The following is a 144,179-nucleotide window of genomic DNA, read 5'->3' as shown; positions in this document are numbered from 1 at the left end:
TACAAAATATCTCCATTAAATCTGCACTGCAAAAATAAATAAATTAATTAAATAAATAACAAAATGTAAAAATCTGAAAGGTTTTTAAAGATATGAAAGTTTTCCCATGATTGGAGATAATGTGCCACAAACCTTGGCACCAGGGATTCCATATAATCCGGGGCATGCACTCCTTCATCTATGAAGAACAAAACACAGAATGTGACCATATAGGGAGCCATGATCTGTTCTGCCAGAAAAGTATCAGAAGTCTAGATAAGTCTATTGAGTTCATTGTCCTTAGTTTTTGCCTGGCATGTATTTCCATATTTTCATCATAGGCTGTGGAATTATATCTCTGAGTACTTTGAACAAGCTTTTACATACAACTAGTTTTAAACATCCACAATAGTTTGGGAGTTGTGTATTAGACCTATACCTGAGCATTTTGCTTATAAATATATACTCTCTATCTGAAAACATTCAAACCCCTGTCAAAAATTAAGCTTAATTTTCAGACAGAATGGTATAGTAATGCTAGTCTAAAATACATCTAATGTATTAATGTATGGAGATAAGTTTAAGTGGAGAGAGAGAGAGAGATAGGGTCATGTGTTTCCTGGGGGTTTGCTGACAATGTCTTTATGTTAATGAGACTGTTGTGAAACGTGCTTCTCCCAGTATTAATCACACACAATGTATACCTTTTTGTGGTATAAGAGAATGTTGGTTTCTGAAATTACTTTTTGTGGTATTGTTTTATTCTGAAGCTTAAGTATGGTTTAGGTGAAATACATCTGATGTAAGAAAAAGAGTATCAAATGGTTAATATTGGGTATACATGTGTGTTATTATGTGAGGGATTGTGTAACTACATTTTTAGAAAAAGCATGATGGTTGAATGTGAACATATATGAGCAGAATGTTTGCTTGTGAAATAAATGAAAACAATTGTTGATTACGTTTTTGGGAGAACGGCTTGACTATGAATAAAAATTTACTGAAATAAAACCCATATAACAGATAAACCATCGATATGGCCAAAGAAATTTAAAAAATGTTTTTACATACCTTCTAAACATAAACCTTTTAGGAGGTAAAATGTTTAAAAGTGCTGTTTAAAAGAATCATGCGTTTTGTTTCAACTACAAACAAGTTTTCTGAAAATGGTTCACCAACGAGGATACTTACATAGAACTGTTGCTAAATACTTAAGCTTTTGTCTATGCTTTCACATCACATGTTCCCGCTATCTGACAGTTAAGTTGTGTACATTTATGACCTCTGTAGCACTGTTTGACATGAATGTGTGATCTTTCCTGGCAGTTGTCTGTCTGTGTGAGAGAGAGACAGGTGTTTTCTGGGGTTTTGCTGAGCAGAATGCTTACAAATGTTTTTATGTTAACGAATTAAGGAGAGAGTCGTGCGTCTAAGTGCTTAAATAATGGTTAAGACATTGTAGTTAAAACGCAGAAGAAACTCTGCAACTATCTGTTGCAATGGCTGGAAGAAGGAGCTGCCGAATACGAGGATAGAACCCCGGTCGAGAGCGAAAGCCCATGGCTGGACCTCCCACAGGTAGGCAACAAGGAGAGGGACAGGGAACTACAGGAGTATATGAAAAACTGGACCCGCACTCCGGGGTGGCCGGAGCACGGGGAGATTCCCCCCAGCACTAGCACCCCGAGGCCAGGGTCACTGCCGAGGGTGCACAAGCAAAAAGACAAGAGACTGGGGGAAATACAGGAGCAGGAGGGGCATGGGACCAGGGGCAATCAAGAAGGTCGTAGGAGCGAGAGAGGGAGAGAGCGCGGGCGAGAGATTTGTTTTCTTCCCCTTTTAGTTATCTCACGCCCTACACTAAAGTCAAGGTGATTCTACATATATATATATATATATATATATATATATATATATATATATATATATATATATACGTAAATATATTCCTGTAAAAAAAAAAAAAAAAAAAAAATTAATCAGTATTTCTTGAAGTTATCAGTCCGTAGAGAACTTTACTAACAGTTTATGTGTTGTGCGGTGTGCCACATAGTTTCTTCTGCACAGGCATATCGACATCTTTGCCTGATTAATGATAAAATTGACATGTGAACCTGTTCGTTTTGAGTGATATTAATAAAAAACCCTGAAAAGTAAAACAGACCCGAGGTTACAGTCTCTGGCTGATCCCCGTATCAGGCTAGGTCACATCCTCCCTGTTGAGATAATGTTGAGCCTAAACATTTGGTTTTAGAGAGCACTCTACCTTCATGAACTGACTCGCTAACAAGAGCTGGAATAACCATAACTAATTTGTGTATCGGTGATTCCTATACGGGTATGTGTCTATACAATAACTTAAGCAGTGTAAGTGCGAATTCTTCTGGCGTGTGGTATTTATGTTGCATAATGCTGAATAATTTCTGCCTGTTTTCTCTTTAAATGCTGGTTATGTCCAATGATAAATAATTAGTGAGATCAGAAGGCAGTAGTAGTCTGCACATTTTAAACTCTCTGTAAGGTGTTGTACGCATGTTGCAGATGTGATATCTGAATCCGTAACATTAGAATAAGGTGACGATTTGAATACTTAATGTGGAATTCGGGTTTTGCAGGGGGTACGAGTATCTGGATTAGGCAGCCTTGCATAATGGTTCCTTTTGCCGACATGTTGTGCTGATGTGAGTTTGGGAGTTAGTTTAAGTACAGTCACTTTACAACAGTGTAGTTTGAAGTGATTTGTTTCTCTTCTGAACCTTAGAGTGGTGAATAGAGTAAAGTAGTTGTGTAAATGTGCACATATATGGGTGTGGGTATGTATGTGTATGTGTATGTGTGTATATATATATATTCGGTGTGCTAGGGATATGTCATACAAAGTATACGAGTTAGGTTAGTATACGAGTTGCAGTATTTAAATGATACAAAGCAGTGGTCACAAACTCGCGGAAGGGAGGATATACTGCACAATCTGTGAAGTGAATTGATAATACGTTATACAGCAGCTGAGAACTGATAAAAACTGAGAGCTGAGAACTGGATGCAGGTGTGTGTGAGCTGGGAATTGCAGTCCATGGCAGCCAGCCATGTTTGTGGACCGCAGGGCAGGATGGGAAATGTGGTTTGTGGTATGAGTAGATTTAACACTTTAAATGAAATGGATACATTTATAGGACAAATTTTATGCCTTTCACAATTGGGCGCTCAGCCAAGGTAACAACTTGGTGGTAAGTTGAAACAAAGCTCATGGATGATAAATCTTATTTTGGACTAAGTTAAATACATATTCACATTCCTCCAAAGTGAGCGTTTAAATTACATTTAAATATCATGTATGAAGGATCTGAGTGATATTTTGAGTGTGGTACAGTCATAAGTTAATAAGAGTTAAAAGGGGTACATGCATGTCCAGTTAGACTAAACACTATTGTTGTATACATAAAACCAAACTCACTAGGTTGTTTTGAATAGTAATTAGGGGGATAAAAGTGACTAGGGGACTGTAAATACATATCTAGAGATCTCAACCTCATTTACTCTATTATTGGGATTATCACACATTGGCACAGGTGGGATATTAATATGTTAGGTTAGTGTACACCACAAATTAGTAGACTAAAGGAATTTTGTTATCAGGAAGGGATAAGAATGTATCTTAGCCAAGTGGGTTTGTATTTTTAAAAGTAAACGGACTAGGACTATTTTACAGGATAACTATACATGAGAGTGGAAAACCCCTTTATGAGAGGTGTTATTCATGTGATTAGAGCAGTAGAGGTTACTTTAGTAATTTTTACCTGATTCACGGTGTTGAGAGCCTCTTCTAAATCAACAGACAGGGAAGTGCAGAGGGTACCGTGACATTGTTTTAGGACTTTCAAAACAACGCTGATATGTTTATATGACCTTAGACTTCTTGAAGACTGATAACATGTGAACGTTTCACTGAAAAAGCTTTCTACAAGGGACATAGGCCAGGAGGCTTTGTTATTGGATTGTAATGATCTAATATAATTGGATGTCCCTGATTTAATGTAATAAATGAAATAAATAAATAAATAAGAAAGCTGATTTCCAAATTTCTGGTATAACCCCATTGTCTAATGAAAGATTAAAATGATAAGTTAAAAGAGATGAAATAATATCAACTGCTAAGTTTAGAAATACAGACTCCACACAATCAGGGCCTTGTGATGTGTTTATATCAAACTTGAGTGATCTGTAAACATCAGAAGTCTTGACACGTTAAAAACTGAACTCCTCATTTTGAATTGTTTTTAATAGCTTCCTGCTTTATTAAAATCAGGGTATAGTAAATCACGATAAATATTCACCATTTTAAGGCCTAGATCTGATGCATAAATTGAACATTTAATGATGGGTTTTGCAGTTGTGTGTTCCCAGTTGTCTGTCTCCAGTTTCCAGTACTATTGTCCTGGAAACAATATCTTCGATCCTCAGAAAAGGATGAAGGGACATGCCCACTTAGTCTAAAATTATTACAACAAGCTGTGATAACAAATGCGATAAGTTCTGCAACCCAACCAACCCACCCAGTAGCCATTATCTATAGTATGATGTATATAGAATATATATATATATATGTATATGGATATATATGTATATATATATAAGATGTCCCAACTGTAACCTGTAACTGTAATTCCATTCCACATGATATTATTATTGATAAGCGCTTTTTCCAAGTGACTGCATGTGAGAGCTCAAGGCCGTTACTCCGCTTAACATGCCTAGATCAGTAGTACACCTGGAAGCGTCTCCTTCGGAGGCTGTGGGCTCCCCTGCGGTGTACTCCTCTGTGGTCATGGACTCCCTTGCACGCTCCCAAGGCCGTCAAGACATGATTGGGGTCATCCTCCGCCCCATAAAAGCACAACAAATGTTCCTGGACGTTATCAAGTATGGTCTGCAGTGGATCACTGATTGCTCACTAAAGGACAACATCCTGAGATCCGGGTGTTCTTTGGACAAGCCTGACATTGAATGGACTTATGCTTTGCACCTGAACTATGGCTGGCAAACTACAACAAAGACTGTGTCTTACATGTGACTGAAAGGGGGGGTGCTGCTGGGGGGGGGGTCCCGGCTCAGGAGAGTGGGGCGCTGACAGGGCTGTAGTTTATGTATTGAAAACATTGGATTTGGTGGCACAAGGATTGCCAGGCTGGAGATGCTCTCTAGGTGCGGATCATTGGGAAAATTGCTCTCTCACACATCGATCTTACATTCATCACACCAGGTCATTTCTATTTTGAAAGAACAGGATATGGGAATATGGGGAAATCTATGTACCACCCAAACTGAAAGCTACAGTCAAGGGCGGGCAAGTAGACATAACACACACACACACACACACACTCTCTCCCTCTCACACACTTACTACAATAACTTTATAAGAATAATAAAAAGGAATATTAAGATATTTTAAGGGTAATATCTTATAATAATAATAATATATATACTCTTTATAAAAACAGAATAATAGGATATGTGGGACAGTAGAAGGGTAATATAATGATATTATGAAGTAGGAAGTACAGTAAACCGTGTTTTCAAGCAGTATAACTATATATAAAATAGAGATATAGAGCTAATATGAAAATAAATTATAAACTAGAAATGCAGGCTCGAAAGGAAGGCCTTAAATTTAAGAAAGAACCATGAGGAGCCATTTATAAGGGTGGCTGAGTCAAGCTGCCCCCCCCCCCCCCCCCCCCCCCCCGCGAGATAACAGTAAGACCAAGGTCACTCTAGATTGTTTAGTCTTGTCCACTTTCTATTTTACGGGTTATTCAAATTCTCTGGTTTCGATTCTCTGGGTAATTCAAAACTCTGGTTTCTGATTCTCTGTGTAATTCAAAACTCTGGTTTCTGATTCTCTGTGTAATTCAAAACTCTGGGTTTTTATTTTCTGGGTTATTAGAAATGCCTGAGTTCTGATTTTATGTGTAAATTAAAACCCCTGGTTTCAATTCTATGTGTAAGTGAAATAGCCCTTTTCTGGAACATAAGAGTAAGGTAAATGAGCTCTTTTTTAACCCTATTGGTAGTGAGATCATAGTCTTCTTGAAACATATGGGTTATTTAGTGTGTAAGTACAGTATAAATACTGGAGCTTAAGCTCAGGGTATTGGGATCACCTCTGAGAATTCTCATTGGTGTGGATCTCGTGTGGTGGAACGGAACAATAAAGCTGGACCCTTGCTTCTTCTCACTCACGGCTGGTGTATTTTTTCTATCTCCAACTGGGCTCAGAGGTAGATGTGAGTATTGGCTTCTAAGTTGAATTTTAAATGTTTTTGGGTAATAGGCTAAATTTGAGCCAACACAATTTCTTCATGAAGATATTGTAAAGACGTTGTTGTTTAACCCTGAGCAGGGCATCAAGAACTCCAAAGATTGTGTCTTAAGTCTGAGGGTTCTTAAGGAGGTAGAAAAAACATTTAAAGATGATGTTTTAAAAGAAATGGTTGTTTCATCCATAATGGTAAAAAAGAAAAATAGTTGTACTCCAATGTGAAATAAATCGGTGGAGACACAATGGGAACATTTCTGTTCCACAGTCTATAAGGATCCCCACTCTTCATGTAGTGTGAAAAATGTACACACCCTGTGACTACATTACGTGAGGTTTAAATATTTTTAATATGTGTTGGTAACAAGACAAATCTGTTGTACATTTGGTATCTGGTGATTTTAGAATTAGGCCCCAACTGTCAAATATGTTTTGTGAATGTCTTTGTCAGGCAAAGAGCACGATGGCATGGAAAGAGTATACAAGAGTAATCGGGGTGATCTAATGCTTAGGAGTTCTACAGTACTTCGACTTGGGAACATTCAACAATACCCTCAGAGAGAGAGGCATTATCTAAGGTACGTATATTTAATATAGATCAGATCACCAGTATGTCTTCACCCACTCCTGATCTGGAGTCAAAATTTTTACTTTTTATTTCCTTGTATGGGTTTATGACAGTGAGCAGACATATACACTATAAGCCAAAGGTATAGAAGCAGGTGAGTTATTTTTAAAGGTTCCAAAATAATTGAACGGCTAAGGCATATTTCCAACAGAACAGAATATATTAGACATTTAGTGTAAACTAGTGTAAAAAAAAATTATCTGACATATTTCAGTGAAAATATTTTTCTATATTAAATGCATTATATTATAAATGATAGTACAGTCTTTGTTGATCAGTTACCAACTCATACTTTATAACAATTTGTTTAGGAGCATCTGAATCTGGCAAATAACTGTTGTTGTATTTAGGCATACAATAAAAGTTAATACACAAATTAGGAAGAAATGACTTGTACACTACTTGTGCGTATATTAAGTCAAACCATTTTGTTCAAACTTCAGCATGATCCATAGAGTAGCAGAAACTTATGGCACCTTATGAATACCATGTGAAGGATTACGTTGACTAGTCACTTACAGTTGCAAAGACATGTCCTTGTGCAGGCTTACCTTCGCACCAGCATTGCCCATTGGCCCCTCTTCTCCCACGTCAAAGTATAAGAAATGGCAAAAAGTAAAATAATATATATAAGAATATATTTTATTAAATATAAGACATTATAAGGAAAAAGCATAATGATATTATTTAACAAGGTCTGCCAAGGCTCTTGCCTTAAGTGTAAGAGCATTATCAGTATTGTACAGTAGTTGGGACAGTAGTTAGCTTTCAGATGTCAGATGAAAAACATCTTTTTGAGTCACAGTGCCAAACTACTGCAGAATATTTTGATCCTTATTTTTCAGCCTGAAGGACTGGCATTTATTTAATGGACAGATGGCACAGCCATTTACTTAGTCAGAGGATTTAGAAATTTCTTTAAGAAAGGTTCATTGTTTTTGTTCTTTTATCATAGCTTCAGTTTGTGTACTTACTTTGGTTTGTGACTTAAACTGTTTTATTAGGTACTGACAGATTTTGTTAACAGGGAACGATGATAGGTGAAGATCAAGTTACCAAATAAAACTGTCCATATGTATATTTGTCTGCTATGTATCTGTTTAAGCACTACTTTAATAGAGATATAAAGAGAGAGAGACCCATTAACTAATTCATAGAACCCCTTTCTACCTTTTCAAGTTTGATACACATGTTTCTTTTCAAGCATTGTGTGCAGACGTTGCAAGTCATTAGTCTGAAGGTTACGGGTTCCTTAGATTTTTGCTTCTTCAGCATCAGAAAAAAGGCTAAACAAAGACTAAACTCAGAAACAATATAACTGTCTGGTTGTGATCAGAATAAAAGGCAACGTGAAAGGTGACTTAATTCCCAGTGAGATTTCTCTATGTTCTATATGACCTTTCTACAGTATGTGCCATTAAGACCTAGTTTCCAGCCATCATTACAGCACGGGAGAGGAAATGTTGTTCATCAGATGTGTGATGTACATCTAAACAATCTGATAACAAACTACACACAACATTTATGTTTTGAAAAATAGCATTGGACCAAATCCATAGTTTACATCATCTGTATATTTAATCTATATCACAAGTACTGAACAAGTTAGAGGAAGAGAATATGTAGATTTACTTTTCATTGGAACTTTATTGTTTATTTTGATCTGTCTTGATTCATTTTCATATTCAGTTTTTTTTTAAATTCATTTTATTATTATTTTTATGAACTACCTTCAACCTAGGATCATCTGGCATCTAACATAACGTGTGAATGTAGGAACATGGATTTTCACTATGCACTCCACTGGCACCCTAGCTGAAAAGAAAGTTAAACATGTTAAATCTTCAAAGGTCAGGCAGTGGCGGAGTAAGGAAAATAAAAGCACATCACCTATTTAGATTATATCTATGATTAAGTTCACATTCAATTAGGAAATGAAGCTCATGTTAAGGCTAATTCTTCCACACATGTCTTCAGAAGAAATTGATGATCAGTTCCCTAGGCATTGTGTCTCAATTTAAAATAAACACTCACATGCAGATACAGAAGGTATGATATTGTGCACAGAGGCAAGATAGACAGGGATATTTGAAATGAAATTTATCATATATATTAACTATCATATCTATTTAACATATCTATTTAAATACTTATTAAGGTTACTGTGCTAGCGAGTGTATCATATGTTCTCTGACGTTTTTTACTTGCTCTAACAATACCAGATGGGAATGATCATTTTTCTATGACAAACCTTGTTCTCACTAGAATATAGTTCTGTTTGAAAAGCAGTTTTGTCCTCACAGTTTCATCACAAGATTCAGACGTGGATAAATTTCAACATGGAAGGAAAAGTGAGGCGCTAACATATTTTGACCCAGGTACAGCTTATTTGAAGCAAAGAAAAACCCCAACAAGGGAACTACTGAAACAACACCATGAACACTCCTAGATTTCACCTGTTTTTAATAAGGATAATGAATTGTTGCAATTCCTGGTTGAGCTTTGAAAGATCAAGAGCAGCGTTATTAACATGGCCTTGAGAACACAAGGTAAGCTTGTGCTACTGCTTAGAAATGTGCTGTAGATAGCCATGTATCAACTATGCTTGAGAAATAAGCTGACATCAGAAGTCCACATGACTTGTCTCCATGTTTCAAAGCTGTGCTGTTTGTACGTGATAAGTTATTAAAGGGATCATGACATGATTTTTTTAAATCTTCCCTGAGGTGTAATTATAATATTAGTAAAGTTTTTTTGGACAAAAAACATACAAAATGTAGTAATTTATAACTTGTTTCTATGCTTTCTCTGACCCTCTGACTGAAACGACCGTTTTTTGTCCTTTAATGTCCTTCAATGTAACCACCCACGGCCACGGATCACATGCACTCTACTGTCTTCACTCCTATTGGTAGTCGCTACACCAAGTCTTGCTGTAGGGTCAGTCATATACAAATGTATTTGCCCGTGTGATGTCACAAATCCTGCCACATCCAAATGAGCCGTTTTTGGATAAATGCTCTTTATGTACTGAAAAGGATGTATTAAGCTATGAAACCTGCAGGACGTTTTAATGGTACAATGACCTCCTATATGTTAAAAGATTAAGGACAATTTTATTTTAGATTTAGATTTCTTATGTCATGACCCCTTTTAGGTTTGACTTAAATATGAACAAATAAATTTAAATGTCTACGTTCATGCCATTGATAAAATGACTTTTCAGTTAAAAGCAAATTCGGGCTTGCAACAACTGCAGCTCTTCAAGGCTTCGATGATACAGACACCAAGGCAGAGGAGGACATCTTCCACGAATTGATTGAAGGCAGTCCACATTTAAGCTTAACTGTAAGATGTCCAGAGAAAAATCTTTTTGCTGGATTGCCTGAAGGTAAATAAATTATAGAATTTCAGACATTCTTTCAAGGGCTCCAGTGTAACAATATCCTGAGGACAAAAGAAAATGCGTTTGGGATAGAGAAACAAACCCAATGTTACACTGGTGGGGCATCCTTAGTTTTACTATTATTGTTGTTGTTGTTGTTGTTGTAGTAATGGAAAATCCTTGCCTTATAGCAGCAAAGAACACTCATAGGTGTTTAATGGTTCATTTACACATTCACGATTTCTTAGTACATCAATCTTATCACATGCACACTATACATTTTGGATGTAAACTATTAATAAAGTCCTAAGTAGCCTTTCAAATATCTTGAAATATGCTTACTCATTAGGTAAATCAGGACTTTTCTCTGCTGTTCAATGCTGAAACATCCAACAAGTTGCTTGAGAGGTGGGAGACCGCATTCAAGCACAAGATCATAAACGAAGCCAAGTCTCTTACTTCAACAGCAGAAATTCAGTGTCTTCTCAGTGCAGCTGGGGGACAAGGATCTGAAAACGGTAGGCATGATTTGTGATGTCATAGTTTCAGATTTGCTCTGGCTTCTTGTATTGTATTTTTGCTCTGGCTTCTATGTATTTTTGGATTTTATTGTGTGTGTATATATATATATATATATATATATATATATATATATATATATATATATACGACCACTCCTTCAGATTGGGACAGTGACATTTCATCTGTGATGCTACTATTGCATCTCCTGCCACCTTCTTCAGGGAGGAAGAAGTCTAAGATCAGTCCAACTGACTGTCATGATGTCTTTGTGAATTGTTTTATTATTATTATTATTATTATTATTATGGTTATTTACTTGAAGGAATCAATCACCCAAAAATTTTAATTTGCTGATTATGTACTCATTCTCAAGTCAACCATGATGTATGTGACTTTCTTTCTAAATTCGAAAATTTGAAAACAAATCGCTAATCAAAATGTTTTTAACTTTAAATCTGTGCCACTTGTCAGCTCTTTGAATAACTGTTCTATTATTACTGTGAAGCTGTCTAAATGTACATTTTGAATGCTCAAAAAGATGGCACCCATTCACGTGCATTCTATTGACTTACAGAACTCGAATTTCCTCTGAAAATTCTTTGTGTTCGGATGAAGAAAGAAAGTCATATAAATCTTGGGCGGCCTGAGGGTGTATCAGCAAATTTTCTTTTTTGGTTGAAATATTCCTTTTATGAAGTTGTCCTGAAGTTGCCAGTAATACATAAAGAATGATACAAACCGGCTTTATTTTGCACATATTGAATTAAGAAGGTTTGATGTGTTTCTTAATTATGATTATAGCACATTTTTCATCACAAAGTTGAAGAATATGTTAAGGACCACATTTCATGGATTTCATTTGACAGATTTCATCATTGCACATCATAATTGGTGTATATTTTTTTATTTTTAATCTAATTTTTATTGTTGCTGTTTTTTTTTCCAGTCATCCACCAGTATTGAAGGCCATCTCAGTGCCGGGGAGGGCAGCCAGCCGTATCTACTGGCATTAGGAAGGATCAAGGGCAGGATTGACAAATTCTACATGGTTGTGGATAAGCACCTCATCCTTTGCACAGGAACCAGCTCCTTGAGTGCTACAGATGAACTCTTCAAAGTCCACTATGTGTTCAACCTGTCGTATGAGTAAGCCCTTGTCAACATCTTTATCTTCCTGCAGACTACAATCTACAACATTGATGTTGGTCTTACCAGTGAGTCTCCCAGAGTAAAGGAATTGCGTGCAAAGCTTTTGAGCTAGGTTAAATGTTAGTGTTTCTGTTGTCAAAGTCTGCATGCAAAGCCACGAGGGTCACACACAGTTTCTATCCTTCATTAGAGGTTAAGTTGTTATGTGCGCAGGGTGGCTGTAGGCGACAGTTTTGTGGACAAACTTTGTACAGAACATTTCTCAGAGCATCAGCATGCATTTAAAGTACACAGATGTGACTTGGGTGAACTTGTAAAAGCCCAGAGTTTGAAGTTCTACAGGCGTTTTGATCTACAGAGTCCATATGGGTCAGATGATGGTGAATATATTGTACCGCAGTTCATGCTGGTTTGTTACATCTAAGATACCGTGTTGAAAATAAAAATTCAACTTGATACAGCAACTGATGTGTTAGCTGTTCCTTTATTGACGACTACACACATTTTAAAGATATGCATTTTTAGGCATACAGAGTGTAGATTACATTGAATTACCTCAATCTGTGTATGAACATTATTTAGTGTTGAAAATAACTCCCTTAGTGTTGAGCTGTTGACACATTTAGTGTAGATTCAACACTTGCTTAGTGTAAATGGAGCCTAAGAGGAGTAAAAAACTACACCAATGGTGTTAACAGTAAACACTTACAGTGCTTTTTCAACACTATGAGAGTGTAGAAAAAAATAACACTATTTAAAGTGTAAATGTAACTCTATTTATTGTGGACCTATATAAACTCTGGATAAGTGTTAATTTTAACACTGTGAGTGTGACTATAACACTTTAAAATTTGCTGTGTATCATGGACAGTGCACTGTATGTTACATGACCTGTCATGTTGCTGAGTTGCTGTTATAGAAAATAAAACAATTCTTTCTGATTTGAGAAGCTGTGCTGTGGTGTACTGTAATGCCTTATAAATTGCTATTTTATTCACTGTTAGTGGTTTTGTGCTTGACTAAGTGTGCATACTTTTTTTTTTAGTCCTGACCAACAATAACAAGTGGGTATCTTTCTTTTCTGCATTATGGAAATTTTTTTTGCAAGCAGCTTCCTTTCCCACGGTAGGTATATCTCTAGGCTCCTCCTACATTTGCATTCACTTTGCACAGCAATACTGTGTTACTTTGGCATGGTATAATATGCAGCTCACATCGTGCTTGGAAGATTTCCACAACAGCATCTGTGAACATGGCAAAACTCAGTCCATCGGCCAAGATGTTCTTCATCTTCCTTAACATTATGATTGCGGTAAGTTTATACTTATAATGATTCAACTTAGAGTCACTTTAATATATACGTGTCAGTTGTAAGATCCAGTCTCTTATTGGTGCCTTAATGTACTTGATAGTTTATTTTGTTGCATTCTTGTTTACTTTTAGGTCTCTGGGATTGTTGTTTTCACCTCAGGTCTGTTCGTGCAAGAAAAGCATGAGGTGTGAAGACCGTCACACTAATATACTGTACAGATGATTAATCATATAAAATACACCCCCCCCCCCCCCCCGCCCCACACACACTGTTTCGTACGACTAGTATCGAATCACCAAATTGCAAAATTTAGTGTTGTGCAAGAAAATGGCAAGCCTTTTGAACTTTTTATGGTAGAAGTGTAAGAAGTCATGACTAAATTTTTACTAGTAATAATTCAAATTCAAGAAATTTCATTTAATTTGTCATAGTCAGAATTATATTTTTTTCCTTAGTCAAATGTAAATGTACATACTGTGAATTTCTACTGGTAAAAATTGTACTTCAGAGATCTGAAATAAAAAAAAAGGTATTTGTGAAAACTATGGCAATCTGTTTTATCTTTTAATCATGGCTTTCTTGATCAGGAATTCGATTTCAACTAGTAAAAACTAAAATCAGGTTTTCACCATTAAGAATTCCAGTTTCACTAGTGGAAATTAAAATTTTACTAGTAAAAATGTACATTTTGATATCAAGAATTTAATATTTTAAAAGTGGAGATACAGTTTTCAGATTGAAAACTGAATTGTAGATCTGAGAGACAGGAATACAATGGTGATTTATTACTAGTCAAAATTGAATTACAGATATCTTTAATGTAATTATTTACTAGTAAAAATGTGAAAAATATAATTCTGACTTGTGAAAATTTAATTTAAAATATCTTGAATTTGATATTCTTACCATTAAAAATATTAGTAGTTAAATTGCTAGTATAATTTATATATAATATAATAATGTAATAATATAATTATGACTCCAGTTTCCTCCCCCAGTCCAAAGACCTGCTTTGTAGGTTGACTGGCATTTCCAATTTGTCCGTAGTGTCTGAATGTGTATGCAATTGTGCCTTGCGATGGGTTGGCATCCCGTCCAGAGTGTCCCCCGTCTTGTGCCCCGAGTTCTCTGGGATAAGCTCCAGGCTTACCCGTGATCCTGTGTAGGAAAAGCGGTACAGAAAATGGATGAATGGAATTCTTATACTTCTACCATTTAATGCTTGCCATAGAAATCTGCGCTAAATAAGCTGGTTGATCATCTGTGTGGTGAGCATGATTTACATTTTCTTTTTGATGCCATTATATGTCTTATGCTTACTTCAGAAAACCTTCATGTGTTCTAAAAAAAAATTACACTGAACTGATAACAGACCAAAGGTCATAACTTTCCCAGATTGTCTCCCAACATGTTTGGTTTGTCCATATTTAACAGCACATGCTTTTTCCCTTTTTTTGTCAGCTTGTCGAGCATACAGTAAAAATTTGCTTTGCAACTGGTTCTGCAATGTGCCTTGCTGCTGTCTTTGGAGTTTATGGTGCTTACAAAGAGAACATATCTGCACTGTCTGGGGTGAGTGTGTAGGTGGAAAGGAAAGTGAAATTTGTAAGGTAGCCCAGGATAATGTAGGAATGGATGAATACTTGTTTTGGTGAATAACTTTACTGAATATGAAATGATTGAGAGCCACAAAAGGCCACATATAGAGTAAAAATAGAGCTTTTCAACTCCATAGTATTTCTCACTTCCAATTTGTCCATTGTTACAATCCTTGTCATGTTCATGTATCCTAGAGCAGCTTTCTCTCAGTGTGGAATCCAGGAAGTGAAAACACGGGCTCTGTGGAAATCACAACTCACCATTACCAAAAGTATTATATGATTGATGTGTTTGACTGGTTAACCATAACTACGTGTTTTAGAGAACATTTTGATTGGAAATCGCAAAGTATACTACGAGTCATCAAATATATTTCAGGAGTTTACCCAGAAATTAAACTAAGAATATCTAGAAAGCACAAAACAGCTTATCTTATGTTATCTACAGTGCCAAGAGAAGCCCTCACACCAACACCACTTTTTATTTCATGATTTGTGAGCGATTTCTTGTACTGGCAAAAATTTCCATTATCATTTCTCTCTTGCAGTTTGTCTTCCTGAAGACTATGGCAATTGGTGGCCTGATTCGTATTGCCGTTATAATATCAGTCCCTCACTTGCAGGTATTACACTTGTTAAACTACTTGAGCCTTAATTTCCGTTTCTGTTTCTGTTAATTTAACAGTTATCTACTTTTACACCTCTCAGATTTTCCAAGAACACATCAACAATAGATATCCTTTACGTACTTCAGAAGATGTGTACAATATCATCATGAAAGTGCTTTACTGCATCATATTTCTCACTGTAAGTACTATACTTTTGGTTATGATAATGACCCTGAAGGTATTTATCAAGAAGCTAACAGGACAGAAAAAAATGCTGGTACAGAAAACATCACAGGTATAGTGGTGCTTGACAGTTTGTGAACCCTTTAGAATTTTCTATATTTATGCATAAATATGTCTTAAAACATCATTTGATTTTCATACACGTCCTGAAAGTAGATAAAGAGAACCTAGTTGAACAAATAGAAAAGACAAAAGTAGTATACTTGGTCATTTATTTATGAGGAAAATGATCCAATATTACATATCTGTGAGTGACAAAAATATTTGAGCCTTTGCTTTCAGTATCTGGTGCAGCGATAATTGCAACTAAACATTTCCAGTAACTTTTGATCAGTCTTGCACAATGGCTTGCAGGAATTTTAGCCCATTCTTCAGTGCAGAACAGCTTCAACTCTGGGATGTTTGGGTTTTCTCACATGGACTGCTTGCTTCAGGTCCTGTGGAAGGATATTTCTATTGGATTAAGGTCAAGACTTTGACTTGGCCATACCAAAACACTAACTTTAGTCTTCTTTAACCATTCTTTGGTAGAATGACTTGTGTGCTTAGAGTCGTTGTCTTACTGCATGCTCCACATTCTCTTTAGACTCAGTTCATGAACAAATGTCATGACATTTTCCTTTAGAATTCGCTGGTATCATTCAGAATTCATTGTTCCATCAATTATGGCAAGTCATCGTGGACCAGATGCAAGAAAACAGGCCCAAACCATGATACTACCACCACCATGTTTCGCAGTTGAGATAAGGTTCTTATGCTCGAATGTAGTGTTTTCCTTTCTCCAAACAGAACATTTCTCATTTAAACCAAAAATTCTATTTTGGGCTCATCCATCCACAAAACAATTTCCAATATTCTTGGCCACTGGCTATTTCCAATAGACTTGGCCATGTGAGCTTTAGCAAACTGCAGAGGGGCAGCAATGTTCTTTTTGGAGAGCAGTGGCTTTCTCCTTGCAACCCTACCATGCACACCATTGTTGTTCAGTGTTCTCCTGATGGTGGACTCATGAACATTAACATTAGCCAATGTCAGAGAGGGCTTTAGTTGCTTAGAAGTTACCCTGGCTCCTTTATGACCTTGCAAACTATTACATGTCTTGTCCTTGGAGTGACCTTTATTTGTTGACCTCTCATGGGGAGGTTAATAAAGGTCTGAAATTTCCTCAATTTGTACATATTCTGTCTGACTGTGGATTGGTTGAGTCCAAACTCTTTAGAGATGGTTTAGCAACCTTTTCCAGTCTGATGAGCAACAACATCGTGCCAAGATACACTTCCACATACATGTGTTTTGAATATCAGACTCTGATAGATCCCTGTTCATTAAATAAAACAGGGTGATCACTCACACCTGATCATTATGCCATTTATTGAAAACACTTGACTAATTTCACCTTCAAATTAACTGCTAATCCTAGAGTTTCACATACTTCACATGCGACTAACAGATATGCAATATTGGATCATTTTCCTCAATATATAAATGACTAAGTATAATATTTTTGTCTCATTTGTTTCATTGGGTTGTCTTTGTCTACTTTAATCTGATGATGTTTTGATGTTTTCTGATGATATGTATTCAGATATATAGAACATTTTAAACATTCACAACAACACAGTAATGTCATGCTTTCTACACTTGGTCATTTGAATGACTGAATGATGGTTGAATGAGCAGCCTGTTACAGTCGGGCCTCAGTGTTAAAGCTGACATGTGCAGAAGCCGACATTGTGTTGCAGCAGATGTCATAAGAATCCTAACTTGAAATGACACCCACAATTACTGAATCAGAGCAAAAAATGCAGATATCACATGCAATAAAGGGAAAGTACGATTTGCCCAATTGGTTTGTTTAACATGTAAATCATTAATGTAACTTACCCAGAAACAGTTTGATAGAAATGAAAGTGAGTTCCAGGGACTTTTCAGATTTCTTCAGTCTAGCATGAGTATAAATGGGCTGTGTGCCTATTGTATCTTTGCTCTGGCTCTTCATAACAACTTCTACAATTTAACCCCTGCCACCAACATTTCCCAACAACTGTAGCCATCATGATGTTTGTTTATTGGGCTAAACTCATAGTAGAACATTTATTAAAACAGCCTTCATCATTCCCAGCATCCATTAGTTCAGGAAAAGGATGTAGAAATAAAGTTTCCACAGTGTGGTTGTACTGTGATCATTTGTATATGACATTACAGTATATTGCATATACAGTTATTTTTCTTTATGTTTTTAGTAGGGCTGCAATTAACGATTATTTTAATAATCGATTAATCGGACGATTATTTTTTCGGTTAATAATATAAAAAGCAAAATTTTTTTATCAATTAGATTTTGTTTATTATAACAGAATAAACCCCCAAATCAGGGTATTTGTGCATGTACTTATAAAGAATGCAAAAGGCACATACAGTTTTACTAATATAATCTTTAATTTTTACATTTAAACATTAAATAAACCATTGGGGTTCACGGTGGCTTAGTGGTTAGCACGTTTGCCTCACACCTCCAGGGTCAGGGGTTCGATTCCCACCGTGGCCCTGTGTGTGTGGAGTTTGAATGTTCTCCACGTGCTGCAGGGGTTTCCTCCAGGTACTCCGGTTTCCTCCCCCAGTCCAAAGACATGCATGGTAGGCTGATTGGCGTGTCCAAAGTGTCCGTAGTGTATGAATGGGTGTGTGAATGTGTATGTGATTGTGCCCTGCGATGGATTGGCACCCTGTCCAGGGTGTACCCCGCCTCATGCCCGATGCTCCCTGGGATAAGCTCCAGGTTTCCCTGTGTCACTGAAGAGGATAAGTGGTATAGAAGATGGACGGATGGAACAGCCGGGTTATCTGTTTTCTCTGCCATTTTGCATGTGTTTGCGTGTTTGTGTTTTCATGAAAGCGACGTCATACATAACCCCCCCCCCCCCGCCCCACCCCCCCGTGACGTCAGCAGACCAACTAATCGATTATGACATTCGATTTTCATAATTGATTAGTTGTTGGAGCCCTAGATTTTAGTAATATATATATATATATATATATATATATATATATATATATATATATATATATTCTTATTTGATCATGACTGCCTTAAGCAAGTCAGCACTTTTCCGCAAAATTTCCTTCAGTATCAATAAACTATTTTAAAATTAAATAATGCATGGCAACTTAGGATTTGTTAGTTAGTTTGTAAGATGATGTAGGTCTGGGACAAAGTGTGATAAATGCATGTATATATATATATATATATATATATATATATATATATATATATATATATATATATATATATATATATATACACATACACTACCAGTCAAAAGTTTGGAGACACTCGACTGAAATGTTTCTCAGGATCTTAAAAATCTTTAAAAAAGGTGTATGATTAAATGTTTGAAATCGGTGTCATAGACAAAAATATAATCATGCCAACATATTACTTTCTTACATTAGAAAACTAACATTTTATTTACAAAAAATATTTCTTTTAAATGTACGACTCGAAGCAAAATATTCCAAAAAGCAGCCGATAAGAGTCAAGCGTAGGTGTGAACTCCTTTAATACCATTTAAAAAGCATCTAAGGGGAATTCCTCAAGAAATCACTTGAGAGAATGCCAAAAATACATTTCTGGAAATTCTAGGCAAAGGGTGTCTACTTTGAAGATGCTCAAATACTAAATTATTTTGATTTATTATTAATTTTCTATCACAACATAATTCCCATAGCTCCATTTGTGCTATTCCAGAGCTTTGATGACTTTATTGTTATTCTAAAATGTGGGAAAAACAAAATGAAAAATAAAGAATGAGTGTGTCTAAGCTTTTGACTGGTAGTGTATATATTTTATACATACATATACATACACACACAGCGCCCTCCACTAATATTGGCACCCCTGGTAAATATGAGCAAAGAAGCCTGTGAAAATTTGTCTTTTGTCTTTAATTTATTTATTCATTTACATGTGATTCATTTACATGTGATTCATTTACATGTGATTCATTTTCATGGAATTCATATTCATGAGATTCATATTCAAGTGATACATTTTCATGTGATTCATTTACGTATGATTCATTTACATGTGATTCATTTTCATGAGATTCATTTTCATGTGATTCATATTCAAGTGATACATTTTCATGTGATTCATTTACATATGATTCATTTACATGTGATTCATTTACTAATTTGCTTCTCTTTAAATCCAGTTTTATACTGTGATATTACAAAGGTCTTTCCAGATTATTACTTGCCACACTGTATGAGATAACCCCAATAAAATTGCCTGAATTCTATAATATAATTTGTTCACCATGTTAGGTTTAAATCCTCTAAAAACAGATTCGCAATTAAATAACATGACATCCTTCAAAGCATTGGCATGTTCTGCTTACTCTCACAATCCTCCAAACACCCACACACCTAAAGTCTCCATAAACAAATGAGACAGCAGTGTATCCTACAGAAACTGAACGTTGTCCACAATGTGAAAACAACTCGGAGAGTAAAGCTGGACTAACCAACAAAATTACCAAGACTGATAAACAGTCTGCACACAATAATAAATATAATGTCCTTACCTTTTAAAGACTTGTAACAAATAATATAACAGTGTAGCACGTAAAGACAAGGAGTTAACACTAATAAAATTAAATAAACAGAAACTCTAACCCGGTCAGACCATCAAAACCGAGAAGCACATTAATACAGAAGTAAATTTTAAGAGGAGTAAGTCCACAAAATCTAGGTGGAGTAATGCAACGACAATATCTTCAATAAAAATCCGAATACTGTAGAGCTGGAAGGCCGAGTGCAAAAAATTAAAAAAAAGAAGAGCGAAAAAGACTCCGCTGTGTAGATGATGCAGTTCACCCCGATATCAAGAGTTTAACATAGTCTCCTGCTTCCTCTGCTGAAATAAAGTCCTTCTGGACACCGTTATATGTAATGCGAAGCCGAGCTGGGTGAAGTATTCCATAGCGAGCGCCCTCAATATAACAAAGTTGACGCCGAACCTCGTTAAACGCGGCCCGGCCCGGGCTATCTTGGCTGTGTAGTCAGGGAAAACGGAGATGGTAAAATCCCTCACTTTAATGCGCTGGAGCTCTCTCGCACAGCGTAAAATGTCAACACAGTTACTGTGATAGTGGAATCTGCACACAATAGCTCGTGGTCGTTCACCAGGCTTGGGCTTCGGCTGAAGGGTCCGGTGGGACCGGTCCAAAACCGGCTCCTTCTCCAGACCAAACGCCTCTTTTAACAAGGCCGCTACAGCAGCAGTTGTAGATGTGTCAGCGCCCTCTGGAACTCCCACTATCCTAACATTATTGCGCCGTGACCTCGACTCCAAATCCTCACATTTATTCTCTAATTGAGTCACGGTCACAGTGAGAAACTCGATAGTAGTCTTCATATAAACTATGTCATCAGTGCAACTGGAGAGAGCGTGCGCCATTTCCCCAACAGTACCCTTCAGCGTTGATATGGTAGCCTCGGTAGAAACTTTATCACTAGCCAGCTGTGTCTTCACGGCCTGCAGGTCAAGCTGGATAGTAGACAGCGCATCCCCGAGAGTCTCCTGGAGCTTCTGGAGCTCCTTTTTAAAAATATCGGCGATGTCATTCCTCAGTAAAGCCAGCAACTCAAGCCTGAGTGCGGCGAAGTCAGGGTCACTGCTCAGCGATGTGGATTCAGGGGGAGAAGGAGACTCACTCACGGCGCGCACACTTGGCCTCAGTGGTGTCTGAATGCTACCACGGGTTTTCGAGTTCTTTCCAGACATTTTAACGTACCACAAAGTTAAAATTGCAAACAAGGAAACAGAGTAGAATAAGTCAAAATATATTGTATGACCGAAAAGCGCTAATTAATTACAATTTTAACCGAAACCAGCAGGAGCCTCCAACTTCGCATCCTACTCCATCGAACTCCGAATTCCGAATCTTTTCGAGAATTTGTCTTTATTGTTTAAACTTTTGACCTTTTTTAAAAAAAATCACCAAAATACTCTGCTGTCATGGATATCAAACAATTGCAAACAAAACACAGGTTTATCACTAAATTTATATCTTTGTTAAATATAGGTGTGCAACAATTATTGGCAGCCTTATGAATTCATATCAGAAAATATATTTGAAGTATATTCCAACTGATATTTTACATTTTCTTAGTACACCTGTGTGACCAGGAACAGGAATTTGTTCAACAATGATCAGGCAGGGGAGTAGAATCACTTTTAATAAAATGTCAATTCGCCCCCTGCACGTTTTCACTAGTCATGGCCAGTTTGTGTATATTTGATTTCTATACATGTACGATACAATCCATTGTGTTAACGTCAGCATCCGAATTCGCTCACTCATTTTCATTTACTTCTTCCCCATATAGTGGACTCAAATGTCATTCGCTATATAGGGAATAGTGAAAGAGTGAACGACTCAGACACGATTTCAGACACAGCTTAAGTATTTACGTGACATGACTTTGCCATGTCTTTTGGTCACTCATGTCACGTGTCACACCCATGCTGAGCGCACAGAGCGGCAAAGTGGCAAAAGAACAAGTCGAGCAGTGTTAGTTCTTTTGGCATGTGTGTTGTACAGTGATGAATAATTTGCTACATGTTTCTTTTTAAAGGCTGCCTATTTCCACTGATGAATAATTAGCAAGATTTGATGGTAATATTAGCCTACCCGCAGTCCTGCACAAGCATGCATTACTCTTTTGTAAAGTGTAACCCTGACATTTTTACATTAATGTATATAGTTCAATATAAAAGAGAGAGAACCATAACAAAATCATCCATAGTATCATGGATATGTAGTATTTAAAAATATTAATAGTTATTAAGTGGTATGCATTAACGTTCTGATATAGGTCTAATTTATAGTCTTCAGGTTGCCAGGCACTACTGGAACTTCAAATGGAATCGGGTTCTATGGTCAGATGAAACCAAAATAAAGCTTTTTGGCAATAAACAACAGAGGTGGTTTTGGCGTACACAGAGAGGTAGCCATATGGAAAAGTACCTCATGCCCACGGTTAAATATGGTGGTGGCTCTTTAATGTTTTGGGCTGTTGTTCTGCCAGAGGACCTGGACATTTAGGATACATGGCAATATTAGGACAATAATCCAAAACATACATCAATATCAACACAAAAAATGGTTTACTGGTTTACTGACCACAAAATCAAGGTCCTGCCATGACCATCCCAGTCCCCTGACTCGAAACCCATAAACCCATAGAAAACCTGTGGGGTGAACTGAAGAGAAGAGTCCACCAGCATGGACCTCAAAATTTTAAGGATCTGGAGAGATTCTATAGAGGAATGGTCTCAGATCCCTTGCCATGTATTCTCCCAATATATATATATATATATATATATATATATATATATATATATATATATATATATATATATATATATATATATATAAAACACACAACCCAAATTCAGAAGTTTCAGTTTAAACATTTGATATGTTTTCTATGTTCTATTGTGAATAACCTGCATTTATGAGATTTGAATTCTGTTTTAATTTACATTCTACACAGTGTGCCAACTTTTTTGGAATTGGGGTTGTGTGTATGTGCGTGTGTGTGTGTGTGTGTGTGTGTGTGTGTGTGTGTGTGTGTGTGTGTATATATATATATATATTTATGACAATCATGTTTATGACCTGTTTATGACCTGTTTATGACAATCATGATCAAATAAGAATAAATAAATAAATATTTACATATATATATATATATATATATATATATATATATATATATATATATATATATATATATATATATATATTTATTTATTTATTCTTATTTGATCATGATTGTCATAAACAGGTCAGCACTTTTTCCCAAAATAATGTGAATTAATAAACTGTATCTTTATCTCTAACTTACCATCATTTTTTACATGCCTTCTTTCTGTCTATAGTGTCTGGCGGATACGATGTCTGTTGCGATGATCAAACAACTCAGAGGTGGTGTATGTGGATGAAACTTTTGTTAGATTTTTTTTATGTTAGTATTTCTTACTTTGTAGGGCAGTGTGTCTGTAGGACTGGAGTGGATTTATGATATATTGCTGTATGATATATCTGACGATGCTTTTTTTTTATGTAAACACACACAATATACATACTGTGTGTATATATATATATATATATATATATATATATATATATATATATATATATATATATATATATATATATATAATCTTCTGTATATAATACCTAAGTTGTTCTAAGGCATTGGAATTTAAAATGTATACTTCCTGACCTTCAGATGTGCTCATGATTCACAATTTGTTATGTTTAGTATTCTGTTGTATTTCTTAGTTTGTGCTACAATAAATCCTGGTCACATAACTGAGTGAAGATGGGGCAATTTTTATTATATAACCATAAGATTAATCTCTCATCACTGATTCTAGCTAATGGTAAAATTAACAAGAAATTATGGATTAATTGTGTGTACTTTACCAGAAACAAGAGAGTGTAAGAATGCACTATTTTTATATAGTGTATCATATGTTGACTACAGTGATTTATTTTTTCTATTTTTTAAGACACATTAAAGTTATGCACATGTCCTCAGTGTATCCAGATCTTTAAACCTATGCACGTGTTTAACCCTTTCTTGGAATACACTGGGTGACAGACATCAATAGTCAAAATGTTCTTGTGTTTTAATGTAGAGGAAATAAACATATTGCTCTTCAGCAAGGCAAGCTGTCATATGACTTCTGTCAGTGCTTTAAAAACAATGCCCATTTATTCTAAAGTTTGCATATTTAGAGAATTGTTGATGTATTTTTGTATGTTTACTTAAGCTTTCTTGAATAAACTATATTAATCACGCTTTTGTGTTGTTAGTGAATTACTCATTGGAAAATAATTTCAGCTGTTATGGTTTTTCTGACTGCTTGATGGTGCCAGAACATTACTTTCAGAAAGCATTTATTTACTTGTCAACCAAAATGTGGAATTATTTTGCTTAATGTTTTTACTGCCAGTTTAATGTTTTATCTTTCAGTCTTCATTCATTTAGACCTGTAAATTGAATAATTATTAATTCTGTTAATTGAACAATTATTAATTAACCTTCATTGTCAATTGAATAATTATATATTTTTTGTTACAGTTTAAAAGGGATGTTTTTATATTTCTATGTAAATTTTAATTTTATCTTTTGCTATTTTAATGTGATATAAATAAGCAAAAAAAGATTGATTTTTTAAGATTAATGCATTGAAACATTACTGAATCGTTACTTTACACTGTTTTAGCCAGTTGTATATGGACCATTATTTTTTATATTTGCCCTAAGATTCTATTCTCAAATCCCTCACTGACCAGCAATATAAAATAGTCTGCTGGGCAGCACTTTTCTTCATCTTCAAAGCTACCTGCTGCTCTCCCAGTCAAATGCATTGTGTTGTGATGCAATAGTTGGGCGATACCAACTTGTGCAACTGAGGCTATTTTTGTATATTTATCTGATTTATTATTACAAACTAACAAACGAACCAGAATACCAATAATATTACAAAATAAATTACCTCTTCATATACAAATAGCTGCCATGCCAAGGAGTTCTAATACATGTCACTCTGCCTTCTAGTGGTCATTTATTATTTGGCAACATTGATGGATCTACTCCGTTCAAACTCTGTTCTTAAAGGTACATTATATACGTTTTGGCCCTATTTTATTAAATAATAAAACTGCATGCATTTTGTGGAAGAACACTATGCTTGGTTGTGCTTCAGCTCTGCATACCTGTGCGGATGAATATGGTTCGTGGAACTGGTCAGTGTGAGCAGGGGCGGATTTGGTGATTTGGGGGACTAAATATTGGGGTCAAAATAAAGGAATGGGGCCCTCATTTCAGTGTTTTAACATCAATATTTAAATTTTCAGCATACATTATTCAGCATTAATAGCAATAATCAGGGGTGGACTGGACTTTCTGGCCCTGAGCAGACCACCACACCCAGCCCACAACACGCTCCATCATAACACGCCAGCTCATTGATGGTTAGACCAATTTTTAACACCACTTACTAGCATAAAAATATAACACAATACAGAAACATAAATGCTATTTAAGCATATTTCTTTGACGTAGCACTGAACAGATATCAAGTCATATTTGTAAAATAGGCAAACAGAAATAGAAGAACAGTGTGACAAAGAATATAAAACAATCAAGACAGCATGTTATCTAGTCAGGGGGAATCATCTGGGTGCAGTGTAGGAGATCTGCACCACTCAGCTGTACATCTCCTGAATCAGGACTGAAACTTTATATTTTAACACTAACATCAATCCACATCTTATCATTTTACCCCCATAAATAGACCACTTTTACTATGACTACTACTACTGCTAGAACTACTACTACTAATATTATAATATAATATAATAATAATAAATTGTATTTTCTAATATTATTATTATGAAATTAATCTTGATATAAAACATAAAATGACAGGAGGCCATCAGTTTGGCCTAAAAAACACAGAGGCCCTCTCAACAACCCCAACAAGTTATTTGGGTCAGCACCTGGCTTCTTGAGTACAGGATTTATTATAGCAGTTTTAAGTGTATGTGGATCAATACCACTGATTATTGAAGGATGAATAATATCAGTGATTAACGAAGAAAGAACTGGTAGAGAGATGTTGACTAAGTTGGTTGGAAGACGGTCTAATTGACAAGTAGTGGATTTAGATTTTCGAATAATTTTAGTTACCTCATCTATTGTAGGAAGTTTAAAAGGGGAGAGAGTAAAAGATAGAGGTAGAGGAGAACTGAGACGATAATAATAACAGGCTTGGTTCAAAGCAGACAGTGACTGGTGAATATTTTCTATTTTTGTGTTAAAAAGGATTTTTAAATTAATTACATTACAAAAGTTGTTAACATAACAATTGCTAGTCTGATTAGGTCAAACGTAGTACAGGCGGCGGCAGATGTGTTTTACTTGGAGTAGAAGTGAATTGTTCTTTCTCATAACTAAAAAAAATGTGATTTTCCTACTGCTCATAAAACAATTGGTACTAGGCTCAAGAGATAAAACCAGTTTAAATGGAAAGGGTCGCAAACTAACTAATTAGACAGCTGAAAACGTTGTTAATTTAGCTACCCACTAGATTTATAATTTGCATGGTCCTTCCTTGAAAATAAAATCCAGCACTGTGCAATAACAACCCCTACAGAACTCACCCTTTACAATAGATAATGCTTTACAATTAACTCTGTTAGAGCGCTACATGGCTATCTATCGTTTCAATAAAATATCTTACCTGTTGAGTAAAACCGGGTTCACACTGTATGATTTTGGCCACGATTTGTCTGAGACAAATTTTGAGAATCCTAAAAGATTCCTATAATCCTAGGCCAAAATCTGTAGTCTTTGATTGCTAGTTTGACGTGTTCCCCGACAGACAAATAATGGCCATTGCGATAAATTTTCCTCCAATTTAATTCTGGCAGTGTCAAAAGATTTGAGGCACAGTCCTGTAGTGTGGCTTCTCCTACTCCGCACAAGTTTTCTTACATACGTTTGTTTTTATTTCAGTTTTCATGGGTAGTTTTATTTTTCGTGATAGTTTTCGTTAACGATAATAACCTTGATTCTCAGGTTCCTGACACCTTCCAAAAAACTGTTGTGGTGTGAATGAGTGTGTAAATGTGTGGATGGGAACTGGCCTCCCACACAGTGTATTCCTGGCTCATGTCCAGTTGACCAGTGACTACAGATCCACCATGGCCCTGAACAAGGATTAATAGAGGTTACTGAAGATTTTTAACTTTTGGTATTTGGCTGGTGTTGTTATATTATTCCTTTCTGTTAAAGGCTAATAAAATTATGAATATATTTTGATATAACAAATCACACCACTATATGGCACTGTGTCTACTATTATGCATAAATATTCACATCTTTATTTGTATGAATATTTCTTTTTTTGTTGTTTTAAAATACAGTATATTAGATCATATCTAAGCTAACACAATTAGTCTTTGAGACAAAAATTTCAGTAATCAAAAAACACATTGTTGTCTTCTAGACACTGAAATGTACACAATTAGCTATTTAGCTCCGTTATAATTTTCTGTGTATTTAGGATAATTATGACAGTAAATTATTACAGAATCTGCCAGGTAGAAACAGCTAAGCTTACTAACAACATTGGATGTTAGCTAGGTAGATTTGGCAATGTGATTTCCTGTATTATGTACATCTTAAAATAACCTGGTTGCATAAGTGTGCGCACCCTTTTATAATGGGGTATGTGACTGTGCTCAGAATGAACCAATCCAATAAAACTCATGTTAAAAGTAATTAGCATACACCTGTCGTCAATTAAGTTATTCAGATTAACCCCAAATAAAGATTAGCTGTTTCATCCGACTGCTGAAGCCAAAAAACTTACAAAGGATGTAAAGGATATCATTGTTGAAAGGTAGTGATCAGGAAAGGAGTACAAAAGAATTTGCAAAACATCTGATGTACCACGGAACATTTTTCAACAAGTGGAGAAAATGGGGCACCATGGTGACATCACCAAAAACAAAACTTACCAGGGAGGCTTCCAAGAGACCCACTACAACATTAAATGAGCTGCAGGAATATCTGACAAGTATTGATTACTCTCTGCATATGATAACAACTTCTCATATTCTTCACAATTCTGGACTATGGGGTAGGGTTGCTAGACGGAAGCTCTTTTCATGAAACAAACAAACAACACATATTTTTTGTTAAGACCATTAAACACATATTTTACCTTTTTGGGCTTGGCCCTTTTTTTGCCAAAGAGTATATATATATATATATATATATATATATATATATATATATATATATATATATATAGTATTAGATTAAATATTCAGTATATTATTAAATAAATGTGTCATATATTTAACTAAAAAGGGGTATTAACGTATCAAATTGATTATCTCATAAGAATGATTACTGTAATTAAATACATTTACAACACAGCTCTACACTGCTGGTATTTAACTTACATTTCTGGTGCTTCCTGTATAAATAGCCATATTTCCCCTATATTTATAGTAAGGGAGAATAGGGTAAGTGAGGTAAGTTTTCACCCTGTTCATACCTCTAACACCAGCAAAGCTAACTCAGAAATGGTATCACTGTCTTACGTGACTTCATGTTCAGTCAGGTAAGTTTTCTGTTCACTTTAATTTGATGAGTACAATTTTTTTTTACTTCTGTCCTTCAAAAATAAAGTAAAGTCATAAAGTAAATAAAGTCATGTTTTATCTAATAAAACTTTGTTAGGTATAAACTTTTTTATAATAATGTGTACCTGCAGTTCTATATTAAGTTACCCTTGGGAGATAGCCATGCTTAGCATGCATGTTAGTTTGAGGCACTTTGCCACGTGAGTCACGTAACAACTTGCCTTGGTATATAAAACGGACACAAAAATCATTATGACGTGAGCTTTACATATCACCACCAGGTGGCACCAACACAATACTTCCAATACCATATGTACAGAGATAGAGCATTTGTCTGGAAAAACAGCTGAACTTTGGTGATTCAGCTAATCCAGAAATTCTGTGCCCTCCACTAATATTGGCACCCTTGAAAAATATGAGCAAAGAAGGCTTTGAAAAATTGTTTAACCTTTTGATCTTTTGTTAAAAAATTCACAAAAATTCTCTGCTCTTATGGATATCAAACAATTGCAAACAAAACACACGTTCATCAAAAAATGTATATCTTTGTTAAAAATTGGTGTGCAACAATTATTGGCACCCTTTTAGTCAATACTTTGTGCTACCTTCCTTTGCCACGATAACAGCTCTGAATCTTCTCCTATAATGCCTGATGAGGTTGGAGAGTATAGAATCCAAATCTCCTCTTCAGTCAACCTCACAGGTTTTCTATGGGATTCAAGTCAGGGGACTGGGATGTCCATGGGAGGATCTTGATTTTGTGGTCAGTAAACCGTTTGATTTTGATGTACGTTTTGGATCATTGTGCTGATTGTATGATCCAACCATGGACCATTTTAAGCTTTCTAGCAGAGGCAGTCAGGTTTTCATTTAATATCTGTTTATTTGATAGAGTCTATGATGCGATGTATGCCATGTACCTGGAGGAAACTCCTGCAGCACAGGGAGAACATGCAAACTCCACGCACACAGGGCTGCGGTGGGAATCGTACCCCCAACTCTCGAGGTGTGAGGCGAACGCTTAACCATTAAGCCATCATGCGACTTGTTCAAATATATTTTTCTCATATGAATTCATAGGGTTGCCAATAATTGTTGCACACCTATATTTAACAAGTTTTTAACAAAATATCAAAAGGTTAATAAAGACAATTTTCCACAGCCTTCTTTGCTCATATTTATCAAGGGTGCCAATATTAGTGGAGGGCACTGTATATATAGGAGAGATACAGGTTTATTGGTCAGAAGAACTCTGCAGAATACAACTACATGCTTTACTCAACCATTATTCATTCATTAATCTTCATTTACTGCTTTACCCTGGGGCCTGTACCATGAAGCTAGTTGAACAAATTCAGGGTTAGGGGAATAGTTTTGAGTTTACAAAACCAAACCAATCCAATCAGGCTTCATTGGTACCATGACGCTAGTTATCAACATACTCTGTCAACTCAGATAACATCATGCTTTGTGTAAAATCATGCCTATTTATAGGCCTGCCGTGATCAGGTGATGTGGCAATTAAGCACCTTGCATGATATAAAAACTGCACCTGTGTACTGTGTCATCAGCCTCTATTATCTGAAGCGAAGACGCAATTCACAGGCATGTCCCAGTATGACAAAGCTACGCAATGTCTCTTTCCCTTCTCTGCATAACCCAGACGTTCCCTTTCAAAGGGAACTCAATGTTGTTTGAGCTCCATGCTGTGGGAACAAGAATACCCACTCTGTCATACCTAGGTCATGGCCTGTTCAAAATGTCCGAGCCTGAGGGTCACTGCAAGACACTCCAGCCCGTGATGGAACATATATCCAGGTTGTAATATCGAAGGAATGTGTGCAGTGTAGACCACCCCGCTGCAGCAAACACATCCTGTAAGGGTACCACTTTGGACAAAGCCTTCAAGGAGGTGACCCCCCTAGTGGAATGAGCCCTAATGCCCAGGGTCATAGTGAGACTGCATGCCTCATAAGCTTCCACTATCCAATTATAGATGTGCTGCTTCGACACAGCATCAACTCTACTGTCGCCGCCAAAGCAGACCAGCAACTGCTCTGACACGCCACTGGCCAGAGTGGTGGACGTAAGTACAGAGGGCCCTTACTGGGCACAGTCGGTGCAGTTTCTCTTGTTCCAGTATGATGAACAGAGGAGGGCAGAAAGTCTGCAACACTACTGGCTGGGCAGCAGATGTAGGCACTTTAGGAATATAATCTGGCCTGGAATATAGGAAGGCCTTGGCTATTCCGGGGCAAAGTCAAGGCAGGAAGGGACAACAGAGAGAACTTGTAGATATCCTACTCACTTGAGAGATGTCAGGGCCAGCAGAAGAGCTACCTTTAGAGTCAGAAGCTTCTCTGAGGTTGACTCAAAGGGCTCAAATGGGGCACCTGACAGACCTTCCAGGACCCAGGAAGGTATGCAGATGGGCCTCAGCCACCTGACACCACGCATAAACCTCAAAGTTAGAGGATGTTGCCCCACAGAGGCTCCATCAATAGGGGCATGGCTGGCTGAAATGGTGGCCACATAGACCCTGATCATAGAAGGAGCCAACCCCGCTGAGAAACGTCCTTCTAAGAACTCCAGGACTGTAGCTACTGCGCAGTTCACTGGGTCTAGCTGACATTCCTCACACCATGAGACAAAAAGTTGCCACTTGAGCAGATACAATTTCCTCATAGATGGTGCTCTAGTGTTCAACATGGTCTCTACAACCTCAGTTGTGAGACCAGAATCTATGAGTTGATGCCCCTCAGGGGCCAGACCCACAGTTTCCATAGTTCCAGCCTAGGGTGATAAATCAGCCCTCCAGCCTGAGACAGTAGATCCCTGCAGACGAGAATCTCCGAAGGAGTGCCATCTAGCAGGGATATTATCTATGAGAACTGTATAGATTCCTTGATACCAGTAAAGACTACCAGAACATACCCAAATTCAAAACCATGGATCAACTCATCGATAAAATCTCTTTTCCACAAGAGAAAACTTGCCTTTAAGCAGCAGGACTTTGCTGGTCTCAAAATCATACACCAGGACATCAAAACTGAAATATTTAAGACTAAAAAGAAGTATAAAAACAAATTGGAGCAGGACTTTGCAAATATGAACACCAAACAGGCTTTTCAGTGAGTCAGGTCTCTTACTGGACAAGCCGTTAAACAGACTAATCTTAATCTTAGCCCGTTTTAATTCCTCTGATTTTTCAGCAGAGTGTGATAGCCTTTTGGATTCTTTGCCTACTCAAGAGCTGGATTATGAGTCCCTTCTAACTAAGCAGAATGTCTATTTCCAGCTTATTAAGTGCAAACTGAATAAGGCTCCCAGGCCAGATGGAATTCCATGGTCGGGTCTTGAAAAACTGCACTCTGGAATTAACCCCCATTCTTCATTCTCTTTTTCTTCGATCAATTTGTACTTCAACAATACCAGTCACATTTAAAACATCAGCTGTTATTCCTGTTCCCAAAAAACCTCATCCAACAGAGTTAAATCACTATAGGCCGGGATCATTAACTTCAATCATAATGAAATGCTTTGAGAAAATGGTTCAAAACATTATGCTTCCATGTGTTTCACCCTTTTTGGATTGCCTCCAATTTGCATATAAGTGGAAGAGAAGTATAGCCCAGAGTCCAGTCACCACCACTCATTATTTTAAATATGCAGATGATACTGCCATTCTTGCATTTCTTAAAAAGGACAATGATTCTTTTCTGGACTATCAATGCTCCATAGCACATTTTAGTACATGGTGTGATGATAACTTTCTCCATCTTAATATCGCAAAGACTAAGGAACTGGTTTTTAGCTCTTCCAAAACACTGACCCATCCTTCCAGTATTACCATTAACGGAGAGATGGTTGAAAGGGTGGAGCATGTCAGATATCTGGGTATTACATTGGATAAACATCTTAACTTCAATCAGCACACTCTATGTATTTACAAGTGCTGTCAACAGAGACTTACAGTTATTCGTAAACTTAAATATCTGTCAGCCTAGTCTGCTTCTTTTTCTGTATCGAAGTATTATTGAGCCGGTTCTTATGTATGGTGCCATTATTTTTTTTTTCCATATGCTAAGAGTTACCAATAAGAACAAACTCTTGAAGATAACTAATTTAGCAAGAAAAATTATTGGTATTCCCACCCCTAATTTATGACTGTGTCATTTCATATACGCTCCGGAAGGCACATAACATTTTAAATGATCCAGACCACCCACTTTATCAGTATTTCAACCCCCTCCCTTCTGGCCGCAGGTATAGACTACCCATGTGCAGAAACGTAGCATAATCCCATTTAACCCCTTGAAAGGTTGTCCTCTGCACGAGAAAAAACATACTTTTCTTGAGGTTCAACCTGAGCCCCTAGCTCTTCATGTGGGTGAGAATAACATCTCAACGTAGATTCTACAGTTCCCTGGATCATGCTAGAATTAACCAGTCGTCAAGGTAGTTTAGTACACGGTTGCCCTGGAGTCGCAAGGGAGCCAGAACAGCATCCATGCACTTTTTGAAGGTGCGAGGGGAATAAAGCTAGCTTGATGGGAAGAACCCACTATTGGTACAAATTGCCTCCAAACATGAACCTCAGGAACTTCCTGTGACAGGGCAATATTTCTGTGTGGAGATATGCGTTTTAGATCTATCATCACAAACCAGTCCTTGAACTGAATCCGTGGATTGATAAGTTTGAGCGTCAACATCTTGAATCTGTATGTCCGAAGAGTATGGTTCAGATGACACAGATCTAAAATTGGCCACATACTCCCATCTTTTTTGTGGACCAGGAAATAACAGCTATAGAAACTTCCCTCCCTCAGGGAATGGGTCACATGTTCTATGGCCCCTTTGTCCAAGAGGGATCCTACATCCTGCGCTAAAGTCAGGCTCTGCTCTGTGCTGACTTCTGTGGAGAGCAAACCTCAGAATGGGGGGTCGAGCTCTGAACTGGAAATGGTAACTCTTTTCTGTGGTAGACAGAACCCTTGGAGACACATTTGGCAGTAGATTCCATGCTGCCAGATGGTCCTTTAGTGGCATTAACTTTTCCACATTCTATGGGAGGAAAAGCATCAGAATTTCATTGCCTTGTGACAGCTCACTGACCAGAGAAAACTGAAAACTTGGGACAGCCTTGGCTGGGGGAGGCCCTACAGTAGTACTGGTGGCCAACTGCCCTACCAACCTCATGTCCACCTGATATGTCCCCCTGCAGCCCCTTAGGACCACTCCTTTGTCTGCTTGGCCTTTATGAAGATTCTTAGATCAGGCATATTAGCAGGCTGTGACTGTGGCTGCCCGGTTCCCCTGGCTCTCCACGGGGGAAGGCAGGCCACCACACTCGCCTTCTGTGCCTCCCTCACACTAGCACTGGCCCGGGCTCCACTCATGGATGCCCAAGGGAACTCAACACAATGGGGAAGGAACTGGTTGAATGCTGCCGTATGCCGAGCTCACTCAGCAGGTCTGCTTGGTAAGCCTGCAATACTGCCATTGTATGCAGTGACCCACAAGCAAGACCCACTGCCACATAAGCCTTGCTCACCAGCGCTGAGGTGACCTTATATGGCTTGGATGGCAAAACCGGCCCCCTAAATTACCTGCTGTCGATGGAGAGAGTAGCTCCATGGTACTGAACGTACCACGTCAATGGAGAGAGTAGCTCCTCCACCTTCAGCATAGCTAAATAACCATGCTGTTCATTCCCCACGATGGCCGAATAATCCGACATCGCGGGGTTATATAATATAAATATGGCTTATGTATGGTTTTCCACAGAAGCGTGATATTTTGTCATGCACTTCTGGAAAAAAGGGGAGTTTTCTGCAGTGTGGGGGAGATTTATTTTCACTGTGGAGAAAAAAGCTTGTCCAGCCTTAGTAATCACTTCAAGCAGCTCTCCATTTTTGGCACACCCTTCTGGCTCCTCGGAGTCAGACAGGAAAATTTTTATTTTATTTTATTTTTTATATTTTATTTCAGTTTTTTGACTTTCCATAGCGGAAGGAAGAGTCGCGACGTGAGCTCCAAAATCCGGTGGAGAGCCGGAACCAGAAGACAGAGCAAGAGATAGAGCAGCGTTGTCTCCGGCTACTCTTCCAGAGTCATATGAGATACCCAGGACCTGAGCCGAGATGCTCTGAAACCCAACTCTCTTCAGCCGAGAAGAAAGAGAGCTGCAAGCGGAGCTGCCTAATTGTTAAAACATTCACAATGCGCACAGTCAGACCTTTCAAGGGCCGCCCTGGTGTGCTCCACCAATAGACATTTAACACAGAAAGTGTGTCCATCCTTCCCCCGTGATGAAACGGGAGCAAGGCATAACACACTTCCTGAATTCTCTCTCACTCATACTTTTCTCTCTTTTTTTTTTTTAAAGGGACAGAAAAGTAAAGAGATTTTTCTTTCTTTTTTTAAAAAAGATAGAGAGGAAATGAAGAGTCTTATTTGCGAGTGTTACACAAACGACCGACATGCAACCTCACTGAAGATAATAAGGTTGACGGTGCGGTTCACAGGTGCTGTTTTTATATCACACGACGAGCTTAATTGCCACGTCACATGATCTCGGCAGACCAATAAATAGGCATGATGCTACACAAGTTTCAGATAACGGTCATGCGCGAGGGTGCTTCCCACAGCGTGGAGCTCACGCGATGTTGAGTTCCCTTTGAAAGGGAACATATAACATGTTACATAGCTTGCCAATATTTCTAGGGTGGAAGAAGGCTGTTTTTGTTACATGGGAAATATGATTTTCAAAAGACAGGTTGCTATCTAGTATAACACCCAGGTCTTTGACTGTAGCGGATAAAGTAACCATACATCCTTCTAAATGCAGATTGTATTGTAAAAGCTTTTGTGTACAGATTTTTGGTCCACTTAGAAATCTCACAAAAGGTGCTGTTGTGTGTTTGTGATGATGGAGGTGATGACGGGAGAACATGAAATGTCACAGTCCTCACCACTCATCCAGTTTTGTGCTGTGTCCGAGTTAGGGGTGACTTGTAAACAGCTTCTCTCATCTTATCAGTGGATCTCATGTGGTCTTCATGATGCTGTTTGTTTAGGTAAGTGCTCTAACTAACTCTGGAGCCTTCCATGAATTTATGTATTTTGTGTACTGTATGTTGATGTAGCATGAACCACAGGTGGACTCCATTCAACTCCATTCACTATGACTTCTGAAGGCAAATGGTTGTACAGGGACTAATTGATTATTAGTTATTATTATTATCAAAGTAGGCAGTACGACTGTGCACCAGATACAAACAGCTCAGCATATCAAGATGCTGTAGCACACAAACAAATAATTAACTAAATTATTTTTAACAGTTAATTAAAGCCTTGAATAACAACAGCATTCTGGTGCCTCGGCAAAGCCACAGTCTGTGTAGGTGAGAGAATCTGTTGTGAATCCTACTCTTATACAAGCAACACACTGTATAATTAATTAGTGTTAGTTGTAATGATGAGTCACTGAAGCCCTGACTAGGGGGTCTGTACCATGAAGCTGGTTTAGGTGGCTAGCCAGGTAAGTTTCAGTTTAGTTTGTGCCAAACCTGGGTTTTAGGTACCATGAAAGTGGCTTGGCTTTTACCGGTGTTCATCACCATAGTAACTTGCGCTCCATATGTAAGAGAACATAAACCCAACTTGGACCAATTTGGCATATATGTGGCACAACTAATTCAACTCCCCAGCGCAAACTGTAAGAGGAGCACTTCGCAGAGAAACATTTAATTAAAAGAATTGATATTATCTACAATTCTTCTAACAATTTATATAATATTATATTAAAATATTTATATTAAATGAAATTACATGTCAATTAAATGAAAGATGTTGGGGTTATAAGTTTTCAATCCATTTATTCTCATTGTCAGCTTATAAAAGTAAACGTACACATTTGCACAATCAGCAATGTTCTCGAGCTTTGGCAGCCGCAACGGTGTAGCTTTTTGCATTTAGTGTAGATTTAAATTCCTCATATTTCCGTAAAATAATTTCTTGCTTTTCAACCAGAAGTATGCACACCTGCTTTTTTCTAACGTTGAAGGCTATTGGCTGTTCGGTGCTGACATCACGCGTTTATGTGCATGCGCTTGTGGACTAATCATAGCTTAACCAATCTTCTATCATGCTACAGTCCTTCATGCTTTTTAAGGTTGCAAAACTCTGGACCTTTGATAATACCGAGGATATCAACATCTACTAAAGGAGCTTTTTCACACTTAGCTCCTAAACTCTGGAATAGCCTTCCTGATAATGTTCTGGGTTCAGACACGCTCTCTCAGTTTAAATCCATATTAAAGACACATTTCTTCAGTCTAGCATTCACATAATGCGTCTCATAACCTTGTACTCCAGTCATCTCTAATAAAATCATAACAAATGCACATGGTCATCTCTGCCTGAAATGCAATGAACAGCAGCTACGCTAATCCTCCATTTGTTTCCTGTTCCTACTTTGGGATGCCCTTCCCGAGATAATCTGTGAATGTGCCAGCTCCAGCTCAGAACCAGCCGCTACAAAGATTCCAGAAGAAGCCAATGCCTGCAAAGACTTTGGATGATACCAACATCTAATCATCACAATCAGAAGCTCTACATGTGTTGCTCATGGGGTAGCAGTGGGCCTGACCCGTTCTGCTCTTTGGGCCGGCCTGGGCTATCCTGGTGCCCTGCTTCTGGAGTTCTCGTCACTTGGAAGCCATGAAGATGGCATTGGACTGCAATTGATGTGGGCAGTCTTGGTGCGGTGTCTTGGGACTGCGGTGATGGTTTTGGGACTGCAAATGCCGCAAACAATTGCACAAACAGACTTTGCGCTCAGGTCTCCATCATGTTGAGACTGTGGTGAATTTCCTGATTACACAGTTGCACTTTTTGTTTTATCATATAGAACACAGTTATACAAGGGAATTATTTATAATTACACTATCGGGTGTCACCCAGATGAGGATGGGTTCCCTTTTGAGTCTGGTTCCTCTCAAGGTTTTTTACTCATATCATCTCAGGGAGTTTTTCCTTGCCAGCATAGCCTCTGGCTTGCTCATTAGGGATAAATTTATCAATTTAAAATTTAGATCCAAAATGTATATATTTCTGTAAAGCTGCTTTGTGACAATGTCCGTTGTTAAAAGCACTGTACAAATAAAACTGAATTGAATGGAATTGAACCTCTTCTTATGAAGGATGCTGAGAAAAGTTAAAGTTCCAAGCACCATTATCCTCAAGTTTTACAGATGACTGATTGGGAGCACAAGACAGGAAAAGCCTAAATAGGATAACAAAAACTGCCCAGAAAATTACTACCTCAAACCTACCCTTAATGGAGGCTGTGTACTGCACACTCGGTCTATTTCTGCACATATAAATGGGCAAAAATATTGGGTTCCAGATGTGCAAAGCTGATAAAGACATATCCCAGAAGACTTGCAGAAGTAATTGTATCCAAAGTGGTTCTACCAAGTATTGACCCAAGGAGGCAAATAGTTTTACAACTATCAAATCAAATGACTGATTATTTTTTTGTTTAAGTAACCTTTGTATCATGATAAAAAAATATTTTGCACTTTCAAATGTTAGATATATTGTGTAGTGTAATTCAAACACCATGTTGTATGACCATGCTCAGACAACCGTGAGGGAGAAACTAACCCAGCAGGAAAACAAGAGGTAAGTGCTGCTTACAGAGCAGAAAGTATACAGTGCAGGTTTGTAGAGAGCAAACAGCAATGTTAAATAATATTTAATAGCACTAGCAATTCTAATGAGGAAAGACTGGCTTAAAGCTAATTAGAATTCCATAGTATTCTATGAAATAAGATGCATTTAAAGTGTAAAAACTACACTCACACAGGTAGAGGAGAAGAGAGGAAGTTACCTCTCTTTGGAAAACCAAATACCTGTAAGACTGAAACATAAAGAACATACATGCATTTAACCCTTTCACAAGGTTTCTTTGCGAACAGTGGCTACATTTTGCTCTTAAATGAGTAACAGGATTGAAAATCATAATATAAAGCGAATACATAAAATGTGGTATAACTAGCATTCAATGTAATATCATGGGGACATTAAGGATATTCTGATGAATATTTTGTTTAATCATTATATTTTATTTTTAATCTATTATTTGGCTAACTTGACACTATTATAACACTATTATATTATAACACTATTTGAAAATAAAGAGGAAAAAAGTAGGAATGTACTTTTCTTCTTCCCGTGATCTTCAGGAAATTTGGGTGATGCAACTTCCTGGTGATCACGTGACTTGTGAAATATTAAAAATATATATTGAAGGGATAAATGTGTTCAGGTAACAATTTTTCATAACCTATAATTGATGACTCATGGACAAGGCTGTTTCAAGCATGAGATTCACACTTTAATGTCAAAATAATACTTAATTCTAATCAGGGTCACAGTGGATCCAGAGTCTTTGCCTGGAACACTAGGTGGAAGGTGTGAGAATTCACACTGGTCAGGATACCAGTTCATTGCAGAGCACCATTCAAAAATGTAACATATGTCCAATGAGCTTATTCTAGGAATAGGCTCTAATGCACTTTACTATCCCGGCACAGTGATGAACGGTCGTACAGGGTGATTGCCTGTGTAAGTAAGACTTCCTGTACTGTTCCTTTCTACAGTGGAGTTTGCTGTGTCTTTGCACTGTTTGACCAATAGTTCATGGAGGTCATGGAGGGGATGTGGTACATCCTTCAGGATGGATAACAGAGTGTTTAATATCCTCCTTTCCACAACCACTTCAGAACTGACCAGGTGGAATCATACACATACACTAGGTTGTTGTGAAGAACTCGATACCTATGTCGAACATGTCTTTTACCATGTTTTTTTTTTTGTTTTGTTTTTTTTATTAAAAAATGTAACATCAGTGGTACACAAAAGGCCGCCAGACCCACCCTAATGATGTTACCTTCATTATTAAATAGTAGTGCGGTACGTGCATCACACTGAACGCTTTGTCAGTTAAAACCCTTCTGGGAAAATAAATAAATAAATAAATAAATAAATAAATAAACCAATAGAAACCACCACATAAATTGCAATGGTTTCCACTACAAATACCATTTCAAACCGTTAGACCATTAAAACTATTACCATTACCATTACTGGTCCTTAATGGCATCCACTATAACATGCCACCAATACTGTCGAAGACAACACATTACCAATACAGACCCACAGTGACCATTAAAGCCAATATAATACCCACTGTAACCATTAAAACCATTACAAATTATATAAGGATTTCTTTTTTTTTTTTTCTTTTTTTTCCCCAGCAGGGAATACTGTTAACTTCATTCATCATCTGGTAAACCGTCATTTATTTCTTCTTAGGCAAGTCTATACTGACATGCGCCGGTGTTATAGACTAGACCCCCCCCTTCCTGTATCCATTCCTCCTTCGCTGTTTCCATCTCTCTTTCTCTCCTCTCACGGTGGACGGAAGTGGATGGGCGTCTGCTGCCATTGAAATAGGTTGTTGTTGTATTCCTAAATTAATTCTGCACGCACTGATACGTCTGGCATCCCCGGCGGAAGGTTACACAAGGCGTGTCTCAGTGTACTGACACTGCAGGCTGTCAGATGGTAGGAGTGACTGGAGTGCACAGCCATGCGTGGACCAAGAGCTGTTCCTCTCCTCGTTGTTTTGCTGCTTGCAGCAGAAATCGCAGGTGAGGAGCTACACGTCTTCTACACTACCTTTCTAAGTCATTGTCGGTACTCGATCTGGGATGACAGGAAGCCATTCTTTTCTACCTGGGGTGTAGCTGACAGCCTGAAGAATAACATCTCGATCATGATATGATAACGTTATGTTGCATCTGTGTGCATGGATGCATGCTGACCTGCAGGTCTGGTGTGCAAAGAATTCAGCAGATGCACAGCACAGGCGTGTTTTGAAGTATTCTGCATGTATGCAAATGAGAAGATGTGTCTATAGTGTATAGTGTGGGGGAAGAAGACGGGAGGCATGTTGTCCTCAGGCTCCGCCCCCAGTCACATGATTGGCTGTTCCCGGGCTTTAACCGTCGCCGGGGAGAAAACGTGTCATCTGTCATCTTGACATAGTATGCTTTCAAAGATTTCATTTTTTTTTATTATTTATTTATTTATGTATTTACCTGTTGAACAACATACAATAAAAAACAAACAACACTAGAGTTAAAGGTGCAATAGCTGTTTAAAAAAAAAAAAAAAAAACATGATTAAAAAATAAATTTGGTTTAAGTCATGACTTCAGCACAAGTGCATGAATTCTAAGTGGTTGAGAAACTGACTTCCTGTCTGGAAAACTCGTTTGTGTTTGGATGCGCCCCCTGTCAGTCATTTTATAGACGCTCTACTCCATGGGCCACTGTAGACCCTGAGATTTGTGAACATGGGCAAGGAAAAAATAATAATAATTCAAACATCAAACCAACAGATGTAATCTTAATTAATAATAATAATAATAATAATAATAATAATAATAATAATAATAACTGGCACCCTGTCCAGGGTGTACCCTGCCTTGTGCCCGATGCTCCCTGGGATAGGCTCCAGGTTTCCCCGTGACCCTGAAAAGGATAAGCGGTATAGAAGATGGATGGATAATAATAATAATAATAATAATAATAATAATAATAATAAAAAGACTAAGCTTACCTAATGCACCTTTAGGATTATGTGGTGTTAACCCTACACCTTTGGGTTAATGGAAAGCTGCAATAAATGTGGTACAATTCTGTTTAATTTATTCTTTGATATCCAGCGTTATCATTTTATGGTATTATGGCTCATACAGTATACTGTATAAGGGTTCTAGTACTAACAGGTTTTGTTCTTTCAAATGATTCAGTGGTGAGTATTGCATCTAGAATTATATAACTGGCCTATAAAGCTAAATGGGTCACCTGGATGGCCTGGGTGTACAGATCCGATAGTGATCAAATGCTGGATTGTGTTACATCAGATGTGACACATTGTCCAGTCCAATGTATGTTCTCTATACGACCAAAATAATGTGGACACCTGACCATCACACTCATATGTGGTTCTTCCTCAAACTGTTGCCACAAAGTTGGAAGAACACAGTTATATATGATCTCTTTGGTTGCTGTAGAATTATAATTTCCCTTCACTGGAACTAAGAGACTCAAACCTGTTCCAGCATGAGAGTGACCCTGTGCACAAAGCGAGCTCCATGAAGACATGGTGTGTCAAGTTTGGTGAGGAAGAATTTGAGTTTCCTGCACAGAGCGCTGACATTAACCCCACTGAACACCTTTGGGATGAACTGGAACACCGACTGTACAGAAGATCTCCTCAGTACCTGATCTCACTAATACTCTTGTAGCTGAATGATCACAAATCCCCACGGCCACACTCCAAAATCTAGTGGAAAGCCTTCCCAGAAGAGTGGAGCTTATTATAACAGCAAAGAGGGGAATAAGTCTGGAATGGGATATTCAACAAGCACATATGAGTTTTGGCCATATAGTGTAAATCTTGCACATGAACACCAGACACAAATTGCACAACAGAAGCTTGCAGAGAGGCAGCTCATTATTAACAGCAGAGGTTCTCAGAATGGGTTCTAAGAACTCCTAGGGGTTTTGTAACAGTGGTGGAAATCACAACCCATCATCATCAGTGTTGTGTTTATTATTATGTTATTATAGGTATTAGCTGGATTGACTGAATTAAATGGGTCTAATCCAAACCTCAATAACAAGTAGAGCCCTATAAACAATGTCAAATTGTATCTTTAGGAATGAAACATTCCAGGTGATAAGCAAAATATTACTGTATACATTTAAATAATGAGCCTAATATTTATTTATATATATATATATATTTATTTATTTTCATTTTTTTTTTTTTGGTCCCTGGTTGCAAAGAGTGTAGGAACCTCTGACTAAGAGAATGTCAGTACTGGGCATCATCTCAAAGCTTCGATATCAGTATTGTATTGAAAATAGAAAAAAAAAATGGATTGTTGCAGGGGGCGCAGCAGCTTAGTGGTTAACATGTTTGCCTCACACCTTCAGGGATGGGGGTTTGAATCCCGTCTTCTGTCTGAGTTCCCCGTGATAGGCTCCAGGCTCCCCACAACCCTGTGTAGGATGAGCAGCAAAGAAAATGAAATAAGATGGATGGGATTGGTGCATGCTTATGATCTACCTTAAAACTGTTAGCCTTTTTGTTAGATTTTAAATTGCAGCAATGCCTCTTTGTGGCCTCCAAAAACAAATAAGCATTTAGCAGCTCTATATTCTCAGTCTTATGCTTTGTACATTTTTCTTTCAGGAGGCTTCTCAGGGGATGATGAGAGCTACCAGTCACAGCGGTATGTTCGTTTGGCACCTGCCACTCCGCTGTATCAACACATGGCCTCCCTGAACCAGGAGCAACCACTGAAATATTACAGCCGTGCACGGTCCCTCACTCTCATAGCCAAGCGAATGCCCTCCGCGTTACTAGAGTCCCGTTTCCGGCAGGTGCCACAGGATCGCTCAGAACTTAGCCTTCTTGCCAAGACAGACGATGAGGTGCACATGGAAAACACACTCATATCAGCCCGTCATATTGTCACCATGGTGAGTGCCTTCTGGGGCCACAGTAGGGGGAGTAGAGGTTTAGTTTGTTGATGCAGAATGAAGAACAGCAATTAAACTAAGGCTTATGAGTTGATAATATTTGAAAGACTATGCTAGGATTCGATTTTGGCTATTTTGAGAGTGAGATAGAGCATAGGAGTGGTTTGAGGTGTTAAATAAAAATATAGCAAAGGCTGCAGTAATAGTATTTTTTGCTTATCTGTCCTGCATGTTTAAGAATGTTATCCTTTTATTATTGCTAGGCAAAGCAAATATAAATAAATATGTTGTCCTATTTGCTGCCTGAAATCAGGATGTGCAGCCAACACCTCTGTTTAATAATGTCAGTTAAAATGCAGTTGATTTATGACATATACACTGCTACTACATCATGTGTCTGGTTAGACACCAGGTTGTGTATCATAAAGCACTGAGCGCTTAGAAAGACACCAGACTCAGATCTGAGTCATGGAGTGTATTTAGAGACTGCGTGGGTGGGTTTGGGTTTTAGGGTTTTAAGGTCTTTCACCGGAACTCTCATTAAACATACAAAACCTAGATTTTGTTAAACTAACTAGCTGCATTGGAAGATTTTGCCCGAACCAAATGGGTCATATATTTACAAGGATCAATTAAGCAAATAATCTCATGAATATTTCAGTTCATTTGCAAATATTTCCAGAGTAGCAGACATCTGTTTAAAGCAAGCTATTTTTTGCACATCACTTTCACCGTGTCCCTGTATCTGTCTTGTTGAGAGAATCTTTATGATAGTGGATATATGTTAAAAATAGGACATGCATAATATTTTAGATATGTAAAAATATCTGTATTTTTAACAGCTAATATTGTTAGATTTTACATTTTGTATGTGTGTGTGTGTGTGTGTGTGTGTGTGTGTGTGCGCGCGCGTTTTCACTGCTTTTTCCTGTGCACATATGCTGCTTGGTGTGTAGGCGTATGTATATGCGTGCATGTGTGTGTGTCTGGGTGTGTGTTTGTTTGTGTGTTTACGTAGGGTTTACGTAGGGGTACTCTCTATCTCACAATCTCTTTACCAAAGCAGGAAATGAAGGGAGGATTATTGCACATCGCTGGGCAGCAACGTGCTGAGTGTCATTCAATGTGTTGTTCTTGTTCTGGTATGTAATGGTTTGTGAAGTGAAGAGCAAGAGGGGTTAATAAAAGTCCAAGGCAAAATAAACAAGGATGCCAACAGAGGACGGGAGATTTTACTGGAGAGGAAACAGATATTGTAGAGATTTTTTTTTTTTAACAAAGAGGTATCTGTCTGCATCACCTGCAATATCCTCTGTTTTTTGAGCAGTTGTATATCAACAAGGATATGATGTATGATTTCTGTTTAGTTTTGCTTTATAAACCACATGCACGCAATCATGCGTGTTTCTGGATATAGATGCCAAGACACATCTTGCCCTCTGTTCTTACCCAGACTAACCCCTCTATTGAATAATTCAGAGCTGTAATATGGGTTACCGCTCTGGGTCGATTTGTATTGACTAAAACGCAGCTCACAGATAGGTAGAAATGGACTGTTTGGAAGCCGGGATGTTCATTCAAACCAAAGTGATCCCTGCTATGAAAGGCACTAGGGGTGGAATCTGTTAAAAAATTCATGATATGAAAGCGCTACTAACTGATATCATGTTTGTTTTTTTCTTTTGGGGAACATTATATGTTATCCGGTTTTACTTTGGATTTTCAAAGAGGCCCGCATTACGTGACAAACTGAATGCAGTGCAAATGTTAGAATATTTGGTTATTTGACATCCTACAATACTATTATTCAAGTAATAAATAATATTTTCTCTCCTTTAACTCGACATGTGTTTAAAATCTCATGCACCTTTATGTAATGTAATGTTTACTGCACCAGTGTTTCATATTGCCTCATCGCAGTATAAAGTCATGCTAGTATTCCCTCTTAGCACTTAAAATTTTTTTAATGTCTGCATGCAATATTAAACAGTAAATGTTTGATCTGGCAGTCATTTCATTCATGCCTGGGGGAATGCACTGCTGTGCTGTTAGTAATTAGTACCCATAAAATTGAAACGAGCTTAATGTCTTTTTCAATTGTCTGAAACTAAACACATCCAACACGATCTCTGACCCCTTCATACAAATTGTATTGGAAAAGTCAAAATACAGATGTGAAAGATGGCGGTGGTCTGAATTAATCAACCCTCATGGCAAGTTTGTACATAATCTAAGGATGCACCAATCCAATACTGAGTATTACAATCCCCTCGGAAACTATTTGAACCATGTTTCACAGATGAGCTTGTATGTTTTAGATCATGAGCAGATCCTTTCTTTCTCTACACTTTGGCCTTTCCATCACTTTGATAGAGGTTCATCTTGGTTCCAGCACTTTTGTGGCTCATCTCTGTATTTCTTTGGGAATTCCAATCTGACTTTCTGATTTGCTGATTACTGGGTTGCATTTTGTGTTATGGCCTCTATATTTCTGCTCTCAAAGTCTTCTTCGAATGGTGGATTGTGATACCTTCACCCCTGCCCTGTGAAGGTTGTTAGTGATGTCACAGACTGTTGTTTTTGGGTTTTTCTTCACAGCTCGTGTCATCAGCTCTTGTTTTCCTTGGCCGACCCATTCGGTGTCTGTTGCTCAGACCTCCAGTGGTTTCTTTCTTTTTCAGGACATTGCAAATTGTTATATTGACTATGCCCAATGTTTGTGCAATGCGTCTGATAGATTTTCCGTCTTTTCTCAGTTTTAAAATGGCTTGCTTTCCTCCCATAGACAGCTCTCTGGACTTCATGTTGGTTTATCCTTTTTAACAACAAATGCAGTCTTCACAGGTGAAACTGAAGGCTAAAACCAAGAGTAGATGTTCAAAGCTATTTATTCTTTAAACAATCAATCTAACAGGACATACCTGTGTAACATGAAACACCTGGTAGTCACATGTTCCAATATTTTTGCTCGACTACAAAAACTACTGGGTGGTCTGATCCAAAATGTGCTATGTGCCTTAAAAGTCTAAGGTCTGGGAATGTTTTGCCTCTAATAAGATTTCAGGTTACTTCCTGTTCTTATGTCATGGCAGATTATTAGAAAATGTAGCTAGGGTTAAAGGAAGTACAGTAGCATATTCCTGGATGGTAATATGTAAATAGCATATTACAGGGTAATGGCAAGAAAATGTATTATTTGTTTCTATACTCTCTGGTAAAAATATGGGGAAACAGTTTTTAAATCATTAGTGGGAGCATTAGGTGCAGCTAGAAATCTTATAGGTGTTCTAGATAGAAATTTTTAACAATTATGCAATAAAGAAATGCTTCATTTCCATGAACAATGTGACCAAGGCATTTTGCTGAAGCATGCTTCAAAACAGAAAAATTATTAATTTATTTTGGGATAGATTTTTGACCTAATGAAACCTCTCCAAAGAGCAGCTTAATTACAGGCGTGGGTTGCTGCTGTAGGTTTTTCTGCTGCACACCTTTTCCATTTATCTGTGCAGGTCTGTACCTGCTTCTTTCTCCAGATTCTGTGTTAACATCATGTTGATTTTGCTTTCCGCTGTCGATGTTCAGATTTTTGAGATATTTTTACCTCCAACTTCTATACTTCTATAATATGTAAAAGAAATTTAGATAAGTACTTCATCACAACTCCTTGATTGGCGTAAAGACAACGTTGCCTTGAGGAACAATTTTAACTTTTAATAATCGTTATCACTTACATCTGAAGTTGGCTTTCTATTAGCTAGTTTCTTATTGGGATTTTCCGTTTCACCTTAAAAGCTCTGTATTTCAATAGATGTTGCTTTGAAGAGCATTAATATCATTTAAACAAAGCTGTAAATGCTCTGAATAAAAGGGAAAAATCTGCTTATTTCTTTTGCTGTTATCTAAAAAAATAAATTTTACGTTAGGATTTTTTTTTTTTTAAACATGTGTGTAATTCATCAAATAAAGTTGAACTGCACAGCATACAGTGTATATTTTACAGATAAAATATAAACATAAACATAATGAAAAAAAAAAACCCTCAGTGGTTTCATATTGTATGATCTAGGATGTATGATTTCACCGTCAAAATTCAAGACACATATTGTTTAATTAAAGTCATGCTCATTAAAGTACATTTTTTATTTGAATACAAAGTGTGAGTTAAATTTGATCCCTCTCTAATAAAAGTAGGGGCACAGGTTCTCCATTTGCTCCATTTCTCATGCACCTATGGCAAAAATAAACAAACAAAAAAACATTATACCAACCCATGTACCCATGATAAACACAAACATCCATGTTTTACTGTCCCACTGTTTCGTGTCATGTTCTTTAGTGAACTGTGTACTAATACCAGCTGGACCAACTTTACGTGCACCAGTTTGCCAGAGGGCTTTTGTTCACTTGCATAACTAACATATGTCTTCACGTGAGCTCAATGTTCTAACCTGTTCAAAATGCAGTAATATCTGCAGGAATCAACAGAAAGGCACACATTAGTATATGTGGCTTAAAGTAGACTTATAGCTCAGTTAAATTATTTACAGTTTTTACACTCTTAAGGAAAAGATCAAATCTACAGACCTTCAGGGTTGTTGGTTGTCCCTCTGGAGCAGGGGTGTCCAACCTTATCCGCAAAGGGCCGGTGTGGGTGCAGGTTTTCATTCCAATCAAGCAGGAGGCACACCTGATTCCACCTGTTTAATCTATTAATCATGGCTTTCAAAAGACTGAGGTGTGGTTTTTACTTGGTTAGAATGAAAACCTGTACCCACACCAGCCCTTTCTGGATAAGATTGGACAGCCCTCCTCTGGAGGAACCCTTAAAGATTCTATGTAGAACATATCACACTGGGTTACAAGTATAGAAAGTGATGAACCCTTATAGAAATATCTGTAGGAAACTATGAATGTTTGACCGCCCAATACCTTGGAAACCTTGGAAGAACCCTTAAAGAGCTCTAATTACCTAAGAATATATACAGATTGTCTTCCAGTGTGTAAATGTGAACATGACATGCTTTGTGCTGCTGGTTATGTCTTACATCGTCATACATATTTGGCCTCACCATCTCTACAATGGAGTTAAGCACAATCAACATCACTGGAAAAAAGACTGCTTGTTTTGTCGGATGGGGATGAGCATTCAACATTCAGTGCCCTTAGGCTAGCTACGACTAGGCAATCTCTCTCTCTCTCTTTCCCTCTCTCACGCGCTCTCTCGCTCTCTCACTCTGGCTGTTTGCACTAAATTGGATTTTCTCTAATGTCTAATGTCACTGGAGCTCAGAGCAGTGCACAGGCCACCCTGTTGTTGTCATCCAATTATATTCGATTTCCCCAACCTGAAAGGCTCTTAAAAGCGAATTGAGGTCTTTGTGGTAGAGCCTGGTCCATAACATGGCTCTCAGTCATGGCCCGGTAGTCATATAGCCCTATAGTGTTGCCCCCTTTTTATCAATCTCAACCCCCCAAATAGACAATAGTTCGTCGAGTTCGGATAAACTGACCTGCCCTTATCAGGAAGCTACTCGGCTTTCCATACTGACCACTGCTCTGTTTTAAATCTCCAGTTTAACATCAGGTAACTGACCAATGGGCAGCTGTATGCAGTGCTGTCTATTCTGTCCATAAAGTCATAAATAATGAAATACTATGTCTCCAAACTCTCCAAAATGTTAGTATTTGTAAAATGTAATCTGAGTCTGTGCTCATGGTAGCCTCAGATTCCTGTGCTTGGCTGAGGGGAGTGGACCCCAGTGTGTTCTTCTCCTGTTGTAGCCCATCCACCTCAAGGGTTGACATGTTTTGCATTCTGAGTTGCATTTCTGCTCACCCTGGTTATAAAGAGCACTTATTTGAGTTACTATATCCTTCCTGTCAGCTTGAACCATATATGCTCCTCAGTCCTCTCTCATCAACAAGGCATTATTCCTTTACAGAATTGCTACTCAATAGACGTTTATCATTTTTCATGCCATTTTGTGTGAAACACTCATGAAACTCTTAGGAGATCATCAGTTTCTGAAATACTCAGAATCTGGCAACAAGTTAGTGGTCTCCCCAGTCTGTGGCAATGACTTGTGCTTCTCAGTGGCAATGAGTGCTGCTTGTGTTTTTACATTGCTTATTTTAACTCATGAACATTGCATGGTGTATTTTGTGCATGGTGCTCATGGAAAGCTGCATTATCAGATATGATTATGGTTTCTTTGCACACAATTGTTTCTTCCCCCTTCTAGCTCGTCTAAAACTGATCAACTGAGCATGCAACTGCAACATGCAGAAGCAGGTTTAATAATCAGGTCACATCCGGTATAATAAAATAGATTAAAATTAGCTTTACCGTCCTGGCATTTAACTGCTTACTATCATATAGTGGCATCTTATTAACTGTTTAGGGTCATGGGTTTTGCCACTGAAGCTCGGCAAGATCAGATTAACTTTGCTGCATTTATCCGTTTATAATGTTGTTGTCTTTTCTGTGTCCACATGTAAGAAATGAGCATTATAAAAATGTGTTAATTAGATGAAGTACTCAATGGAGATAATGATGATGATCTCAAATGTGCAGTTAAATGTTAAAAAAAATTCTAAGTAGGTGTAGTTTTGCTCAAGAGGAGGGCTAAGCAGGAATTAAGTTACATCACTTTCTGTAATTGGGCTAAAATGGGAGTTGATGTAAACAGATGGCTAAATCTAGTTGGTCCATTGATAGACCTGATGTTAAGATTCAGAGGTTACTTAAGTTCTCCCTTTTATAGTTAGTGGTAAATTCACCACAGAGGCTATAGTATAGCTCATCGTCAGTTATGAAAATGAGTAAAAATGTAAATGTAATCATTAAAACTGTGTTGCACAAAAACAACAACATTCATGGATCTTCTACTTTTTTCTATATATATATTTTTGTGTATATTTTTGTAAGTTTCTTGTAATTGGTGAGATCTACCCTACATGTCAATGTAACAAAAGCTAAACAAACATAAACAAAAACAAACAAACAAAAAACCCCTCAGCCAAAATATAAGATTTAACTACAGCTTTATACCTACTTGTGTATACATGCCACCAGTGATACTGTAGCTGTAGAGTTTTATTGTTGTCTCTCTGTGCATTATAAACCGCTAGTCGTGATTTTATCAACACACATTCCAGTTGATAAAAAAAAAAAAATCAGCTAAACTATTTATTTTAAACAAATATCAATCTAGCATTTACGTAAGTGTGACATAACTGTATACATCAAATATACAGTCAGGTCCATAAGTATTTGGACAGTGGCACAATTTTCGTCATTTTGCCTCTGTACACCACCACAATGGATTTGAAATGAAGCAATCAAGATGTGATTGTATTGTAGACTTTCAACTTTAATTCAAGGGGTTTAACAAAAATATTGCATTAACCGTTTAGGAATTACAGTCATTTTTTCCAGAGTCCCTCCATTTCCACAGGCTCAAAAGTAACTGAACAATCGACTGATAAGCAGTTTCATGGCCAGATGTGGCCTGTTTCCTTGTTGTTTCATGACAAATTACGGAGATAAAAGGTCATGCGATGATATTACAGCACTTCACAGTACAGATGGATAATGACCCAAAACGTACTGCAAAAGCAACCCAATAGATTCTTAAGGCAAATAAATTAAATGTTCTTAAATGTACATTGACTTCAACCCAGTTGAACATGCTTTTCATTTACTGAAGACAAAACTGAAGGCAGAAAGACCCACAAACAAGCAGCAACTGAAGGCGGCTGCAGTAAAGGCCTGGCAAAGCAACTGAAGGGAGGAAACTCAGCATATGGTGATCTCCATGGGTTCCAGACTTCAAACAGTCATTGGCTGCAAAGAATTTGCATCCAAGTATAAAAAATAATCCTAATATTTATGATTATATTAATTTGCCCAATTACTTTTGAGCCTGTGAAAATGGAGGGACTGTAAACCTAAAATTCCTACTGAAATCGCTGTAATTCCTAAACAGTAATGCAATATTTTTGTTAAACCCCTTGAATTAAAGCTGAAAGTCTACACTACAATCACATCTTTATTTACTGCTCATTTCAAATCCACTGCAGTGGTGTAAAGAGGCAAAATTATGAAAATTGTGCCACTGTCCAAATACTTATGGACCTGGCCTGCTGTTTAAAATTTCAGCACCTTGAAACGGTTTTTTTGTTGTTGTCCTTACTGCACAAAACTACCACCAGGGAGAAGCTGAATATTTTATTGCTACCACAGACTATAACTTTCTTGACATCAGTAATTGATGGAAACCATGACAGAAATATATCCAGTGAGGGATTTGTTCATTTTCAGTTTCACAAATATCGCTGAACATGTTTGAGCCAGGGTACACAAAAGAGCTGTGGCACTGATAATAACAATAAGACCTCAAAATTACAATTCTCTGTATTTAACACCTAATAGGAAAGCATGTAACAATAATTTTTTTTTAAAAAATGAGCCTAATATCTCAAATGCAATGCTCAAGTTGATATCTCTGGATGCATTAAAAATTATATTAAAACACAAAAGTGAAAGCTAGCTACAGTACCTCATTTCACTTCTGACTTCTCTTTTCAAGAGACGTGTGAAGGAAAGGTGAAGTAACAAAACTATACAGTCTTAGGAAACAGTAACGACATTAAAGACATTAGCTACATTGCACTCCACAGGCATTCTTCAACTTTCAATTTTCACATTGTATTTTAGACTCAGACTTTATACCACTAATAAATGCTTGTTTGTGGTGAAAATTCCCTGATAATTGTATACTGGGAATTGTAACAGAGCACTGATGAATGTAAACACTACACCCTGCAAAACTGAAATTTAACACCCTTGAAATCCAAAAAAGAAAAAGATGTGCCTGTTAGATTTTTCTTTACCCACGCGGTATCAACACTTATCGGTCAATGTTCTCTTGTGTTTTGTGTCCAGGAAAATAATTTAGGATGAATGTTGTCTGATGGGAAAATAGGACCACTGAGACTTGGGAAAGTCAAATCTTGAAAATCTGATCTTTTTATAGAGCGGTAGAATCATACACAATCAATTAATGACCTTTTTTTTTTAAAAAACTTGTAAGTTTGACGAAGATTGCCAAAGTGAGTAGTCTTGACAAGGCTAATAGGGATTGTCAAAAAAAAAAACAAAAAAAAAACTCTGACATAATATATAGTACTTACTTATTTTCTGTGAAGCCAGAGCTTTAGAGGAGGAAACAACAGTAGTAGAGCATATTAATTGTCCAAAGAGCCTAATATGATTAGGTTTATAGATGTGAGATAACATTGGGACTGATTTGATCTTCAGGCTTTAACTACCAGCTCTCTTTTGTAGCTCTTTATGCGTTTCATGGTTTTCCACTTTTATTTTCTTTTCACCTTACAACAAAAAAAGTAATTAGGACTTGTGTGGATTAATCATGATTTACCACTGAACATCATTTTGAAAAGCACTTCTTCCTCCATTTAAATAAACATGTATTTTTAGCGATGTTTTGTTATGTGATCTGTGATTGACACTGAGCACAATGGCACGGTCGATCGTGATCCGTGTTTAAAGTCTGTAAGTTGGGTTTCGTAACAAAAACACAGTAGCGATTAATGTCTGAGTCATTGTGTCCTCCTACGCACATTAGACAAACAAACACATTAAAAAAATCACTTTCATTCACAATGAAGCTTACTGTCTGTGCTTAGTATGAACCCTCTCACTTGTAGCAGGTAGCAGTTGCCTGGATACGGGTTTTGTTATCTAGACTGTGCTTTTGCCGCCAGTCTCTCTCTCTCTCTCTCTCTCTCTCTCTCTTTCTCTCTCCTCTTCCATCCACGAACATACCAAACCCCTACAAACTCTTGATATTGCTTTGTTGGTAGACTAGCAGTGATTACATTGCAGTAGTAACTTGTTTCCTTTAGTTATCATAAAGAAACTGTATAAAAACTAAACTCTTTGGTCACATGAATGACTGGTTTTGAAAGGGTCATGTATGGGATGCTGTGAACCACTGGCATTGTGATTCATTGTGACGAAAAGCATAGCCTGTTCATTTGGTTATCCAAACATCCTTCCTTCCATCCATCCATCCATCCATTTTCTGTACTGCTTCTCTTCCACAGGGTCACAGGGAGCCTGGAGCCTATCCCAGGGCACAAGGCAGGGGACACCCTGGATGGAGTGCCAACCCATAGCAGGGCACAATTGCACACTCATTCACACACCACGGCCAATTTAGAGATGCCAATCAGCCTACAATGCGTGTCTTTGGACTGGGGTAGGAAACCAGACTACCAGGAGGAAACCCCCAAAGTACAGGGAGAACATGCACACTCTGTGCATACATGGCAGAGACGGGAATCAGAGCACACCTTAAAACAATATCTCTGTTTATATTCTCTATTGCATTCTGCTGCTGTTTTATATTATATAATGATCAGGTTATGTTGGACTGTCAGTGAATTAAAAAATCACGGACAGAAATCATAGGAGACATCTTAAGCCAGTGTGTTTTGGTGTAGTATAGTTTTGAGTGCCAATATTTGCAAGAGTGGCCCAGACATACGGATAGGCATCTTTGTCTTTGAAATTTGTCCATGTTTTGTCTGATGTAATCTGTATTAGGAGGTTAAAAAAAAAAGCATTTTGTTGTTTTGTAAAGTGTTATTGCCTTGTGCATCTGTGTGTACGTGCACATTCGTGCGTTCGTGTTGTCATTACCGGCGCCACTTTCATTTCAGTAATGTTTCCCTGATGCTCCCTTTGTGTAGGTGAGTCATTGTGCTAAATCAGTCTCAGAGGGACTCAGGTTCAGGCAGAAGAGCTCGGTTAGCCCACCCGCCTCCTCCTCTACCTCCACTCCATGCTATTACCGTAATTACTCTACATTTCCAGCCGCTGTTGTACACAAAGCTGTACACAGCAGGAGAGAGTGCCAGAGAATGCTCGCACAGCTGCAAACATTTGCGGAAAATGTGTTTCGGGGTTGTAGCGGGTTGGTCCTGAATTGGTTTCTAGCTGAAGTGGCAAAATGATAGAGGATGGAGGTTCAGCTTGTCTCTCCATCTCTTGGCAGATCTCTCAGGTGAGCGTTCTCACAGTGAGTGCTGTGAGTTTTGCATTTGTGGCTTGCAGTTTTGGTGTTTTGGTTCCTTACTGTCTCCAGATGTTTTTATAGACGTTGACAGGTAATCTCAGTTCTTTTTGCCTTTAATAATCATCTTTTTGGCTTAATTATTTCTTTCTGATTTTTTTGCTAATGTTACCTGGATGATATGTTTCAGATGATTTCAAGAATTACTTCTGAACTGAACACACACTTCTTGTATGTGTGTGTGTGTGTGTGTGTGTGTGTATTTGGGGGTGGGGAGCACATATTTTTATATCTTGGTTCGGACCAAGTGTCCCGACTAGGATAGGAATATCTGATGCTTTTGACAGTTTTGACAAGGCAAACTACATCTTTACAAAAACCTCACCTTTTATTTTAGCAAATTAAAGGAGCTGAATAATCTAATCTAGAGTACTGAATAATACAAATGTCAGCCAAATGTAATTTCCTGTTATTCTCTTCACTCTGGTCTCACACACACATACACACACTCTACTATATGCTACTGCTTGATTTGTCTGTCCTGCGGAAACACACTATTTCCAGGGGACACTTTGCTACTTTATTTTTTAATCGATTAATCATGCTGGGTTTCCTTAAGGTAGTGTTCATAGGGCTTCATGACCACTGATATTAATGTACATAAACATTTAAATGCTTATTCTAACAGGTGTCAGTTGACCGACAGACACGTCAATTCTGATATCAAGTTAACCTGAGCATTATGTGTTATGTTGTGTCATGAACGCGATCGCTCAGTGTTCTGTTATATCAGTGTCATAAACATTAATACCAGACTCGCTCTAATTTAGGGTCAGAGAAAATCAGCATAACTCTGTCATTATGGTGTTATGGCTTTACCAGAGGTATTTATTTAAAAAAAAAAATTCATATAAATAGTCAATTGAAACACACTTTAAATTAGTGAGTGTTATACTGTTGACCTTCATTTACAATCACAGCATTTAGCAGATGCCTGGCATTCTTTGTCGTCTATATGGAAAGCATAACCTAATGCTAGTTCACATAGATTATGGTTTTGGAATACTATAAAGTTGAAGTGTGAGAAAGAGGTTAGTATGAGATGTTGTTTTTTCGGCTGCTCCTATTTGGGGTCACCACAGCACATCATTGGTCCACATATTTGATTTGGAACAGATTTTTATGCCGGATGCCCTTCCTGATTCAACCCATCCATTTTATTCGGGCTCGTACAACCCCTCAGTGGCTGGGTTGGTTAACTGGGAATTGAACCCGGGCAGCGGGATCTTTAGCTGCTGGACCAGCATGGAAGATTTAGTATTGAATAATACAGTTTTTTTTTCCTTTCTTTTAATTTATTTATTCATTTTCATATGATTCATTTACATGTGATTCATTTTCATATAATTCATTTACATGTGATTCATTTTCATGTGATTCATTTTCATGTAATTCATTTTCATGTGATTCATATTCATGTAATTCATTTACCGATTTGCTTCTCTTTAAATCCAGTTTTAGACTGTAATATTACAAAGGTCTTTCCAGATTATTACTTCGCCACACTGTATGAGATAACCCCAGTAAAATTGCCTGAATTCTATAATATAATTTGTTCACCATGTTGGGTTTAAATCCTCTAAAAACAGATTCGCAATTGACTAACATTACTCTGTTCAAGTTCACATCCTTCAAAGCATTGGCATGTTTTGTTACTCTCACAATCCCCCAAACACACACACACCCAAAGTCTCCATTAAACAAATGAGACAGCAGTGTTTCCCACAATAACCAAAAGTTGTCCACAATGTGAAAACAACTCAGAGAGTAAGCTGAACTAACCAAAAAAATTACCAAGACAAAAAGTTCCAGTAAGAGAAAAGCCCCTACTGACTTCAAGTCTGATAAACAGTCTGCGCACAACAACAAATATAATGTCCTTAACTTTTAAAGACTTATAACAAATAATATAACAGTGTAGGACGTAAAGCCGAGGAAAAAACACTAATAAAATTAATTAAACAGAAAATCTAACCCAGTCAGAGCCTCAAAACAGAGAAGCACATTAAAACAGAAGTAGATTTAAGAGGAGTAAGTCCACAAAATCTAGGTGGAGTAATGCAACGACGATATTTTCAATAAAAATCAGAATACTGTAGAGCTGGAAGGCCGAGTGCAAAAAATAAAAATAAAAGAAGAGCAAAAAAGACTCCGCTGTGTAGGTGATGCAGTTCACCCCGATATCAAGAGTTTAACATAGTCTCCTGCTCCCTCCGCTGAAATAAAGTCCTTCTGGACACTGTTATATGTAATGCGAAGCCGAGCTGGGTGAAGTATTCCATAGTGAGCGTCCTCAATACCACGAAGTTGACGCCAAACCTCGTTAAACGTGGCCCGGGCTATCTTGGCTGTGTAGTCAGGGAAAACAGAGATGGTCAAATCCCTCACTTTAATCCGCTGGATCTCTCTTGCACGGCGTAAAATGTCAACACAGTCACTGTGATAGTGGAATCTGCACACAATAGCTTGTGGTCATTCCCCAGGCTTGGGCTTTGGCATAAGGGTCCGGTGGGACCGGTCCAAAACCGGCTCCTTCTCCAGACCAAACGTCTCTTTTAACAAGGCCGCTACAGCAGCAGTTGTACATGTGTCAGGGCCCTCTGGAACTCCGACTATCCTAACGTTATTGCGCCGTGATCTCGACTCCAGATCCTCACATTTATTCTCTGAGTCACGGTCGCAGTGAGAGACTCAATAGTAGTCTTCATTTGAGCTATGTCAACGGTGCAACCAGACAGAGCATGCTCCATTTCCACAGCAGTACCTTTCAGTGTTGACATGGTAGCCTTGGTAGAATAATACAGTTTTAAATCATTTGTAGGCAATCATCAGTGTTTTAAGTGAACACTGGGAGCACAACTTTGGAGTGACGTGGGATTACTTGAGGAGATTCTACCAGTACCAAGTACTACCAGTCTAGTGGAAAGTGTTGGAAATGTAGGAAAATAATCCATAGTGATTATAGGAAAATAATCCACGCGATATGGAATTGTTCACACAATCACCTGTGCATGTTATGTACAGCTGAAGGATTAACTGTGACATCCACTAGACGGCACATCGGAGCCAAAACATCCCTATTCATTAGATTTCCACGTTAAATGTTCACTGATTTCATGCACAGCAATGTTAAACACACTGACGAGCTAGCTATCTCTCTTAAATATTATTTACTATATATATATATACTTATTTTATTATTTAGAGACAGTGTTTAGGTAGATGGGCTGGAAAATTTCTCCATTTTTTGCTGAATTACCCAATCGTAGAGTGCCAGGATAGTGAAAAAAAATTAAATAGCACATACACTCTTCATTTAAATGTGGCTTGTTCAAGTGTATCTTCCAGGAACACTTCAAAAAAGGTGATACTTAGTGGATTAACCCTTTAAAAATGGATGTAGGTTTATGTCAAGTATTCTTGTGACTTATCTAGCCTTATTTTTAAGGTTTTAAATGTATTATGAAAATGTATTTATTTTTTGTAATTCAAATTCTATTAATAATTCTATTATTTCAACTATATATGTATACTGAGTAAAGGAAAAATGCATCTATATGAAATTTATTATTAGCTCCAACATGCCATAGTTTCACAACTCTCTGAAAACTCTGTCTGCTCTTACATTGATTCATATAGTTTATTCATTTTTGAATGCAAATTTTGGGTATGTGTCAAGTGATGCACTTGAGCTTGACCTTCAACATGTAACGAAACAAACCAGAGTGAAGTCTTTATGTTATATTGTGTGGCACAAAATACACATTTTTACAACTTAATATCTGTTTGTATTTTATTGAATTAAACTATACCGGTTTATAATGAATTATATGTCCATAAAGAAGAAGCATCCTGGTTCCAAAAAAGACCCTTGTAGCCCAGAAACCTGATGCTACTTAGTCATAGTCTGACAGAAAATACTACCAAGAACTTTATTTAGCAATCAGATTGATATTAGCTCAAATGTTATCTACTTATTATGGATTAGCATTAAAAAAAACAAGGTGTTCAACACGGTTCAACAAAACTAACACTTTCAAATGGTGTAACTCCAAAAGATTCTTATGGTTTATTTTCCTGTCAGTGGATAAATGATGCTAAGCGCTGGTCTAGCCTGCAGTGACCAGACATATATACACATCGCATAGAAACTCAGAGCGTTTATACTAGAGAGAAAATGATGGTATGCAAGTCTCTTGATGCATACAACTTTGATGTTCAACACGTAATGTTTTACGATTACATCATAACACCATGGCACTGAAAGCCGAGTTGCTGCCCGACGAGATACCGCAAGCTCCTTTGTTAGCTGAAGAAAGTTTCAGCTAAAACAAGCTAAAAGTCCATTATAGGCAACTCCTCAGTAAGAACATGTCCTAGCTATCTAGTGTTATTAGCTAGCTTCTTGATGTAGATTTTAGCGACATAGGTTTGTTAAAGCAATATAAATAAGACATTTTAGCTAACTTTCAACCTGTAAAATAATTAGTTAGCAACTTATTATTTAATTATTTATTATTTATTAGTTAGCTAAATTCACTGATTTGATAGTTACTTACTTAGCAGAGATGAAATGGCACTTCAGAGATGTCTGATTCGATAGGTATGTGGTAAAAATTTATGTGTTTATGAACACTTTTTCGATTCTGACAACACACATCACAAGGCAGCATTTAAAAAAAAACAACAAAAAAAAACAAATTTTGGCTTGTTCTTAAAATCCACTATAGACTCCCTGTATGTTTTTGTGACCAGGAGGTGTGGCTGATGTCAGAGTGACGTCTCAATCAGGGGTCTATTACAACAGGCAAGTGCACACACACACACACACACACACACACACACACACATACCTCTTTTGGGCTTTTGGGACTGCTTAGGTCATTCATTCTCCTGGAAATCAAGGCGGTTTATAGGATGTGCAAATGAGGACATTTAATAACTATTAAATGGCATTGAAAAGCCAGATCATTGAGTTAGTACATCAGGAAGCAGTATCAGCAGAATTGCAGTATATACTTCATACTGAAATAGTTGAAAACATTTTTAAACAGGCCAAGATGAAGCATATAATTTGAAAGGCATACTATAATAACATTTTCATTACGGTTGTAAGGGCATTTTCAGACTTAAACCCCATTAAGATGGTTTGACAGGTCCTGAAATTTGTCCTAACATTCACAAAGTTAAAAGATCATGATGACATGAATGGAAATTTCTATACTTCTATTAAACACAGCACAACCAGTTAACATAAGTTTATTCTTATGTATGAACTTAAGTAAGTTCATACCTCATTTGTCAGTCGCTATGGATAAAAAGCGTCTGCTAAATGAAGAAATGTAAATGTACATTTTCATTTATTCATTCATCTTCAGGAAGCAGTTTATCTTGGTCAGAATTGCAGTATCCCGCTGGAAATGCTGGGCGTGAAGCGGAAATACACCGTAGATGAGGTGCCAGTCTGTCACAAGGCACCATGCACACACACACACACACACACACACACACACACACACACACATGTTCTCACCTAGGGGAAATTTAGCATAGTTAATTTACCTCCTGGTATGATTTTGGGAGGTCAGAGGAAACTGGAGAGCCTGGATGACAAAAAAAAAACAATCAGACGTGTGAAAAACATATGAACATGCACACAATCTCCACACGTACAGAAACCCGGGCTCAGGATCAAACCGGCGACCCTGGAGCTGTGTGTGTGTGTGTATGTGTGCATGTGTGTGTGTGTGTGTGTGTGTGTGTGTGTGTGTGTGTGTGTGTGTGTGTGTGTGTGTGTGTGTGTGATTGGTCTGAATTTTAAAACAGGTACCTAGAAGGGTGAGGGAAGTTAAGTGATAGGTCTTACAGCAGTGTGGGTGGATTGTGTGTGCTAGTAAGATCTGTTGTGTGACCTCTGGTGTGCTCACTTCTCCGGCCTGTGCTTTCCAGCCTCTGAGGCTGCTCTTTTTCTTACATGAATTTGAATTTCAGAGCAGTCAATCCTTCTTTTTTTTAAATAGGGAATTAATGTAACATTTGTTTTTTGAAAAATATATGCTCTTTTTGAATTCGATGTCAGCAACACGTGTTGCATCACTACTCCTTTTAACAACATTCTGTAAATGTTTGGGAACTGAAGAGATCAATTGCTGTAGTTTTTCAGCTGCTCAACACTTCATGGCCCCCTTTGTCAAAATGTTTGTTTTATAATGCGCCAAATGTTTTCAATGGGTGACAGGTCTGGACTGCAAGCAGGCCAGTTTAGCACCTGAACTCTTCTACTACAGAGCCATGCTGTTGTAATACATGAAGAATGTTGTCTGGCATTGACTTGCTGAAATAAGTAAGGCCTTCCCTGAAAAAGACATCATCTAAATGGCAGCGTGTGATGCTCCAAAACCTGTATACTGTATATACTGTAGTTCCTCATTAATGGTGCCTTCACAGATGTGCAAGTAACCCATGCCATGTGCACCATTGCACATCCATACCATCACGGATGCTGGCTTTTAAACTGTGCGCTGATAACGAGCCGGATGGTCCCTCTCCTCTTTAGCCCGGAGGATGCAGCGTCCATGATTTCCAAAAAGAATTTCAATTTTGATTTGACCACAGGACAGTTTTCCACTTTGCCTCAGTATATTTTAAATGAGCTCGGGCCTAGAGAAGGTGGCAGTGTTTCTGGATCTTGTTTGTGGGCCAAGCACCAACGGTGTGTAGGCACCCTATTGTTATTCTACCTTTTCTTCTCTTCGTCTTTTTCCGCTTCTTCCTCTTCTTCTGGCTTGGTTGTCTATGGCACCCCATAGAACAGTCTGGTAAAAAGTTGCTAAATTTGGCACACTGATTGGGGAGGGTCTAAGGAACATTCTGAACAAATTTGGGCCAAGTGATACCAACGCTCTCACGCCACCATTGGGTCAAATTTGGGGCTAATTTGGAAGTATGCTTATGGTCATTTTCAACCCTGTGTTCAAAATTTAAAAGCCGAGCATCACTGGATTCCCTGCGTCAAGATGAGTTCAACACACTTTCGCCAATTGCCACCTAATTAGATTTTACGTCATGGATTGTTTCAAAAACTGTTTTTAAACTGCTACTCCTACTACAAACTGAGCCCATGCAGTGATTTCCACTACAGAATCGTGTCTGTTTTTAATGAAGTACCGTCTGTGGGCCTGAAGATCATAGCCGCTTAGTATTGGTTTTCGGCCTTGTACCTTGCGTACTGTCTGAATCTTTTAATGATATTTTATACCGTAGATGATAAAATCCCCAAATTATTTGCAGTTTTCACACTGAGAAATGTTACTCTTAAATTGATTAACTATTTGACCATACAGTCTTTCACAGAGTGGTGAATCCCTCCCCATCTTTACTTCTGAAAAACTCATCATGTGACCTGACACTGACCTGTTGCCAATTAACCTAATTAGTTGTATTTTTGTTTGGTTTTGTTTTGACAACTTTTCCAGTCTTTTTGTTGCCCTGTCCCAACTTTTTTGAAACGTGTTGCTAGCAGCAACATATATTTCTCAAAAAATAGTACAATTTCTCAGTTTCAACATTTTATATTTTTTCTTTATAATTAAAAAAAATATATAAATATAGGGTTTAAATGATTTGCAAATCATTGCATTCTGTTTTTATTTACATTTTACACAGCATCCCAGCGATTTTGGAAATGGAGTTGCATAAACAGTGTATCACGTTTGGATTAGAATATACCAAAAATAATATTTTCAGTTGTCAACTGTACAGTTTTGGTGAGATTTCTGTTCTTGACTGACAGGACTGAAACCCAATGTGTTCTTCTGCTTTTGTAGCCTATTCGCAATGTTTGGCATATTGTGCACTGGCATCTTGTGTGTTAACATAGTCTTCCTGTCAGCCTCAACCATTCTGGCCATTCTCCTGAGACAGCTCTCATCAACAAGGCGTTATTCCTTTACAGACCTGGATAATTTTCGTTCTTCTCACTCTAGAGAGTAAGAAAAGGAAACTCTAGAGACTGTTGTGGGTTAAAATCCCAGGAGATCATCAGTTCTTGAAATACTCAAACCAGCCCACCTGCTACCAGCAAAGTCACAAAGTTCACATTTTTTCTTTCTGATGTTTGATGTGAATATTAACTGAAGCTCTTGACCGTGATTTTATGCACTGGGCTGCTGACACATGAATAACCGTATGAATGCAGGACAGGTGTTCCTATTAAAGTTCTATGTATATATCGATACTCTGTACAAGCAAGTTGTGTGTCTGAGGTTCACAGTAGTACAGTAAGGCCTACTGGCACAATCTCTTTTCCATAATGCTAACCGGCTACACTAGTAGTAAGACTACGTGTTTAAATGCAAGACACATTCACACACACACACACACACACACACATACACACACACACTGGAAAAACGCTGGTGGGTGGTGTGTTTTTTTTCTCAACAGCTTTTCAGGCCTCACACACTGACACAGCTCTCTCCGTTTGTGACATTTGGTGCGAGTAAGCCTGGTTTCCATGGTGATGCATCTCTCTCTACTTCCCTCCCTCCCGCTCTCTCTCTCTCTCTCTCTCTCTCTCTCTCTCTCTCTCTCGCTCGCTCTCTCTCGCTCTCAGGCTTTACAGGTGGATGTTCGGCAGTTGAACGTAAGCCTCCTGCGGACATTCCGTGAAGGCGTGGCTGCTGCCCTGGACATTTCACCACGACAAGTACACATCAACCGTCTGAATGTAAGAACACAATGCCGAGTTAGCCCACTTTTTCTCTGTCATTTTCTATTGCACTCTGTCTCTTGTTACTGTTTACCTGTTGCATGCTCACGTCCTCGCACTTTGTTGTGGTTTGTTTACGTCTTCTTGCACTGTTGATAGTAGGGTCCCATTCTACTCTACTCGTCTATATGTATAATGAAACTTAACATAACCTCATGTCTGAAAGTACGGACGTGTGAAACACAGACCTGAGGAATGAATGAGCAGTTTTATGACTGAGGGCTTGCTCTTCGTCCGTTTAGCTTGTTGAACTCACAGCCTTGCAGACGAGAGTATGAACAATCACGAGTTTATTACTGTATATAAAATCATTCTTTCAAGTGTTTTAGAATTCACTTTCTATTCAAGTTAACATTTGAGTCTTAATATGAACCAAATGAGTAAGCAATTTTTCCTCATGTTTACATTAAACGTTATATTTCAGTATTTGGAAGCATAACTTATTCAAGTTCATATGGAAAAAAAAAACGGATACTCAAGGAAATATATAGACTTATCAGATATGTAGCGATCAAACTGCTTTTATTTCTATAATATGCATTTCTATAGTATAAAATAGTTTTTTTTATTTTACTTTCTCTTCCTTTGATATATTTCTTCTTATTATTTTTTATTAACATTTGTATTATTTTTGATAACATTTTATCTTCTTTTTTAGATTGAAAAAAAAAGTTGCTGTTTTGTAGTCATTGCTGTTCCTTCCCTTTCTGTAACTGTTCTATCTTTTGTGTTCAAGTCCAGTGGGTTTGTATTGTCATCCCTCTATATATCTTGTATACACTGGAATCAAATGTTATTTCTCCAGGACCATGGGTCAGCATCAGTCATTCATCAGTTTGCCTACAAAACCATAGATATGATACGATGGTTAAAAAATTACATATTTAATAACCACATGTTTTAAATGTCAACCACTCTTCTTCCTGTGGTAGTGTTCTTTTTTTTTTTTTTTTTTTAATAATACGATGTCCTATTTTCTGACATTTTTTTTCTTACAGTTTTAGCAGTGCTGTATTTGTTTCATGGTGTAATGTGAATGTGAGTGCAATATATCCTTTTTAATAGTTCAATTTTACACGTCCATGCACACTTACATGCGTATTTATTCACTTGATAGCAAGTTTTATACAAATGCAAAAAAAAAAAAAAATGTTCAAATACAACTGACATTTAGTATGACATTTAGCTCCTAAAGGTGCTGACGTTAATACAGACAAAAAATTTGACCAAAAAAAAGAAAAAAATTCAGAAACAAATTTAAGACGGTTGTTGGAGGAACAGAGAGGACTGGCTGTGACGATGCTAGTGCTCTGGTTTGCTCCAAGCTTTAGTCATGAAGCTGTTTGTCAAACTATAAATGATAAAGTCATGAAAGTCTAATAAGTGTACCATACAATAGTAACACAATAGTGCACAAAATAATAACCTCAGCAGGCAAAAATGCAAGAACGTACATGCACACACACACACTTCTTTTTTATTTCTACCCTCGGCTGTATTTATTTATTTTTTTTATATTTTAGCTTGTATTAATATTTTAGTTGATATTAATATTATCTTGATTTTCTCCTCATGTTTTCTCAGGAGCAGAAAAATGGCATTGAGTTGTATGTGTCGTCGGACAGAACGGGAGCGTCGGAGCCAGTGTCCTCAGAGGAAGTGATCCGCTCGCTCAACATTAACACTCTGCATAGCAGCCTTGGTCCTTTCGGCATCACCGAGGTCTCCGCTGAGGTTTGTCGTTTACACTCAGCGTGAATGAAAGAGCCTGAAGGAAGTTGCTTTTGGCTGTGATGTTCTGACTTCTTGTTATCCTTAAAATGGGCGTTGAGATTAAGGGATGGGGAAAAAAATCTCACTTTCATGTTAATCAAGTCATTCATCAAAACCAGCTCATCTCAAATCTTTCTTTGCGCTTATTCTGAAGGCTCACATTAATAATAATGCATTTTTTATGTGCCTTCATGGGCTACGGTGAAGCGCTGACATGAAAAATGTCTTCCAGAGTGGGAACTTGAATGGTTTAAATGAAGCAATTAGTAATCCTTCAGATAAAAGGAGAGTCTGTTCAAGCACCCTTCTGCAAAAGGCTGTGTTGCTTTGATGGCATCATTTAGCGATTAACATTACAAAACCAGAAGTGAATGCTTGCTCAGTCTGGTAAACAGATTATAATTAGTTTATTTATTTTATTTTTTGCTAGAGACAATCATTTGATTTACCACAGGAGTGTCATACTCCTTTTTAGTTTAGACACACTCAAATATCACTTTGTTTTAATTTACAATGAGATACATTGTGTAAATCAGCAGAGGTTATATAAACCAACTCAAAGTGAAATGCTGGACATTTCTAGTAAAAAGAACAAATCATGAATGAAACATATTACACTGGTTATCACTGTTTTCCAATTTACAGTGTCCCCCAAATACACCTGACATTTTCCTTTAGAATTCGCTGGTGTAATTCAGAATTCATTGTAACATCAATGATGGCAAGTTGCCCTGGACCAGATGCAGCAAAACAGATCCAAACCCTGAGACTACCACCACCACCATGTTTCACAAATGGGATAATGTTCTTATGATATCCTTTCTCCAAAAATAACGCTTCTCATTTAAACCAAAAAGTTGGATTTTTTCTCTCATCCGTACACAAAACATTTTTCCAACAGCCTTCTGGCTTGTTCACGTCAGTGTTAGCAAACTGCAGAATGGCAGCAATGTTCTTTTTGGAGAGCAGTGGCTTTCGCCTTGCAACCCTGCCATGCACACCTTTGTTGTTCAGTGTTCTCCTGATGGTGGACTCATGAACATTAACATTAGCCAATGTGAGAGAGGCCTTTAGTTGCTTAGAAGTTACCCTGGCTCCTTTGTGACCTTGTGGACTATTACACATCTTGCTCTTGGAGTGATCTTTGTTGGTCTCCACTCCTGGGTAGGGCAACAATGGTCTTAAATTTCCTCCATTTGTACACAATCTATCTAACTGTATAATGGTGGAGTCCAAACTCTTTAGAGATGGTTTCGTAGCCTTTTCCAGCATGATGAGCGTCAACGACTCTTTTTCTGAGGTTCTCAGAAATCTCCTTTCTTCATACCATGATACACTTCCTCAAACAAGTGTTGTGAAGATCAGACTTTAATAGATCCCTGTTTAAATAAAACAGGGTGATCACTCACATCTGATTCTCATGCCATTGATTGAAAACACCTGACTCTAATTTCACCTTCAAATTAACTGCTAATCCTAGAGGTTCACATACTTTTGCCGACGTGCAGGACTGATCAACACTTACAGGAAAAATTTAGTTGCAGTTATTGCTGCAAAGGGGGTCACACCAGATACTGAAAGCAAAGGTGCATTTACTTTTACCTCTCACAGATATGTAATATTGGATCATTTTCCTCAATAAATAAATGACCAAGTATAATATTTTTGTATCCTTTGTTGAATTGGGTTCTCTTTATCTACTTGTAGTACTTGTGTGAAAATCTGATGATGTTTTAGTTCATATTTAGGCAGATGTATAGAAAATTCTAAACTTTCTAAACTTTCAAGCACCACTGTAACAGGATATAATGGATCCATTTGACTGAATTCAAGATATTTTCACTTGATAAGATTTTCCACTTAATAAGTCATTTCTTGCAGTGCGTACTTCAGAAAACCTCAGTAAACATTCAGCTAAGACTAGCATCATTAGTCCAACACATTCTAGTATAAAATGAACAAGCGTGACGCTTTAAGAATCATCAAAAGTTTCTGTTTTCTAGTTGCTGGTGTGTGTTTCGAGTAGACTGACAACAGCCGTCATTTGTCGGGATTGTTAGCTGCACAGCAGTGACGGCGTGGCCTGATGAGGGGGCGAGAACATGATAGGACGCATGCTCCTCTCCTGCTCTGTTCCGGGGTTCAGAGGAAACTTCAGAGGGCTGTGTGTAGAGTGTGTGTGTGTGTGTGTGTGTGTGTGTTTGCAGGTTAGTGTGTGTTTGTTTTAGGGGCAGGTTAAATTATGTGTGTGAGAGAGAGAGTGAGTGTGTGTGTGTGTGTGTGTGTGTGGGTGGTGTGTGGGCAGGCCTAGGGGCGGAGTGAGCTTCCGCTCTCACTCCATATGTCAGAAGAAATTTGTCTCTTGAGTGCTGCACATGTTACTCCTTGAATCACCTGCAAAGGCAGACAACAAAAACACGCGAGTGTGTGAGTACAAGTCTGGGCTGAGGCGAGCCACCTGTGTCTGGACTGGTTGGTGAAGTTTCAGACTTGCTCGCGCTCGCCGTTGGAGGTGAGCTGAGCAAAGATGATTGCTTGAAGGATTTGTTATTTAGCCAGCATGTGTGTGTGTGTGTGTGTGTGTGTGTGTGTGTGTGTGTTTATGTGTGTTTAAAGGTGTTATCATTAATATTTTCCTCTTTTCTTTAGAAGAATGTGCTTCAAGGCCAGCATGAGAGGGACAATGTTTGGAGCAATGAAGGCTTCTATGTGGTGGTCATCTTCCTCACAATCTTCATCATCATTGTCACCTGTTTAATGGTAGGTTTGTCTCATTTTCTTTTACACACACACACACACACACACACATTCTCACTTTCTCACAGTCTTAACTACGGATTCACCGTAATGAGGATTGAGGATTGTGTAAAATTAGGCCACCTTCTAGAAGCTAGTGTGTGTGTGTGTGTGTGTGTGTGTGTGTGTGTGTGTGTGTGTGTAGCATGGCCTTAAGTAAGACGTTGCCTAAGACGCTGAATATCCACCCACGCTTTGCACCTCTACCACTTCCTGCTTCACATGAATAATACATGCCTGTCTCAGAAGGCGCTCGATGTTTTGGAGGGGTTTTGAGCTCAAATCTAAAAACGCATCTCAGATTAATGTCCCGAGGGGAACGCGCTGATATTTACGCACGTTTGCGCGTACATGCTTTTTCTCAAAATGCACACATCAGTGATACACCTGAGTACCAAAAGGAGTAGAGAGCAAACAGGAAAAGCTTCAGAAGGAGAAAGAGGAGGCGCAGAGAGAGTGTGAGACTGAAAGAATTGCGCGAGATAACAGAAAGTGAAAAAAGGAAATGTGTGGTTGTACTTGAGAGAGAGAGAGAGAGAAGGAGAGGAAGTTAGTGGTTGTGTCCCTTCAGCCTCTGTGGTGACGTGACTGAAGCTCTTCTTTCGGCTTCATTTGCGATCGACGTGACATCTCCCGTTCTCACGCTGTGACTTTCCCACTCTCCCGCGCCTTCATGCCGTCTTAATGAACTTGTAGGACGGCTTAAGAGTCAAGCAGCTCACCTGCTCAACTGATTGGCTGAGATCAGTAAGCCAATCAAAAGTAAGCTGGAAGCTTAACACAGACCAGGTGGGTTTTTTTTTTCCTTCTGCATTTTGACGGTAGAGAATACTTCTGGTCACTGCTGTTCACTCAGGTAAGGACTAATTAATGGTTGAGTTTCCCACACACACACACACACACACACACACACACACACACACATACACACACTGAACAGCTTGTTTACTTGAAGACAAATCGATGTCTGAACAGAAATCCATTCCGGCTAGGCTATAACCCTGATAAGATTTTCATGTCTCACGTCTCTGATAGGCCTACATATTGTTTAGGAATGTTATGGTCTTCAACAAGTGCAGACGATTTCATCTCACTTACTGTGCGGAGCCTTTCTAGCCAATAAAGAAGTGGACTGTGATGAGAAATCGTTATCTGTTATCATGATTAAACACATACATTGCAAATAAATAAATAAATAAATAAATAAATCTCTTAGCGAGCGAAGATGCCTCGAATTAAGGAAGCGTTATGAAATATTTCTCATTATGAGATTATTATATAATAAATATAACACCAGTAATCACTTTTCTAGCATTAGATTCTCTTTGAAATTCATTTTTAAAAAATCTAGAAACAGGTTTAATAAGCTTATATCTGTTAAAGTGAAATATTAGTTGAATCTGCCTACATTCAAGATATCTGACTGGTTAAGATATCATTTTGTAAAACACACTTCTCTTACATTCTTGCAACAGGTGTTGCCTCATCGTTGCGTCTCAATGGAAAGCTAGAAGTGTTAAAGGACATTTACTTGAACACATGTAGAAGAACTCGACTGAAAGCGGATTAAACTCGTCAACTGGTGTTTAAAAGTGATAGTGCAAAAGTGACGAGTACAACAGTCGTTCAGCCCATAATGTAGTGGTTAATGTTTATGATGACTTCTGGGAGGCGCGGTGGCTTAGTGGTTAGCATGTTTGCTCCGCACTTTCCGGTTTGGGGGTTAAAATCCCGCCTCCTGTGTGAGCATGCTCTCCCTGTTCTTCAGGGTTTTCCTCCCCTAGTCAAAAGACACACGTTGTAAGCTGATTGGCATCTCTAAATTTCCATAGTGTATTATGAGTGTGTGTGCGATTGTGTCCTGCGATGGGTTGGAACCCCATCCAAGGTGTCCCCTGCCTTGTGCCGCGAGTTTCCTGGGATAGGCTCCAGGATAATTGGTATGGTAAATGGATGAATGGATGGATGGATTTGTAACTTATAGCTGAAATGACGTAACACACAGGCGGTCTACACAAATTCATCTCAGTCTTATCAAATAGAAGAAAACAGTGAATATGACAATTTATATTCTACTAAAAAGAACAGGATTAGCAGGATTAAAGTTAGAGTATGGCACTGGTTGCATTCAGGTTTCAGACAGACACGACAGGTTTCATAAGACACAGAAATACATGACACAATTCAACAACAGCACAATCCAACACCAAGACTGCTGCTCATGATATCAGAATCTCAGTATTAAAGATATCCTAATCATATACATGAACAATAAAACCCCAAAACAAAATAAATACTAAAATCTACTCTGACCTGCTTGTTATTTCCTTCTGCAAAAAGCCAGATCGGTTGCTGACTGATAACACAACAACAACAACCACTAAACCTAATAAAGGAAATCATCACAGTCAAATCCACAGTGCTGAATTAACACCTACAGTATTTCTTCATGTCCGGTTGGACACAAATGAACTCTGACAGAATTAATCAGTACGCTGGGGATTTTGCTGTGACCGCACGTCGACACCAGTACTCCAACTGATAATGATGCTTCAGAAAGTCTACCTTTACAGTATCTATGTCAGTGTCATGTTGTATGAGCATTTCTACTCCGTGGTTATGATTCACGTTCATTTGAAAATCTTTTTTTTTTAATGTTTATATTGTTATTTTAACCTTTTAATTCAGGATTTTATTTTAAATACAATGTCCCGTTGTAATATGCACCATATCAAGTTAGCTAGTCAAAAATTTGTCTAATCTAATAAATTATATAAGTTTACATACCAAGCCTGGATTTAAGACTGAGAATGATGCAATTTAATGGGGGTAAATGGCTGACTTTATTATTTAAAATACAACACATATGCAAATTGAATTTAACAAACATCATGGCACATCACTCAATATTGAGAAAGATCTTTTTTTTTTTTTTTTTTTAATTGAACGTTCTGTATACATCTTTCATTGCCACAAGATGGTGACAGTTATACCACTTTGGACTAAACGTCTCATGGATCAGCACTTCCATCCATCCATCCATTTTCTGTAACACTTACCCTACACTGGGGAGCCTGGAGCCTATCCTAGGGAACTCGGGGCACAAGGTGGGGGGACACGCTTAGTGGGGTGCCAACCCATCACAAGGCACAATCGCACATACATTCACACATTACACACAATTTAGAGATGCCAGTCAGCCTACAACACATGTCTTTGGACTGAGGGAGGAAACCAGAGTACCTGGAGGAAACCCCCAAAGCACAGGGAGTTTCTGCAAGTAAAAATTTTCAGTTTTGTAAAACCAAAATGCAGCTTCATAACATACTACTACCCTTCGTTCATTATCAATCAGTCACACGTTACAATAACATTACATGAATAATCATGCACTAATACCTGAATTAATACTTACTTAAATATGAACTAATGATGAGTTAAGGCATGTACTATTCATGAACTAATGAAGAGCTAACCTTAACTACGCCGTGAGTCTAATGAGTTCATGCGTGAGTCACGAAGTACATGTTCGTACGTTTGTTAGTTAATGTATTAATTAACACGTAGGGGTAAATCAAACATGTTCTATAAGAAAGACTGTGAATCAAATGTGCATCATTACACATTGTTTGTATAATTTGCCCTGCAGCCGTGTACACAAACATCATTGGATGGTGTTGAGATGAATTTATTGCTGTTTATTATTAGTGCATCTTTCTACGTACAGTGACGAGGATCAGAGGATCAGAGGATAGCGCCATCCAATGGTGCTTGTGTATGCAGCTGCATATGGCAAATGATGTAAACAATTTGAAATGATGCACGTTTAATTCATATTCTTTACGTGTTAATTAATACATTATCTAACAAACATGTACTAACGTGCTTAAGGAAGTCGTGATTCACGCATGAAGGTATAAGACTCGTGATTAGTACATTATTAACACACATACAGTATGAGTGTTCAAGAAGTTATTCAAATAACTTTCAGGTTCTCTTCACAATTAATCAAAAGGACATACAGACATTTTACATGTATCACAAAACTGTGTGATATTTTAATATTCTGTATATTGTTTTCATTTATTTGGAATGATTAGCTATTTTAACACTATTTATTGTAACCTACTGATAGATTAAAAATCTTTTTTTTTTTAAATAGGTACAGTGCTGTTCTCTGTGACAGGCAGAGACTCATATCACATATCTTTTAGAAAACAGTGTTGTTGTTTTTTTATTTCCTTTAAACCTTGCGTTTGTTCCACTTGTTCCTGCTCATACGTCTTCCACTTGACACTGTTCCATAAAGTGTTATATGACATGAGAACGCTTCTCATACAACAGCTGTTAGAGCTGCCAAGGCATACTCTATAAACAGTGACGTCTGGTGATGGCTGAAAATGTCTACTATCCATCAGTAACTCACGCTTACTGTTATGAAGTCATGATATGACACATACACACAGGAACACACTCACTGAAACACAAATAAGCAGTGCTTCCTCATTTTCTTAAGTCGTAGAGTTTTCATCACATCGATTCTTCGGGTGTGTACTTCCGGTTCTGTCATTTGTCCTGAAAGTGTTTGCTGTGAGAACATAATCCACCTCATTTATGTTCATTGATAGTTGGATGGATGGATGGATCTATAGATAGATAGATAGATAGACATAGATAGATAGATAGATTGATTGATTCCTGAACACCGTCCTGAACACTTTAGCCCCAACCATAAGTGTGCCTCCCTGACCATATAATCATTGCCTTAAGAAGTTCTTGATCAACTAAAACAGGTGTGTTAGATTTTGGTTGGAGATGAAACCTATAGGAAGGTAGAGCTCAAGGAAGACGGTTGGTAACCACTACTCTAGACAAAGTTATACATTAGCAAATAACACGCAGTACAAACAACGTCAGTGATGATGATGATGATGATGATGATGATGACGTGCACAAAATACAACATGGTACGGTGCAAAACTACAGCCAGGTGCAAAATAACCTGCCACTGTATTTCAACTTAAATAAATTAGCCCCAAAGGACATCTAGAAGGTTTCACCAAGTGTAATCACTTTATATGACTGCATGTAAGCTGAATGTACAGTCTGCACTCGAAAGAAATTAGCCTCCGCGTCTAATTCTATACTATTCTGTGTATGTTTTAGTTACACAAAACGTTAAAATAATCAACTTCAAACAGCAAATAAGATGATGTCAATGACAAAAATTTAACCTTATGTTTATTTGCTTTTATTAAGCAAGAGGTAAAGCTTAGCCATGCTAGCATATTTATACCAGCCAGCCTTGACTATGTAAACAATAACATACTCCAGACCTTATACTTTATACTCAGTAACATACTCCAGGCCTTATACTTTATACTTTATATTATACTTAAATAATCCACTCTGGGGCGGTGTGATATAGCATGATGCAACACGTATATAACCACACAGTCTGGAGTGTGTTATTCCACTTGTACCACAGCGATTTGTCATCAGTTACAATCTTTCATTTATTAATGAGTGACACAACACATGTTGCAGTTTATAGTTAGACTCAATGTTGCAGAACATCTGAGACAAGTTGGTTCCTTTTCTCACTTATGTTATATCTGCAATAAGCAGTACTTTCCTTGCTCTTTCCTTCTCTCTCTCTCTCTCTCTCGCTCTCTCTCTCTCTGAAAAAAATGCAGCCTGCCATTTTACCATCATTACGTATCATGTTACCAAGAAACCAGAAAGTGTAAACTCTGTCCTCTGACCTGAAGACTTTCACATGCTGGGAAACTTTGCAAAGTGCTGACACTGTAGACTCATTCTACAAATGTTTTTTTTTTTTTTTTTTAAATGTCTCCTAATTTATTTATTTTTTAATTAAAAAAAAAACAAAACAAAAAAAAACATTTTAATTTGTTAAAGAACAAGACATTATTTTCCAAATACATTTACATTATGTGGAGCATCTGGAAGTCCCTGTGTATGAGCTGTTACTATAGTAACTGTAACGTATTAGAATGAACGCATTAATATGAACCTATCATACTGTCCAAACTGTGTGGTTATACAAAAATAACACACTTCCTGACCAATCAGATTCGAGAATGCAGCCATGTTGAATTCAGATGCTTGTCTAAGTTCAAGTTGTGTGTCTCTGTTTGCCTCAGGTGCTTTACCGACTCAAGGAGAAGGTTGAATATTCAGAGGGGCAGCTGAAGGGGTTGGGTGCGCCAGTGTCTGTGCATGCCACCCAGCCACCCCTGACCCTCACCAGCAGCATGGTGCAGGCAAGCCCAACCCCCAAACCAGCCTGCACCACTGCCACCAGCACAACAACCTCCAACAGCAACAACACCACCACCACCCAGATCAACCACAGCACAACCCACACACACACCACTGCGCCCACCTCTGAGTTTCAGTGCCCGCCGTGCACCCCATGCCCCCCTGTGGCTGAGTTCAAACCCTGTCTGTCCTCCAGCCCTTCGCCCTTCAAGATGAAGCCTGCTGCCGGTCTGCAAGAGAGGTGAGGGGCCAGTCTGCTTTTTAATTATATGTAGACAATCATTAATCAGTTTCAAAGGGGGCTCCAAAATGAATCAAAATCTATTTTCAGTCCAGCGATCAGAATACCTTTAATGAAATATTCCCACTGGCTCCTTCAATACACCGTTGAAATGCTTTGATTTGTTTAGTTGTATGTTTGGTTTTATTTATTGGTTTACATTTTTTATAATGGAATCGTTACAAGCGTATGCATCTACAGTCATGATGGTTTATATGGATATGGATATTAATTAGATACTTGTCATAATGTCAGGTAACAGAATGTATGATAGTGGAGCTCAAAAAAAAAAAAAAAAAACTTGTGCTGTGGAAGCATTTATCATGTAAATTGAGAAGATATTATGAGTGAATCCAAATAAATAAGACAAGAGGAATGTATAAAACTACATTCAGTAAAAACATTTAGCACAATACAATGTAATGTAGATGAATACACGGTCTGCCTTAACTATTCAAAATATGAGAATAACTCAGACAGTGTGTAGAAATTATTATGATTGTAAACCAATAGAAATAACTGGTATTTAGTGAAGTATTTACTTTAAGCATTTACTTTAGAAATTTGGCTAAATGACTTCAACTGAGAACGCCAGTCACAGAGTAACATCAACATTACCCATTACAATTGGTAAAAGAGGCTTTAACTTTCACATAACAAAAAATGTCATGTCATATGACCAGGAAGTGCTGTTTGAACTTCCTTTTCTGCAGTCACATGGCATGGTGAAGTTCATCATATGAGGGCTCTCAAAATGTTATTAATTTTTCAATATTTAGGCAAAACGTCTTAAAGTAAAAATCTGAAGTAAGTTAATATGAATTTATGTCATTTAAACAAGTTTATATATTTTGAGTATTCTGTTAAGTGGTAAAATGTAATTTTTGCCACATGGCAACAACATGCGATAATGGACCAGTGGTATGTGCATTCATAAATTGAAACAGGCATACATAGCAAAAAACACCTCTAATAGTATATTTATTTATTTATTTCACATTCAAAGTAAGAAAAACTTACAGACCTAACTAACCCTAACCCTAACCCTACTTTTCCTGACATTTTGCAATTGAATTAAAAAGATACTTCACCCACAACATGCTTGGATCTAAATTTTTGTATGTATTTTGATTGAGTAAATCCATAGGTTTTTCAACTGTATTTCCTTTCTAGAAGATAGAACTTTTACAAGCTTACTAGGTGGCACAAAAACCCAAAACAAAACAAAACAAACAAACAAAAAAAAACCCTGCAACATAAAGTCTGGATAATGCAGTAATTGGAATCTCATACAGATTGTGTTATTTTTGTCTATGATACTTTCCACCATTGCAGAACTACTCCCCCTAAAAATGTTGTCAGATAGATAGATTTTTAAAATATATATTTAGTACTTACTTTAGAACTAATTCATAAAAAAACTTTTCTATGTAAATGTAAATAAAGGGTTAAAGTGTAGAAAACAAAATAATCCCTAACAAATAAACCCTAATAAACCCTAACAAAACATTTATTTATTTATTTATTTATTTATTTATTTATTTATTTTAACAAGCTAGCTAGCAAAATTACCATACCAATAGCTCGTGTTAAAAATAGCTGGTCTGTAACGGCAGCCATTTTAAATTCTGATTATTAGCTGCAATGCACACTTTCTGGCTATGCAGTTTGGCCTGAAATGTTACTAGCCATATCTCTGACTTCATAATGCCTGTCATATCATTAAGGTCTACGTAAATTACTCTGATTACTAATGTTAATAATACTTCCCGAATAAAAATATAGTTTTATGTTGTTTACAGATGCAAAAATCACACTAATTAAGAGCACATCATTTCCCTCTGACTTGAATGGAATAAGTGGAAGCCATGTTACAGTATATAACAATATCAGCTTCCACACTGCCATCCTCCATCTTCCATAAGTGTTTGTTATTTCAGGGAGGCAACAGTGCGGCCTGTATAGTCTTAAATAATGACAGGGGTCAGACGTGACCATGAGAGTACGTGTGGACTGCAGAGTAGATCATAATAAATGTGCTTGTGGAAAAGCTTCATGAGCTGTGAAGCCCTTGAAAAATATCTTTGTTCTTTGTATGGGATTTTTTTGCTTGCACTAATATCTGTGGATTACAATCAATTGCACAATTTAGTTGGCTGCTTTGTTTTTTTTTAGTCCGATATAAATTCACCAGAATGGTTAAAGTATCAACATGATTGAAAACAAACAAAAAATAATAATTTGAGAAATTTACCCAAACTAAAAAAAGCGGAAGAACAGACATTTATAATAAAATATAGGACTTTAAGTGATGCGTAAGATTGACGATGGTAAAAGTTAGACAACATTTAAATACTTGTTGTGTTAAATATGTAAGTTATGATCATATTCATAACTAATGCTACGTAGTTTAATAATGAATGAATCAGAAGTGAAATATCACATGAATCCCGTTACTATTTACCAGTGTTGGGTAAGTTACTTAAAAAAAGGAATTCACTACTAATTACTAATTACATCATCAATGTTGTATTTAAATTACTGACCAATTGCTGTGTCTGAAAAGTAATTACTTTACTCATTACTAATTACTTCTTAAAATCAGCATCAACCTTGACTACATGGACAATAGAAATGAAACACTTCCTTTAAACATGGAATAGTTTAGTCTGTAAAGCATTGCTTTATTAAACCATTTTTTTTAATACAAACATGTAAAGAAATGATATAAACTGGCTTAATTGTAAGAGATACTACTTTGGGCCCCCCCCCCCAAGACCTAACTTACTGTGAATTTTATGATGTTTTGTAATGTTCTTGTCTACATGTGTCCAAAAAAAAAAAAAAAAAAAGTAATGGGAATATTTCCATTTTACAAAACTAATTTCTTTCAATTTAAAGGGGACAAGTTAAATTAGAAAACAAATTTTATTTTTGGATGATATATTTAGATTTTAAATTCAATACTGTTTTATACAGAATTGTTGAAAGTCTTTACAGATTGTAACGCAAGTACATCACACAGTAAGTAACTGTAATTCACTTACTTAACAATGGAGAGTAATCCCTTACCTTACTTTTTTTTTTTTTTCCCAGGAGAAAAGTAATTTAATTACAGTGACGTGTTACAGCCAACACTGCCAGTTACATTAGCTACTGGAATCAATACTAGTCTAACCTGGCATTAGCAAAGAAAAAAACCTAACTTAGTTAAATATAGGCAGTTAACGTGAGCAAGTTAGTGATACTTACAGTAATATGTTCAACATGCTTTTTTTAAAAAAAATTATATGGCATTCATGGCTTCAAGTGAGGGAAAGCAAACACATCATTTTATACAAGTGTTTGTTTACTCCAGCATACTGAAGCATTTTACAGACGTAGAGCCAGGAGCACTCATGCTCAAGTTCAATACTACAGTCTGGTGGATTATCAGCTTCAAACACACACTGATAGTTATAGAGTTAACTACATTGTGTAGTATTCACTCTCATTAATACTCAAGTAACAACTTAAGTATCATAACGAAGAGCAATTACTCAAGTGGTTTGCACCGCTGCATATATGCGCGCCCACACATACGCCTACACATACGCTGTATTTTAGTTACGGTCTAATTTATCTACACAGAAGAAGGGCAGCAGCATCTGACTTCCTGTGGCACAGAAGTACCGAGAAGTTGCCCTGTAAATTTATACACTCACACACAGTCCACGACACACGTTTTATTTATTTTACATTTCACTTCAGCGCATTAACTATGATGAAGTGAAATATCCACTGTGAAAAAGTGAAGAAGATGCAGTGAAATATCCACTGACTCAGTGATGATAACAGGCAGCAGGCAGTCGAACCAAATGTTTTACATCCCTCCATGTATTTTTTACTTTTTTGCCTTGATGAACGGTTTCCTTCCTTTCAGCTTGTGAGTCAATCAGGCCCACTCTGTTGTGTAATCTCACACGCTGCAGAAAGTTAGACGGGCGTCTGTTTCACTTATTTAGCAGGCACGCAGGAGAGAGAGACAGAGAGGGAGAGAGAGCGGCGTGAAGAGATCAGTGTCAGGTGCTTTGTCACAGCTTGCTCTGAGATCCTGAACAAACACATCACACATTTTTGAGCTGCGTGTCAAATGAAGATGCAACTTGGTCCTGTAGGCAAGGAATTACAGCCAAGTACAAACCAGTGTCTGTTTATATTTATGTTTATTTCATTTTGGTTATTATTTTTATTATTTATTTAGTATTTATAGTATTTATTACTATTATCATTATTAGAGTGGGGTATAACCCCAGTGTTCTGGCGAAATTCCTCCATTGGCACTTATCTATCATGGCCCCCTAATAATTTCCATCCCTGAATTGGCTACATCACTCTCTCCTCTCCACCAATAGCAGGTGTGTGGTGTTGTTCTGGCGCACTATGGTTGCCATCGCATCATCAAGGTAGATACTACACACTGGTGGTGGTTGAGGAGATCCCCCATCCATACAATGTGAAGCGTTTGAGTGCTTAGAAAAGCGCTATATAAATCTAAGGAACTATCAATATTATTATTATTATTATTAGTATTATTATTATTATTATTATTATTATTATTATTTTATTTTTATAGTTGTTTTATCCGAATTGACTATGAACGAATCCAAACAGTAATGATCAACATCTCACTACACTTTATTTGAAAGGTCCTACATTGTTCCTGCTAAATGTCAATGCCGGAATCGGTGTCACACTCTCACACTTCCCAGAACATAACGTGGCCTACAAACATGACTACCACATACTCCGTAATCGTCAAAATTCTGGTTGTGTCTCGATCAGCTACCTAGGTGGTGAATCAGTAAATCGTGTACATGAGTTCAGGCACTGGTAAGGACTCTGGCTCACTACATATCGGGTCACTGATGACTCAATTTCTGGCAACATGACTATGTATTCACGTTGTAAAACGTCGCCAAAAATGAAATTAAAAAAGTTTCATATGTTATATAAATTGTTAGCTTAATCACAGACATTTCTGTCATGGTACTTGAGCCATGGTACAAGCAAAATCATAGGCAAGTTTGTGGATTTTTTTTTTTTTTTTTTAGAAATTAGTAAACACTTTATAGAACTTAATAGAACGTCAAATACAGTAAAAAATCGCTAAAGTAAGTAATTGTTTGAGAGCTACAGCAACAATAACAAGCTACTTATATTTGTAGCCGGAAGTTGGCTGAGAGTTTGTCCGCCATTTTTTTCCGAGCTGAAAGGCTTCAGAAAACACAACGTCATTTCCAGTAAGGAAACATAGTGAGCATAGATGTTCCCTGGTTTTTGTGGTGCGTTGTGGGATTTTTTTAGGCAGTGAACATTCCAGTGCACTGGAAGCACTTTGTGATTGAGTTAACCTTTAAAATGGCCAACTCCATGATCAGTGCCCTGACTACTGAACTATTCTGATTCACAATAACCGTCTTACTGATTGCACACACTTGGACTCTCTGGTTTTTGATCCTGTACCTTAACTTTACCTCACGATTTGGATTTGTTTGATAGTTTTCTAAATAAAGCTTTTGTGTACCTGCACTTGCTACACTTATACCCATAAACACTGCATAAATGTTTTATAAAGAAATACTGCATGATTTATGTAAGGCTTATGAGATACGCAAAAGTTTTTAATTGCCTTTTTTTTCTTATATTAAAAAAGTTTTACACAGACAAAGTGGTCCAGCTGCAAACCAGAGAGCAACATGGCCGCCGTTAATGACTGGCTATTTTTAATACAGGCTATTTGTGTGCTAATTGCTAGCTAGATTTTTGAAAATTGTTTTGTTTTTATTTATTTATTTATTTTTTTAAGAAAAAAGGCTACCTTGCCTATCGATGTAATTTCATTTATAGTAAGCAATTTTAAGTGCTGTTACATTAGCATACCAAATTTCTGTTTATATCTTATTCACTAATTATGAGCACATATTCCACAGTCACATAAACACATCAGCATTGCATACGTTTTTATATAGTACTGTAAGGCTAATGGCAAAACCCGTGAACTGACATAAAAGATTTATTGCGTATTTAAATATTAAAAAGTTTTTTTTTTGTATGTATTTAAAAGGCAAAAGAGAAGAATAGTTTCTTCTCTCTAACAGCATGTGTGTGTATATATCTGTATTCTTTTATTTGCAGGCGAGGCTCCAACGTTTCCTTGGTGCTGGATATGAGTGCGCTCGGCTCTGTGGAGCCTCTGAATTGTGGGGTGAACACTCCTCGTGAGCGGGTGGCTCAGGAGTACCTGCAGTCGGGCAGTCGAGTCCTCACACGCCAGCAGCTCAGAGACGCAACGGTCAACACGCAGGCCCTGCATGCTGAGTTCGCTGTGAGTCACGCTCCTTCAACATTATCGAGAGCTTCTGTACAGACAAGCAATGCATTTACGTACGCATGTACATGTACTCCTCACCTGAGATATAGAGATGATTTTTAATGTGTGTGTACAGTGTATCTTTTTTTTTTCCACATAATAAACTGTTTTTCATTTGTATACTTGTATGTTTGGCAGTGATGAAGAAAATGTATCTTGTGCATATTTTCCCTCGCCAGGAAATTCCAATGAACTTTGTTGATCCAAGGGACCTGGACATCCCCAGTCTTGGGACCAAAAACAGATACAAGACCATTTTGCCAAGTTAGTATTCCGCACCGAAATCCCAAGCTTGTATAGTATCTTACATCATCATCATCATCATCATCATCATCATAATCATCATCTACATGGTGTTTACTCATTAGGCCAGAAGAAGTGATGCTGCATTGGCACAGCACATCAGATTAAGCTGGTTTTTCCTTTTTCATTACTATGTCAGAGCCACAGAATATCAGTGTGTCCATCCACACTCATTGAGAGAGAGAGAGAAAGAGAGTGAGAGAGAGAGAGAGAGAGAGAGAGAGCGAGAGAACCAAGTCCTAGCTATCCTAAGGGCAATGAATGTTAAGTATTCAGAGAACATCCACCTCCAACAAAACAAGCAGAGTTCATGGCCAGTGGCGGCTCGTCCATAGGGGCATTTATATCAGCAGTTCAACAAATGTTAGTCCTCATTCACACACGCACACACACACACACACACACACAGAATGAGAGAGAGAGAGAGAGAGAGAGAGAGAGAGAGAGAGAACATATTTCTTCAAACACACAAAGTGATGAAACTTCATTTCACCTTCTCATCCTTTATGACTCTTCATCCTCTTTGACTTGTTCACTCTTTTCTCTCTGCCTCTATTGTTCTGGAAAAGAGAGTCCTTCTCAGCTCATGTGCCAGTCACTCGGTTGCATATTCTTGTTCACACTTTAGCCAACCGGATGTGGCCTTTGCATTACAGAATTAAATTTTAAAACGATTAAATCAACTACGTACAATCATTTAAAAAAAATTTTACGGAGAAATGAGATGCTCCCATGGTAGGTTTTAAGACTGGAGCTAAATTTGATTTTAATACCTTAATAAGGAAATGCTGGGGACACACTACACCTCATTCCTGCCCTGACGTGACATCCTGTTTGGTCACTGATAAAACTTATCTTACGAGTGTAGGTTGGTTTTTCAACTGTACTGAACAGTGAACTGTCCTCGATGCTCTTCCCATCTCCTAGCCAAATTTAAAGAGGAAGCCCTGGCTCCTCCCTGTTGGCTGAGAAGATGTAGGTCTTGGGGTTAAAAGGCTCTTCCCCATCTCATTCTTGAACAAAGCAATTAGACTAAGGAACAGCTTGTTCTCCGAGGCTCTCCTGTATAAAATGATATTTGTTGCCTTACGTAACCTTCTAGGTCACTTGGCTGCTAATAGCTTCCTCTTTTGGGAACAAATTCTTCACTGAGCAAGCATGGGAGGAGTTCCCTTATCAATATATACAAGGCAGTATTCCTTCCGCAATCCAGAAGGCTTGATTAAGTGGCTTTGGAGTGAACTAAAAACTGTTTACACAGTAGGAAAAGCATTAAAAGGGTTTAAAGAAATATCACTCTACTCAAGGAAGTTCAAAAGTAGTTTGGCTGTGGAATCTAACTGTGAAAACTATTATTAATACTACGTAATAGCCTTGTATTGGTGAGTATTGGCGTGTGTGTGTGTGTGATACACTCTGCTTTATAACAGAGAATTATTCAAACATTAAATACTCATTCCTACATTTGAGAGTATAACAGCACTGAGTTACTTCCTGTCATTTCTAACACTCCTCCATGTAGCACTTTTCAGGCTCCTTTATATTCTTAGACTTTTGCATGTGGACTTCCCTCTTCAGTTCAGTACATTTCATATCCATGTGGAGTTGGTCATTACAAAACGTTTTGTGTCCAGCAGCCATTTCTATGTTGATTTTGCCAAACATGTTAATAGCCATGTTAATTGATTCTGATTGTAGTTCTCTTGCAAAAGCAATTAAAAGGCCTGGATCCCAGAGAACGCAGTTTTACTGAAAACAAGTTACAAGTGAGTCTGAACTTGGACTTGGATACATAAATTTAACACTATTAATTAATTACTATTATCAGTCCACAAAAAAAGGTTTTTTTTTTTTTTTTTAATTGTATTTTATTTTTACACATCAGAGGAGAAATTGTGGAATTGTTTATGCTCAATACCAAAATTTTAATGGATAACATTATAAAATATAAAATAAACTTACATAAAGCTGGCAGTATATTTTATTATTTAATTCAAAATCCCAAATTTGAACCTTCATGTTGTCCCCACCATTACATTGTACTGCATCTCAGTTATTGTTTTGAGGCTTTTTTTCCCCCCAAAAAAACGGTATACAGGTATAATCTTTACAATGTTTAAACCATAATCTCTGTTTGCAGATCCACACTCCAGAGTCCTCCTGAAAAACAAGAATAGCTGTGATCCTCTCAGCAGTTACATCAATGCCAATTACATACGAGTAAGACATTAACATTAACATTAATGCTGCATTTCAGTTTTACTCATTTCCCCCCCTCACAGATTAGAAATCTACTCTTCTGTTAATGATTCTTCACCTTTAGTACCTTTTTGTCACCAACTACAAATGGTAGTGAACATTCATATAACGAATAGAGACATAAGTACAACAGGAACTTATGAACTTTTGGCCTTCCATACAGTAGAGCTATATGTACCAGCAGGACATTTACTTTCGGCTGCAGTTTTTCCTGAATTAATCTTTACATTATAAAGGAGTGACCCGTTACCACCCTGAAAGTGCATAATTTTCATTCTGAAGTGTGTTATTCTACAGCGATTTTCAATGATTACAATGTTTAATTTATTAACGTATGACATGACACCTACAGCATTGGTTAACCCTTTCTTACAGTACACTGGTACACGGTACAATCAACTTATAAGATATTTGCAATCAGTATAGACTAGTGAATTATTTGATCTGTTATAAGATTAATCAGGACACTGTTGGGTTTCTGTGTGTAGAGTGTTTAGCTGCTGGTGAGCAGGGCGATCGGAAAAGTGGGGAATGTTAGGCCCCCTGCTGGACAAACAATTCATACCGCTACACAATAACACTGGTACAGAGATAAAACTGACAGCGCAACTAAAGATTTTTGGATAGCAAAACATCGTATACAACTGCCACAATAAAATTCCTAACATTTAAACCTAGTAGCAGTGTTGGATAAGTTACTCAAAAAAAGTAATCAACTACAGATTACTAATTACTACTTAAGTTACTTTCAAGTTACTTTCAAAACCTATCAAACCTACAACACTACAAAGAGAAACTCATAGTTCTTTCAATAATTTTAGTGCGTCAATGTATGACATGATTAGAAAAAAATTGGATTTATCATAAAACTTACCTCGGTGTTGTTACTGTTCGCAGGACGACCAGACCGATAAAATATCAAACTTTTCTAACTAGGCTAGTTTGGTTTCGCTAGCTGAGAAGAGGCACAGCTAAGCTATCATTGTATGGGTTTAGCTGCTACAGTGCCATGCAAAGTACATTATCTTTCTTTATGCTCTGCTCATATCATGTTCATGTAAACTGGAACTCATAGACATTTACACACCTTGTTTTCCTGCTCAGCATCAGAGGATGTTAGTGTTTCAACCCCTTTACTGGTTTAAAAAAATAAATAAATCGCCGTATATCCATTTTTCTTCACACTGACTGTGTGAGCTAGCGTTTGCCAGAACTGCGAGCTGTCAGCCAATAAGACACGAGTATTTCCATATATATTCCTGTAATATTCCTGTAATTGCTTAATAAGTAGAAAAAGTACAATTTTGAAAATGGCCATGCCTAATGCCACCATGATACAAGGTCTTTTTTCCTTCTAATAATATCCTAATTAGAAATGTTTGTATGTTCCTCATACCTAAGGGTTACCTCAGACATGAGAAGTCATACATTGCCACACAAGGTCCTATGATCAACACAGTAAATGACTTCTGGCAGATGGCCTGGCAGGAGGACTCGCCCGTCATCGTCATGATCACCAAGCTGAAAGAGAAGAACGAGGTGATGCGCTACACGATTCAGCCTCTTTCCTTTAGTACAGAATAATGGGGAAAAAAAAAAAAACCTTTGTGATTAACATGTTCTATTTGTTGCTGCAGAAATGTGTTTTGTACTGGCCTGAAAAACGAGGGATTTATGGCAAGGTCGAGGTCCTCATCAACAGTGTCAGGGAATGTGAGCATTACACTGTCCGCACGCTCACACTCAAAGTACGGAATTCTGTTTCTTATTAAGCTCGACATTGTTGAAATGAGTGGTTCATCGTTCTTACATTTCCAACGCTTATTTCATTTTGGCAGTGTGCGACACCAGTCCTTTATTTTTAGGGGTCTGTCAGAATAAAAAGTAATTAAGTACATGTTCTGTGTCGGTTTGTAATCTCATAGTATCTAATGGGATTAAATGTGTCCAACTTGTTTATGAAAGACTTATTCCAAAAAAGTCATGGAAGAACAAACAATAATCCATCATCATTATGAGCTCACTGATTAAGAGTGTGCTACTGTCATTTTTGTATCCATGTCTTACAAGGTATTAGCTTGTATTTACTAACAGAGCATTCGTGACACTTTGAGAAAGTTGTAGAAGGTACACATGCTTCATAAGAGAGTTATAAATTTATTTAAAATCATTTCTTTGACTGGCATATGGGCTTCGTGAATAAGAAGCTGTATTATAATGGAGCTCTGTAATCATTATAATACAGATGCACTGAGCACTTAATTCCATGCTCCTATAAGAAATAGATACTGTAAGTACACCTCACAGAAGGTAACATGGCACATAAGATGGACATATTTGCCAATACTTTATTATGGTATCTACTTCTTATGTTAAATTCTTATTCTTCTTTATGAAGCCCATATGCCAGCCTTCAAACTAAAGTGTTAATGAAATTTACATTTACTCTTATACATTTACATAACATTCTTACGAAGCACTACGTTTACCTTCTCCAACTTACTCAAAGTGTCATGACGACAAAGTTGCATAAAACCTCCAATGTCATCTTTGACATAAGCCTTCCATAAACTCTCCAGCATTGCTTTACATAATATGTATGCACTTTTTTTTATGAATGTGTTATAAAGGTACCCTTCAAATAAACTGTTACAGAAATCATACATTCTTTAGGAAAGTCTCATGGGTATGTGTGCATTTTTTAAAATTTTATTTTATATAATTTCAGCAAGCTGGCCAAAGTCGTAAAGTCCAGCATTACTGGTACACATCATGGCCGGATCATAAAACCCCAGACAGCGCAGGACATCTGCTGCAGCTCATGACTGATGTAGAGGAAAGCAGAGAGGCTTCCGAGTCTCACGGCCCTGTCATTGTTCACTGCAGGTACACCATTTTAAGCAATATAGTACAACAGATATAGTGTAAAGGGAAGTTGGAGAAAAAGCAGTAGAGAGGCTTTCACACATGAAAAGCAGTGCGTGTTTCCTAAACATCTAAAATGTTTATTAACACTCGCGTGCAAAATATTTGGAATCCTTTGACTAAAATGGCTCTTTTTATTCCCTGCCTTTTTTCCATATGATGACTTCCTGACCTCTGTAGATGATGCCAGACCTTTCTTTGTGACTATAATAATTATGACATCTGCTATAATGGCTTATCAGCCTTACGGCAAGGAAGAGAGGATACTGAAGTGTTCTGATTTCTTACGGATCCCCCTTTCATATATTTCTTGCCCAGTATCGGTGCCTTCCTGCCCTACGTTGCCCCCATTTTGACCTTAGTGAGTCTTATCATTCTTTGAACTGACACTTTGTGACACACTGTAGTAAAGAACACGTGACACATTTGCAGCTAAGGCAGATGAACTTTGGGTTAGGGAGAAAGACCTGTAGATCTGTGTAACAGTGAAATTTCCCATCTGTGGCTTCAAAACAAGAACACATACCTTTAAAGACAGTTGACATCAAAACACAAGGCAAAAGGATCAAAACCAAACACTCTCTTTTGTTGACATCCTTTGTGTGTGTGTGTGTGTGTGCCATCATTGTTCTGCACAATAGAGTCTTCCTTTAAAGTGTTTAAGTGCTTCCTTAGAGATGTGTCCAATGTGTCAGTGTGTAAAGGCAATGGTGTGAATGTCCTGTCTCCTTTCCTGCAGTAGTTCCTCCAGTAGCGAACTTGTTCTCCAACAAGTGGCTTTATTCTAAATTTGCCCTTTCTCAGTTCCTGGTCACAGTTGGATGTTTTGTTGACCCGTTCCAATCACACGAGAATGCAGTTTATGTGCTTCCCCCCATAATGAGGAAAGGGAGTAGATATCACCTCTAAAAACAAGTCTGTCAGTGAACTGGGTGTCATTGTCTGTTATTGATTTCTGAAGAGAATAGTGCCTTAGTGAACCTCATGGTTCACTAGGACACTATTCTCTTCAGAAATCATTACATACAATCGGAACATGAACTTAATGGACACTGTGGATGAGAACCTCAGGAGACATTCTGTTATGCATTACAGATGCAAAGCAGATGACTGCAAGGATTCACTGCTACATTTTTACTCGGTTGATTGAAATTGGAAAACACAAACAGACGCATAGACTTGACCTTGCAATGATGATATCACCAGTTTTACTGACAACTGAGATTGAGAGGCAAGGCATACTGTACCATCAAAACCTTCCAGTTAGTGTTTCTGTTTGTACCAGAAGGAATGTCAGTTAACAAAGCACAGAGTGCGCAGGAAACTCATTGCAACGGCCTCCAACAGTAATTGACTATCTCTAGCAGTCTTGTGACAGGGGTACTACTTGTGTTACTGAGGCATTGGACTGGCATGCCTGCTTCTTAGTAAGATGAGAGTCTGTCTTCTTAAGAGCAGCCCACAACTGACAGTTCTCAGTGTACAGTTTCTCCAAAGAAGACACTTACTAAACATTTTATTTACTTCAACATAACAAGATACATTCAGATTTGTTAGATGTCTTGAGAGGAAGCTGACTGTGTTGCGCTTGTGACTAAACACTGATCACCATCATTCCCAATGACCAATCAATGATCACCATTTTTCCCAATGACTAATCAATGATTAACACTGTTTCCCAACAACCAATTACCGTTCACTATCTTTCCCAATGACCAATCAATGATCACCATCTTTCCCAATCACTAATTAGCACCCGGAAAGTGAGTCACAATTGGAGAAAGCTCCATGCAGACTCACGGGGCTAGATGAGCCACAGCAGTAGATAGATATCAGCCATGCCACTGTAAATGGCCAGTGCCTCTTTGAATAAGCCAGTTTGAAAAGGCTACAAGATGTCACTCCTCTTCAATGTGTCCTTTTCTCTCTGTTAACTAGACATTTTGCACAGTCTGTGTACATTCTCTGTCATCAGCAGTTTTACTGTTTAATCTAATCAGAAAGAGCTGCGGCCAGAGTGGATGGGAGACACGTAGCCCAAACCCATCCAGCGTCTGCATTTGTATATGAAGATAAAAAGAATATAGATAATCGATTATCACTGGTCAGTTCTTAGCATGTTGTAACCCTGTTCTTTATGATTTACAGTGCTGGAATTGGTCGCACAGGATGTTTCATAGCCACGACTATCGGCTGTCATCAGCTGCGTCTGGAAGGAGTGGTGGATGTTTTACGCATCGTGTGCCAGCTGAGAGTAGACAGGTACAGGCATCATTAAACATGCTTTTACATCTCAAGCACTCTGCATTCTATGTTCAGTCTCTACAAGAAGACTGCTTTTCTATGCAATGCTCTGTTAAAGCGGTGCACTTCCAAAAGTTCCAGAAAACAAGCGAGAAAAACCTTAATGGAGGACCGTTAGTGCATGAATACAGTATGTGGAGCTTAGGAAATGTTTCCATGTCAATAATTGAATGTTGTAATGTAACCAGATGAAACAAACATGTTAACATTTGCAAATAAAATCACATATCCTTTGATTTAAGCGCACAGTAGGTAAATAATGTAAAATGTATTCCTTTCTACAACTTTCCGAGACCAAATACAGCTGTGTATTGCCAGACGTAACAAACATCAACGATTACATGTTTAACGTTTTTTCAAAAGCAGGTTATTATTAGTATTAGGTTATGTGGAGCATCTGGCGTATAAGACCTTATGTATGAGCTGTTACTATAGAAACAGTAACATATTCAAATCAGTCAGTCAAACCATGACAAGCTGAAGAATGCTGACTTGCAGTTGAGTGCCAAGTAACACCAAGTAACTCCTGTGTCTTAGGGGTGGAATGATCCAAACTGGAGAACAGTATGAATTTGTCCACCACGCCTTGAGTCTCTACGAAGGCCGCCTGTCAGCAGACCCTGGCCAGTGAACACAAACGAAGGCAAGATGAAGATGGTACAAGGATTTTTTTTTAACTTCACGTTTACCAGGAAGAACAATCTCTCAAGGGTCCAAGAGTTTTTCTTTCTCATATCAGGAGACAATCTAGAATATAAGGGATTGTTTTGAAGCTGTCTTGCACTTACGCGCTCAGAAAGAGATCTCAGCAGATGTGATGTGCTCTTCACTCGTGTGATTGCTCTGTCCACCTTGATATACTGTACAAGTATACCTGCCCGCTGACCTCCAGGTTTGGATCCACGTCATGGCTGATGGTCCTAGTATTCAATTCAAAATGTGTATAGTTATGATTAACACTTTTCTCAAGACACATAACTATGTTAATGTGCACAAGGTGTTTGATGACTGTTAGACGCATCAGCTGGACTTATGTGTGAATATAAGTCTTATCAATTCCTATAATCATTTAAAAAAATAATAATAATAACCACACACACACACACACACACACACACACACACACACACACACACACAAATAAACACCAACAAACAGATTACAAAAAGATTTCAGTATGAATGTAAATGTCAGATTTGTACTTTTTTTTTGGTCCAAACCAACAAGTCGACAACAAGATGACAAAAACATTTAATATTTGATCATCCGCCAGAAAACTGCTCACTTATTGTCATACCCGTTGTAAAAGAGGCGGTTATACTATACAATACAATTCAATAATGCCAGTGGTGCAGTACGCATATACATAATTGTACTTTAAATATCAGAGTTTGAAATATATATGTAAAATATGATAATTATTTTTGTACGATCTTCCCTGAATAACTGTTGGTTTAATATTTTTATTTTTAGAGTTCTTTTTTTTTTCTATTTAATAAGGAAACATCCATACATTTATCTATATTAAGGACTTGAGGAAGAAAGGAAGTAAAATGTCCATGTCATAAAAAATAAAAAAAGTCAAATCTCCCCCTACAACGTGATGTGTGTGGAAATGTCGATGGCTTATTGAATCATTTGGTTCAAAGAGATGAAATATCATCAAATCCTTTCTTTGTGATTTGGTTCATTTTACAGCCTGGACTCACTTGTCAATTGAATCAATATTTTAGGAAAGTCCTCCCCTGCCCTGTTATTTTTTATTTTAATTTTTTTTAACCATGACCATGGAATGTAAAGCATTGCGACAGCTCCACCCTTTGCTCATTCTAAATCCATTTTATCCATGCCTTTTAGCTAAATGCCAACACCCGCTTACGTAAACTTCCTGCACTGAATCAGGAAGTCGTGTGCTGCTCCACGAATCCAACACCATTATATTCCTGGGTGTATTTTTTTTTAACTTCAGAAAATGTGAACACCCCTTCTACATGAATGCTGTCAGACCTTATATTGTTTTCTTGACCTGTGAACCTGTGACTAAGATATGCAATACTTGCAAAAGTCTTAGGCACCCTACATGTTTAAATACATTTTGTCTTACATGTTCATATACAATACATTTTGTTGTGTTTTTCACTTTTTACTCTGTTGCTTGTCTATTTTTTTTTTTTTTTATTATTATTTTTTTTTACCTGCATAAATACCATATTTTACTTATACCCTGTAAGTGAAAGAAGGCAACATTTAGTATTACAGATCAGGTGATCTGATATGGAATGTCCCATAGCTTTCAATTACATCTTGAATTAGTTCCTTTGCCCAGTCCAAATCTTTCATCCAAATGATACATTTTAAGCCATTTCCTTTCTTTACATTTTGAGTAACTCATGTTTTATCCATGAGTTTGCTTTGAATTGATCAGTGAGGTACAGGTATATCATGGAGAAATTGTATGATAGTGCTATTAGAGTTACGTCAGCAGCATGTCTCTGAACTACACTAGGACTTCGCTGCTAAAGTGTTCAGTTTTGAGAGGCGGAAAGATGATTGTTGTATAATGACGAACATTTCTTACGTTTTTTTGTATTGTCCATTTTTTTTTTTTTAAATTCTGATTATTTGTGATACAGAGGTTTTAAAAATTATATTTGTGAATTTCTATTAGATGATGTGTGTAGCATAGAAAAATCCGGTCAGTCAGAAACAGTTTTGCGTCAGTGTACATTGGCTTACTGTTTGTAGCTATTTTCCACTATTTCGTATTAACCTGCCAATGACATTTTTTTCCCTTGTTATTGCTAATCCACATGATCGTTGTGGTGGAAAACATGTAACTTTCCAGCAGAACTGCTACAATAGATATTTCTAGCTAGTATAATCTGTACATACTGTATAATCTTTCTATTATTACAGTAATAAACATAATAAGACAAGCCCGTGCTGCAGATTTGACGTGTCATGTACAGCCACCATGACTGTCCACTTGTTTCACCCTGTGAAGACAAACAAGTCGTTATTCTAAACTAAAACTTACTGTTAATGAAAACACAGGACTGTGTCGTGATTCAAGCCATAATATCTAATGTTGAGGTACTGTGTACTGTATGTTCACACTATGAGTCCTCTTTTATGTTTATAGAGAGCCTGTAATGTGGAGAAATGTGTTCTTGTGTATAGAACTGGCAATTATTGCCGACTCAGACTGTCCTGTAACTGGTAATAATATACCTAACTCTGTGACTCTGTGGTCTTTACAGCCAATAAACCAATCAGACTAAGTGTCAACATTTTGTCATTGTTTTTTTTGTTTGTTTGTTTTCCGTGTCCACGTGTAGCGAGGCAAGTTGTACATTTTGCGCAGTCATACCATACACGAAGTGAGCAGAGAGTTCATATCACATCCAGAACACATTTCAGTGTTCCACTGTAAAACCTGCCTACGTTCACACAAATCAATTCAGGAAACAGATTGCCTTAAACCATTTACAGTGGAGATAAAAAGTCTACACACCCCTGTTGAAGTCAGGTTTTTGTGATGTAAAAAATGAAATCAAGGTCAATCAGATTAGATCTTTTCCCACCTGTAATGTGATATAGCAAGCAACAAAATTTAACAAATAGAATATTTTTGGGAAAGAAAAAGAAAAAAAAAATATGTCTCTTAACGAATACTTTGTTAAAGCATCTTTTTGGGTAAGAGTCTACCACACAATTTGTTATTTTTTTCTTTTTCTTGCAAGAACAGCTCCAGATCTATCAAACTGTGAGGGGATCTCCTGTGCACAGCCCTCTTCAGGTCATTCCAAAGGATTTAAACTGGACCATTCCTAAATGTTTATCTTCTTCTTATGAAGCCATTCCTTAGTTGATTTGAATTTGTGCTTTGGGTTGTTATTGTGCTGGAAGATGATATTTTTTGTTCATCTTCAGCTTTCTAATAGAGGCCTGCATGTTTTGTGCCAAAACAGTTTGGTATTTGGAGCTATCCATGATTCCCTCTAGCTTGACTAGAGCTCTAGTCCCAGCTGAAGAGAAGCAGACCAATAGCATGATGCTGCCACCACCATGCTTCACCATAGGTATGGTGTTCTCTGGGTGATAAGCTGACTAGTTTTTGCATACGTTTATAAGTTTTAGGCAGGCATGGATGTGTTTTTCATGACAAAGGGCTTCAGTCCAGTCACCCTACCCCATAGCTCAGACATGTGGAGAATACAAGAGATTGTTGTCACATGCAGGGAGTGATCAGCACTTACCAGATATTCCTACAGCTCCTTTAATGTTGCTGTAGGTCTCTTCGCAGCCTCCCTGATAAGTTTTCTTCTTGTTCTTTCAGCAGTTTTTGGAGAGACATCCTGTGCTTGAGATGTCACTGTGGTGCTCCATTTTCTCCACTTGTTGATGACGGCCTTCACAGTGTCCCATGGTACATCTAATGTTTTGGAAATTCTTTTGTACCCCTCTTCTGCTTGATACCTTTCGACAATTAAATCCAGTACAACCTCTTTGTGAATAATGGCATCAGCAGTCTGATGAAACCAAGAAGATGTCAAGAAAATCCTACAGAGTCCGCTGATCTTTATTTGGGGTTAATCAGAATCACTTAATAGATGACAGGTGTATGATAATTCCTTTTGAACATGAGATTGATTATGATTGATTCATTCTGACTACAGTCACATGCCCCATTATACATTATTATATATCTTTCCCTTAAACATTTCTATTTGTTTTTCACTGGAATTTGGTTGGTTGCTGTATCACATTAAAGGAGGAAAAAGAGCTCATATGATGTATCTTGGTGCCCTGCGATGGATTGGCACCCTGTCCAGGGTGTACCCCATCTTGATGCTTCCTGGGATAGGCTTCAGGTTCCCCGTGACCCTGAAAAGGATAAGCGGTATAGAAGATGGATGGATGATGTATCTTGATTTCATTTTTACATCACCAAAACTTACAATTTACAGGGGTGTGTAGACTTTTTCTATCCACTGTTAGTTTATTTAACTTACTCTTTGTTACACTTTCTTAAACCCACTATGTTAAGTTAAAAAAATTATAATTAGGTCCATTTTGAAATGCTCTTTGGTTTTTATTTTAAAAAAATAAAATAGCTCACTCACTCTCAGTAACCAATTTATCCTGGGGCAATTTATCTGAGCCAATCCGTCTACTGGTGCAGATACACGGAGAAAATGTGAAACTCCACACAGATGGTCACTCGACACCAGACTGAAACTCAGGACCCTGGAGCAGTATGGCATCAATGCTACCTACTATGTCTTGTTTTATCTGATGATTAAATATGGTCAAGCATTAAAGGTAACTGTTGTTGCCGTTCAGTCACGATAGGAATTTCTTTTACGGAATACATCTGGCCTATATTGTTCACTATTTATTAACTATGTGAATTGAAGTTAAGTGAAAGAACACACCAACAAGGGTTACTTATTTATTTATTTGTTTTCAATGAGGTGTTGAGAAATTTGAAAGGTGAAGATTCGGTCTTGGTTCCAAATATAAAGAAAATGAAAACAAAATGAAGTAACTCAGTCAGATAGCGTTCTCCAGACAGTGTTCAGTTTCGGAGTTCTTATAACTAATTCAGAAAAATGAATTTAAAAAATGTGAGTAGTGATTACTCATTTAATTTAGTCATTTCCACTGTTAGTAGTCAGTCACTGCTTGGATAGACCACACTAAGATATGCACACCCAATATATTGTTCTCTATTACAGAACTTCCTGTCTGTACCTTTACAATTTCCCTTCACATGTTTAAATATGTGTATATATCACTAAATATCAGAAAAGTTATTTCACATTTCACCTAATGACTAAAACCTGGGATATCTTTCTCGATATTTGCTTTTAACACAAGGATTTATCTATTTAGGTATGTCACAAAAAAAAAAAAATAATAAAAGTGAGAGTACACAGAACTTGTATCAACAAAGTATTTTATGGTGTATAATAAAAGGAAGTGAAGTGAAATAGCCATGAAGCTGCTTTAAACACAGTGGATATGGTGTGAAAATCAGTGTGGCTTGAACAGACTGGCTGCTCTGTGGGGTATACAGGAAGGAAAAGGGGTGGGCTGCCTAAAAGGCTTCAAACAAAAAAAGCAGCCCATGGCTTAATGTTTGTCAGACATTTAATAACAGGGGGGAAAATCCTAGTCCAGCATTTATATTAAAGAAAACAGCTAAATCATAATCCAGCCTGAAAGAAGCTTTGGATTTTAGGACAGCAGGATCCTGAGGTATCAGAGAGACAACGCCTCATATCACTGTCATTGTTTTACTTGGCCACTAAATTTGAACTTAAGACCGATCCTGATTGAGGAAATCCGCCAGAGACTGAATGGTTTACTTGCACGCATTTTTGATTACCCTTCGCCGATGAGCGTGAGAGGCTCTGACACCAGCCCGAGTGGATCTGATGAACTTTTGGGAAAAATCTCTTTTAAACAAATATATCCAACGCATGGGGAGCCTATATTTTCACTCATTTCCAAATCCTTTGGATTATGTTTTCAAGTGTCTCTTCAAATTGAAGTTCTATTTATTGACTAAAATCATCTAATAACCTGACAGTTGAAAAATGCTGAGGCCTGAAGCTGTTTCTGTAGCCGTCTGGGTAGCATGTGGAGTTATGGTGAGTAATTTTAAATATAAAACCCTTTTCAGATAAGATTGTCCTTAAATAGATATGCATTTTATTATAATTAGGCTGGGCTGTAAAAAAAAAAAAAAAAAAAAAAAAAAAAAGGAAAAGGAAGAAGATCACAAAATCTGGAAGTTTTAAAAAAATTATTATTATCAGAAAAATATATTTTGACAAATTGTCAAAATTCTAACGGTAACCGCACATAGAGTCATCAAACCATGTTAGCAAATGGTCAATAGTCAACAAACAAAAGTTAATGCACATTAAGTGTAATTCCAGATTATTACAGGTAATTCAAATGATTATGGATTATTACATGCAGATATGTTTTATTTGAAACAAAATATAAACCAAATATACTGGAAATTACTGTAACCAGAATGTCACTAAGAAACATTACAAAATGATTTGAATCATTTTGCATTCTTGATATTGAATACAGAAAATGATTTTCTTAAGAAAGAAAACTATTTTCTTTTACAAATTGCATACTGGAATGATGATGATGATGATGATGATGATGATGATGATGATGATGATGATTTATTTTATTCTATTTTGTTTTATTTATTTATTTTCAGGGTGTGTTGCTGGCTAATACTCAGCAATGTAGCATTAAAGTTCCCACAGACATACAAATCCGCACCGATTCTATACAGTTCACACTGAACAGCTCAGATGTGGAATGCAGATTCAGAGTGAATATTGCGGATATGCCTGAGAACTCGATAGACTGTGATCAAGATCAGGAAATGACTAAATGTGAACTTGTGAATTTGGACCCTGGGACCTGGTACCACCTGAGTATAATATCAAAGAACGATAGTAATCAACACAACGTTTCCCTACCAACAAGTAAGTGACATATTTTCTGTGACTTGCATGTGTGCTTCTTAAATTTACATCCCCGGTGCAGAATGGGCATTTTCTTCACGTGTGCACGGGTTTAATGTTAAGTCTTTCATGCATTGTGGCCACACTCACCTCAAAATCACTCAAGACCATAACTTGTAATTTAGCATTATATATTATGATTGTGACTTCTGTTGCTCTCTAGACTATTAGCCATTCTCAGTGCAACATGTGTCTGGTTTATCTTTACAAATATTCTATGCTAAATCTCAAATTAAGTAAGTAAGTAAATGAATAAATAAATAAATAAATAAATAAATAAATAAATAAATAAATGAAGGTTTTTTGTTTGTTTGTTTTGTTGTTTATTTCTGCCAAACCTCAATGAACACCTATTTACTTTTGTTGTTGTTGTTGTTTGTTTGTTTTTTGTTTTTTACTTTTAACATTATTGCTATATTTTATTAAAAATTATCATTTGTACAATTTTGGTCATCAATATTAAATATTTCAGACCTGAAGGTTAGCAGCTTTTCTTTATATACTGTACACACAATGGAAAATTTCTTTTCTTTTTTTTTTTTTTTTAAATCTCAGGTAGAATATTTTATTCATTGTGACTCATGGTATTCCTACATGTTGACAATCCATTTACCTGTTGTGATATTCAGATCAAATTCATACGACATGCAATTACAAGTTACCAAAACAAACAAACAAACAAACAAAAAACATCTAACGAATGTACGCATGTAAGGGTTAAAGCTATTTTCTACTATTTCAGATTGGTTACTGTATAAATGACGTGCCTGTTATCACGGTAAGGAATGTAATAAAAGCTGAGGTTTTGAATGCTGTGAGGAAATAGGTCTATGAGTCAGACAAGTTACACATTGTCCTCTGAGACACATTTAAAGCACTAAATTTAGATGGAAATGTGGTTCTGAAGCCTGGTGGCTAGATGTGGATGAACATGTATAGCTAATATACATGTATATATTTAATATAGCCTATAGGCTATTTCATTCATATTTTTAATTGTATACTTTTTTTGCATGTTGATGTCATGACAAGTACAAAACCAATGATAAACAAACAAAAGAAACATACAGAAAGTATGAGTTTACTGTAATTCAGAGATGAATAACCCATCATCCCTCAAACAAATGTTGAAATATAATAAATAAATAAATAAATAAATAAAAAACAGAAGAACCAAAAGATTTGATTGTGTAAAATTTACTGTAATGGTTAGATTTAGGCAAAGCATTTGTGACACACTAATGAAGTTAGTGGACGGCAGAACTAAAAAGCCATAGCATCACAAAAAGACAAGATGAAACTATGCATTAATTCCACCCACGCAGTCACGTTTGCATGGAGGTTGTACAGTATACGTATCTCCAGCCACGTTAAGCAACACCTGTTTTGGCTTAAGACCTGAAATGAACTTTATCCAAAAGTCAGATTTGTCATAGTGTTGCCACGATTAACTGAACCCCGGTTTCTCCACACTGGCGTACAAGACGTGGATAATTGCCGTTAGACATAAGCACAAACAATTATTAATGATGTTGGTCCATTTTTAAATACTTTAGTTCTGCATAATCTTTTTAAATTTAAATAGTTTTAAGCGGTAAAATATGCGATATGCTATATCTGACGTCAACACCTTACACTGATAACATTCTTAAAATATGCAAAAAAAAAAAAAAAATTAACATTTGGACAAGGACCAGTATTGTTTTTCCTACAATAACTAATAGGTACATACCTATGAATTCCTTTATAGTGAGGATTATAAATGATATACAATCTACATTTGATCAGGCATTAGGATCGCTTTAATTTGGTAAAAAATATTTCAAAATTCATAGAATGTTTGAAAAGGTTTTGTTGAGGGGTATCAAGGCCTTTGTGTGTGTGTGTGTGTGTGTGTGTGTGTGTGTGTGTGTGTAGGTGATATTGTGTTTGATGTTTGGCTTGGCTCCAGAACAGCAGTCTAACGCAAAGTATTTCCAGACTGTTCTGGCCTCTCCTCTCCCCTGCCCTTTCCCACCCCATTGTTCTTGTGTGCTAAAGGAAATGGGAAGGGGGGCTGTGTTCTGTTTTGGTTGGAGGTTTAATCGGGTTAAACAGCGCAGCTCTGCTCTTGACCCTCACAGCGATGCCATCACCTAAACCTCTGTGATATTTGTACATTAAAGGTGCACTCCCGAAGGCTAAAAATATAACACGACGCAAGTTCACTGCTGTGCTTTATAGCCAAGAATGTACAAGACAGAAGAAGAATAAACTTCAAACGTTCATTTCACTTTAGTGAACAATCAGTATATGTTCATTTACTGTACATAAAGATTGTTAACAAATGTGTGCAGTACAAATTGTAGATGAGGAATTCATGGTAGTAATTTATTCGAGCTTTATGAAATTCTATTAGAGGGTTTTGCTGTTGTTGTTGTTGTTGTTGTTGTTGTTGTTGTTGTTGTAGTTGTATTTACCACAGTGCTCAAATCTGATTGGCCAGTAAGTTCTGAATACTTTGCTAGAACAGCAATTTTTCACAGGTTTATATTAACGCGCTAGTTCTAATACATTATCATTCCTATAGTTAAAGATCATTCACACCGCTGATGATCTACATAATCTAAGCCTGATAATAAACGGATTTAAAATGCACTGTTGTTTAATTAAGAAAACGTCTAATTGTTGGTACTGTATGGTGATATTTATGTACCATTTGTGGAAGGTGTAACAGTCAGTAAATGTTCCGTCATGAAAGAGTCTTCAGGACAGTGGAGTTTGCACTTTCCCGTTTCATCTGTAACATAACAAGCTGGTTATTTATTTTTTTTCCGTATTAACTTTAAATGAAAGAGAGGCTGATGAGGGAACGACTGCTTATCACTTCTATAATGTAAAGAAATAACTTGTCTCATGGACGTTCCACAAATATAACTATAAAAATATATAATGTCGTACAATAATAAAAGCAAATTGTATTGGCGAACTTCATCCCACCATCCTGTCACTGATTAATTTCCTGTAACACCATGCTTCATATACTGTATACTGCCCTGCTCTAAAGTTACTGAAAAAATTATAAGCATTGTTATAACTGAGTATGAATATGAATATAATGTTCATAAAATTCTAAATGATTCTTAGTACATACACTCAGAAAAAGTTAAAGCTGTAAGGCTTTGTTGAAAACTCACACATTTTTTTTTTTTTCTAAGGGTGTATACATCTAATATTACTTTACATTAGCGGCTATGTTTTGAATAAACCTCCTTCCTACAGAGATGTAACGCAGTCTCAACAGTTATTTAAAAGTCATAATACAGTAGCATTGTTGTGATAAACTCATACAATTTGGGTTTGAATGAGCCACCAGGGAGGAAGAGCTGCAGAAAAAGCAGCTGCTTGGTGGTAGTGGCTGTCGAGCTTTGGCCTTCATCCCTAAAGGTCCTCTTTCCGGTACTCACTTTCCCACAAAGAGCTCTCCATGGGCAGCTCAGCATCCAGCCAGGGTTGGCATTATTTAAACGCTCCAGAACAATCTTATCTCGGTCGCACATCGCACCCGCTGGCTGCCCTGGCATGCTCTTATACAAAAACTGCTCAGTCAAGAGCCACTTCGAAGTCATTGTGTAATAGAGCTGAAGTGGTTTTTTTCCCACCGTAGTAAGAAATGTAATTTTTTAAAAATTTAAAACGCCATCACATACTATGAATATTAATTACAGTTGAGGTCATAAGTTTACATATGCCTTGCAGAATTTTACATCTAGTCCACAAGACACAATAATAACTGAATTTACATTTAAATGACCCAGTCCAAAAGTTTACACACGCTTGATTATTAATCCTGTGTGTCGTTACCTGGATGATCAACGACTGTGTTTATGTTTTGTGAGAGTTCTTCACGAGTCCCTTGTTTGTCCTGAGCAGTTAAACTGCCCACTGTTCTTCAGAAAAATCCTCCAGGTCCGGCACATTCTTTACTTTTCCAGCATCTTCTGCATATTTGACTCCTTTCCAACAGCGACTATATGATGTCGAGATCCATCTTTTCACACTGAGGACGACCGAGGGACTCGTACACGACTATTACAAAAGGTGCAAACATTCGCTGATGATCAAGAAGGCAACACGATACATTAAGAGCCAGGGGGGTGTAAACTTTTGAACACAATGATCTGTGTAAATTTTTACTATTTTGCCTTCTGGGAAACATGTAAATATCTTATGTAGCTTCTGAAGGGCAGTACTACATGAAAAAAACAAGATCTTTAAACAAAATTATAACAACTTACACAAATCATCAATCACTTATCGCTCTTTTTTTTAATTATTAACATTTTGCCGATTCTGCAAGGCTTATGTAAACTTATGACCTCAACTGTACGTTAACATTTAAAAAATATATATATATTTATCTAAATAAATGATACTGAATAAAATCAAAGCTGTTAATGCGGTGAATCAAGTGCATGTGTATCATTTAATGTGTATCTTTCACTCAGAAACGTGTATATACCGTAACTTTAAAAAGATTTAAGGCACATCCTCTATAATTGGACCAGAAGGTGCACTATATGTACATTTATAGGTAAATGATACACACTAGAGGTACAAAAGATGTACTGGTTGTTACACCAGTAACAAGGAGTGGTGGGGTTTAGTACCATTTTTCTGAGAGTGGAGGAATAACAGAGAGAACCACATCTAAACTAGAGGTAGAGCAATCACTTGCACTCAGGAATGCTCTCCAGTGTTAAACAAAAGCTTGGAAATAAATTTCAGGAATTTATAACACTGATTCTGTGTTTGTTGTCCAGGACCTTCAGTGGTGCAAAGTGTTCAGGTGTTTAGACACGTGGATAGCCTGAGCGTGTCCTGGAAGCCAGGCCCAGGGAGAGCAGAGCAGTTTCAAATTCTGCTCAGAGACAGCACGGGTCCGGGCTCTGCCTGGAACGCCACGTTGGACAATGTTACAACTTCGTACACGATGAACGGCCTGACTCCTGGTCGCATGTACAATATGAGCATCGTCACCGAGGCAGCAGGGATGCAAAACGCTGTGTCTGTGCAGGAACAAACAGGTACGGACCTCTTCTATCATGAGAGAACATTAGAAATCATTAGAAATATCTCAAACAAAACAAAATCTAGAGCCACGAGCTCCATCTCACGGCTCTTGAACGGTGAAGAGAGATGAAACGTTTCTGCTACCTTCATTTTTTCATTTTGTGTGTGAGTGTTTGAGTGTGTGTGTGTGTGTGTGTGTGTGTGTGTGTGTGTGTGTGTGTGTGTGTGTGTGTGAGTGACCTTTTATACAATATTTCAGGCAGTAGGGTGAACGCCCTGTCTCTTTTTCCTGCTGTGTGAAGGGAAAGCTTGGCCTTCATCCTCGTGTGTTATGTCACCCCCTTGCACTGTGTCAATCAAACCTTCACAGTGTTTATAATCCTCCAACACACACACACACACACACACACACACACACACACTAGATTACAATCAGTGCTACAACCCCAGCTCTAGTTCTTCTCTTTCAAAACATTCAAAATCAGACTGTAAACATACTGAAAGGCCTGAAACTAGCCAAACATTCAAACAGTACCGTGGGTACCATGTGTCACCGAAAGTACACTTGAAAGCGTCTGTCAACAGCCATTTTTATTTCCCAGACACAGAGCTACTTAAGCACAGACGAAAGGAAATTGAGCCATTAGTACAAAAAAAGCAAAAGTGACCCAGTTGTGTTGGTGTGTCCCTAGATTAAAGGAACCTACAGCGTTCTTTAGTTTGTCCCTCTGAAGGAACTCTTTAATCTTACAGTACATGGTTTCTCTATTCCAAGCAGAACTCCTCTAGGAGTTAACAAATCCTTATTTATACAAAGAACACACAACAGAAGGATTAATGGAATGAAATGTATATATAGAATGACAATACATACTGTACTGTATGTACAAGGGGGCACGGTGGCTTCACACCTCCAGGGTTGGGGGTTCGAATCCCGCCTCTACCCTGTGTGCGTGGCATGTTCTCCCCGTGCTTTGGGGGTTTCCTCCATGTACTCCAGTTTCTTCCCAGTTCAAAGACATGTGCTGTAGGCTGATTGGCATCACTAAATTGTCTGTAGTGTGTAAGTGTGGGTGCGATTGTGCCCTGCAGTGGATTGGCACCCCATCCAGGTTGTCCCTCAGCTTGTGCCCCAAGTTTCCTGGGATAGGCTCCAAGCTCCCCCGTGCCCCCTGTGTAGTATAAGCGGTACAGAAAATGGATGGACGTTTCCATTCAAATATTATCAACAGTATGCTACTGTATATACTAACATTATAGTAATGCATAATTGTTAACTGAATACCTTACAGGTGCTGTTCTATTTCAGCCCAATATTTCTTGTGGTAGATGGTTTTTAGAGCTGGGAGTCGAGATCCTAAGAAGAATCAATTCCACGATTCTTGGCATTTGGGAATTGAGAGTCAACTCCAAAGCTTTGGATTCCACACAGTGAACTTGTAGTTTGCCTGCACCTGCATGCACATAGATTCCACACAGTACTGTACTGTGAAAAAAACAAACAATAATAATAAATAAAAATCAAATACAAGTAGTAAATAACTGATCCTGCTTTCAAGACATTCCAATTTTTTTATATATATATAACTTTATTGCACTACTTATTTTACTCAATGTCATTCCCTATGCCTTGGTTTTTGGAATTGAGATTTGAGAAATTTGGATGTGGAACTGACTCTCGACTCCATCGATTTCCATCACTTGTTGGAATCAGAATCAGACTTGACTCAGCAGCCATAATGATGTTGAATGTAGCAACAGAACATCCCACACATTGAAAGAAGTTCTCAGATCTCAGACTCAGAATGAAAACTTTTTGCTTTCAAGTGTTTCCCCACATGTCTGGTGATTCAGTTAAGGTTTCCACCCTTGCAAATCCAGTTAACTGTAAGACAAACCTATTAAATGAAATCCAATCTGGTGTTCTTCAACCTGCAGTACCGAGCATGGTCCTTAATGCACATATGGAGAGCAATGGGAGTCAGACAAGCCTCCAGGTCTCTTGGGATCAAGCTCCTGGTGATGTGGACAGTTACCTGGTCCAGCTACTGTCTTCTGATTCAGCTGTGCAGGAGCAAACTCCGTCCCCAAACACCACACGAGCTCAGTTTGACCAGCTGACACCTGGCAGCTCCTACCAGGCCTTGATCTACACCAGGAGTGGTGATCTCAGCAACCAGGTCAATGTGACTGCTACAACCGGTATGTAAAACTGAAACTGATAAGACAAGCTAAGTTCAGCTCTTCTATGAATAAGAACTTCCTGCCTTCATATTTTACCATTTTGACACAAATAAAAATTCTATAACATCTAGCACATCACTGGACAAAGGCTTGTCATTTCTGTAAAGCTTCACCTGACTAGGTTTAATCAGTCTTGTGCTCAAACACACCATTGTAGAACCATTTTGTTAACTTTGTAATACCATTGCATGAGATGTTATATTTTCAATGTATTTTTTAAGTTCTAGATAAATAGTTCTAATTGAGAAAATATCGGTGGTGTCAAATAAAGATCTTTAATAGTGAAAAAGGAAATTTTAAGTACTCATGAAATCAAAATTTTTTGTGGCTTTTAGTAGGAATATGTTAGCCTTAAGGTTATCTATAAGCTAGCGTGCTCTAAAACAATGACAACGTATATTTAGAAGATATAAATTTACAGTCTCTCTCTACCACCAACACGGGTCAACAATTTTGATGACATCATTCTGCACTTCAGCTTCTCATCAGCTCTTCTGTCCAATCAAATACTCTCCAGAATCTGAAGTGTCCTGCCCCCAACATTATAAAAATCACCTTGCCGAAGCTGCTGTTGAGAGATTGGCTATTCCAAAAAGGGGAGGAACCACTCGATATGTCCTGCCCTGACTTCCTGTGTCAGTGGATATTAAGTCAACGCATTGACCAATGCTACCTGTTTTACTTTTTAGACTTTTTGAGATGCATTTTTCCCCCAATTTTTGTTGTTTTTATGTTTGTGTAAGATCATACATATTTGTTTATCTCTTTATTGTATACCATAAAGTTTTATCCTTATGCTTTCCATTAATTTTCACTCAAATTACTTTTAAATTTCCTGTGTACTGGCCATCTCTTCCATATCACATGAAAGCTGCCAGCTGAGAAGGTGTTATGCATCATAACACGTGCTTCCATCAGCTTCCATAGACTGCTACTCACTCAATGTCATAGAGTTTCTACACACTTGGAGGAGAGCACTAACTGTTCTCTGCTGTATATATAAAATAACAACATTCTGTTATTGCATAACTGTCAATGTGTTTCCCAACATTCAGTCACTTCGCCCCGAATCATGTCTTAGGGGTGTGAAAGGGAAGTGACACATTAACAGGGAGAGAAAAGCATGCTTTGTACACATCATGTCATCAGCTTTAATCACCTCACAAAAAAACTGAGGCCATTCACTTCCACTCATGTACCGAAGTGTTTTATGCACTGCTTAATGAGGGCAGTTTCACTCTGAAGCACTGGTTTGCATGTCTCACTGTGTGTCTCTCTCCGTGTTAATGGCAGCTCCAGGCAAAGTCTCTCAGCTGAAGATGGAGAAACCTGCTAAGTACGGTGACTTGAAGATTAGCTGGCTGCCCCCTGTAGGACACTGGGAACACTACAGCGTGATGCTCTTTAATGGCAGCGAGACGCTGTTTAACAAAACCCTACATAAAGCTGCGACAGACTTCAGGTTTTCTCCATTGAATCTTCAACCTGGCAGAGTTTATACAGCAGCAGTGAGTGTAGAGAGCAGGGGGCAGAGCAGTACTGTCTACTGCCGTGCAGAAATAGGTACTTAATATTCTGTTATTATTAGTGCAATTATTTAATGAAGTAATGCAACCTAATCTACCACCATGAACATGATACAGCACCAAGAACTGTTTTATTCCATCACCTACTTCAAATAATTAATAGACAAGATTAGATTATTACTTTTTATATTTCACTGCAAATGTTGATGTATTTCTGATAGATTTTTATTAATTAGCTTAAATCTTTTGAGTTGTTTATCTTATAATTCTGTTCTTATCCTATATTTTATTTTTCCATTTTTGCTACCTTTTAATCTTTCACAGTTTAAATATTGTGATGGAATGTGTGTGTATATATATATATATATATATATATATATATATATATATATATATATATATATATATATATATATATATATATTTATCTCTTTCATTCTGAAGCACATTAAGCTGCCTATAATAATAATAATAATAATAATAAGTCAATACAAAAAAAAGTGTACAGAAGTTTATTACTGGAAAATAACAAAATAACCCAGTGTTTTAGGAGCATACAAATTTGATTGAATTGGTTGAAAGTTTTATTTATTGAGTTTTATTTATTGATTGAAAGGCATTTTATTCATATGTAAAATCATTTATTTCACATTTCTTGGCAAGGATCTCACCAACAGCTAGAAATTTAATCGGACTCTATTGTAAATGTGAAGAAAAATGATTTGATATCACACTAGACAAAGTGGAATGAATGAAAATTAAATTATTTTGTGTTTTTCACACTTTTCAAAGTGTGACCTAGGTACAATCCTGTAATGAGTTACAATCTGGAAATGATAAAGATCTTCCTCCCTTCCCTCTCTCTCAGGCCCATCACCTGTGTCGCAGCTACATATCCGTCATGCAGACGAGACGTCCCTCAGTGCCTTATGGGACCACAGTTTTGGCTCAGGGACTCGTGACGGCTACACCGTGGAGCTTTACAACGCCACCGGTTCCACTGCCATTCACATACGAAGGCTGAGCCGGGACATGAGAGAGTGCACTTTTAACGTGCTGGTGCCTGGCCGTCTGTATAAAATTGTCGTCACAACCACCAGTGGAGATCTCCGCAGTTCTGCTACAGTGACAGGAAGGACATGTAAGTCTTTACATATAACAGACGCTCTAAGTCTAGATAAAATATCTCACATTAATGCAAATAGATCAGGGTCTAAGAATAGCATAATACAGCAATAGTTAATACAGCACAGAAGACAGTACAGGATTTAATAATAATAATAATAATAATAATAATAATATCGTTGGGTCGAGTCGAGCCGTGCTTGTGGCTCGTGGAATGTTGTATTTGCAGCTAGGTGGACGATGGTGCATTTCTGCCTTTGTAGACGAGCATCAGTGTTTTAAAACTGATACCCAGAGCCAGTGGAGGGAATGTAGTAACTGTGTGACATGGGAGAGCCATGAGATCTCTATATCTCAGACAGTGAGTAACTGAAAGGAGTTATGGAGTAACTGAAATAGTTAAAAGTCCGTATCTTTCTATCCCCAGTGCCTCATGAAGTGACCACCCTGAGGCTAAACAATATGAGAACCACAGACTCTCTCAATGCCTCCTGGGACAGGCCTCAGGGAGATCTGGACTCCTATCAAGTGCTGCTGCTACACAACAAAGAGACTGTGTATAACCTCACTGTCCCGGCTAACACCACCATTATCTACCTCCCGCATCTCAATGCTGGAGCATTCTATAAGCTGCTGATTAGCACAGTCAGTGGAGAACAACGATCCAAGCAGGCTGAGGCCAACTGCCACACAGGTACCTGGTTTAGATTAAAAAAATGTGTGTGTTTTGTTTGCAATTATGTATATAAAGAACAAGAAGCATCAATAATGTGTTACTATAAAGTCCACAAATAAGAATATATTGATACTTAACACTTCCTTAATGATGAATTAGTACATGTGCTAAATCTCGTTAAATAATGAATGATCCTGGTCTTGAGTCCAATTGTGAACGAACTTGGACTTGTCACGCACTCGGGTAAATTTGTACTCGAACTTGACACAGACATTGACATTTTGGACTCTGTAATTTTCTGAGTACAGTCGAGTCCGTGTCATTTGTAACATGAAAAGAAAGATAAAAAATAAATAACAACATAAACAAACACCCCACCTCTCCCGGAAGTTCCGGGAGTCTCCGTTATACTCATAGCGGCTCCCTGACGGCCACAAATTATATACAACATCCCAGCATTTTTTTTTTAGTACGAGCGAGAGACCAGTAGGAGTAGAGAGCAAGTGACGAGAGCGAGAGCGTATCCTGGTTGGTCTCTCTTTCTGCTAGCTAGGCGTATCAGTTTTCTCTGTGGGCGGGCTTTAAAGTCGATCTCTCTCTCTCTCTCTCTTCAGTTCATTGTACTGCTGTAGTTCAGTATCACTTATGCAGCATCACAAATTAAAGAAAATACAAAACGCAGGGGTCAACAACAATAACAGTTTTGAGTGAGGTGATTTTTAATAGGTGTCATTTGTTCATTAGCATAGCTAAATGTCGCTGGCTAGCTGCTAAAGAGCTAATCTATTGATGTCCTACATGAGTAGGCCAAACTCCCTGTAGACTTGCTTAAAGTTGTAATAGAATTAAAACACGACTAAATGAGTCAAATATAATATAATAGTATATATTAAGTACATATTTTAATGTCACATTTAGCCATTGACATTGAGACTGCCAACAAAATACTTAAAAATGTGTGTGTGTGTGTGTGTGTGTGTGCGTGTGCTTGTGTATGTATGTATGTACATACACACACGCACACACACACACACACACACACACACACACGCATATCACTGTATGTGTCAATAGTATATTAGATCTGCGCATTAGGTCTTAAAGTGACAGCAGTCTAATAAACCTGCTGCTCTCTATGTCATTAATGTTCATCAAACAACAAAAGACAAAGAGAAAATCACTCACTCATTTAACTGAATAACTTCAGTAAATTTTATAAGAATCACTGTATATGTCACACAGTGAAGTCTATTTTATTTTACATTTAATTTTACTTGAATACTACTGATAGACCTGAGAAAACGTATCGTTATCATGAAATAAGACTGTAGTCATATCGCCCGCCCCTAAACGTTTGTTGATTCCGGTCATGAATTTCACATAGAATGTGAAATGTACTTCTTAATATAGTAAATATCATAAACGCTGCTAATAGGGATTTATTTTTCATTTTAGGAATTAAAATTAAAAAAAAAAAAAAAAAGGTTACAAGATCAGAGCTGTGTTCAGAAATGAGTTTGTTATCATTCATAGAGAGATTAAAAGTAGTAATAAAGCATGAAGCTTGTTGTTATGACAGACTCAAACTCAGCCATTAAGGACTCGGATTTAAGTCCAACTTGGCCCCTTTTAGACTTGGACTTGGACTCGATTGGTTAAAGACTCGGTCGCGACTCGAACTCGACAAAGGTGGACTCAGACCCAACACTAATAGCAGCCCAAGAGTTACTTATGAATAACGACTTATACTACTAATAGCTAAGTATTAACATTTTGTTATAAATTCCATGACTTGCATAATTAATAAAGACTATTTACATTGTTAACATTATTTATTATTGCTATTTTTTTTTAGAACTGATTAAGTTTAACCCATGCCGTTATTATGCATTAATTATATATTCATGCGTCAGTATGTAAGCATCAGTTAAGCATAGATTATTTGTAGGTCTTATAGTAAAGTGTTACCAAAACATCCAGCTAAATTTTTTCAGAATTGCTAGTTAGGGTGAAATGTATCCCAAAGTCACTGTAATCTGTATCATGATCAGCATAAACACCTTCTAACATCTAATATCTATCTTCAGTTTATCATATTTAAAACTAGTGAACGTGAATACTGTTTTTTTTTTTTGTTTTTTTTTTTTTTTAAATTAACTGGATGTGCCACTATCTGAATTCTTGAACAATTAGGCATTTTCGGGCATCATTTATAATATAAGGACTGTTGTAAATAATTTTAACACATATCCACAGTAGTACATCAAATGCCTTATCATGTGAATGTAAGGAAGTCTGTTTTTTTTTTTTCCTCTTTAGATTGAAGCCTCTGTTTTGTCTCTGTGCAAACTCTTTATGTAAGGCTGCCCTTATAAGAACTTAAACAAAATAATGGCTGGCCTGAACAAAATTAATCATGTGATAACATCTCTGTAAAACAATAGTGCTACAATACAAAGGGGAATCTGAGGAATTTCAGGAAGTTCTGCATAGAGGAAGAAGGCGAAGAGCTTATCAAAGTCTTACTGGCCAGATCCAACTGTTTTCCCATGGAACAGAGAGGCTATTTTAAGCTATAGACTTCCAGCGTTAATGAACTCAAGAAGGAGCGCTCGAACAATGGGGCACACCACTGAAACTTTCAGACAACTTTCCACTCAATGCAGCAGATTAAGCTAAATTCAGTCTAGGGATGCAGCAGTAGTTTACAGTCTATTAGAGTATTTGTTTACGTATTTAAAGGATACAATGAAATTATAAAATTGTGCATCTTCTGAATATGTGCATATATATATATATATATATATATATATATATATATATATATATATATATATATATATATATGTGTGTGTGTGTGTGTGTGTGTGTGTGTGTGTGTGCAATGGCAGTATTAAATAATTTACTAGAAAAGTTTTAAAAAATGATAAAATGGTAAAAAAAAAAAAAAAAAAAACCTCTGATTTTCAGAGTCAGGTGAAACTAACTAACTGTGAAATATATTCAATGCTGTACTTGTCTATTTAGACATTTACTGTATCAAAAGATCATGGCATGACAATAGATCCGCCTGTCTGTTTTTAAGTGCCAGCAGCTGTGGCTGAAGTGACAGTCACGAACGAAGGACGTCCAGATTTCCTCAATGTCTCATGGAAAGCTGCACCAGGAGAAGTGGACAGTTATGAGGTCAACCTGAAAGATCATGAGCGGATTGTGTACACGCTCACCGTAACCAAACTGAGCTCTGAATTCAGCAGTCTTGTGCCTGGACGACTGTATACCATCTCCATTAGCACCTGCACTGGGGTTTACAAAAACACCACTGTGGTCCAAGGAAGAACACGTGAGTTTACTTGGACACACTTTCAGCCATGCACTCATAAAATTTATTTATGTTTTTTTTTTTTTTTTTTTTTTTTTTTTAACAAGGGAAAAAAGGGAACGAGGGAAAGATAAATATATTTGACACAATGCAAAAACAATATCTTCGCAAGTGAAAAAATATCTTAAAAACAAATCTTATTATTATTATTATTATTTTAGTAAGCCTATTTCTAAACATTTTTTCCTAATTTTAAGCTTTAATCTATAGACAGATGTCTTTGCTTGTTTACAGAAATAATCATTTAAAATAAGCAAAACTATCTGTGAACAAACCAGGCAATTTCATGCTTGTCGACATTTCTAGAATTTGGCTTGATAATCTTATATTTGTATTTGCTAACAAGTTAAATTGTATTTGCTGTTAGAAGTTAAATAGAGGTTTTAAATAAAGATGTATACACTTTAGGCCAAAAATCTGCCATAATTGTGTCTGTAACTGATAATAAATGATCCAAATAAAACAAATAAAAAACATTTTTTGCCATATTTTCACTGATAAAGATCCACTGATTGAAATAAGCAATAAAAAAAAAATCAGATAATTTATCGGCACTTTAAAATTGTAATCAATATTCTTTATAATTCGAATCCATTTTAATCAATCTCCTCCTCCCATCCAGAACCGTCTGCAGTGCAGAACCCCAATGCCATCCACTTAGCCCAAGAAAATGCCCTGAAGGTGTACTGGAACCAGGCAGCTGGAGATTATGACCATTACAACATAGCAATCCTGTACAACAACACACTCCTTCAGAACCAGAAAGTGGAGAAGAGCCGGCACGAGTGTGTGTTTAGTGATCTGGTACCTGGTCGACTCTACATGCTCACTTTGAGCACCTGGAGTGGAGAATACGAGTCCAAGACTTCCACTGAAGGACGTACATGTGAGTGGCACATCTATCCATCTGTTCATCTATCCATCCATCAATTCATTCAGACAGCCATATATCCATCCATACATCCATCTGTCCATCCATCCATTCATCCATACAGCCTTCCATCCATCCATTCAGCCATCTATCCACCCATCTATTTATCTGTACATCCATTTATCCATCCATTCTTCTATCCATCAAGCCATTCAGACACCATCTATCCATCCATCCATTCATCTGGTCAGCCATCCACTCATCCATCCATCCATTCTTCCATCCATTCAACAATCCATCCATCCATACTTCCATCCATCAATCCATTCAGCCATCCATTTATTCATCTGGCTGTCCATTCTTCCATCCATCCATCTTTCCATCTTTCCAGGCCATTTATCCATCCATGTGTCCATTCATCCATCCATCTGGCCAGTCATCCAACCATCCAGCCATCAATCTGTCCATCCATCAATCTATCCATACATCCATCCATTAATCCATCCATTTGTTCATCTCTCCATCCATCAATCCATTTATCCAGCATTCCTTCTATCCATTCAACCGCTGTCCATCGGTCCATCCGTCTATCTATTGAGCTGTCCGTCTGTGCATCTAGCATATTCATCCATCTATTCATCAACCCCTCCATCTAAACAGCCACCTATCCATCCGTCCTGCTGTCTGTCCATCGCTTGTTAATGAAAACTGCATAACAATGCCCCCTTGTGGTAAGCATGTAATGTTTCTGCTAGGACGTGTATTTATGTGTCTCTATTAGGTGCCTCATAAATAAGAAGCACAGAAAACTATTTTTAAAGACATTAATTAAAATTTATGGCACATCATAAAGAACTGGGTTGAGCTATTGAGCTGCATCTCTTAGCCAGGAACAAAAGTGTACAAAATGATTAATTTTAAAGGAACTGGGGGGAATCTGGGGGGTTTCCATGTTTTATTTACCATGCCATTCCTGAGCATAACTCATAATTATGAATGAAGAGTCAGTGTCTGTATATCGTTATATGCATTCATCGAGTAAAAAAAAAATGCTAGAGGTAAGTTTAATAGTCATCATGCCTGGAAATTTAGTTTTTAACATTGCTCTTATCTTGCCATTGAGCTTTGTAGTCTTATATACTCTAGCCCATATGTTGTATGTTGTTTCATCCCACTGCACACACCACACACACACACGCATATATATATATATATATATATATATATATATATATATATATATATATATATATATATATATATATAGATAGATAGATAGATAGATAGATAGATAGATATAGATATATATAAAGAGAGAGAGAGAGAGGGACAGAGAGAGAGAGAGAGAGAGAGAGAGAGAGAGAGAGAGAGAGAGAGAGATACTGTATTTAGGTAAATAAAACCTGACTAAAACTGTATGCTATGCAGTTCCCGCTGCAGTACACTCGCTGGCTCTGGCCGAGAAAGGAACCAATCATTTGTGTGTGAGCTGGAAGTCTGCACCAGGGGATGTGGATCACTACGAGCTCCAAATCCTCTTCAACGACACAAGAGTTTTCCCAGCCATGAGACTTAACAACACAGCGCGAGAGCACTGCTTCTCTCCGCTCAACCCCGGCTTTCTCTACAAGATAGTGGTTTCCACCATCAGCGGGTTGTACCTACAGGCCCAGCGCATAGAGGGCCGCACCGGTAAGAGACATGTCAGTGTACAGTATGATATAGAGAGACCTTGGAGTTGTAAATTATTGCTGTAAATTAAACTGTATATTTTAAATTAATATAAAATTATTGCTGAAGTTGTAAATTATTATTTCCCAGATGAACCAACATTTGTTGACAGCTATCACTTTTCTTCTGCATCAAAACATGTTGTGCGAGATTTCAGAATCAGAACCTCTCCATGGACCAAATTCAGTGCAAGAATATTTCAAATATGTGCAAAATCATACACATCATATCAGATGTATTAGTATGTATACAGTGGTGTCCAAAAGTCTGAGAGCACTAGTGAAAATGCTTCTATTTTGCCTTTTTATCTAATTTATTACAACAAATTTCTTAAAACAAATTATATTATATTAATGATGTCTGAAAAATAGAATCTTTGAAATATTCACATGAATTTCCAAGTTTCTTAGTATTTGGTTCCTCCCCTTTTTTGTCTTAATGACAGCGTGCACTCAAGCTGGCCTGGACTCCACACATTTATATAAAACCTAATGATCCATTTTTAGATCGAATCCATCGGAGTGCCATCTGATCACATGCTTCTATAATAATAATACTAGAGATTAGACATGATGAAAATCTGAGTTTGTGTACAAAGCATTTGCTTACATTTAAATATGGACCTAGAAATAGTGCAGACTCTTGAATAGTACATTTTCATTATATTAAACATTTACTTTCTTTGTTTTAAATATTTCAAAATTCTAAAACCTTCTGTTTAATTACAATTAAAAACAAAAAAAAAAACATCGCATAGGATATTAATTAATAACTATACAAATCATATCATTATTAAACCTTTTTCTAGACATTTTGCTCATTTTACGCATTTATGTCTAGAAAGAAGCAAAATGATCTGCCGGACTTTGTCATGAACAGTGTGGTTGCACTTTAGGCAAAACTTTATGTATATTTTTTTCTCCAACCTCCCCTACAGCACCCACTCAGGTGAAGAACCTCCAGCTCCTCCCTGGGGCACTCAGTGGCAGTCTCAGGGCTTCCTGGAGCGCTGGTGCAGGAGATGTGGACTTCTACACGGTCTACCTGCTCCAGAACGTAAATGTCGAGATCACCCGACGTGTCCCTAAGCAGGACAACAGGACAGACTTTGAAGAGCTCACCCCCGGGCAGTTGTACACAGTTAGAGTAGAGACAGTGAGTGGAGCATTGACTAATGACAGCAGCGTCAGCGGACGTACAGGTGAGATGTAATAAATCCTGGGTCTATAAGGGACAGTGTGTGGAATGGGGTTATGCTTGCTTGAGGTGGATAAAAAGATGATAGCGTGGTGAAAGTAGATTTATAATAATAAATACAAAAAAGTCTAATACTGTTCCTCAAGGTACAGTGCACACATGTAGATGTATCCTCAAAGGGGGTTTCTTAGTCCAATTCTGTACTTTAAATGCTATATTCTCTAGATCAGGGGATTCAATTCCAGTCCTCAAGGGCATGAATTCTTTACAGTTTGGTGCTTTCTCTTGTTAAACACATTAATTAAGGTGGTCTACTTTCTGGCGCTTGCTCTAGTGTTGTTTTTTTTTTTTTTTCTGAGATCATTTATCATGTTTTGCTGGTAGTTTTCTGATTATATGTGCCATGTCAAGTTTTGCAACATTTGTTTTATGTGAGAGGTTTATCAAAAATTTCCACCTTGAGGAATAAATTGTATATTGAATTGTTATAATATTGTTGCGCAGAAAAATATACTCACACTATTACATACCTCGGGTCAGCAGCGACCCTATAAACTTTTTACAGTAAATTCATTAGAAAACAGATACTATTTTACAATTTTGTTTTTTTTTCCTTGTTATATTGTTGATAACAGTATAGATTGACAAGGTGGAGGTCTAATTAAAAAAAATAATAAAAATGAGGGGAGGGTGTTGGATGATGTCCAGTGTCGCTAACAACCCAAGGTATGTGTTTAAGGGTTAAATCAGCTTAACAATACAATACAATACATGAAAAAAAAAAAAAAAAAAAAAACTTTCTATTGATGAATTTTAACTATTTTGTTGATGCCACAGAGGACAAAACTGTCTGATCATGAATGTTATCGTGATTTGGAAAGTGATTATTCAGAGTTGATTATGGAGATTTGTTTTTAATGCTTAAGGAATAACAGACTGAATGGCTCTTTATGGAACTAAAATGTGTTTTGTTTTTTTGTTTTGTTTTTTCCATAGCATTGCTCTGAATAACCCTTTTTAGCACCACGTTTTTTATTGTTTAAATTGGATGTTGAATGTTAATGTGGGTAATGAAGTTTTGGCAAGGTTGAGTGCCATGTCTTTATCTCAACATATTTTCCACAGTAGGCAAATTAAAATCACATCACCCAAGAAGTTACTAAAAAAAGATTGATCTAAACACCAGGTCCAAGTCTTTTTTTAATACAGTGCTGTAATAATAATAATGTAAAACAAAGGCTTAGGAAAATATATTTTTAAAAAAAATCTAAATTAGATGTTGACACACGCCTTTTTTACAGAGCTGATTGTTAATCCAGACGAGTGTTTATCTCTTGCACTTGTGTGTGGTTTTTCAGTTCCTTCGCCGGTGAAGAGCCTCCGGGCCGACAGTGAACACACCACACACAGTCTGTCTGTTAGCTGGGAAGCGCCGGTGGGTGTGTACGATGGCTACAGTGTTCGGCTGTTGGACGAGGACGAAGCCATGGTAGCCAATGTTTCAGTGCCTACAGGCATCACACGTTACCGCTTTGAGGGTTTGGTCCCAGGAAGATCGTACACTGTGCATCTTAAGACCTTCAGCAACACTTCTCACAGCAAGGACACTGTAGCAACAGGGAAAACACGTAAGATGCCTATAACACGGGTAGATATTTAACCTTCAGGTTGCGTTTACCACTTAGCAGTAGATGTCCCAGCTCTTTTCTTCTGACTTATGACAGTAGAGAATAGGCTTCTACATAAGCATGTTACTGTTACTAAACAGATACTTGTGTATTGTTCTTCAATAGGCCCAGCAGCTGTGAAAGGTCTCCATCAGCTTTTCAACAGCACCGCTGAGCTGGCGTTCGGCTGGAATGCATCTGAAGGCTGGGTGGAAAATTACGATCTCCACCTATACAACCAGGACAATATTCTCCAAGACCACAAGAAACTGGGACCAAAAAACAGAAGCTGCATTTTCCCTCACCTGCTTCCTGGGACACTTTACAAACTAGTGGTGATAAGCAGGAGCAGAGGACTGAGCAGTGAGTCTTCTCTGTTCGCGCGCACAGGTGAGAGGCTTTAACTCTATAGAGATTAATAAAATCATTCAGAAACAGTTCAAAGGGGGGCACGGTGGCTTAGTGTTTAGCATGTTTGCCTCGCTCCTCCGGGGTTGGAGGTTCGATTCCTGCTTCTGCCCCGTGTGTGTGGAGTTTGCATGTCCTCCCTGTGCTTCAGGGTTTTCCTCTGGGTACTCTGGTTTCCTCCCCCACACCAAAGACATGCCATTGTAGGCTGATTAGCACTTCTAAATTGTCTGTAGTGTGTGAATGGGATTTTGTCCCGTGATGGGTTGGCACCCCACCCTTGTGCCACTTGGATAGACTCCAGGCTCCCATGGACCCTGTGTAGGATATCTGGTACAGAAAATGGATGGAGAAACAGTTAAAGAGCTTTGGTTAATGTTCACATCATACATCATAACAAAGGAAACATTTTTGGTGCCTTCTGACCTCCTAGGATTTTTATACAAATTGGTCTCTGTAGTTTACACAGAATGGTGAGAAGAAAAAAAAAAAAACATATCCAGTTCTATGGAAAGAAATGCCTTGTTTCTCACAGCCTTCCTGACAGCTCGACCTAAACTGGTTTGAGCTGACAGAAAGGCTATGATAACTCAAATAATCACTCTTTGTAACAGTGGTGAGCAGAAAAGCATCTCAGAATGTACGACACATCATTAAACCTTGAACTGGATTTAAAAAAAAAAAAAGACCGGCGATCTTTTTCCACTTTTTTTGCAACTATCCAAGCCATTCTGTCCATTCTCCTCTGACCTTTCTCATCAATAAGGACTTTGTGCTACCTGAGTTGATGTTGAAATCAATTCTGAAACTTACTCGAAACCGGTATAAGGACTGGAGTGTAATTTAGGTCAATTTGATGAGCCTGTGTGACAGATTAGTCTGGCACTTCTCCTCTGCTATACTGTAGTCCTGGAGTCAGGACATTACACATTTTTAATTTCATAGCTCAGTAAACACTATCTAAATGCAAATGAACAGCACGACTAAACTATCACCCCTAAATTATTGACTATTTCCAGTATTTTCTTTCAACATCGTCTTTTGTGTAGTGTCTTTGATAATTATTTGAAAATGCATTTTGATTTACGATCACCCTCCAGGAACAATTTCCAACTTTGTTTCAGATAGTGAAGTGAAAAACCAAAGCATGCAGGTTAACGACAGGTTAATTCGAGACAAGATTAATGCTATGTGGATGTGACCTCATATAAATCCTATTCACAGCAATACCTTCTCTAGAAGCAGCATTTTATTTACTAGGTATTTTCATCCATCCATCCATCTTTTATATCACTTATCCTTCCTTCAGGGTCACGGGGAACCTGGAGCCTATCCCAGGGAGCATGGGGCACAAGGTGGGGTACACACTGGACAGGGTGCCAATCAATCGCAGGGCACAACTAGGTGTTTTATCTGGAATAGAATTAAGTGGTTTGGGTTTAACAGAACATCAGTCTCTTGGGTCAGGCAACAATGTTGATTTTCTTTCTCTGTTTTTCTGTGTAAATGCTACAGAGAGATATAGGTAATGGAAAAAGGACAAAAATATTCTCTCTCTCTCTCTCTCTCTCTCTCTCTCTCTCTCTCTCTCTCTCTCAGTTCCTGCCCCAGCTCGAGACTTGCAGATTGATCATAACGGCCACACCGACAGTGTGTTGCTGAGCTGGAGACATTCTCCTGGGAGTCTAGACGGATATATCGTTTCTCTGGAGGGCTCGGATCAGCCAGAACAGAGACTGGGACCCGAACACACTCGCACAATCTTCACAAACCTTCTGCCTGGTCGCTTTTACACTGCTGTGGTGCGCAGCTGGAGTGGAGAACTTACAAACACTGTCTCTGTAGTAGGGCGCACAGGTTTGTATAACCAACCCTAATTTAAACACAACCTGCAATACACATATAGAACCTAGAATACCCATAGGCCTGATATCCGAAAGTCTACATCATGATGCATTTGTGTTCACTAACATATCATAACATAAGATAAAGAAACTAGGATTTATTTTTTTCTGGATCTCAGGAGGTAAACATACACAGTTGCCCTGACCTGTTTTACTGTAACCGGTGTGCTCTAACTCAGTTTGTGTAACTGTGAATGTTTAATGCTGTACAATTTAATTTACTTCCACCCCCCCCCCCCCTAAAAAAACAAAAATTAAAAATCACTTAAACAAATGAGGCACTCTGGGAAGTAAGTGGTGTAAGTAATTTAAAGATATTATTCACACAAACTACACACTGCACATCTCTGAAGGTTTATGTTGATAAATTGCACACACGGAAATAACATTTAAAATTTTCATTTCACAGACACTTCAAAATGAGCTCAGTGTAATGAGCCTTGATTTAGCTCATAAAAATATAGCTAGTAGTAGAAAGTCTGACAAACTTCTGATAAAATCCCTCTGATTAGACGCAAGAATAAACCACATGTTTAGCTGGCTAAGTGAAATTATTTTTTAGAATTTTTTTATTTCATTTCAAAATAACATAGTAATCTGCTTATAGAATAAAAAATGAGTGAACCTTCCACTCTTCTGGGAAGGCTTTCCACTAGATTTTGGAGCGTGACTATGGGGATTTGTGATCATTCAGCTACAAGAGTATTAGTGAGATCAGGTACTGAGGAGGTCTGGGGTACAGTCGGTGTTCCAGTTCATCCCAAAGGGGTTCAGTGGGGTTGAGGTCAGGGCTCTGTGCAGGAAACTCGAGTTCTTCCACTCCAACCTTAACATGGAGCTCACTTTGTGCACAGGGGCATTGTCATGCTGGCCTCTTAGTTCCAGTGAAGAGAAATTGTAATACTACGGTGTACAAAGACATTCTATACAATTGTCTGCTTCCAACTTTGTTTGGGGAAGAACTACATATAGGTGTCTACACCTGTGAATATTTGTTTAGTGCTTTCAGTTTTAAAAATACTCTTTATCTTTTTTCAGTTCCTGAGCCACCCACATCACTGACCATTAAAGATGTCGGCCCTGTTGGCACGGTAGAGGTGATATGGCACGCTCCTGCTAATGGGGACTATGATGACTTTGAAGTAAAATGGCTGCCTCAAGATGTGCTGCAGATGTCCAAACCAAACGCAATGCGACGCATCATCTCTGGTCTTTACCCTGGCAGGCTGTATAACATCAGCCTGTCCACTGTGAGCGGGGGAACACCAGGGCCTGTTACCTACAGCTCAACTATTTACCACTCCATCCGCACAGGTGAGTGCACACTCAGTCACATCCACACTGAACTGGGAGATAATTATACAGCTTTTATGATTTATTTTATTTTTATTTTTTTCCTGAGGCTGGTTTCTTACACATAGTTGCAGCCACAAGAGGGCATGTTTAACTGGGAAAACGTACATTGAGTCAGTGTAGAGTTGGCAGTCACTGACAAATGGTGAAGACCTTTTAAATTTAGGTCAGTTTAAAAAAGATGTTTTGAGGAATCTTGTTTGTGGTTCATTCTAAAGCAGAAAAAGTCTAAAGCGGGTTCTTAGGCTTTACAGTGCACAAGTTTATGGTTTCCAACACAGCTGACCCAAATTATGTAGAACTTTATATTTATAAATCAGCATTTACAGCTTAGTGGGGCCAAAACAAGGATCAGACAAAGAACAAACAATATCCCCACAAGGATACTGACTGCTCTGACCTTGTGGGGACATTTGGCTGGTCCCCACAAGAGAAACTCCTTTTTTTAAGAGCCATAACATTTGATTAGTGAGGTTAAGGTTAGGGTTAAATTTAGTGGTACTACAGCATTACTTAGCTGCAGTATGCCAATGGAGAGTCCTCATGAAGATAGTAAGACAAACATGTGTGTGTGTGTGTGTGTGTGTGTGTGTGTGTGTGTGTGTGTGTGTGATTGAGTGAGATTTTTGTGATGTTCTTAATAAACTCTGTCCAGCTCTGGAGAATTGCAGTTGGAACACGATAAGTTCAAGCCCAAGAAACAGAATAAGTGATCAGGGTCCAGCAGTACTGTCCTAGTTTTCTGAAAGATGTTACGCATTTCATACTTGCTGAGAAGTTTTGTTTAAGGACCAGAAATCAGGCTGCCGTCTGTGGAGAGCAGCTGGTGCTGGATAGCACCTCGTTTGTGCGTTGGCCCAAAATGAAGGAGCATACTGTTGTCAGAATTGTTCATGTTTTATTCAGTGCAGCAGATCCTCAGTGGTTCAGCTTTGCAGAGAAAACAGCACACGCAGAGTCCATTTTTAGATTGTAGACTAATAGGTTGAATTAGAAACATAGCGTTGGTGACATGCTTCGCTGGTAAACTACCTGCTGAATGTATTGATTTAGAGTGATTTAGAGTATTAAAGTTATGAGCTTTGACGAAACACAGACTGTCTCTTGTCGTATCTGGACATGCACATGTTTGATGTATAGACATTAGACTCCATTGTGAAAGCCATTTGTTCAACAAGTTCCTTCCTTCTTTATTCACAGTGATGCATGATTTTTGAATTATTCATTACAGTGTTGTAAAAGGACAATTACTGTCATTTGCTGATGAAGAGTCATGGAGAGTCTTTTGGTTCTGCTCTTGTTGTTTGGCGCCGCACTCAAAGCATATCGCTCCTGCTGACTGAACTGATTTGACTGATGAGTTGATAGCAGGCAGCTATTATGGGACTCTGGTCTTCAGTCTCTTGAGAGACTGAAGCATGTATTCACAAGAGACCGCTGTGCTTCCACTAGTCTGAGCCATTATCAATCGCCTGCCTCCCCTGGGCCATGAAACGGACCATTGATCCAAAGTCCTCCCTGAATCAATGTTTTTATTCAGGCAATTTTGTTTCAGAGTTGCAAATGGACTCAACTCGACAGTTTTCACCCATTTGTCTTTTTTCTTTTTTTATTCTTCCTGGTTTTGGTCCGTGCCTACTCATTCCCTGTTCTTTTTCTTCTTTTTTCTGTAATGTTCTTCTTTGGAAAGGAGCACAAAGAACTCTTGAGGTTAATGAAGTGTTTTAAGTAGATGATTGAGCAACGTTGACTCACTCTGTGTGAGAACAAATGCCACTCCTTAATTATTCCCCTCTTTACACTCCTTACCTCAGCAAGGTGCTGAGGATAGATGGGTAAGAGCAGGTCATATTAATCAAGAGCTTGGAGAGAGTCCATGTCTGTTCTTGAAGCAAAATGCTTGCACGCTGAGCTTGCTAATTCGCCATTGGTTATTATGTGGCCCACATGTAATATTAAAAATCCTGAATTTGCTGGAACAAATTGACAGAGTAAAATAATTGGCTAATTACTTTTATCATCTTTTAATTTGGCACATGCTTTGGATTTTTCAGTGTTTCACTGTTTCATGTTTGAGAGGACATCAGATGAGAACAAACTTTAACTTCAATTTAAAGGTGAAGTAGGTAAGATTAACGATCGATGGTTAAGTAGATGGGTTCGACGGATGCAGGTGCAGAAATTTCAAACATTTAATAAAGAAACAAACTAAATACAAAAGACACTATGACATAGAGGCAAAACACTGTGGCAAAGATTAAACATAAACCACAGAGACAAAAGCAAGGAAAGACAAACGTGAGACAACGAACACAGTGCAAACTGTGGCTATATGCAAAAAAGTGCTCCTTAACAAGAACGTGATTCAGGTGGAGGTGGTCATGTGACTGATGTAGTGAGGTGCAGTTGCTGCTGGGAACTGAAGTCCAGATACATGACACACGTCACCATTCCCACCCACCTTCACGAAGCCCCACCCCCTATTTATCTACAGGGACTCATAGAGTCTAGTCCATGTAAAATGACAAAAATGTGGCTATAAAAAAGTTATAAAAATCACTATATCAGCCTCCATTGTGTACAACGTCCAGCATGAAGTCTGTGTTCATTTCGGACCTGCCTTGTTGTGAACATCAATAATGACAAACAATAATACACTGATATAAATATATATATTTTTTTACCTTCAAAGGTGCTTTTTTTTTTTCAAAATAAGGTCTCTAATGGTAATAGGTGGGTTAAAGATTTTTTTTTCTCCTTGAGCCCATCCCCACCACCAATTCCACACCCATATTTGCAAGCTCCTCCCTCAGCATGTACATCGGCCCACAGAAAAGAGCGTCTATAAAATGATTGACAAAAGGAGCATCCAAACACAAAAAAATAATCCGGACTGGTTTTCCAAACAGGTTTTCTCAGCCACTTGATATATGCGTACTGAGGGCATGAATTAAATCATTATTTTTTTTTATCATGTTGTACATATGTTCCATGTGATTTATACAAATAAGAAGATGAAATTGACTATTGCACCTTTAATTGAATGTATTTGAGATGTGAAGTAAAAAGGTTAAACAGTTTCCTCAATCTGCTGCAAAGTATCACAATCACAAATCATAAACACTCTGGCTAAATACACTCATTAAATATTTTTTTAACACTGAATAATAAATTAAGTGTTGGAAAACTCATATCTAACCCCCTCCTCCACCCCTTCAGCTCCAGGACCAGTCCAGACCTTCCACTGTCATCCCATGAGCTCTAAGTCTCTCTCGTGCTCCTGGAAGCCTCCAGCATCTGATTACAGCGCTTACTTTGTGGAATGCAGGAGGCAAGGCTCCAAAGTGCCTGTGTACAATTACACACTGAGTGCTAATACCCAGTTTCAGCACTTCGAAAACTTAGAGCCTTTCAGGAACTACACAATCTCGGTTACGGTGATCTCTGGAAACAAGAAAGGTGCAGCCGTCCAGAACAGCACCTTCACCATGATCGACCGTAAGTTACATCTTTCTCATTGTTTACGAAATCACTAAACACAAGACAGATTTATCAAGCCTTAACCCTGTGATGATACAGCACTCCAAGGATGCTTGAGTAAAAAGCATCTGATTTCTTAAAACTAGCTTGATTATTTGTATAAGAGATTCATGCTGAATGATGACCTTCCTCTGAGAAGCTGGGAGATGCTGGATTGTGTGGTTATGGAGTTACAGTGTCAACACTTATTTTTTAGGTACCTATTAAAGAAAGAGCGTGGAGAAATATGTTTCTGACAAATTCTGGACTTCCCACTAATCTGCTTGATTAAACCAAAAACATTTTTGGAATTGTTCTTTTTTTTTTTTAAATACCTGACACAATGCAAACCAAAATCATCAGTTGCTTCAACCACACGTGGTACACCATACTTCTGTAGTACAGTGATATATAGATGAAAAATAAGAGCGAGATCCCGCACTGGTGAGCATTAAGTGTAGATTTTTGCATTGTTATTCTTAATAGTAAATGCATGTTAGACCTACTAGCATCTTTTTTATTATTATTTTTCCCCCACCCCCCACCCCCCTAGTGTTCCTCAACCTTTTTTTTTTTGCATTTAACAACGTACCAGTACAACAACAACAATAAAAACACATTACATTTAAATTATTCTGTTAGAAAAGTGGTTTAAAATGTAACAAAAATACAATGGGGTCCAAAAGTCTGAGACCAAATTATTTAAATTTGGAAATAAACGGAAGGTTTTAGAATTTTGATATATTTCAAACAGTCATGAACCCCTCCAACATTGTTGTTCCTCCGGGTACTTCAATTTCCTCCGCGAGTCCAAAGACATGCTTTGTAGGCATGCTTTGTAGGCATATCTAATTGTCCGTAGTGTGTGCATGGGTGTGTGAGTGTGTGTGATTGTGCCCTGCGATGGGTTGGCACCCAGTCCAAGGTGTCCCCCACCTTGTGACCCGAGTTCCCCTAGATAAGTTCCAGACTCCCTGCGACCCTGTGTAGGATAAGCTGTAAAGAAAATGGATGGATGGATGTACGGATGGATTCTGCACTATTTCTAGGTCCCTAAGGTTTTGCACAAACTTGTGGAGTCCATGTCAGCTCGAGTGCACACTGTCATTAAATTAAAGCAAAAAAGGGGATGAACTAAATACCAAGAAACTCTGAAATTCATGTAAATATTTCAAAGTTTCTACTTTTTACTCAAGTTGTTAATAATATAATTTTTTAATGGAAATTGTATTCAATTAGAAAAGAAAATGAGCAAATTGATCAAAAATCATCTTGAAATGAGAAAAATGTCTAGAAATAGGTTTACTAAATTTATATTTGATTTATCTTGTAATAGGAAATACTGGATACATTCGAATGTATGAATGAATTGTTATAAGGTTTAAATGAAGATGAATCCAAGTTTCCTAATATATATATTTTTTTTTCCCCAAGTTATTCATAAAAGGTTTGGATGCTCAGGGAAAGGATTCTAGTTACATTTTTGTAACATCAACTATAAGACATATGATCTCTCTCTATAGCACAACAGTTTAGTGGACTTAAAAAAGAGTACTTTTTGTCTACATTCTCTGTTTCATTCACCATTATAATGCCCATTAACAGAACATGTAATCTTGAGTACAGCATGTAATTATCTGTAAGTAATTCAGTCCTCAGTTGCACACAACAGTTTCTAGACTCATGGTGTTGAAAGATGTTACCTTTAAAAAGTTCCTCTAAAGCTTAGCATTCTAAATCTGTCAACATGATTTATATGAAGACTTCAGAGTAAATAAAAAAATAAAAAATGAAGTAAGAAGCTGGGAGATGCTGGACTGTGTGTTTACGGAGTTAACAGTTTAGAGCTTTTAAGCCAAATAATAAAGGAAGGGATCAGGAGAAATGTAACTGACGCAGATTCTAGACTTCCTTCCAACTGGGGTGATTAAAAACAAAAAACATGTTTTTGTTCTTTTCCTAAAATAGCTAACAAGTAATCAAATGCAAAAATAATCGGTTTCCTCACCGACATGTGGGACAAAGCACTGTTATTGTACAGTGAAATAAATTAATAATAATAATAATAATAATAATAATAATAATAATAATAAAAAGGTTGACTAGGAAAAGACCGTAGAGATATATTCTTAATCTCATTCTTAATTTATAATACTAACCCTGCAATCCACTGTACTCAGAACTAAAAAATAATAATAATAACAATAAATAAATAAATAAAATATCCAACAGTGGAACAGTCATTTAACTCGGAATTCCAAGAGTCAGGATCCTGGGGAACTCAGGGAAGCTTTCTTAGGTAATATTTCTCTTTAATAAACAATGTTTCAACACCGTGAGTCTTCTAACTAGATACTGCTGTGTGCGACTGAACACTGAATTGCTTACCGATAAGTAATTCACAGTTAATTACTGTACATACTGTACTTAAACAGATTACATGCACTGTTCAAAAATACAAAAATAAAGTTGAGTAAAATAGATGAAGCAAGAGAAATAAATGCGAAGTCGCCAGTGTAAAATAAAAAATATGAACTTTCTTCTTTCTTTCTTTGGTTTCACTTCAAAAATGATATCTTAGCAAGTGAAAATATTATGAATATAGTCAAATATTCAAGTATTTCCTATTGTAAGACAACAATAAACCAAGTATAAGATCATTAAACCTATTTAAATATATTTTTAGTCATTCTAGTCATTTCTAGACAGAAACAAAAGGCTGAATAATCTTATGTTTGATGTATAGTAATCTATATTTACTTTAATATTATTTAATCATTTATTATAAAGAAAAATAAGATCAATTTGCTCATATACAAGATATTTTCAACTGTTAAGATATAATTTTATTGGCATTTTTAATGGCATATTGTTGCTGGATGAGTAGAAAGATCGGGTAGGCTCATGGCTAGGTTTGGTTTAATTATTGTTTGTTACCTGTCCAATTTTAGATGTACTGTAAATATTAGTCCTATTTTGAAATAGTACTAAAGATATTTCACTTCTCATCCAACTAGTGAACAGTACTGAAAAAAAAAAAAATAAGATCACAATAAACTAATTATTAAACCTATTTCTATACATTTTACTGATTTCAAGCTTTGAAATTTCTAATTCTACTGGCAGACAATTTTGCTTCTTTCTAGAAATTATAGACTGCCAACAGAATAAGACTATTTCAAGCTTTAAATGAATACAAAATGTGTATAAATAGGTTTAATAATCTTGTAATGTGTTTATTCTAATCTTATAATAGTAAATACTAACTCAATCATAACATAGTTTCACTAAGTAAGACGTAATTTTTTGCAGAAGAAATTAGTACAGTACACACACACACACACACACACACACACACACACACACACACACACACACACACACACAGATCTGGATCACATAACTGGATTACCAGTCCAATTAAGATCGTTTAATGAGTAAAGAAAGGTGGAAAGCTGATGTTAAGGACCAGTGCAGAAGGACAGTATAGTCTACGTCAGCTCACCTGAGCTGCTGGAGCAGACGTCTCCTGGGAGCAGCTCCACAAGCAGACTTGAATAAAGATTCACTCAAATAGCTCAGGCCACCCGGGAGAAGGAGTGAGCAAGTGAAGTGCAGAGAAGTGAGGGAGCGGAGAATGACAGAAGGAGGGGAAGATGACTGCTGGTAGTCAGGGTGTTTAAGCTCATCTGCTTGGAGAGGAATGGCAGGGGAGAAGCGTGAGGTCACAGCTAACAGAATTAGACCAGTTCAGATGGAGCCGCATTAGACCACAAATCCTCCAGATGGCTACGACAGATCCGCGCAAGTGGAGCAGATTTATGGCTGTGGCATTGTGTTTTCTTTCTTCCTTTAAACAAGAATTAAGTAGCCAGATGCATATATTTCATATTTAAATGTCCATAACACTTTCATAAAAAAAAAAAAAAATAAAAAAAAAAACAGATATATTCTCCATTTCATTTCTAATCTAACACAGATTGTGCTAAAAATGACCGAATGTGCACAAGTTCATTACTTATGCACAGATATTTGGTCAGGCACTAAGTCTATATCAAATATATGTTGAGCTCCACATGCTGACGTTTCTGTACAAGTGTTTAAAGTTAAAAGTGAGGAGGTGGGTTATCACCTGTCTGAAATAAAACAATATGAAATAAAATAGAAAAATTATCTGCCAATAGAACAAGGCTCATTTACAGAGACGCTGAGTGGATCTTTGCAATCAATCAATTAATCAACAAACAAATAGCTAAATGAATAATAAACAATTAAACAAACAAACAAATAAATAATATATATATACAAAAATGTCTCTGAAAAAGATTTTTTCTGAAAGAAAATGGCGGTTTAATGTTTTTGTTGTTGTTGTTGTTGTTATTTGTAATAATCCTAAAGCTAAGAAGAGAGTAGAATTGATGAAGGCTTTTAAATGAAAAAGATGTTCAGCATTACAGTGGAAATGGCCCGGATGTCTTCTAATCTTTACAGAGTTTTTCCCTGACCTGTGATCTGTCCATGATCTGTCCCCTCTCTACTTCAACAAGTCTCATGAAGGTAAACAAAGAGGTTGCTCACTGACATAGGTCACTTCATGAAGGTGTTTATGTTTGCAGGGCCGCCGGTGCCTCACCCCACAGTGCGCATCAGTGAGAGAGCAGCCCACATAACCAAGTCCACCATTTTCTTCAAGTTCAACTGTAGCTGGTTCAGCGACACCAACGGGGCCATTCGTTACTTTGCCATTGTTGTAGCCGAGGCTGACGGTACGTCTACTCTGAAAACCCATACATGAGCTACTCTAATGAACATGAAAAAGCGTTTGTGTTTTAACTTGCATGAATGTTACAACAATGAACTGGGTGAAATACAAGTGTTACAGATTACACAACTGTGTTATTGTATTCCCTATCACACCCATCATCGAACAGATGTGTGTGTCAGTCAACATATTGATGAGATCTTTTTTTTGGCTTTTTTTAAAATACATTTTACCATAATAGTGGTACAGTATTAAAAAAAAAAACATCTTGGATCAGTGGGTTACTACTAATGGTTGTATATATGAGTGGACATCGTAACAGGGATTTAAAAGTGAAGCCAAAATGTCTCTGAGGTCCTCTAGTGGCTGGCTGCAGTACAATTTTTAACTCCGCCCATTCCCATGTTAGTGAACAGAAGAACGAGGCAAACATATGTTTTAAGTTATATCTCCACAAATAATTTTCAGGAATAGTGTTCCTTACAATAAATGCATTTTATAGGAGTGATATTTTTATATATGATAAATAAAACCTCACAGTTGATGATATTGACAGTCAAGTCTAATGAACGCACACATACTCTCCATCACACACCTGAAGCTCTGTAACAAAGCCATGTCCTGTTCTGCTGTAAGCTATTTAGCATTTTTCAGTTACGTTGTTCATTTTGATGTAAGCTGCAGCTCGTTATACTGATATTGTAACTTGCAAACCATCATGAGTGAACAAAGTGATGACATGCACCAAGGCACTAGCTGAATTTCATGATTTATTGAGACCTTAGCGAACACTGGGAGTAGACGGGTAAGGTTAGCCAGTCTCTCTTTTTCAAACACACTGCACTGACAGGATGAGGATAAAAGAGCTCAAATAATAGTTTGAGTTGAGTGTAAATGTTGACTGTTCTTTACCAGTATATTATCAGTTGGTACATTACATTAGCTATTTATACTTACATTGCTTGGATTTGCATGATGGATTTGTCAGTGTCAGCTAGCAAATGGTAGCTCTTGGCCCAAATCTGTGGAAAATCTGTGGTAATTTAGACAAATTGCAAGCTAATCAGAATATCGCAGAGTTTGCTTGATTTTGCGTTAATTTCTGCGATCGCAAAATTGCAAAATCCTGAAGGGACTGGTTACTACTAAGAGAAGATGGAATTTAGGATATAAAAATGTGCAAACCATATACAGTATTGTCTATAAACTCAAACACATGGTAATTCACAGGTGCGGAGCCTGTGTTGCCAGAACACAGGCATCCTCTGCCCTCTTACCTGGACTACAAGCACAACAGCTCAGTATTGGCTTACCAGACCAACTACTTTCAGAGCCTGTGCGGAGATGAGACGGATTTGGCCAACCGGGTGTTTGAGATCAACCTCGGGGCCGAGATGGACCGTCTGGGAGGAGCTTGTGAGCAAGACATGGAGCACAAACAGCAGGGGAGCTATTTCTGTGATGGACCCTTAAAATCCAGAACAGCATATAGGTAATGTGAATTTCAGTTAATGCAGGAAGAATTAGTCATAGTAAGTGCCTTTAACATCAGCGCCATTATTCAAAGTAAATACTTTAATAAAATATTGAACAACCAGGAGGTTTTGACATCCATCACAACTTTATGTCCAGAATAACTGAATGTACCCTTTTTAACCCATTTGGTAAAACTGAAATGATGTTCTTACTGTCTTTAAAAAAACACAGTTTATTTCTGTAGTATTTAGACTATCATTACTTGATTAGACCAAGAAAGTTTAGTCAGAAATGCTCGAGACCATGCCGCATCAGTCAGCATCACCATGTTAGATAGGAAGAGCAACACTTAATGGAAATCCTTACTAAAAATCTGGATAGTAGTGTAGAGTGGTTTTAAGTTTTTTAAATTGTAAATATTTCTCAAAACAGCCACCGTACAGTATACGAGCATATACACCATACAGGAATGAGTTAAAAGTGTTAAAATGAGCTGCATGGTTTGTTCCAGGCTCAGTGTTCGAGCCTTCACTCAGCTCTTTGATGATGACAAGAGGGAGATGTCTCATCCTTTGTTCAGTGACACATACCTCTCACTCCCGATCTGGACACAAGCAGGTGAGGCACGAATACACGCCACTGCTTCCTGTACTCATGTCATTGCTGCAGAACTATAAGGAATGCTTTTGGTCTTCCAATCAGAGCCGCTGGGAGGACTCGTCGAGGGCATCAGCGCTGGCCTGTTTCTCATTGGGATGATGATCGTTATAACTGCCTTACTGATCTACAGGCAGAGGGTCCGCAAAGTGTGAGTGTGTGCACTCAAACACACTACCCCCCCCCCCCCCACCACACACACACACATCCATTTCTTGCTTAAAGGCAGTCCATTAGTGGTGGTTAATGAGGGGACTAATGTTAAAGGGGAACAGGAAAGCTGGGCATCTGGAACACACAGCTAATTAAATGAAGAAGTGATGAAGAACAAGAGATCCATCTCCTGCTCCCTAATTTAATCTGTCTAATAGGTTGCTCTAACATGATAATTATTCAGCAAGTACCCACTGGACAGGTTTTCAGCTGTGCTGACATACAGTCAAGTTCAAAAGTTTGCATCGCCTTGATTTCTGAGTATAAAAATTCAATACATATATTTACTATAATTTTACAGATGCAAGATTCTATAGAACGTTATGGTGTTTTCCAGTACAGCATTACGGCAATTCAGTCAGCAGTTCAATAGCAAGCTCAACATTTTGGCTCCACGTTGGTGTGCTCTAGTTTATTCATTTTTATGGATGTGAATCGTGTCTAACGCTGCACTGAAAGCATGTTTACTGAGTAAAGTTTTATTTAGGGTGTGAATTTGGAATTTCAAAACCTGAAACCTGGCAACCTTCTCCATAAACTTCCAACAAGGTGTTCTCCATCCATCCATCTATCCATCCATCCATTTTCCATACCGCTTATCCTACACAGGGTCGTGGGGAACCTGGAGCCTATCCCAGGGGACTCAGGGTACAAGGCAGGGGACACGCGGGACAAGGTGCCAACTCATTGTCGGGCAAAATCACACACACATTCACACACTACGTACAATTTGGAAATGCCAGTCAGCCTTCAACGCATGTCTTTGGGCTTAGGGAGGAAACCAGAGTATCCGGAGGAAACCCTTGAAGCACGGGGAGAACATGCAAACTCTGTGCTCATCCTGGCAGGATTCGAACCCTTAACCTTTTGTAAAACAAAACTAAACAACAACAATGACAAAAACAAATACTCGGTCTATTTTTCATCTCCATATTCATTTAGAAAGCATCGTACACCTGTACATCATTATAAATATATTTACAGTATATACTGTATATTGATACAGTATCTTAACTTTTTTGTTACTTTTGCAATAAACATTGCTTCATTAGTGAAAGGATTTAGCTGTTAATTTGTACATTTCTCTGTGTGTGTGTGTGTGTGTGTGTGTGTGTGTGTGTAGAGCGGTGCAGGAAAGCCCTCTGGTGAGGATGAATATGTGGAAGGAGGTGCCCACCTCAGGGATGTACACAGGGGTCAGGAGGTATGAGGGGTTTTTTTTGTTTTGTTTTGTTTTGTTTCACTTTTTTTTTATGAAACTAATGCCTTATAGATGTTAATAAGTAGCTCTATACAGTCATTATCATTTTAATATTTTCTCATAAATACAGCAACGTCTTGTTATAAATGAAGAGGATACAGTTTTATGCTGAGTCATGCGTCAGTAATTCAGAAGTCTTAGGGAGTAAATCTAATGTCTTTATTACTGGCAGCCTCTGAAGTTAACTTGATATATTGACCTCTGAGGCAAGCTAAAAAAAAAAAAAAAAACTCTTCAGCTTTCTGGCCAGCATTTAATTTGATCAGGGAATGGATGATTTGACAGTTACGACTGACCTGGGTTCTAAATACTGTGTTCTTTAAGAAAATACTTCCCCTCAGCATGAGGAGAAATATTGATATGTGAGTGGAGCCAAAAGTGCACTTCTGAAGTGGTGACTGTGCAAAGAATGTGGTATCACAGTGAACATCACCCTGTTTGAATGCTGTATTTCCACACCTAACTTTATTGTTTCAAATGAATTAATAGATACAAGGCACTCTGGAAAAACAAAACAAACAAAAAAAAACACTGTACATGTAAATGTGTTTATGTACATGGTTCAGTTAACCAATTGACATGTAAGGTGTCTGCTTTCTAATAGTCAAAATGTTTGCCACAAGTTTGTCCATACATTTATGTAAAAAAAAATAAAAAATGGCCGACATTATCTATATGCCATGATGGATCAATGGAATGCCATTTCAGCTTATTATTGTGAACAACCGTGGATTGATCTGATTCCTTGTACACTTTAGGCTCAGGGGAAAAAAGAGTGCAAGTGAGACAGAAAGAGTACGAAAGAGAGAGAGAGAGAGAGAGAGAGAGAGAGAGAGAGAGAGAGATGCATCAGCTGTCCAAGTCAAACTCAGGCTATGTTTACACACAGGTCATCCCTGTCAGTGTGAGCGCTTACTGCCGGGCCTGATATAAATAAATTATTGAAAGTGCTTACACTGGGGTTTGAGTCGATGTCTGATGAACACAGACAGCTTGTGAGATTAATTTGGGCAGTAGAGTGAAAGAAGCTGGAATAAGCGAGCAATTTAATCACGCTTTCTTCTCCTCCTTTATTGCAGCAACCGCCGCTTATCCAGGTAAGCATTTTCCTCCTCATTAATATGCAAGAACATCTGAAAATGTAGATGATTTTTTTTTTAAAACAGATTGTGTCTGTGTGTGTTTTATTAGCCCCATCAAAGCAGCTCACTTCGAAGCTCATCTCAGTAAACTTCAAGCAGACTCCAATTACCTCCTCTCGGAGGAGTTCGAGGTAAGACAGACTTGAATTGGTTTTAGTGTCTACTGACACTGACAATAGCTGCACCTTTGAGCACAAAAACATTAGGGTCTGTTTACTCGTAGCTTTGCACAGATGCCACTTTGTCTCTCGTTCTTTCCAACAGGATCTCAAGGATGTGGGACGGAATCAGGCTTTGGATGCTGCGCGTTTACCCGAGAACCGATGCAAGAACCGATACAACAATATACTGCCATGTAAGTCGCCACCGTAAACAGAACCATACAGTGTCTTATCAAAATTAGGGTGTGAACATGTTAGGGTGTTATGTACAGGTATGTCCATATGTCCACAACTGATACACACTCACCTTCCTAGACTGACTAAGAGTCACATTTTCCTTTGTAGATGACGCGACCCGTGTGAAGCTCTCATGCTTAGAAGACGACCTGTGCTCTGACTACATCAACGCCAGCTTCATCCCCGTGAGTCAGCTCACCTTTACAAAACACCACTATAGCTGTTGATAGGTTTTCAGGTATCAAGGCTTTCTATTCACACTTTGTGCTCACTACATACGGTGTAACATAACGGTGTTCTAGTGCACTATATGCCCAAGGGAATGCTTTTTGAGATTCACAGAAAAAGAGTGATTCCAATAAATGCCTGTTGGACAGTGTTAACGACTTATGTGTAATGTCAGGACTTGTCACTGTTATAAATAAAGTATGCCATGACTCATGTGCATTCCTTGCAAACTTTGCACCAGGAACAATCAGTAACCAAAACAAAACTTCTGTCCAATTGAGTTCAATTTGATTTAACGGTGGACATTTTCACAGATCAGCTTTACACGAATCTGGATATGGATTTAGATTTAGATCCCTAATGAGCAAGCCAGAGGTGATGATGGCAAGGAAAAACTTCCTGAGACAGCAAAAGGAAGAAACCTCGACAGGAGCCAGGGTTGAAAGGAAACCCATGCTCTTCTGGGTGACACCGGATAGTGCGATTATACTGTAAATCATTACTCTTCCACAACTCTATACTATAAAGACAAACAGTACTAAGTGTGTGGGTTGAAAGAATCCTCAATAAGAGGAGTTTTTAAGCTTTAATATAGTATCCAAATTAAGTTAAGCACTGAATAATGACTGAGACTTGAACGTAGACTGTTTTCAGTAAAAGTGCAATCTTTAGGCTATTCAAGTCAATCTGTCCGCAGCAGTCTTTAGGGTAGGGTTTTATACGCAAACAGCACCCTCAAGGAAAAACCGATTGTATTATTAGTCTGTGTGGTAGGTTACTTATGTTGCGTTATGGTACGACTTGTAATTCCTCAGCTACAACCGGTAAACACTACCAAAAGCACCCCCTTCAACTTGAAATTTCAGCGAATCTTATCGACTACCAGTTCCTTCCCCGTTTACAGAGTGACGTCAAATCAACATGGCTGCTCACACTGTGAACAGTGTAAAGTTCCCCTTCTCTATTCTAACTAATGTAAATGAGTTTATAGGAGTACTCCTTACTGAAAAAAAAATAAACTATAGAAACCCTCACAGAATTTGTAATGGTTTTAATGGTTAGCTGATGGTTTGTAATGGTATTTGTAATGGAAACCATTCTTCTGTGATGGTTTCTATTATGTTTTTTTTGTTGTTTTATTTTTTATTTTTTTGCCCAGCAGGGTTAGCTTTAGATCAGTTAATATAGACAAAGTACTAGGTTAAATGTATAACACTGACCATATCATGGTTTTGAGAAGGTAATCATCAACATTAGCGTTATCACGAACGTTAGCGGGCTAGCTTGTTGCTAAGCAACTCGATATTGTCTGCTGTTGTTTCTGTGCTGCAATTTCAGTCCATAATGTTGCTTGAATGTTTGATGTCCACTATAATAGAACAGAACCTATAGACACTCAGGCCTGTAACTGTAAAAGTGTGGTTAAAGGAGCTTTTTACGAGCTTTATACGCTCTGACAGAACAAACAAAAGACACATTTACATGCACCGAGTTGAGAAACTATGTGATTACAAATTGCACGGCACACTCATGGCATTAAAAGAACACAACAGCATGATTAATAAGGTTAAAATCTGTATGCAAACCTGGCTGGTTGTCATGGATATCCCACATTATTTAAATATGTCATAACATTCTATATAGTACTGAACTTGTCCATATTACAGACATCTGACCCACATGTGAACAACAGAACATGCATTACACTTAATGTAGCCTATTCTAGACCCAGTTTATTCTCAGATAACTTGTATGTTATTATTATTACTATTTATTTATTGAACATCAGTAATGATGTGAAACCGATCTCTTGGTTTGTTTACCAGGGCAATAATTTCAGGCGAGAGTACATCGCCACGCAGGGGCCACTCCCAGGCACCAAGGATGATTTCTGGCGCATGGTGTGGGAGCAAAATGTGCACAACGTCGTCATGGTGACGCAGTGCGTTGAGAAGGGCAGGGTGAGTAGCAGAGAGAAAGGCATCACTGGTGCCATAGAAACATATCAACACACACACACACACACACACACACACACACACACACACACACACACACAAAATAAATAGAAAAAAAATCCCACAGGAAAGCAGAGTGGGGGAGACAGCCAGGGGATATTAGTGACTGATCATTATCATGAGCAGTTAGGGAAAATAGAGCTGGTGATTATGGAGTCAGATGGATTATTTGGAAAGATACAGAACAGATGCATGTTTCTGACATGTGACAGTGTGTGTGTGTGTGTGTGTGTGTGTGTGTGTGTGTGATTCAGGTGAAGTGTGATCAGTACTGGCCTTTGGACAGGGAGCCGTTGTACTACGGTGACCTCGTGGTCCACATGCTCTCCGAGTCCGTCCTGGCAGAATGGACAATCCGCGAGTTCAAGATATTCTGTGTGAGTGCAAGACTGACTGACACTGGATTTCCTATGCATATACGATTTACACACATTTTATTTCCCTCACAATATTTACAAATGACCATGGATAGATTTATAAAATGCAGAACAACATGAACCAAGCCATTGAGGTTTGAATATTCAGTTATCCATCTTAAAACCTACTATTCAGTAAATACAATACTTATATGAGAATATTTATAATTCAGAATACGCAGTTATGTTACTATCCCTTGGCCACTTTAACAGAAACACCTGGACACCTGCTCATTTATACAATTATCCAGTCAGCCAGTCATGTGACAGCAGCGCAAGGCTGTGCAGTCTCAGATGCTTTTCTGCTCACCACTGATGTAAAGAGTGGTTATTTGGGTTACCTGTCAGCTCAAAACAGTTTGGCCATTCTCCGCTGACCTCTCTCATGAGCAAGGCATTCCCACCCACACACAGTCCCGTACAGGATTTCGCAAAGGTTTTTAAAAAAAAAAAAAAAAATTATGATTATTGTCACAAAAAAATGGTTGGTTTTGCTGTGTTTTGCGTTTGATGTTTGTTGGTAAATGAAACCTTTTAGCTGTACTCATGTTCGACGCACATGAATTGAAGAGAGCTAGTAAAGTAAAGTAAAGTTCTCTTAGTAAAGTTTCTGAAACACTCAAACCAGCCACCACCATCTGATTCCAACAACCATGTCACGGTCAAAGTCACAGAGATCACACTTTCCCACCAGTCTAACAACTTTACTTTAGCTGTAAGGTTTTCTGTATGTTTTAGGAACTGTTACCATGATACCTCGTATGTTCAGGTATCTGTCAGGTTTTCTGTGTGTTTGAAAAACGTTTCTGAACAACGTCATTGCAACATTTTAAGAGCAGTACTCAAACGTTTGCATAATGTACGTTTTTGTGTAAGCAATGCCTTAAGAACAAGTAAACCATGATTACATCACATATATGTAGGAAGATTGTAACCTTTGTACAACCTGTAGAATGCATTACTGAATGCTCTGATAACATTAGCTGGATAGGTCACCAGTTATTTCTCTAGAATTGCTACTGTAATAAATTCAATTAGATCTTTTTTTTTAGGTAATCATTAATCCTACTGAGTGTGTGTGTGTGTGTGTGTGTGTGTGTGTGTGTGTGTGTGTGTGTGTGTGTGGATAGATAACCTTAATGTGTCATTTGATTAAGAAGTTCTGGCCTGTCCACATCAGTGCATGATTCTTTGTGTTATTTTTAGGAAGGCCAGTTGAGTTATCCGAGAATTGTACGTCACTTCCATTACACGGTGTGGCCGGATCACGGCGTGCCTGAGACCACCCAGTCGCTCGTTCAGTTCGTGAGAACTGTGAGAGATTACATCGACAGGGCGTCAGGCTCGGGCCCTACAGTGGTCCACTGCAGGTACAGGGAAACCTCACTAATTCATTTCATACACACCTTATTACTACTAAATATCTGTGTGACAGACCTCATATGGTAATTTTCATTTTGACATGCTCCGTGTTTTTCTGAACTGAAATAGCTTTCTCTTAGTAAAGTTATGTAAGGAATAACACATGAAAATATTTTTTATACAAAAATAAGCCACTTTGGATTGTTTATGTATAAACACACGGTCTGGAGTGTGTTATTCCGCTTATACCTCAGCGATTTGCCAACAATTACAGTGTTTAATTTATTAAGAAATGACACATCACACATTTTAATGCTTACAGTTAAGATTCAATGTTGTAGACAGTCCGAGAGACAAGTAAGTTCTTTATAGCTGTGATAAACATTCGTCGTCGTCCCCCCCCCCCCCATCTTAAAAAAAATGCAAATTATCACTTTTACCTCTGTCCTGAAGACTGTGCAAAGCACCATGGCTGTTGCAAAGAGCTGACACCTTAGACTCCTTCCATAAATATTAAATAAACATCTCCTAAAAATGAATAAATTCACCAACATCAATGTTTTTCTTTATCAAACAACACTTTTTTTTTTTTTTGTAATGAAATCCATTTATTTTCAATCTTAGATGATGCGGAGCGCCTGCCGTAGATATCCTTGTGTACGACCCGTTACTATAGAAACAATTGTGATTTAGAATGAGTGCACTTGTTAAAAGAGAGAGAGAGAGAGAGAGAGAGAGAGAGAGAGAGAGAGATCGAGGGAGAGACAATAATAGAGAATATTGCATTTAAAGATCCATTGAAAGATGATTGCTTACCACTACATTTGTAACCTAAACTAATAATGGAAAAACAACATTACTGCCCAATTGTAAAGACGTTTATAATGAGAAATGAGTTCTCATTTTAATTATCAGCATCATCCACATTAGTCTCTCGCCTTTAAACGACTTATCTCTGTCCACTTTTATTGAATTTCCTCTTATTAATGTGCTTTCTTATAGGTCGTTTAAACATTTTAAATCTTCGTTACAGTGTGTATCACTGTTTTGGTGATGATGATGTGAGAGTAGTGTGTGTGTGTGTGAGGAAATCACACTTAGCTAGAAGATTTCTAGCTTTGGCAGAAGATAAGGTTAGACAGTATAGTAACACGACCAAAAATATTTCCATGTCGTTTGTATTTAAATACTGTATAATGACACTTTTTCCCCTAACGTTTTATTGAAGTAGAGATGTCCGTGCAGATTAATGGCAGAAAAACTCGACCTGATTTTGCTTAGTCACTCTGAATTACAGTCAATGAACATACACGTGCACTTCCAAAAAGGGTCAACTATAACAATTATATTAATATCTAATAAGCTGTTGTATTAAGAAACTCAAGTAGTGCAATAGTGTATGCGCTATGTGCGTACGTATGTGTAAGAGGCAGAAGAAAATGAGTGAGAGACAGATAGAGAGAGAGAGAGGGTTAGAGAGAGAGAGAGAGAGAGTTAGAGAGAGAGAGAGAGAGAGAGAGAGAGAGAGTGGAATTCACATTGAAACACCTCCACACTTTCATATCCAGAGGTCATGACACAGGGGGGAGTGTGCTTCTGTGTCTTCCTCTGCAATGGGAGCTAATGTTATTGGATTTTGATCTTGGTGCGATTTACTTCATTACATTCTTCCCCTTTTATTAGTTTTCCTCTCTGCCCACGTTGCACGCAGCTCCTCCTTCTGTGCTACGCTAATGAAAATTGACACATGGCCACGGACGACAGATTAACCTGCTACACAGCACAAATCACTTTTGCATTTGAAAACCCTTGGTATTATTGGTGTATACGTTGATTATTATATTTATATGATTAATATAATTATATGTTGATTAGCCATCAGTCAGTCGCTGAGTACCAGATGACCGCAAATCATGTTCAGTACCTGTGAAGTGAAAGAGGGACCGACGCATTGGTCTCAATTAGTGAAGATAGATACCAAGATGGATTCTTTGACAGAGCTACTGTAGTCATATGCATATTTTACACTTATTCCCAACTTTAAACTGTCAGAAGTGGGAAAAGGTAATCTATCAAATTTTGCACATTGACCGTTAGGGGTTATGGCAAGCTCTTCAATCACGCTGCTCTAATTGCATTAGTTCCCTCAGTTACGCGAGGCCTGGTGCCGTATCTGCAGAAGATGATGGATCGTTGATGGCAGCGGGATTCTGATGGCTCGGTATATAAATCAATTTCTTAGCAATTGAGTATTATTTGAATTAGATTAAAATGGGAGTGAAATAAGGACCAGGATGAAGGAATAAAGTCCGGGAGCTGGAGTGTGAAATAACGCTAATAAATGGGTTAAGCTTTCGTTCTATGATGCTCTACGTCCCAACGATGCCACAAACATCCGTGGCTAAGTGGGAAGGATGGTGTATTCTTTCTCTCCCTATCAATCATGGTGACACTAGCCAATCGTGGTAGAGCAGCATGAGAAAAAAAATATATTTCTATGTCATTGTTATTTAAATATGATGAGACTTTTCCTTAAAGTTGGTGTCTGTGAGCTCATGTATGCAGAAGAGGGCGGATAGCCCTTTTCTCTGAGTGTGTTACACTGCCCTGTGATGCAGCATGAGCAGCAGTTTGAAAGGATGTGTTTGTCTGGCGTCATGTGTCTTGGAGGAAACATCACCTTCCTCGACTTCCTCGATAGTTGTTGTATGATGTGGAGAGCTGGCTAGTGGGTGGGAATTGGCAGGTGACCAAATTAGGAAGAAAATCCACAAAAATAATCAGTCACGTTGTTGGTCTTGTGCGTTTAATCAATCCAAAAAAGCAGCTTGTTCCAAACTTTTTTGGGGGTCAGGAAAGGGAAACCCTTTGTTGTAGAGTTCGGCATAGAACTTTTAAGTGGACAAACCAAAGAAACCTTTAACTGTGTGACTTGAAACCCTATGCTGCATTCGACTAAAGGTTGCAACTCATAATTTCTGACCACCAATTAGGAAAAACCAAAGATAACATCCCATTAACTTTCATTAACTAAACGAGTTATACTGTATATACAAGTATTCGCTTTAGATCAGTCAACACACAGACATATTCTCTTGTTAAATCTATAACACTGACTATACAGTTATTCTTCATAACTACATATCTTTTCTGTTTGTTTGACTGTATTTACTGAATAATATGATTTATGCTTATAGATAATGAAAACTCACTGTTCCTGTTCCTCCCCAGTGCTGGTGTGGGCCGTACAGGCACTTTCATCGTGCTCGATCGTGCTTTACAGCAGCTGGACAACCGCAGCACAGTCGATATTTATGGTTGTGTGTTCGACCTGCGGCTGCACCGCTCGCACATGGTTCAAACCGAGGTGAGTCTCCTGAGAGATTTAGCCATCACTTAAACCAATGACCTGGCAGCACATGCCCCCCAAACCAGCAATGTAAAATCAGTGCTCATAAAAATGTCCTGTCCCTGCAGAGCCAGTATGTGTACCTCCATCAGTGTGTGCGTGATGTTCTGAGAGCCAGGAAGCTTCACTGTGAACAGGAGAACCCACTTTACCCCATTTATGAAAACTTTAACCCTGGCTACTATAGAGGTGAGTTACTTTGTGCTGAGTTTTGTCTCTTTCAGATCTCAAATTTGACTAAACCCAGAGTAGTTTGAACAGTTAGACCATTGGAGCAGATATATATTTATATAATCAAACTCTCAGTTTAAGTCTATTATACAGTTTATTTTAGACAAACAAATTTACACCAAAAAAGAAGTCAGCCATTTTGGATTTTGTGCATTTTTAAATACTCATCCTATGAGATTCATCAGATTCAAACCAAATTTAGTCAGCATGATGTCACAATGTCCTGGATGATAAATTGCAAAGGGATTTCTGATATCTTAAATAGTGTTCCCATGGAGAGGCAAGTGATTAACATATTGGGTTGAAACGATTCGTACCAAATTTGGTCAGCATGATTTCAAAATATCCGTGATGCAAGATTTTGAGGGAACTTTTGATATCTTAAATGACATTGTGATAGCAGGGTGGCAAATTCCTTTGTGATGCCGTTCAAATGGGAAGTGTGGCATAATTTCACTGTAGATCATGCAGTGAAATGTTTTCAGCAATCAGATTGTTGTCTACATCCAACAGATACTTAACACCTTCGAGCAATTCTATTGTACGCCATGTCATGTGGCTCAAAGGTGACATGTGCAGTATGTTCAGTGACATTATATAAGAACATCTACATGCACTTGTTCATAAAACTGGCATTGCTGCACCCTTGGTGCTTGGGCCCGTCATTAGCTATTATTATTATTATTATTATTATTATTATTATTATTATTATTATTATTATTTACACCACTAGATAATTAACACTGGTTATCATTATTTGAGTAGAAAGCAATATATAGTAGGATAATAGGATCTACATTCAAATAAATACTCAAAGGAAGTCTTACAGCTATTTCTTTCTATATTTTTGCACATCAGAAAACTTCAGCACTGAAACTCGATTAAGGGAAGAGATTACATGATCGAAACGAGTATCAGAAATGAATGATGTGATGTAGTGTGACTCATTTTTTTTTTTTTTAAATGTCTGTCCTGCACTTTTATCTTATATTGCATTTATTGATTAATCTGCTCAGAGAAGTCATGTATATCTTAATAATCATGTTACATTCATTTCCTCAGATTTTGTGTACACTGGACATTGAGGACTGCGGACCTCTTGACAAATCACAGGAGAAGGAATTGCTTCTCGACATTAAGTCTAACTTTAATAACTGGTGCACTTCACTGCAAAAAATAATAGCAAGTGAAAATATCTTTAATATAGGCACATGCTTTTAGATGTGTTCACTCATTTTAAGCTTTGAATTTTCTTATTCGATTGGCAGACATTTCTGATACAGTACTTTCTAGAAATAAATGCTTAAAATTAGAAAAAAAAAAATATCTGCAAATATCTTGAAGCTTGAAATTGGGAAAATACATCTAGAAACAAGTTTAATAATCTTACATTTGTTTTTTTTTGTCATCTTAATAACAAATACTAGATAGATTTGACTATATTCAAGATATTTTACTAAGATGCCATTTTTTTTGCAGTGCAAAGGGATATAGCATTTATTTTTATACAACCTCTTCAAGACATATTTAAAATGTTAACATTTGCTGTTTATGGATATTTATGTATTTTATCAATTTTATCCTTTTGTTAATATAAGCACTGAGTCTTCCTATAATTATTTTTCATATTATTATCTATTATTTTTACAGTCTAATTGTTTTATTGGAAATTGAATTTGCCTTAATGCTTTAATGTGAAGCAGACTGATCTGAATTTCACAGTTGATCTGATTGGTGATTGGGAATCAGTAAATGACCAAATTGGGAGAAAATGGGGTAAAAATGTTTAAAAAGCAAAATAGTAATCTTTCTCAATAAGGCTACTCATGTATAGCCTTAGCCCTGTCCCTAAACAACCACATATGAACAGCACTGGTGAGAAAAGCACTGCTTGCTGTCACACTACCTCCAAAAAGGTTAAAGGTCTGTGTGAGTGAGATTATGACAGCTGAATCCAGAAAGCCATCAAATCTGCTGTGGATTTACAGGGAAAGACCCTGAAGCCGTGCGGGTTTCAGACCACGTAACTCCATCCAGCTTTTCTGTGTGTATTCTCTCACACACCTTTGCATATTGCTATATTTTCTTCCAATCCGTGGAATTATAACTAGAAAAAATGCTTTAAATGCTATAAAATGGCTTCCTCCCATTTCTCTCACCAACGTTGCATTTATCATGGCACATTTTATCAGACAAAAACACGTATGAGAACTTACTTTGAGCACAGTTTCATGCATATTCATTATATTTTTGTATAAACACTATTTAGTTAGCAAGGAAATTGTGTTCACTCGTGACCTCTAAAAGAGCTGGCTTGAGTTTATGTTGATTCGAGTGCTTTTATTTTTCTGACTCATCAAAGGCACCAATACAGAAAACGCAATGAGTTCAAATAGACAAGAAGTTTTTGCCCCAATCTAACATATCCCGTCAAACATCAGCCTAATCTAACCTGACCCTGATTTTCTGACATTGATTTAGATCTGTATGGTAAAGTCTAAGCTCAAGATGAAAGCACTTAGATTAAGTGATTGATTAGATTTGAATAAGTCTAAATAAGCACTTTTTTCCCTGTGGACCTCAGAACTGTGACATGAAATAATGTGCTCAAAATCACTGCATTGCCAAAGAACCAACATCTTAGCAAGTAAAAATATCTTAAATATAGTCCGATCTATCTAGTTTTTTAGTATTATAAGATTCGAACAAATCAAATATAAGATCATTGAACATATTTCTAGATATTTGTTGCTGATTTCAAGCTCGATATGAGTAACAATGACTTGGAATAGGTTTAATAAGCTTATACTTGGTTTATTATATGTTTATTTATGTTATGATTCAAAATATTACAGCATATTCAAGATATTCAAGACATTTCTGTGTATTTACTGTTCACTGGCTACTTTACTATTAACATAAAGTTCAAACTCCATTTTAAATGCTGTTGGGTTGCAACTACCTCACAGAGCAGACAGGTATTTTGTCATTTTAAAAACAAATGAGATTAAATAACTAATAATTATTGTTAATTAAATGGTATTTGAGTGGTATTTTTTTGTTAAAAACCCAAACAAACATGCATCACGCCGCTAAGTTGTTATTTTCCAATAACAGCACATCCTGATGTGTTTTATTTCTGTATTTCAATTTGCTAGCAATTATTAAAACATTGTATTCATAAAAAAAAAATAATAATAAAAAAAAACATATTTTATATCCGTTTAAAGTTACCTTTAATGTGTTGGACCATCCATGGAGCAAGTTCTCTTTTTAAAAATTCAGATTGGATTATGATGTGAAAGTGTTTTCTTTTCCCATAGTTACAGGGATAAAACTAAAGGTTTGAGTGTTGAAGAAGCAAGCAGTGTGAATCATGCTGTTTATAAACGTGGTCCATCTGAAATGTCAGTTTCTGTCATAGAGGAGGAGATTTATTGCTGTTTTTAGAAATCCTTTCAATGTAGCCTCTTTAACAAACCATGTATAAGCTGTGTATG

The 144,179-nt window shown here is 37.6% G+C and overlaps 2 protein-coding genes and 1 long non-coding RNA gene across 4 annotated transcripts; all 3 read left to right on the top strand.

Annotated features, from left to right (window-relative positions):
- Positions 1-5,719: 5,719 nt before the first annotated feature.
- Positions 5,720-12,912, top strand: LOC128623098 (uncharacterized). 2 transcript variants are annotated; one of them, XR_008388529.1, is made up of 3 exons: positions 5,720-6,873; positions 9,227-10,826; positions 11,777-12,912. It is a non-coding gene; the product is annotated as an uncharacterized LOC128623098 (long non-coding RNA). The 2 variants fall into 2 exon arrangements; XR_008388530.1 differs by lacking the exon at positions 5,720-6,873 and having other exon boundaries at positions 7,638-10,314; positions 10,658-10,826.
- Positions 12,913-40,131: 27,219 nt separating this feature from the next.
- Positions 40,132-91,531, top strand: ptprr (protein tyrosine phosphatase receptor type R). Its single transcript, XM_053649982.1, has 14 exons — positions 40,132-40,707; positions 43,325-43,614; positions 63,394-63,507; positions 65,134-65,283; positions 67,972-68,082; positions 74,286-74,644; positions 80,861-81,050; positions 81,275-81,359; positions 83,539-83,618; positions 85,059-85,196; positions 85,295-85,405; positions 86,386-86,543; positions 88,731-88,844; positions 89,424-91,531. Exons 1-14 carry the CDS (start codon positions 40,647-40,649, stop codon positions 89,515-89,517), a joined length of 2,055 nt encoding a protein of 684 aa, XP_053505957.1. The 5' UTR covers positions 40,132-40,646; the 3' UTR covers positions 89,518-91,531.
- Positions 91,532-95,003: 3,472 nt separating this feature from the next.
- Positions 95,004-143,354, top strand: ptprb (protein tyrosine phosphatase receptor type b). The gene is made up of 31 exons (XM_053649959.1): positions 95,004-95,545; positions 96,139-96,412; positions 101,254-101,517; positions 103,442-103,705; positions 105,041-105,310; positions 106,142-106,414; positions 106,826-107,092; positions 110,160-110,417; positions 111,079-111,342; positions 112,756-113,019; positions 113,996-114,259; positions 115,614-115,883; positions 116,049-116,312; positions 117,930-118,187; positions 119,273-119,548; positions 122,807-123,085; positions 127,723-127,872; positions 129,099-129,360; positions 129,856-129,962; positions 130,047-130,152; positions 131,338-131,418; positions 132,555-132,572; positions 132,667-132,748; positions 132,882-132,972; positions 133,124-133,200; positions 135,070-135,204; positions 135,516-135,638; positions 136,884-137,047; positions 140,271-140,406; positions 140,517-140,637; positions 141,742-143,354. The coding sequence occupies exons 1-31, from the start codon at positions 95,492-95,494 to the stop codon at positions 141,762-141,764; spliced, it is 5,739 nt and encodes a 1,912-aa protein (XP_053505934.1). The 5' UTR covers positions 95,004-95,491; the 3' UTR covers positions 141,765-143,354.
- Positions 143,355-144,179: the final 825 nt, after the last annotated feature.

Source organism: Ictalurus furcatus, chromosome 19, assembly GCF_023375685.1.
Source record: "Ictalurus furcatus strain D&B chromosome 19, Billie_1.0, whole genome shotgun sequence".
Taxonomy (NCBI): domain Eukaryota; kingdom Metazoa; phylum Chordata; class Actinopteri; order Siluriformes; family Ictaluridae; genus Ictalurus; species Ictalurus furcatus.
The sequence above is the reverse complement of the archived record's forward strand: the minus strand, read 5'-3'. Positions and strand labels throughout refer to the sequence as shown.

What these genes read in the sequence shown, in the direction of transcription:
- ptprr (XM_053649982.1), top strand. Translation starts at nt 40,647, where the DNA reads ATGCGTGGACCAAGAGCTGTTCCTCTCCTCGTTGTTTTGCTGCTTGCA. An exon ending in CCCGTCATATTGTCACCATG is followed by an intron (nt 43,615 to 63,393) that starts GTGAGTGCCTTC and finishes TCTCGCTCTCAG; the next exon opens with GCTTTACAGGTGGATGTTCG. An exon ending in TACACATCAACCGTCTGAAT is followed by an intron (nt 63,508 to 65,133) that starts GTAAGAACACAA and finishes ATGTTTTCTCAG; the next exon opens with GAGCAGAAAAATGGCATTGA.
- ptprb (XM_053649959.1), top strand. Translation starts at nt 95,492, where the DNA reads ATGCTGAGGCCTGAAGCTGTTTCTGTAGCCGTCTGGGTAGCATGTGGA. An exon ending in TTCTCTGTTCGCGCGCACAG is followed by an intron (nt 116,313 to 117,929) that starts GTGAGAGGCTTT and finishes TCTCTCTCTCAG; the next exon opens with TTCCTGCCCCAGCTCGAGAC. An exon ending in TTACCACTCCATCCGCACAG is followed by an intron (nt 119,549 to 122,806) that starts GTGAGTGCACAC and finishes CCACCCCTTCAG; the next exon opens with CTCCAGGACCAGTCCAGACC.